At 41.6% G+C, this 144179-nt stretch overlaps 2 protein-coding genes across 7 annotated transcripts; one reads left to right on the top strand and one right to left on the bottom strand.

Moving 5' to 3' along the window:
* The first annotated feature begins 76728 nt into the window (after nucleotides 1–76728).
* On the top strand, nucleotides 76729–134509 carry RUFY1 (RUN and FYVE domain containing 1). The gene is made up of 18 exons (XM_079915789.1): nucleotides 76729–77814; nucleotides 86850–87023; nucleotides 88372–88489; nucleotides 93227–93328; nucleotides 94726–94849; nucleotides 99471–99532; nucleotides 102594–102659; nucleotides 104834–104903; nucleotides 109046–109147; nucleotides 109886–110002; nucleotides 110401–110568; nucleotides 119018–119115; nucleotides 124133–124252; nucleotides 124934–125063; nucleotides 126754–126848; nucleotides 129264–129312; nucleotides 131011–131088; nucleotides 132189–134509. The coding sequence occupies exons 1-18, from the start codon at nucleotides 77511–77513 to the stop codon at nucleotides 132333–132335; spliced, it is 2124 nt and encodes a 707-aa protein (XP_079771915.1). The 5' UTR covers nucleotides 76729–77510; the 3' UTR covers nucleotides 132336–134509.
* Nucleotides 134510–134615: 106 nt separating this feature from the next.
* HNRNPH1 (heterogeneous nuclear ribonucleoprotein H1) lies at nucleotides 134616–143749 on the bottom strand. 6 transcript variants are annotated; one of them, XM_079915793.1, is made up of 14 exons: nucleotides 143642–143749; nucleotides 143029–143157; nucleotides 141586–141741; nucleotides 141233–141376; nucleotides 139611–139749; nucleotides 138479–138657; nucleotides 138331–138402; nucleotides 138143–138276; nucleotides 137862–137997; nucleotides 137412–137471; nucleotides 137231–137320; nucleotides 136475–136567; nucleotides 135964–136013; nucleotides 134616–135368 (listed from the first exon to the last, which is right to left on the bottom strand). In XM_079915793.1, the coding sequence occupies exons 2-13, from the start codon at nucleotides 143123–143125 to the stop codon at nucleotides 135964–135966; spliced, it is 1350 nt and encodes a 449-aa protein (XP_079771919.1). In that variant the 5' UTR covers nucleotides 143126–143157; nucleotides 143642–143749; the 3' UTR covers nucleotides 134616–135368. The 6 variants fall into 6 exon arrangements, with proteins under 6 accessions (XP_079771919.1, XP_079771920.1, XP_079771916.1 ...); XM_079915794.1 differs by having other exon boundaries at nucleotides 137261–137320; XM_079915790.1 differs by lacking the exon at nucleotides 135964–136013.
* Between the last annotated feature and the right edge of the window lie 430 nt (nucleotides 143750–144179).

Genomic DNA, 144179 nt, shown 5'->3' with positions numbered 1-144179 from the left:
CATCGGCAGGCAGACTCTCAACCACTCCACCACCAGGGAAGCCCCCCCCCCCACCGATGGCTTTTTTAAAGGCAGGGTGAGGGAGAGTGTTGTGAGGTGGGTGATCAGCTCATGGACATTCTTCTGCTTGGTTGGTGGTGAGGTAATTGGGAGTCAACATCATCAACCTTCCAGTTCCAACCATTCTGGGGTCTAGGTGTTTGTGAGTAGCATACAGTTAACTTCTTCCACATGGTGGGGGTTTCAGTATCTGCAAAACAGCTCAAAGGATATGGCTCAGAATATTATCTATAGCTCTTGAGGAGGAACTAAATGTCCTTGACTTTGTTTAATGGCTAAACTAATATCATTTTGACTTGCTTGACTGTTTTCCTTTGTTTCTGCATTTTCTCACTTCTCTGATTAAATTTATTCTTTGGAAGGCCCAGGAGACTAAAGTTTTTCTGCAAACATGAGGCAGGCGGAGTTTGGGGGGTGGGGTGAATCTGTCCCAGGAAGGAAGGCCCTATAGGGTCCTGCTTGGTCATGATATGAGTGCACTTTATGCACTTTGTCATGATACCTCAATTTTCTAAAAATACAAATATAGAATTCAGTTGGAAGAAACACTAAGACTAAGGAACTTACTAACTCTCACCGGTCACCGCTCAGGCCCCTCGTGCTCTTTCCAGCATCAGGATCCTCCTCCTCAAGCCCAGATTTCAGTCTCAGGGGTCCAGGCACAGTTCCATCCCCTTCTAGCCTTCAGGAGCACTCACAGGAGCCCTTCAGTCTCTCTCCAGCTGCCAGCTTAGAACTTAGCATATTTTCCCTTTGACTTACTATTTCCCCTGAGCCTTCCTGTAGGCAAAAAGGAGGGAAAATGAACTGCAGCATGCCACCCACTGCCACCTTCTCCAACCACTGTTCTCCCCTGTCCCACCCTCCTAGGATACTTGGTGGTTCCATCACCCCTTATTGGAAATTGCTCATTTAGCAGCATGAATTTTTATCTCATTACTAGAAATAAGGCAAGAAGTGCTCACTAAGCACACAGGACTCCTGGAGTGGGCAGGGGGCAGGAGTGGAGCCAGGATAGCCATGATGAAGCCAAGCTTTAAGGCAGCCTGGGGCAGAGAAGTGTGGCTTGGCACTCTGCACTCAGGCAGGCAGACCGGGGGCACACTCCCCAGTGCTGGACCAGGCATGACCCACTCAAGTCAGACACAGACGTTCTTCTGGCCGGGCTCCCTCAACCCTCACCCGATTCTAGCAGTACATCTTCACATGGGGGTGCCTGTGTCCTAAAGCTCCCACCCCCATGAGGCTGGAGTCTCTCACCTCTTCTGAGGCCAGCACGGAGCCTGCTTGGCACAGAGGAATGGGCAGTAACCATTGTGGATGGAAGCCATGGGCGGGTGAGGGGTTAGTATGGAGGTCATCAGAGTGACATCTGAGAGATTAGGGCACATTCTCTGGAGTGTCACCTCTGACATAGCTCAGTTAAGCACTGCCCAGAGCTGAATTTCCAGAGCATCCCTTCCAAGACATCATATTTTAGGATTCCAGTGCTTCCATCCTGGGACAAGCTCAACCAAGTGGCCATGAGGTTGCTACCAGCTTGATTCTGCAATATTACTATGAAATGCCTACTTTGATGGTGGCCAAGCCCTGGCCCAGCCAAGGACAGTTCAGGAGAAGCAGGGCCAACCCAGACGGCACAAACAGATGGGCGTACGGGTGAAACAGCCAGCAGCCCAGGGAGCCGGCTCTGGCCCCCTGCGGAGAGCCCTGGTTCAGGGGCTGTGTCAAGAACCTGCTCGCTCGGACAGTCCTTCCTCAATCCTGAAAGGGAACAGCCTAATTATAACAGCTCACGGCCGCACAGCTCTCAGCCGAGAGGAGGCCTGCGCTGCCAGATGGGCCTGCTCATTAAGTTGGGGAGTGTGGTATTTCTTATGCAAATGAGGGCAAATAAATCCGTCAGAGAAATGTGAACAACAAACATGAACAGGAGTGTGTGGACTTCGTGGGTGCTGGCTGAGGGAGGAGAGAGGAGAGGGAAAGGAGTCCTGGGAGACCCCCGGCGCAGTCCTGGCACTCTCAGTGCAGGTGCTCTGGATTTGCCTGCCCAAGAGGGAAACAGACTCCGGGTCCCCGTCCAAGGCCAGACACAAGGGTAGCGGCTGAGCCTGGCCCGCAGCTGAGCGCAGGAGTGGGCAGGGAGAGTGGGAGGGGACCAGGAGCTGACAGGCCTGAGACCAGGCCCACAACTGTCCAGCCCACTTCCCAGCTCGAGCACCCATGCATATAGAGGGATGCTGACCACAGGCACACAGCAGCCAAGACATAATGGAAAGGACACCAGGGCCCAGTCCATGAGACCAGCCCCATGGGAGGCAGGGCCTGTCCAGATCTCCTAGGTGTCTCCAGGACACCGCAATTCAACACACTCAGCTCTTGCCTGAGGACAGGAGTTCCCTGCTCTATCCAGGCCCATCTGACAAATGGCCCAGACCTAGGAGTTATCTCAAACCTCCCTTGCCCTCCTCCCTGGTGTCCTGCTCATCACACAGTCCTGCCAGCTCTAGCTCCTAATTATCCTCAGCAAACCCACCTGCTTCTCCATCTCTACCACCTCCTCCCTGCCCCAAGTTCAGGGGGTGGGGGGTGTTCCAGTAACAGACCTCATGCCCCACCTACTGTTGCCCAAAAAGTACCTTCTCAATGAGGCCTAACCTGACCACCCTTTTTAACGCCGAAAACACATCTTCATCCCCCTTACTTTACCCTTCTTTGCCTTCCCACAGCACTGATCATATTCTAGCATCTTAGATAATTTATTCATTAATTTTTAGTGCTTATTACCCACTTTCCCCACTAAAAAGTGAGCTCCATGAAGGTAGGAATCATTTTCTGTTTTGATCTCTGATGTATCCCGAGGGCTTGAACAGCACTTGTACATAGTAGGTGCTCGACACGTATTATTTGAGTGAGTAAATACAAAATGTCTCATGACCACACTGTTTTTGAACAGCAGGTGAGTACAGCCCTGGGTTTAACCTCCCAAGCTTAAGACAAGAGATTAATAGGGTGAATGTCTTTCAAGTGTCTTCCAGTTGAAAGTGGAAAACTTAACTCAAGATGACATAACTGAAAAGGTCTTTATTGGCTCATGTACCTTAAAAATCTAAGAGTAACTAGTTGCAGGTGTGGCTGCATCCAGATAAGTAAATGATGCTGTTATAACTTGGTGTCATTATTGCTAGTTTGAGCCTCAGGCAGGCTGTCCTTCATGTGTAGCCCTAGTAGTTTCAGGGCTACTCTTTCCCCATCTCAGGTTCACAAGGCAGAGACTTCCTCATAAAAAAGAGTCCCAAGGGCTTCCCTGGTGGCGCAGTGGTTGAGAGTCTGCCTGCCGATGCAGGGGACACGGGTTCGTGCCCCGGTCCGGGAAGATCCCACATGCTGCGGAGCGGTTAGGCCCGTGAGCCATGGCCGCTGAGCCTGCGCGTCCAGAGCCTGTGCTCCACAACGGGAGAGGCCACAACAGTGAGAGGCCCGCGTAGCACAAAAAAAAAAAGAGTCCCAAAATTAGCTTGCCCAGCCCTGGCTTGAGTCGAGTGCAACCCCCCACCCCTGCCCCAAGTGAATTGCCATTCCCAGGGAATGGAATACAGTGACTGGCCATACCTAGAGTACTGGAGTCAGTCTAAAACATGGACTTGGATGGGGGAGGAGTGAGGTCTACTACCCTACAAAGGTAGGAGTCATAGATTCAGGGCAGGCATAAGCAGCTGTCCACCCCTGGTACTTGCCTGCCAGGGGTGCAGGAGTAGCTCCCAGAGGCCCTGGTGGATTCTAATGCTGACAGTGGTTGGCCTGAGGAGTGGCCTGCCTTACCCCGAAAACCTGAGCTGTCTTCTCACCACCCCAAGCTCCATCCAGATGAGAAGTAACTCTAGAAGGTGAAGACCTCAAAATACCACTTTAGCCAAAGTCTGGAATCTCACAATTAAATGTGAGAACAAAATACAAAGTTTAACTATTCTTAAAGAGTTGGCAATAGTATCATTATTTGTAGATGATACAATTACAAACCTGTAAAACTCAAGAGAACTCACTGAAAGTTACTAAAAATAATAAGATAATACACTGAGTTATAAAATCTATATCCAAAACAAGATTGATTTCCCATAGAACAATACCAACTAGCTTGTGTAACAGAAGAAACTATATCATTCACAAAAAGGACAAAAAAATTTTCAACTAGGAATGAACTGTATGAAAAAAATATTAAATGATGTAAAGGAGGACCTAAATAAATAGACATACCTTGTTCTTGAATACAATACTGATACAAATTTTAAAAATGTTCTACAGGGTTTGGGTGTCCTCCCAAAATTTATATTCTCCCTGAATCCTCAGAGTGTGACTTTATTAGGAAATAGGATCATTGAAGATGTAATTAGTTAATATGAGGTCATACTGGAGTAGGGTCTAAAACAACTAATCTAAAACAACTGGTGTCATAAGAAAAGGGCAAGAGACTCACAGGGAGAGCACCATGTGATGACAGAGACAGAGATTGGAATCATGTCTACAAGTCAATAAATGCCAAGAACTGCCAGTAACCACCAGACGCTAAGAGGAAGGCATGGACCACATTCTCTTCTAGATACTTCAGAAAGAGCAGGGCCTGCTGACCCCTTGATTTCAAACCTCTGGCCTCCATAACTGTGAGAGATTACATTTCTGTTGTTCTAAGCCATGTAGTTTGTGGCAATTTGTCATTGAAGTCTAGAAAACTAATACAGATCTCAATTCTCTCCCATATTAACTATAAGCTTAATTCAATCCTAAACAAAATCCTAACAGGATTTGGTTGGGTTTGAAGTTTGGTTTGGTTTGATATTTCCTTCCTTCCTTCCTTCCTCCCTTCCTTCCTTCCTTCCTTCCTCTCTTTCTTTCTGGTTTAGGATAGTATCTTGTTCTACTTTTTTCTTCTCTTTTTTTTTTTTGGAAAAGAAAGAGATTTAAAAGCCAATATTGGGACTTTCCTGGCAGCATAGTGGATAAGACTCCATGCTTCCAGTGCAAGGGACCTGGGTTCAATCCCTGGTCAGGGAACTAGATCTCACATGTATGCTGTAACTGAGAGTTCATATGCTACAACTAAGGAGCCCTGGAGCCGCAACTAACAAGCCCATGTGCTGCAACTAAGGAGCTGGCGAGCCACAGCTAAGGAGCCCGCAAGCCACAACTAAGACCTGTGCAATCAAATAAATAAATAAATAAATATTAAAAAATAAATAAAATGTTGGCATTTAAATAAAAGCCAATCTATCAGAAGGAAAATAAAGTTATATCCAGGAAATTTCTGGAAACCAAAAGTAACAAAGCAGGACTAGCACTCTCTCCTGGATGTGATAAACCCACCCAGCACCACCGCCAAGAAGGAGAAATCAGGGCAGACAAGGGAGTTCAGAAATAGTATAAGTACAAGCAGGGATTTGATATGTGTTAGAGGAGAACCATTGAATCAGAGGGCAAACATAGCTCATTCAATAAAAGGCATTAAGACAACTGGAAAGTTAATCAGTTAAAAATAATACTAAAAATTTAATGCCAGGTCACAACCATACTCCTTTCACTAAAATAATGTTCTCATGGATCAAATATTTAAAGCTAAATGAGCCAAACAGAGATGGCCAATTCAAGATGGTGAACCATATTCATTCATATCATATCCCCTACTTCCAAAATAGCTAAGAAATAGCAGGAGAAAACAGCATTTTCAAATGAATAAGTCCCCCCAACAATATGGGGAAATAAAAATGATGCTCTTGATGGACCACATGCTTTGAGGAATTTCTGAAAAATAGAAAGCAAATAAGATCCAACTTATGAGAGAAATCAGAGCAGAGGAACTTTCATTTTGGGTGAGGATTTATTTTTCACACCAAACCTCTTTGCTGCTCTTGCAAAGGGATCCCGACACCCAAACGTACCTGAGACCCAGGGCATGTGCCTGCAGTTACACTGCAGAGATGAAATCCAAAATTCTAATAAGGAAAAATATTACTAATCAGATAAAATTTTCTATTCATCTTATAAACCATTTTCCATTCAAAGATTTTAGAAAACTGAAGCACACTCAGGAATTCCTGAAATCTAAAGGTTGTTATTCAAGTAGAAGACATATGTATAAGACATAGATGACACTGTATAAGACACTGTGTAAACCAAGGTCCCACTACTGATTTATACTCCTGCCACACCAAGCACCACTTGTCATGTTTTGCTCACAGCTCTGTCCAAAAGAGGAAAATAAACAATTGAGGGTGAAGCTGCTGCACAGACACCCCACAAAAGAAGAACACAAAGGACACTGGATTCAAGCAAAGACCAAATTCCCTTCTCCTTCTCTCCTCCTACACAAATACCTTTCAGACAGTTTTTAGGCTTTTTGTAAGCTATCCTCCAAAGACCTCCCCACACAAGGACTGCATCTGCTGAAATGGAATCATTCTCCTGACAACATCTCTGAGCTTGGCTGAGTCCTGCTGGTGTTCCTGCAGCGAGTGTGTCCTTTGAGTTGGTTCCAGAAGTTGTGATGGATTTTCACTTATCACCTCCTTGGCCCCTCTCAGGCAGCCCACAGAAACAGAGCTGGCCCCATGGTGGGAGCAGAACACACTGGCCTTTGCTACACAGTTGGAGACGTGCTCTGTATATTCTTGAGAAATGGGAAGACCACGTGGAGGCCAGGCCCTGTGCCCCAATTCTCCGGCACAGTCTGAAAGCAGCCCCATGGGCAGTAGCTAAGGAATAAACACAGTCCCACCACAGGAGAAAGAGCCCACACCAAACAAATCCATAGATATCTTCACCCCTTGCTATTAAAATTAAAGCTACATTGAAGTTTCATTTTACACCCATTAAATTAGCAAAGAATAGGAAAGTTAAATGGTAGCTCTGGATGCTGGCAAGGGCATGATGAAATCTGTGCACTGGTGCACATGGGGCTCCTGGGCAAGGCCCTTTCCCCAGGAGGCCTAGGGACCAATATCCCTCATCTACTCAAGTCATCTTTGTCACTTACAACCAAAGAGTCCTGACTAAAACCAGGACTAAACACAGAGATGCTTAGAGCATCTCTGCAAAATTAGAGACAATCTCAGTCTACCACACAAGATTTACTAAAAAGCAATGATGACACACCAGCACAATAGAATGCGGATGTGGCCTTAAAATGATATAAAGACTAAGTAGTACGTATATCAAATCATTATGTTGTACACCTAAAGCTCATACAATGTTACATGTCAATTTTATCTCAATAAAAACAATAATAATAATAGATACCTTTCTAATTATCGGAAGAAATACACATAAAAAGACATAATATACGGAGTTTTTTAACAGCCTAAAAAACTAAATTATATGACAGAACTAAGACAAAACACACTTGTCATGTGGGCTAGTACATAGATTAATACACAATTGGGACTTCTCTGGTGGCGCAGTGGTTAAGAATCCACCTGCCAATGCAGGGGACACAGGTTCAAGCCCTGGTCCGGGAAGATTCCACATGCCGTGGAGCAACTAAGCCCGTGAGCCATAACTACTGAGCCTGAGCTCTAAAACCCGCAAGCCACAACTACTGAAGCCTGCGTGCCTAGAGCCCGTGCTCCGAAACAAAAGAAGCCACCACAATGAGAATTCCATGCACCACAATGAAGAGTAGCCCCCGCTCACTGCAACTAGAGGAAGCCCGTGCACAGCAACAAAGACCCAACGCAGCCAAAAATAAATAAATAATTTTTTTGTAATTCTAAAAAAAAAAACCTATGCAATCAAAAATGTCCCAAAAAGCCACATCCCACTCCACTCTAGGTACAAGAGCTATAACTAAAACAGAATAATTGGGAAAGATAAACATAAAAGTATGAACAACTTATATCAGAAATGCAGGAGAAAAAGTATAAAGGAGGTTGGGTTCATGGTAGAAAACATTAATTAATATGAAGACTGGCCCTTTGTTATGGTCAAAGGTGCAATTCTCAACATAGATACTGATACCTAAATAACAAATAAGATAGCATCAATATTCATAAAGCAAAAATTACAGAAGATATAAAGAATAATAGACACATGAATATTAAAACCTTAAGCTCACATCTCTTCTCCATGACAGTGCAGGAGACCAAAATAAGGATTAATTAATTAATTAAAAATAAATAAATAAAAGCTTAAAGTAAACAGTCTCTTTTGTGCATCTTCCCACTTAAAAAAAAAAACTCCTCCTCAATATCAACAAACAGAAACACACACAGACAAACACACAGTATGAAAAAAACACAGATGATGCCCAATTAAGGGAAAGAAGAACTCAGAATGAGATCCATCTCATCCTTCCAAATATACAAGAAGTAACCACATGTGTGGGCAAGAAAGGGTCTTTATTTGGCCCTCATTTTATTCCGGGACCAGTGCTAAGTGACATACATATACTATCACATTTAACATTCACTACGGCTCTCAGGCAGGTAGGCTAGGACACCGAGGTAGGACACCGAGGCTTCAAGAAGTAGCCTTAGGAATAACCCTCACCAAGGAGGTGAAAGACTTATATGCTGAGAACTATAAAATTTTCTTATGGAAATTAAAGATGATTTAAAGAAACAGAAAGATATCTCATGCTCTTGATTGGAAGAATTAATATCGTTAAAATGGCCATACCACCCAAAGCAATCTACAGAATTAAAGCGTTCCCTATCAAATTACCTATGACATTTTTCACAAAACTACAACAAATAATCCTAAAATTTACATGGAACCATAAAAGGCCCAGAATTGCCAAAGCAATCCTGAGGGAAAAGAACAAAGCAGGAGGCATAACCCCAGACTTCAGACAATACTATAAAGCTACAGTAATCAAAACAGTATGATACTGGCACAAAAACAGACATACATCAATGGAACAGAATAGAAAGTCCAGAAATAAACCCACACACCTATGGTCAATTAATCTTTGACAAAGGAGGCAAGAATATATAACGGGAAAAGATAGTCTCTTCAGCAAGTGGTGCTGAGAAAGTTGGACAGCTGCATGTAAATCAATGAAGTTAGAACACACCCTCACACCATGCACAAAAATAAACTCAAAATGGCTTAAAGACTTAAAGACAAGACACTGTAAAACTCCTAGAAGTGATCATAAGCAAAATATTCTCTGACATAAATCGTATCAATATTTTCTTAGGTCAGTTTCCCAAGGCAGTAAAAATAAAAACAAAAATAAACAAATGGGACATAATCAAACTTACAAGCTTTTGCACAACAAAGGAAACCATCAACAAAATGAAAAGACAACCTATGGAATGGGAAAAAATATTTGCAAATGATGCGACCAACAAGGGCTTAATTTCCAAAACATACAAACAGCTCATACAACTCAACAACAAAAAAACAAACAACCCAATCGAAAAATGGGCAGAAGACCTAAGTAGACATTTCTCCAAAGCAGACATACAGATGGTCAATAGGCACATGAAAAGATGCTCAACATGGTTAATTATTAGAGAAATGCAAATCAAAACTATAACGGCATACCCCCTCACACTGGTTAGAATGGCCATTATTAAAACGTCTACAAATAACAAATGCTGGAGAGGGTGTGGAGAAAAGGGAACCCTCCTACACTGTTGGCAGGGATGTCAGTTGGTGCAGCCACTGTGGAAAACAGTATGGAGGTTCCTCAGAAAACTAAAAATAGAATTGCCGTATCATCCAGCAATTCCACTCCTGGGCATATATCTGGACAAAACTATAATTCAAAAAGGTACATGCACCCCTATATTCATAGCAACACTATTCACAATAGCCAAGACATGGAAACAATGTAAATGTCTACCAACAGATGAAGGATAAAGAAGATATGATACATACATACAATGGAATATCACTCAGCCATAAAAAAAGAATAAAATAATGCCATTTTCAGCAACATGGATGCAACCAGAGATTATCATACTAAGTGAAGTAAGTCTGGAAGAGAAAGACAAATACCATATGACATGGTATCAAATACCATATGATACCACACTTATATGTGGAATCTAAAATATGGCACAAATGAACCTCTCTACAAAACAGAACCAGACTCACAGACATAGAGAACAGACTTGTGGTTACAAAAGGTGGGAGTTGAGGGCAGGATGGACTGGGAGTTTGGGGTTAGTAGTTGCAAACTATTACGTATAGAATGGATAAGCAGCAAGGTCCTACTGTATAGCACAGGGAGCTATATTCAATATTCTGGGATAAACCATAATGGAAAAGAATATAAAAAATAATGTATGTATGTGTATAACTGAGTCACTTTGCATACAGCAGAAATTAACACAACATTGTAAATCAACCATACTTCAATTTTAAAAATCAATTTAAAAAAAAGAGTTAAGTAGCTTGACGGTGATCCCCAGCCACAACTCTCCAAGGAAAAGGAGCATTCATTGAAGGTAGGGAGGACTGTTCAGAGGCTTTTCATTTGTTGGTTTGTTTTCAAATTCCATTTTGAGTTTTTCTGTCATCTTTTCCAATTAAAATAAAATCAAGAAAGCTGTGAAAAGATTAGTACCTTCCACCTGGCTCTGAAATCCACCTCCTATTCCCCATGCCTGACACCAACTGCCCCGGTTCAGCCCTGGCCTCAGCCACATGCTCTTCATTCTGGAGTAGTCTTTCTTCTGCTTACCACCCTCCTGTTCATGTTTTTCATGGCCTTCAAAGAAAATCCAGGCACCACAGCCTATGTGCTCCAGCCCATGCCCACTGCTCTCGTTTTCTGCTACACCAGTGCCCCCAACTCACTGCCAGCTGCCATCATCACATCAAATGTTCCAAGTTCCCAAACACACCCATTTATAATGCCGTTCCCCAGCCCAGCACACTCTTCTTACTGCTTAGTGAATTCTTTTTTTATTAACAATTTTACTGAGATACAATTAACATACCATGAAGTTCACCTTTTTAAAGTGTACAATTCAATGGTTTTTAGTGTGTCACAGAGTTATGAACCATGACCAAAATCAATTTTAGAACATTTTCATTACTTTCCCCCAAACCTCCATACCCATTAGCCTTCACCCCCTTTTCCCCTCCAGTCCTAAACAACCAGTAATCTACTTTCTGTCTCTGTAAATTTGCCTCTTCTGAACGTTTCATATAAATGGAATCATATAATTGGTCTTTTATGACTGATTTCTTTCACATAACATAATGTTTTCAAGGTTTATCCATGCTGTCACATATATCAGAACTTTATTCCTTTTTATTGCCAAATAATATTCTACTGTATGAGTATACCATATTTTGTTCCATTCATCAGTTGATGGATTTTGGAGTTGTTTCCACTTTGGGGCTATTATGAATAAAACTACTATGAATATTCCTGTACAGGTATACCTCATTTTATTGTACTTCACTTTATTGCCTTCAAGGATATTGAAATTTTTACAGATTGAAGGTTTATGGCAACCCTGTGTTGAGCAAGTCTATTGGTGCCATTTTTCCAACAGCATTTGCTCACTTTGTGTCTCTGTGTCACATTTTAGTAATTCTCCCAATATTTCAAAATTTTTCATTATTATGTTTGTTATGGCGACCTGTGATCAGCGATCTTTGACGTTACTATTGCAAAAAGATTACGACTCACTGAAGGCTCAGATTATGGTTAGCAATTTTTAGCAATAAAGTATTTTTCAATTAAGGTATATACATTGTTTTTTTAATGTAAGGCTATTACACACTTAATAGACTATAGTGTTAATATAACTTTTATATGCACTGGGAAACCAAAACATTCATGTGACTCTCTATATTATGGTATTCAGGAACCGAACCCACAATATCTCCAAGGTATGCCTGTACAAGTTTTTGTGTGAACATGTTTTTACTTTTGTTGGGTATATACCTAGGAGTGGAATTGTTGGGTCATATTGTAACTCCATGTTTCACCTTTCAAGGAATTGCCATATTGTCTTCCCAAATGACTGTACTGTTTTATGTTCCCACCATCAGTATATGAAGGTTCCAATTTCTCCACATTCTCACCAACACTTGTTGTTATGTGACTTTTTTATTCTAGCCAAGCCAAGTATGAAGTGGTTCTCATTGTGGTTTTTTTTTTTTAATAGATCTTTACTGGAGTATAATTGCTTTACAATGTTGTGTTAGTTTCTGCTGTATAACAAAGTGAATCAGCTGTATGTATATATATATCCCCATATCCCCTCCCTCTTGAGCCTCCCTCCCACCCTCCCTATCCCACCCCTCTAGGTCATCGCAAAGCACCGAGCTGATCTCCCTGTGCTATGTTGCTGCTTCCCACTAGCTAACTATTTTACATTGGTAGAGTATATATGTCGATGTTACTCTCATTTCCATGATAGCTAATGATGTTGAACATCTTTTTATGTGTTTATTAGCCACTTGTATATCTTCTTTGAAGAAATGTATATTCTGATCATTTGTCCTTTTTTTTTTTTTTTGGCCATGCAGCACAGCATGCAGGATCTTAGTTCCCCAACCAGGGATCAAACCTGTGCTCCTTGCAGTGGAAGCGTGGAGTCCTAACCACTGGACCATCAGGGAATTCCCCATTTGCCCATTTTAATTGGGTTATTTGTCTTTTCTTAGTAAAATGTAAGAGTTCTTCAATATTTTAAATACAAGGCCCTATCGTATATACAAATATTTTTACATGTTTGATGGTGTCCTTCACAACGCAAAAGTTCTTGACAAAGTACAACTTATCTCTTTTTCCTTTTGCTGCCTGTGATTTTGTTGTCAATCTGTTTATGTGCTGTAGGTCTGTTCAGATTTTCGAGTTCCTCCTGAGTCAGCTTTTGCACTTCGTCTTCCTAGAATTTGTTCATTTCATCTGTTATCTAATTTATTGACGAATAGCTGTTCATAATATTCCTTTATAATCTTTTTATTTCTGTAACGTCGGTAGTAATATCCCCTCTTTTGCTTAGTAAAGTCTTATTCATCTTGTAAAATCCAGCTCTTACTTAGTGAGTTCACCACCTTCCCAACACACACACTCACACACCTTCCTCAGTTTTCTTCTGTGTTCACTGCCTACCTCAGTCACACTGTAGCCAGGGTACCTTGTCACTCAGTGTCACAGTCGGCTTGCTTACACATCAGGAGACTGTGAGTTCTTCAAAGCATAAGACATCCCCACTCATCTCTGAGTACCCAGCTACCAGGGCAGGGCTGGCTGGACTGTCACTGAACTGGATGAGTCTTTGCTGGCATCAAAGAAGGGGATACCCTTGGCTTTCTCTGGCAGTGCTGAGGACTCAAAGAGTGGGAGTAGAGAAAGCAGGTGTAAGGGAAAATGAAGTAAGAACTAGTAACGGGGCTCCTTTCCAAATGTGAGTGGCTCCCCAAGCCCTCAAAGAACAAATTCTTTCTAGACCATATAAATTAACTGCTAAGGAAGCACAGTGCATGGAAGACCCTAGGGGCAACACTACACTATTAGGTATTCATAGAGTGCCTTTATGCAGCCCTCTTTCTTTCTCCAGAGGTATTTGGCATAAGGGACTTGACAGATAAGGTTTGAAAGTTAAAACCGGTTCCCACTAACACAGTCCCGAGGTCCTTTGGATACTATCACCAGCCATCTGAGTATGTAATAAATACCGGGGCTGAACAAAGCCTGGCATGGCTGTTTCATCAGGGCTGGTGAGATTTTATGGGATCCCTTTGCTAATTAAAATTCACTCTTCCAGACAGCTGTGATCTTTGGTGTCTTATGCACCTGAAAAATATATCTTGACATTTAAGCCACACTCTCTGGGATGGTTCTAGTGGCAATAATAAGCCCTAAATTCCAATCAGAATGAAAATGCTAAATTCTATGTTGGGGCTTGATTTAAAGGGCAAGGACACCCAGACTCCTAAGGTTTGTCATTAATCCATCACTACCCAGAGGAACAACCCCTCTCCCTGTCCTTGGAATGACAAGACCAACAACCCAAGGCCACTGCCCACTCCAGAAATTTGAGACTATTATCACAACATACCACCTTCTTGCTCTGGACAATTTGGGGTGCTTTTAATGGGCAGTTGGCATATAGTTCAGAAACTCACTGAGCCACACAAGGTCAGGGGACTGGGTGAGCAGAGCCCCCAGCCCTGCTCCAGGCTCAGTCCCAAGACCACGGTGACAACTAGCTGCCACCCCTGCCCAGGGTCCCAAACAGGATCCAAGTGACTGGGGGGAGGAGGCTCCTCGCTTTCTGCCAGATCTCTGCTCTCAGGCTCTCCTTATCCTGGGACCCTGGCCTTTCAGCCACCCACACAGGTCTCCTCCCCAGTCCCTCCCAGGTCCCCAGGAGGGAGCACACGTGGAAAGGAAACACTGTGAGTGCAGTAGTCCTCTTCTGTCTGTGCCGGCCAGGCAGTGCATTCCTGACCAGGAAGGCTTTGAACCCTGTCTGAAATGTGGGCCCCAAGCACATTTTGCCTTCATGCCTTTGCAGTGCTGCTGTTGGACCATAATGCCCCTCCCCATCTGCTCCTAAACCAGGACTACACCCCTCATGGTGGCTTCCCTCACCTGCACCCCAGCAACCAAAGAAGATCAACTACCTCCATTCTGAAGTCCCCCACATCTCTGGTGTAGACAACCCTGATGGGCTAGTCGTGCTCCCACGGTCGCCCATTGCCTGTCCCCCCATGTAGGGAAGGCAATAATGGCTCACGGGGTGGGACTGGGGTCAGGAACACAAGGAGAAATCTGCCCTGGAGTTTAGCTAGACCCATCACCTGCCTCTTGGTCACATCAGGCCCAGGGAACAGGAGGAGCTGGGCTGTCTTCTCAGGTGGAAGAGCAGTTTAAGGAAACGCTGTCTTTGTTCTTCCTTCCTCTAGGAGGTTGCCAGAGAATGCAGTTTTTACAGGAGACAGAGTCAAAGGATAAAGGGAAGAGTGAGAGAATGAGGCAGAAGATAGCTACAAAGGAAAGGGATGCTGGGACAGCAGCCCTGAGACAGCCAGTGATGCTCACTCCAAATAAGCTGCTTCCTGCTCCAAGCTCTGTGTCCCATCTGTAACCCATCACCAAGGTTTTTTGGTTTGGTTTGGTTAACAATACAAATGTATTACCTATTCACAAAATTAAATTTATCTTAAAAATATGTATGGAAGCTTGAGGCTGGAACATACCAGGCCGGCCGCCAAAGCCCTTTGTTCCCCTTGGGCCCGGCAGGCACATCTGGTGAGGGTGAGTGGTCTAGGTGGGATTGGAGATGCCCCTGCTGGGTCAACGCCACCAGCTGCAACTAGGGGAAAGCAGGATGAAGTGGTCCAGCTTTTAGGATAGTCGCTGCTGGGCAGATTCCTACGTCCTCTATTTCAGGGATCCCCAACCCCCATACCGGTCCGCAGCCTGTTAGAAACCGGCTGCGCAGCAGGAGGTGAGCGGTGGGCGAGTAAGCGAATCTTCATCTGCCGCTCTCCATCACTCGCATTACCGCCTGAACCATCATATTCCCCCGCCACCAGGTCCATGGAAAAATTGTCTTCCACAAAACTGGCTCCTGGTGCCAAAAATGTTGGGGACCGCTGCTCTACTTAATATTCTCTTTAACTCAAGACATTCTGACTCTATCTTGGAGGCTGGTACCAGAAAATCCCACAGCAGAAGACTGTGCCTGAGGTGACAGCCCCAGACTCCACCTCTTCTCTCCTCCATTGCCATGCCTGGGTTGGACCCAAGGCTGTTGGAACTGTGACATTTAAAAGTCCCTTGCAAAATATTTGTGACTTTATTGTTAACCACCCCATATTTTTGTTGCCTTAGTAGATTTATTTATTTTCATTGTTTTTTGGAGTATATACAAAGACAATTGATTTTTGTTTATTGATTATATATCCAGCAGCTTGCTAAACTACCTTATAAATTCCAGTCTTCTGTCTCTAAATGGAGGGAGGGGGTCTATTTATACAAGCATATCATCAGACAATAATTACTATTTGGTTTCCTTTTTCTAATCCTTTATGTTGAATTTCTTTTTCTTCTTTGTCTGCACTGTCTGGGACCTATAGGACAATACCAGATGGAAAGAGCACACTGGGTATCCAATCTTATTCCTGATTGGCTAAGAACTACCTCTAGCATTTCACCCTGGAGTGTAAAGTTTGCCATATAGTATATAGCTTCTTCTATTTCTAATTTGCCAAAAGTTCATTAGGGTTTTTTTTTTTAATCTATTTATTTATTTTTGGCTGTGTTGGGTCTTCGCTGCTGTGCATGGGCTTCCTCTAGTTGCCGAGTGGGGGCTACCCCTCGCTGTGGTGCACGGGCCCCTCACCACCACGGCCTCTCCTGTTGCGGAGCACAGGCCCTAGGCACATGGGCTTCAGTAGTTGTGGCTCACGGGCTCTAGAGCTCAGGCTCAGTAGTTGTGGTACATGGGCTTAGTTGCTCTGTGTCATGTGGGATCTCCCTGGACCAGGGCTCAAACCTGTGTCCCCTGCATTGGCAGGTGGATTCTTAACCACCGCGCAACCAGGGAAGCCCAGGGTTTTGTTTCTTTTTAATCATGAGCAGCTTTTGAATTTTATCAAATTCTTTGTGTGCATGTATTGAGAATATCATTTGCTATTTTCTCCCTCAGCCTATTAATGTGTTGAATTCACTAGTAGACTTTCTAACTCAACATTGAGTTTCTGGAATATTACAACCTTGACATGCTTATATTAATATATATATTGCTTTGATTCAGTTTGCTGATATTTTACTTAGAAGGGTTTTGCACCCATGTTCAGGAGTAGATTGGCCTATGATTTACTTTTCTTCTAATTTTGTCTAGTTTTAGTATCTCGGTTATTTTAGTATTAAAATTTGAATTGGAAAGTATTTTTTTCCAGATTCTATATAACCCTGAAATGATCTTCTCCTTAAAAGTTTTATTAAACTTACCTCAGTCTGTTGTTTCATTTACAAAGTATTGTTTACTAATAATTTAGTTTCTTTAAATATTATTAGGGTTTTTTTCTTCCTCCTTGAGCCAGTGCTGTTTAATTGTATTTTCTAGATGTTTTTAGAAAGTTCTGGATTTAAGGGCATCAAATCTTCCATGTTATTTTCCTATTGTCTTTGCTTTATCTTGAGTCTATCTCCTCTTCATTTCTGAAATTTTTGGTGTGCATGTGTGCCCTTTTTTTCCAACTTTATCAGGATACATTTCATATACCATAAAATTCACCATTTAAAGTGTAGAGTTCTGTGGTTTTAGCATATTCACAGAGTTGTGCAACCATCTCCACCATCTAATTTTAGAACATTTTCAATATCATTAAGAGAAACCCCATTCACATCAATAGTCATTCCCCATTCCCACTCCCTCCCTACCACCTGAACTGGCTTTTAATATGTTGAATGTTTACATTGGTTCAAAAGTCAAAAGAACATTAAGTGGTATAAAATAAGTATAAAAATATACAGAGAATTCTAACTCCCACACCCTCTTTATAGGTAATCATTTCATTAGTTTTCTATATTTCTTTATGCAAACATAAGGAAATGCAAATATATTTATTCCTGTTTTCCATACTTTCCTTACAGAAAGATAACATAATTTACACACTATCTTGCACCTTGCTTTTTCACTTAGTAGCTAGAACTGCTGGTACTATGTTGAATAGCAGCAATGAGAGCAGACATCTTTGCCTTGTTCCTGATCTTAAGGGGAAAGGATCTAATCTTTCACCACTAAGTACGATGTTAGCTACAGGTTTTTTGTAAATGTTCTCTTTCAAGTTGAAGAAGTTCTCCTCTATTCCTAGTTACCTAGGAGTTTTTATCATGAATAGATGTTGAAATGTGTCAAATGCTTTTCTATATCAATTGATACAATCTTGTGATTTTGTTGATATAGCAGATTACACTAATTGATTTTGGAATGTTGAAACAACCTTGCATCCTTAGAACAAACTTTATATGATCATGGTGTATAATTGTTTTTATAAATTGCTGAAATCTCTTTGCTAATATTTTGTTAAGAATTTTTGAAATATCTTACAATTCTATATGTCAGTTATACCTCAATAAAACTGAAATTGTAAAATAAAACTAAATTAGCAGAGAAAAAAGAATTTTTGCATCTATATGCATGAGGGATATATACATACTGTCTATATGCATGAAGGATATATACACTAGTCTGTAGGTTTTTCTTTTTCATTTTCTTTTTTTTTCTTTTCTATTTTTTTTTTCGCATTGTCTTCGTTTTTGTTAGCAGGGTAATACTGACTTCATTAAATGAGTTGGGAAGTATTCTTTCCTCCTCTGTTTTCTGGAACAGATTGTGTAAAATCGGTGTTAATTCTTCTTTAAATGTTTGAAAGAATTCAGGAGTGAAATCATGGTCCTAGAGATTCCCTTTGGGGTAGTTTTTTAATTATGAACTAAATTTTGTTAATAGTGATAGAGCTAATTCAATTAACTATTTAATATTGGGTGAGTATGGAATTTGTGTTTTCAAGGAAGTGGTCCATTTCATGTAAATTGTCAAATGTATGTATTTACAGTTGTTCATAGTATTCCCCTTTCATTCTTTCAATGTCCACAGGGTCTGTTTTATTCCTGATATTAGTAATATGTGTCATCTCTCTTTTTTCTTTGTCAGCCTTGCCAGTGTTTTGTCAATTTTATTGATCATTTCAAAGAACTAGCTTTTTGTTAATTGATTTCTTCTGTTGTTTTTTTCTTTTCAGTTTCACTAATTTCAGATCTTATCTCTATTATTTCCTTCATTCTGCTTGCTTTGGGTTCTTTTTCTAAGTTCTTGAGTGAAAACTTAGACTATTGATCTGACTTTCCCTCTTTTCTTTTTTTTTTTTTTTTTTTTGGATGCGCAGGCTCAGCGGCCATGGCTCACGGGCCCAGCCGCTCCACGGCACGCGGGATCCCCCCGGACCAGGGCACGAACCCGTGTCCCCTGCATTGGCAGGCGGACTCCCAACCACTGCACCACCAGGGAAGCCCTCTGATGTTTTTGAATGTATCTTTTTGTAGAGCCCTTTGGTGGTTGTTGTAAGTATTACATTATACATACATAATTTATCACAGTCTAATGGTATTGCTATTTTACCAGTTTGAGTGAAAGAAACCTTACCTCCTTTAAAGTCCCTTTACCCTCTACTATTTATAGTTGTCTTAAATGTTACCTCTATATATATTGAGACCCACATTAGACAGTGTTATAATTTTTACTTCAACCATCAAAACTAATTTGGAAAAATCAAGAAGGAAAGTCTATTGTATTTATCTATATTTTTGCTCTTTCCATTGTTCTTCTTTTTTGATGTTCCAAGATTCCACAATTTTTCATTTTCTTTCTGTTTGGGGAACTTTCTTAGCCATTCTTTTATGTTAGGTCTGCTGGCAACAAATTCTCTTAGTTTTCCTTCGTCTGAGAATATCTTGATTATCCTTCTATTCCTGAAGCATATTTTCATCGGGTTGACAGAATTCTGGGTTGACAGTCATTTTTTTTCAGCTCTTGAAAAATATTGTACCACTTTCTTCTAGTCTCCGTGGTTTCTGGTGAGAAATCTGCTGTAATTTGAATTGTTTTTCTCCACAGGTAATATATTGTTTCTCCCTAGCTGCTTTCAAGATTTTTTATTTGTCTTTATTTTTCAGATGTTTGACTCTGTTGCGTATTGACATGGCTTTCTTCAGATTTATCTTATTTAGAGTTGTTTCTTACATCTAGATGTATGTTTTTTACCAAGTTTGGGGATTTTTCAGCCATTATTTCTTCAAATACTTTTCAGTCCCATGCCTTCTCCTCTCCTGGGACCCTGATGACATAAATGTTAGATCTTTGTTATAGACCCACATGTCCCTGAAGCTCTGTTCTTTTTTATCGCTCTGTATTTTCTCTCTGTTATTTCAATTGGGTAATATATATCATTCTATCTTTCTTTTTTAATATGGAGCACTTCATGAATTTGCACGTCATCCTTGCACAGGGGCCATGCTAATCTTCCCTGTATCATTCCAATTTTAGTATGTGTGTTGCTGAAGCGAGCACCATATCATTCTATCTTTAAGTTAATTGATTTAATTGATTCTTTCCCCTATCATCTCCAATCTGCTATTAAACCCATCCATTGAGGTTTTTGTTGTTGCTGTTATTGTACATTTTAGTTATAAAATTTCGCATTTAGTTCTCCTTTATATCTTCTATTTCTCTGCTGAGGCTTCCTATTTTCTCATTTGTTTCAAGCATATTCATAATTTGCACACTGCAGCATTTTTATGAAGGCTGCTTTAAATTTCTTGTCAGATAATTCTAACATCCATGTCATCTTGGTGTTGGTGTCTGTTGATTGTCTTTTCTCACTCGTGTTGAGATCTTATTGTTTCTTGGTGTGATGAATGATTTTCTGTTGAAACTTGGATGTTTTGGTGATTATGCTATAGGGCTCTGGATCTTACTTAAATATTGTATTTTAGCCAATTGCCTCTGACACTACTCCAGTGGGGAAGGGAATGCTGCCTTATTAATACCAAGTGGGGTAAAAGTTCAGGTTCTCCACTCAGCCTCCATTGACACCCAGGTTGGAGAAGGGGCTCCTTGTTATTGCTGGGCAGGGATGGGAGTTCAAGCTCCTTACTAAGCCTCCAATGAACCACCCTGCCAGGAGGGCAAGGAATACCTTATTACCGCAACCCACATCTGATCCCCTTGAGGAGGCAGCCTCATTACTGCTGAGCAATTGTTAAATTCCTGACCCTCCCTCAGGCCTCCTCTGACAACACCCCAACAAGGAGGCAAAGGTGAAATGGAGGTGGAAGTCCAGGCTCCCCATGTGGTCTCCACTGACAAGCAGGGTGTTGGGGTGGTAATGCTTTGTTTTCACCCAACAAGGATACAAGTCCTGGCTCCTCACTTGGCCTTCTCTGCCACCAAGCTTCTGATGGGGGCATAGATTGAGCTATCTCATTACAGCTTGGCAAGAATGAAGTCTAGGCTTTCTTCACAGCCTTTAACGATGGAGATGGCGGTGAGGCCATCATTTTTTTTCTGTGGAGTTTGGCTGAAGTAAAGTGGTTATTGTCTAAAAGTTTTCTGTCTTGCTAGGCTGTCTCTTTCTAGTCCTTTGGCCACAGAGAGCAGGCTTTGTTGAGTCTTTTAGTTAGTCTGCTTTTATCTCTCTACCTTTCAGAGTCTTCTTACATCTGTTTTATAAATAACTTCCAGGAGTTTTAGTTGCACTTAGCAGGAGGAATAGGGAAAATTATATCTACTCCATCTTTCCAGAAGCAGACTGGAAGACTGTTTTAATATCGCCAAATGTATTTTACATTCCGACCGGCAATGTACAAGGGTTGCATTTTCTCCATGTCCATACTAACACTTATTTTCTGTTTTTTCGATCATAGCCATTCTAATAGGTGTAAAGTGATATCTCATTGTGATTTTTATTTGCATTTCCCTTATGATTACTGATATTAAGCATCTTTCCATGTGCTTACTGGTCATTTATATATCTTCTTTGGATAAATGTCTATTCAAGTCTTTTGCTTATTTTTGAATTGGGTTGTTTGGGGGGTTTGTTATTGAATTTTAGGAGTTCTCCATACGTTCTGGATATCAGTCTTTTATCAAACTGGTGCTTGCAAATATTTTTTCCCATCCCATTACTTTTTTACTTTGTTGGTGGTATCCTTTGATGCATAAAATTTTTAATTCTGATGAAATCTAATTTGTCCATTTTTTTCTTTTGTTGCCTGTCCCTTTGGTCTCATATCCAAGAAATCATTACCAAATACAATGTCATGAAAATTTCCCCTATGTTTTCATCTAAGAGTTTTATAGTTGGGAGTTCCCTGGTGGTCTAGTGGTTAGGATTCTGTGCTTTCACTGTTGTGACCCAGGTTCAATTCCTGGTTGGGGAACTGAGATCCCACAAACCACACAGCCAAAAAAATAAATAAGAGTTTTATAGTTTTAGTTCTTACATTTAGGTCTTTTATCCATTTTGACTTAAATTTTGCATATGTTAGATAAGGGTAGAGTTCATTCTTTTTCATGTTGATATCCAATTTTCCCAGCACCATTGCACAACACTACTGAAAAGACTGCCCTTTCCCCAATTGAATGGTCTTGGCAACATTGTCAAAAATAACTTTTTTAAAAGACTGAAATCATGAATTCATAAAAATATAAAATAAATAATTAAAATATTTAATTTAACTCATTGATTAATGATAAAATCAGTAAGATGTTGCAACCAATTTAAAGGAGAATTCAAAGGACAGAGACATACATAAAGCCTGAAATGAATCTACAAATAGATATAAAATTGACCTTTTTAGGGGTGTATGTATTAGTTTCTTACTGCTGCTATCACAAATTTACTGGCTTAAACAACAAATTTATTATCTTACAATTCCAGAGGTCAAGAAGTCTAAAATGGGTGGACAGGTCTGTTTCCCTCTGGAGGCTCTAGGGGAGAATCTATTTCTGCCTTTTCCAGCTTAGGCAGGTTTCCTTCATTCTTTGGCTCAGGCCTGTAGCCTTCTCTAACACTTCTCCTTCTCTAACACTGACCAGTCAAAACGACCCTTATGATTACTTTGGGCCCTCCTGGATAATTCAGGAGACTCTCCTCATCTCAAGATCATTAACTTATCACATCTGCAAAACCACTTAGGCCATGGAAAGTAACACATTCACAGGTTACAAGGATTAGGACATGAACATTTGGGGGGGGCATTATTCTGCCTACAAAAATGGGGGGTCAATTGTTCTTCCATCATAAAGAAGTAATTTGCATATGTACAGATTAAAATCATTTGCATTGCTATTGGTTATCTTTAATTTACAAAATTATAAAATAGCACAAAGACAATGAAAGGCGCAGACACATGCGGGAATAATCCAGAAGGTAGTGCTTAGTTTTCTATCCCACTCCAAAGCATAGTTTTCCATTGAAGATGCCCAATAATTCTTTTGGCCCATTTCAAAGTCTTTCACAATTTGTACTGATTCTCTAATCTGTTTTATCACTTTATTTCTGTTTCAAGTTCTTTCCTCATTGATAACCTCTATATGTCTTATCATGCTTTCTGCTCTATTCTCCTTTGAGCTCCTTTAAATTTTGTGTTCATTTATGATTTTGTATTTTCTTCTGCTTCTCTCCTAACTTCTACACGGCCCTAGTGTCCACTGACTATCAGCCCATCTCCTCCTCTTGTTTGGCTTTTTCTTTCCTAAGGTCTTAAATTTCTGCTTTGCTGTCTTTCTTCAAAGCTGCAAATACTTCATTGAGGTATTGTTATTATTATTAATGTATGTTGTACGGTCAGGGTACAATTTTCCCCCTCCTTTAGCAGCATTTTTTCTGATGTATTTTCTTCATCTGCAGAATAATTCTGTTGTCCCTTTTCAGGATTTTTCTTACGGTATTCTTATGAATGTGCTGCAATAACTATTATGTTGCTGATATTTAGGTGAGTTCTATTTTCTTGGAGTAGCTATTATCAGGGGAGTCCTGGGTGTTAGTGGGATTGGGGGACATGGCTCCAGGGCTCCCTCCTCTGTGACTACCAAGGACAGTTTCTTTCACCTATATCTCTGCAGAGCCAGGCCACCAGACTAGAAGGGCTCCTCCAAGCTCACAAATACAACTAAGCAACACACTCCCAGATAACCAGTGGGTCAAAGAAGGAATTGAAAGTAAAATCAGAAAGTACTTTGAGATGAATAAAAATGAAGACACAACATACCACAACTTATGGTATGCAGCTAAAGCGGGCCTAGAGGGAAATTTATAGCTATTACTGTTTGTATTAAGAAAGAAGAAAGATCTAAAATCAGTAACCTAATGGTTTACATTAAGACACTGGAAAAAGGAGAGCAAACCATCCTAAGGAAGGGTGCCTTCCCAGCCTCTGAGCTCCTTCAATTCTTTCACCAGCAGCTGCTGTTTCCAAGGGACACTGAGCCTGCCTTCCAGAGATCTACTCTTTTTCCAAAGCAGTTATCCCTAGGTTGGCCACATCTGGGCCTCCTCCAGGCCCATCCACATCTTCTCTCAACCTCCTCCAGCTGATTTTCAATCTTTATCATGGCAGCTTCTCCTCAGGGTGAGGCCTTTTCTTTCTAGGACTGCTCATTAGACTCTTCCCCACTCCCCCTGCTTCTCTGCCAGTCCTAGTGCTCCACTGTGAGAGATTTTGGCCACAGTTAAATGCAATTTGAGGCTTGGAGCTTTCTTCTTGTTCTTGGAGGGACAGTAGTCTTGAAGAAGGATCTTACTTCCCTGTTCAGGGATTGAACCTAGCTGCCAGTCCACCAGGGGCTAGAGGCTAGAAGCAAAGTTCCCTGATTTTTACTCCATTTGAAAGCAAAAATGTTTCAAGAAGGCAAAAACTTCAAAACAGGTAAAAAGTTTATTGTTAGAGACAGAGCACAACATATGGGAGAGCACACAGAGAAACAGTTTATTTATTTAAAGCAGAAATACACATCCAGAGAGGAGTGCAAGCGTCCTGAATGAGGAGTGCATGAAGAGGTGATTTAAATCACTTATATAGGACAGTTCTTCTGGGTCTTTTTTTACATTTGGCCAATTATCTTGTTTCTTTTTTTCACACCTGACTAGTCTTAGGACCCTCCCCAAGATGCCTGCACAACTCTTTCCTAAGATGGATCCCACTGCAGAGGCCTATGGGTGTATGTCCATACATATTATGGGGTGGCGCCACCTCCCTTTCTGATCCCCAAGGAGCCTTCCTGCACATGTGCAGACAGGGAAGTTTTCCTTGACCTCAGGGGTGGGCACCTTATCTCTTTACTTTAGCAGAGCTCAGCTTCTGCCACTAGCTTTGTCCTTGAAGTGTCTGGGTGAGAACAAAGCTTCAGTTTTACTCCACCTGACAAACACCAGCTGTCTGGCCCAGGGGCACATCTATCTCCTACCTCACTCTGTCTCCTAGATTCACCAAAGGTGGAGCTTTGTTTTGTTATTGGGGGATGGGGGAAAGTTCAGGGTCTCCACTGTTCTGCATGGTTTTTAGGACAAAAAGTGTGAAGGTCTGAACCCTCAGAATGGGAGAAAATATTCACAAACGAATGAACAGACAAAGGGTTAGTCTCCAAAATATATAAACAGCTCAAGCAGCTCAATATTAAAGAAACAAACAACCCAATCCAAAAATGGGCAGAAGACCTAAGTAGACATTTCTCCAAAGAAGTTATACAGATTGCCAACAAACACATGAAAGAATGCTCAACATCACTAATCATGAGAGAAATGCAAATCAAAACTATAATGAGGTATCACCTCACACCAGTTAGAGTGGGCATCATCAGAAAATCTACAAACAACAAATGCTGGAGAGGGTGTGGAGAAAAGGGAACCCTCTTGCACTGTTGGTGGGAATGTAAATTGATACAGCCACTATGGAGAACAGTATGGAAATTCCTTAAAAAACTAAAAATAGAATTACCATATGATCCAGCAATCCCACTACTGGGCATATACCCAGAGAAAACCATAATTCAAAAAGACACATGCACCCCGATGTTCATTGCAGCACTATTTACAATAGCCAGGTTATGGAAGCAACCTAAATGCCCATAGACAGACGAATGGATAGAGAAGATGTGGTACATATATACAATGGAACATTACTCAGCCATAAAAAACAACGAAATTGAGTCATCTGTTGAGACGTGGATGGATCTAGAGACTGTCATACAGAGTGAAGTAAGTCAGAAAGAAAAAAACAAATATCGTATATTAACGCATGTTTGTGGAACCTAGAAAAATGGTACAGATGAACCAGTTTGCAGGGCAGAAGTTGAGACACAGATGTAGAGAACAAATGTATGGACACCAAGTGGGGAAAACCATGGTGGGGTGAGGATGGTCATGTGCTGAATTGAGCGATTGGGATTGACATGTATACACTGATGTGTATAAAATTGATGACTAATAAGAATCTGCAATATAAAAAAACAAAACAAAACAAAAAACCTGGGCCCCGCAGTGAAAGCGCCACGTCCTAATCTCTGGACCACCAGAGAATTCCCTATAACCTCTCATTTATTTATGGCAAATCAAGGTTTTTTCTTTTTTTTTTTTTAATTTTAAAAGTCCACTAAGTGTATACTCATAAAAGAAATCATTTCTGGAGTAATAAATGTTCTGAACAGCTCAAAATAAATAAATAAATCTAAAGTGAGCCCCCCCACAAAAAAGAAGTGTGAAGGTCTGGAATTACCCTGCTGCCAAACTCCTGCCTGAGCCCCTGCAGGTGTTCCAAGGAGTTTATCACCAAATAACTCAGTCTTGACCACAGCTCATGTGAGAGGGAACAGGGGGCTGTCCTAGCCCATGGTATTGGGGGTACCCTAGGTTACACTAACATGGCTCCCACACCAAGGAACAGAGGCTACTGTCCCCTTGCACGCTCAATGCCACATTTTTACTGGGATTATTGAGCCAGAGTACAATACTTCAGTTAGGTTCTGATGCTAACCACCAAGAGCTAGCATCAGATTCCACAAGCCTTTCCTTACTTCAGACACAAGCTGGATACAAATTTGGGGGTTCTCATGAGCCCCTCAGTTTCAGTCAATTACTAGAATGACTCAGATCTCAGGAAAGCACTAGACTTATAGTTTTATTATAAAGGATACAAATCAGGATCAGCCAGATGAAGAGACACATAAAACAAGGTCTGGGAGAGGCTCAAATGCAGAGCTTCCATAGCCTTCCCCCTGGAATCAGGACACATCACCCTCCTGTCACATCAAGGTGTTCACCAACCAGGAAGTTCACCTGAACCTCAGTGTCCAGAGTTTTTACTGGGGTTTCATTACATAGGGATGGTTGACTGAATCATTTGCCATATGATTAACCTCAGCCTCCAGCCCCTCTTCCATCCCCAGAGGTTGGGAGTTTGGGCTAATATCCCATGGCTCAAAGCCCCAATCCCATGGTCTTCCTGGCCTGACCAGCCCATCCTGAGTCATCTTTTTTTTTTTTTTAAGTTTTTGTTTGTTTGTTTGTTTTTTATTTTGGCTGCATTGGGTCTTCGTTGCTGCATGTGGGCTTTCTCTAGTTGCGGCAAGCAGGGGCTACTCTTCATTGCAGTGCCCAGGCTTCTCATTGTGGTGGCTTCTCTTGTTGCAGAGCACAGGCCCTAGGTGCGCAGGCTTCAGTAGTTGCAGAGCGTGGGCTCAGTAGTGGTGGCACATGAGCTTAGTTGCTCCGTGGCATGTGGGATCTTCCCGGACCAAGGCTCAAACCCATGTCCCCTGCATTGGCAGGCAGATTCTTAACCACTGTGCCACCAGGGAAGTCCCCTGAGTCATCTTATTAGCCTAAACTCAGGTGTGGTTCAAGGGCCACCATTAATAACAAAGACTCTCCTGTCATTTGGAAAATTTCAAGAGTTTAGAAGCTTCATCCCAGAAACCCAAGACAAAAACCAGACAAATTCTTTATCATACAACATAAGGACTCCAAGATAAGTGTGCCCAAGACAGTGAGAAGCTGAAACCTGTCTTCAGAGCAGTCAAGGGGACCAAGAAAGAAGGCCTGGGAAAGAGAGGATGGCATACCAGAGAGCTGTGTCCATAAGAAGCTACAAGGGACTTATTCCTCTGGGCTCAGAAGAACAGGCAATTCCAGGCCCAGGAAACAGGCTGATCACTAGGAGAAAATGTCCTTCCTACTTGAACCCCTCTGAGACAACAATGGACCTGCATGTAAGCCAGTGGCTGCCATCTCTGGGCTCCCATGTGATGGGAGGTTAGAAAAGACCTTTCTTCAGGAAAGGAACCAGGTAACCGCTAAGGATCACTGAAACTCACAGGGGCCCAGCACAGTGCCCAGACCTCAATGCACACTCAGTAAACGTTTTGTTAGTCTGTGCTAACCTGCCCCTCCAGCTTTTGGAGTAATGGGGGAGGGTGGAGTAATGGGGGAGCCACTGTTGTATACAACAGGATGCAGCATCAAAATTGCATTGTCTGCAAAAGCCCCTCTGAGCAGAGCTCACTGGCCATCTATCCTCCTTACACCTCCTCTTGGCATGGTCTGGGTCTACTCTCTTCTTCTCCCGCAGTATCAGCCTCTTATCCTCAAATTCCCATACAAAACCCCAAATGAGGCTCCAGGACAACCTCTACTCAACTATGAACTCACTAAGGGAACCTTAAGCAAAACACCAAGGACCCTTGGTCTCTGCCCTCAGCAGCACAGAAAGGAAGATTTGACCCCCTCCTCCTTCAACACACCTGGGTCTGTTCTTAGCAGGGCCCCCACTGCAAGGGTAGGCTAGGGTGAGGTGTTTCCTCCCACTTTACCAGCCAGACCAGAGACAAATAACACCATCCTCCCAGGGGGTCTTCTGTCTGTCCTTCTGCTGCTCACCCAGCCTGGTTTCTTGGGTACTTGCTCTGGACTTGCTTGCCATGCACAAGCTGATTGGAATTCTGCTGCATTATGCCCCCTCTCTTGGTCCCCTGCCTGTCAAGTCCCCACCTGTGGTATCCTCAGAGTCTGCCCTTCTCTTCCTGTGTCCATGACTTTCACACTCTCCTTAGGTGCTCCTACCCAGTCCTATGGCTTCACATCCTACCCAAATGCTTAAGACCTCTATTTTCTGCCCAGGTCCCTCTCCCATCTGTAGATGGACATACAGGAACTTTTAACTGTGGTTTCCTCTGGGGAGAAGGTCCAGGAGTTTGGGATGGGGGGAACACCCTTTTTACTTTACTCATTCCCTACTACTTGAATATTTCACGATTCTGTGGTTTGCCATCTATGAAGGTTAGTGTTATGTATCAACTTGGCTGAGCTGTAGTATCCAGTTATTCAACCCAACACTAATTGAGATATTGCTGTGAAAATATTTTGCAGTTATGATTCACTTCTACAGTCAAGTGACTTTAAGTAAAGGGGATTATCCTTGATAACCTGGATGGGCCTCATCCAATTGGATGAAAGTTTTTAGAGTAAAACTGAAGTTTCCCTGAGGAAGAAATTCTGCCTGTGGATGCAGTGTCAGCTCCTCCTTGATGGTTGCAGCCTGCCATTCCTCACAGCCTGCCCTACAGATTTCAGACTTGCCTAGGCAACTCTACATGTAAGCCTTGCAATAAATCGACCTCTCTCTCTCTCTCTCTCTTTAATATCTTGCTGATTCTGTTTCTCTGGCAGAACCCTGAATGATACACTGTTTAATACCATTAATTAAACTCAAACTCATTATTCTCGCTCCCTCTGCCCCACCACTGCTCCCACCCAGGTGCCCTCCCACAGTCCTATCCTGATGGACTGCATGGCCTGCCTGGCAGCTCCCCAAGTCAGAAGCCCTGGGGTGTGACCTGACTCCTCCCTCCCATCCCTCATATACCCCGTCAGCCGGGCAGAGGGAGCGGGTGAGGGAGTGTGGTTCTCTCGAATTTGTGCCCACCCCTCCACCCCTACCCCAACCTCTTTTCCCTCTGGCTCTGGCAGTAGCCATCTCACTGGACTCCCTGTCCCCATGACAGCTTCACCCTCCCCATGCACCCACCAGCCAACAGTGGCCTCTGAGAAACCCACTTTCCCTGTCTAAAGACACCTCCCTTACACAGCATGGAGTCCACACCCCTAAGCCAGCGAGCTCTGCCCATCTCTCACCACACCTCCTACTCCAGCCACTGCCCGCTTCAGTTCCGTGCCTGGAATGGGCCTCCCTCTCTCACCGCTGCACCTTTTCTTCAACTTTCCCACCTCCTCAACTGCTCCACGGGTCTAAGCCCAAGTTGTCAGGCCTTGGGCGATCACCTGGCTGGTTGCTTATTTCCCTGAATCCCCAGCAAACTCAGTCCCTAGTGGTGAGGGCTTGGGCTGGCTTCACTCAGTTCCTACTTCAGAGCCAAGAACCACAGTAAGTGCTCAAAAAATGTCTACCCAAGGAGTCATCAAATGGACTAATTTACTCGCTCTTCCCTTCTCTCATTTTCCTTTTACTGGTCATGATACAGAACCAAAGAAATGTGTTTAATTAGTTTAGGGGGTTACCAAAGGGAATTTCATTGTCTCTGTTCATGACCTAACTGCAGATGATTTAGGATGAAGAATATTTTGTCCTTGATGAAAACTAAATAAATTGCTTTGACTCATGTATGGGCTTAAAATGAGTTTAATATTTTGTCTCCCAGTGGCACTTGATACTAAAATATGTTCCACTCTGTTCAGTGATTCTTCAGTATGTCCAAGGAGAATATGTGGCTTCAGGGCCACTTCTTTAGGGTCTTAAGCAGTTGAGAAGAGCTTTGCTCTGCTCCATGTCCTGGCGGCCCCTGCTGTTTGTGCCACCATGACTGTTTTGGATGGAACCCACTCCATCTTCATTTCCCAAGCCAAAGTCCTGTCCCTTACCTCAAGCCTTTGTCTCCATCCCCATCATGGAATCCTTTTAAGCGTTAACTCATCACATAAAGCCTGGTCCACCAGAACTTACCCCGAGGGCAGAGCCCTGAGCCTGGTGTCCTTGCTGGGCAGAGCCCACAGGGTCCCATGCCTGCAGAGCTGGCTGGTCCCAGACACCACAGGGCTGAAAACATAGCAACTGCAGCCTGCTGACATAGAAACCAGAAGCACTTGCTGAAAAAGCGTTAAGGAACTAGGGCCTGACTTGGACATCCTTCTCCATTTGAGATCCTTCATTTCCCTTCCATGACCCTGAGTTCCTAGTAATCCTGTGATAATGTGTCCTCACTGGAAAATTATGGACAATGATTGAACTGACATTTCTGTCAGCAAGTAACTGCAACACATACAGTCTTCTGAAGTTAATTTTTTTTTTTTTTTTTTTTTTTTTTTTTTTTTTTGCCTTGCCTTGCCTTGCCTTGCCACAGGGCCTGCGGGATCCCAGTTCCCTGACCAGAGATCTAACCCAGGCCCCCTGAAGTGGAAGCACGGGGTCCTAACCACTGGACCGCCAGGGAATTCCCTGAAGTTAATTAAATGAAGAGATCCTATGAAACAAAGATGGCCAGACTCTTAATTCTAACCCACGTGCCAATGACATCTGTGAAGAGAATCCCGTGGCCCTTTGGGGGCGACCCTGTCTTTCCGCTGTGGAATGCGTCCTCCTGCCACCCTTTGTTGGAAGTTCAGCCCTCAGAACCGGCCTCACCTCGGAGTTTCAGCCTCCATTCAGAGAGACGTGCTATCTCCCGGTACTTTTCCACCTTCGCATTCTGAATTCCTCCCATTCAATCGCTTAAAGTCGCACTTTTTATAAGCTCAGAACTTTAAGGTTCTCTCACACAGAGACCAGACTTATAAAAGGAGTAACAAAAGAAATTCTAATGCTCCAGGAAATAAGAGGAGCGAAGAGGGCGGCTACCAACAGCAAAGCAGGTGAGCCAGCTCTAAGCGGAAGGAGCCAGCCACCTGGCTGGTCCCCGCGGGCCTCCGCAGCCCACTGCCATGGAAACCGCACACAGCATCGCGGCTTCTCGCACCCTCACGGAGCAGGCGACAGTGTTTGGCAAGGCCACTCGGTGGATAGAAAACAGCTGAGCGAAACCTTGGGAAGCTGGCCTTCTTTTCTCCGGTCTGACACCCTCTCTTCTTATGTCTGGAACGAGGGATTGCCCCATCAGGAGGACCGCCTCTCCCTGGAGGATGGGAAATAATATCAAAAGAATAGCGGATAAGAAATCCTGGTTCAAAGACGCCAGCTGCTCTGTGAGCTTAAAGGGACTCCGTGTTTCGATTATTATGCATTGAATGACAATGATGAGGCCAACCCTTGAGGGGCCAAGTGGGAAAGTGGCCCCTTGCCTCTTCCAGTCAGAAAGCATAATAGAGAAATTACCCCTCCTGACTAATGAATTCTCCCCCGAACCCCCTGCATGTGATGTAACAGACAACTGCTAAATAGCAATATTACACATTTCTTACCATAGCAAGGCACAGCAGGTACATGTAAGAATTAAGAATTGTGGTCTTTAGTCTCTTCCCCCATCCTGAGGCCACTGGAATTAAAATCTGCGTTGACATGGCTCTAACCATCTCCTCCCTCTTACTGTGAAACCTTCAGTGACTGCCTGTTGCCTGCAGGAAAAATCCAAAGCTTTTGGTGTCTGGCAGCCCAAGTTCTCCACAATCTGTCCCTGAGCTTCCTTCTCACTACTCAGCAGCTTGAACATGGACCCCAGCCACCCTGAATTCCACACCATCCCTTAAATATTCTGGGTTCAACAATTCCTCATCTGGCATACCACAAAGCAAATATAACACATTGTCTACTTATGAGCAGCTATAAGAAACTTGTGCTAAAAGAAACCTGGGCAATACTGGAGAACAAAGACAACACTGCAAAGAAAAGGGGAAAAGGTATTATTTGGTACTAGATGACAAGAAAGGATTAGAAATATTCTCATCCAGGAGAAAGAGGTGCTGTCAGACATTGCTGGGAGAGGGGAAGATGTAAAGGGACAGCTCTGAAGGGACAGCTGGCAAAATCTGCCGAAGTATAGGCACAAGTACGTTTTAATGCACCAATCCCACTTCTGGAAATCAATTCTGCAATTACCCCTGCACACATACAAATGACAGACACAAGATTATTCATTGGGGTGTTCACTGTAATTGCAAAAGATTGGAAACATCCCAAGTGGCCCTCAATAGGGGGCTGGCTAATGTACTATGATACATCCACCAAGGGGACTACTAAGAGCTGTGAAAGACAACAAGGGAGATCTCTGTGGACTGATATGAAAAGATCTGCAGGGTATTTTGGTAAGTATATTGCATGTCACCCTTGTTAGGAAGGGAAAATTAAAATACGTATCCATATATTATGCATAAAGAAACATTAGAAGTAGAAACAAGAATCTAATAAAAATGGTTAGCTAGAGGGGGTGGAACATGAGGAAAGAGTGGATGGGGATAACTTTTCATGTCATTTTGATTTTTGAACCCTGTAAGGTACCTCTCATTTGAAAATTAAACAGTATTTTTAAAGGATTATACCTACACAAACAAAACATTTTTAAATTCAGGAACCACAAAAATGTGTCAAGTTGGGCTGCACTTGCTGATGATCTATGCAATCTACACATTTTGCATTTTCTTCCCTTGAGGGAAAGCATTTTGTCCTATTGATCTTTGTGTTTCTCAGTCCAAGCACCTAGTAGGCATTCAACAAGTATTTATGGGTTAGATGGCAGTTGTTTTGTGGAAACTGACAGCCACAGATAAAATGCCAAATAAGGGCCAGTGCGCATGATTAGGACTGTTCACTTTATTTAACGAGAATCTCCATAGTGATGAGAGACAAGTGAGAGAAATGGCTCTGTGGTTGCTAACAGCAGCAGCCTGAGGCCGGCAGGCCCTCTGAGGCAAAACCTGGTCAGCATTCGAATGAGGGGCTAATCGCTGGCTAGAACTTATGCTTTGGGGGGATTTTATTGTAAAGTTTTATTCATTTTAGCAGCAAATGCTGAAAATGTTTAAATATGTATTATCCCTTAAAATGTGTAGCTAAAATATAGGAGATTTGGTTTTCTTGCCATTTTTCCTTTGCTGATTAAAAAAAAAACAGGAAATGAAATCTGGTTTATATATAATTTGTCACACATGTAATATATCCAACTTTGTAAGCACTCCAAGTTTTCATTAACTGTGCTGAAATATATTTACATTAAGAAATCTCTCAGCCCTAGTGTCGTTTGTTTCAACCTTCCAAACTTAGTTGTTTTGCTAAAAATGCAGATCAGACCCAGATGGAGGACCAAGCACCCCCATTTGACCTCCTCCCTAATTAAAATCCCATAAATGACAGAAAAGACTTGTTTAATTAAAAGAAGCAAAAAAAGGGGGGGGAGAAAAGGAAAGGAAAAAGAATTACATAATGGTAACCAAGAATCTCCAAACATTTGAGAAAAATCAACACCATAATAAAAAGATATCAAACATAACATAGAAGAACTACAACCAGTCAATAGGGAAAGTAAAGACATTATAATAACTATAATTTCTATCTTCAGAAAGATAAGAGAGGATATTCTACCCATAAAAATTAATTGCAAATAGTAAAAACTGAAGATTAAGTTCAAAAATAGGGTGTTGGGACTTCCCTGGTGGTGAAGTGGTTAAGAATCTGCCTGCCGATCCTTTTTGACCCACCTCATAGAGAAATGGAAATAAAAACAAAAATAAACAAATGGGACCTAATGAAGCTTAAAAGCTTTTGCACAGCAAAGGAAACTGTAAACAAGACCAAAAGACAACCCTCAGAATGGGAGAAAATATTTGCCAGTGAAGCAACTGACAAAGTATTAATCTCCAAAATTTACAAGCAGCTCATGCAGCTCAATATCAAAAAAACAAATAACCCAATCCAAAAATGGGCAGAAGACCTAAATAGACATTTCTCCAAAGAAGATATACAGATTGCCAACAAACACATAAAAGGATGTTCAACATCACTAATCATTAGAGAAATGCAAATCAAAACTACAATGAGTAGTTGTACTCATTGTACAAAACTACAAATCAAAACTACAACTACCTCACACCAGTCAGAATGGCCATCATCAAAAAATCTACAAACAGGGCTTCCCTGGTGGCACAGTGGTTGAGAGTCTGCCTGCCGATGCAGGGGACACAGGTTCGTGCCCCGGTCTGGGAAGATCCCACATGCTGTGGAGCAGCTGGGCCCGTGAGCCATGGCCGCTGAGCCTCTGCATCCGGAGCCTGTGCTCCGCAATGGGAGAGGCTACAACAGTGAGAGGCCCACATACCACAAAAAAAAAAAAAAAAAAAATCTAGAAACAATAAATGCTGGAGAGGATGTGGAGAAAAGGGAACCCTCTTGCACTGTTGGTGAGAAAGTAAATTGATGCAGCCACTATGGAGAACAGTATGGAGGTTCCTTAAAAAACTAAAAATAGAATTACCATACGACCCAGCAATCCCACTATTGGGCATATACCTTGAGAAAACCATAATTCAAAAAGAGTCATGTACCACAATGTTCATTGCAGCTCTATTTACAATAGCCAGGACATGGAAGCAACCTAAGTGTCCATCAACAGAAGAATGGATAAAGAAGATGTGGCACATATATACAGTGGAATAGTATTCAGCCATAAAAAGAAGCGAAATTGAGTTATTTGTAGTGAGGTGGATGGACCTAGAGTCTGTCATACAGAGTGAAGTCAGAAAGAGAAAAATAAATACCGTATGCTAACACATATATATGGAATCTAAAAAACAAAATGATTCTGAGGAACCTAGGGGCAGTACAGGAATAAAGACACAGACATAGAGAATGGACTTGAGGACACAGGGAGGGGGAAGCGTAAGCTAGGACGAAGTGAGAGAGTGGCATGGACATATATACACTACCAAATGTAAAATCGATAGCTAGTGGGAAGCAGCCACATAGCACAGGGAGATCAGCTTGGTGCTTTGTGACCACCTAGAGGAGTGGGATAGGGAGGGTGGGAGGGAGACACAAGAGGGAGGATATATGCGGATATATGTATATGTATGGCTGATTCACTGTTATAAAGCAGAAACTAACACACCATTGTAAAGCAATTATACTCCAATAAAGGTGTTAAAAAAAAAAGAAAAGAAAAGAATCCGCCTGCCAGTGCAGCGGACATGTGTTTGAGCCCTGATCCGGGAAGTTTCCACATGCCGCAGAGCAACTAAGCCCTGTGCACCACAACTACTGAGCTTGCACTCTAAAGCCCGCGAGCCGGGCTTCCCTGGTGGCGCAGTGGTTGAGAGTCCGCCTGCTGATGCAGGGGACATGGGTTCGTGCCCCGGTCCGGGAAGATCCTACATGCCACGCAGCAGCTAGGCCCATGAGCCATGGCCCCTCAGCCTACATGTCCGGAGCCTGTACTCCGCAACGGAAGAGGCCACAACAGTGAGAGGCCCGTGTACCGCAAAAAAAAAAAAAAAAAAAAAAAATTAAAGCCCGCGAGCCACAACTACTGAGCCCGCATGCTACTACTACTGAAGCCTGCGTGCCTAAAGCCCGTGCTCTGGAACAAGAAAAGCCACCGCAATGAGAAGCCCATGCACCGCAACGAAGAGTAGCCCCTGCTCTCTGCAACTAGAGAAAGCCCGCGCACAGTAACGAAGATCCAATGCAGCGAAAAATAAATAAATTAAATAAATAAATTTTGAAAAATAGGCAAACTGAATTATACCTTTTAAAAAAAATAGGGTGTTACCAGAATACCACAGCTCAGAAGAAACTAGTGACATGAATATCAAACCAATGAATTCTCCTAAAGCTAAGTTTGAAGGACAAAGAAATAGAAAATATGAGTTAAAAGTCATGAGATATGAACAGTAGACCCAGAAATTTCAGCATGTGTGTAACAGGAGTACCAAAAGGAAAGAACAGGTAAAATGGAAGTGAAGAAATACTCAAAGAAATAATGGGATGATGGGTGACAATTCAACAGCTGAAGAAAGACATCCATCTTCAAACTAACAGGGTTCATTGAGTGCTAAGCAGAGTGAATGAAAAGTAAAATAGAATTTCAAAAATCTAGACATATTGTGGTAAAATTTTGGAACACCAAGTGTGGAAGGAAAATCCTACTAGCTTCCAAAGAGAGAAAATAGGTTATCCCAATAGAATGAAAATCTGCTTGACATTAGACATCTCCATTATCAACCCTGAATGCTAGAAGATGGTAGGGCAATTTCTCTAATAATCTGAAGGAAAAATCATTTTTAACCTAGAATCTAATACCCAGCCAAACTAGCATTCAAGTGGGGATGCTAAATAAAGACATCTTCAAGCATGTGTCAGTTCATGCTATTTAAAGCTTGCCCCAAAGAATCAAAGAAAATGGAAGATATAGAATCCAATAAACAGTGGAGGGGGAAGTAAAGTAAAAACTTAGAGTTGGTGCACTAGGTTTAACAAAAAGTTAAATTTCAATCTGGAATTAAAATCTCAAATGAGCTCACTGTGGTAGGGAACTGGTTGCAGGGTTAATGGGAGCAGCTAGGAGGGAAAGAAGTGAAATCATTCTCAAAGTTCATATGATACTGGCCGACTGCAAAACAAATCTTTTACAAAGCATCCAATTATAACTCTCATACTCTGTAAAAATAACTCAATTTTTGATTTTCAATAAATTGCTCTGATTTACTAAATAATTGGACTAGTAAACCAGGTTTGCTCTTTTAAGCTAATGAACGTGTTTATAAATTTTGTCTTTGAACTCACTCAAGGCCAGAAGTAAGGTGGGGAGTACCTCTAAGATATGCATTTAAATTATCACATATCCTTTTCAGTATATCAGATCATGCTAGGTGGAGAGCTGCCTGGGATAGAAGAGAGATCATATATGATCAGGAACTGCACAGGAAAAGTTGTATCCTGACAGGTTCTCTTAAAGAGAGTGTTGAATTGCTGAAGTATGAAAAACTTCTAAAATAACTAATATATATTATATATATTACTAATATATCAACATATTAAGCTTAAAAGAAATCTCTCCTTTGTCCTTTTAAATCCAATGAAGAAGTTTCTTTTAACTTACAACAACAGGAAGCAGGGAGTGGTAAATTGAACCACTGGCCCCAGTTCTTCATCCTCCCTGCATCCACACCCTTGCCACAGTCTCCTAGTGAGTGAGATCCACTTTCCCACCCCTTGACTTTGGGCTCAGCCAATGAGATATTAGCAGCTACGACACAAGCAAAAAATTGAAATGTGTTTGAGTGGTCAGGTGTGCCCTCTCTCAGGCGCCTGCGATGAGTATGTCCCTGTTAGTCCCAGGAGGATGGTGAGAGTCCCAGGAAGAATGAAACGGGGGCACACAAGCCAATTTGCAAACTAATTAGTAGGAAATACTTATTACTGTATGTTATTGACATGTGGGGATGTTTTGTTAAGCAGCATAACTGTGGCAATAGCTAACTGACACTGAACACGTGTCAGGTGTCACTGCAGCAGATGTAGGGAGTAATTCCTGAGTCACTGCCTATTAACATGACTTCTCCCACTGTAGATAGAACATTCCACTATGGTAAAAAGTCATCACTTCTAGGAACGTTGTGGTGACGATGACACTCTCATATGCTGCTGGTGGGAGGATAAATGGGTTCCTTTTAGAGAGCAATTTGGGCATAGATATCAAGATTCTTAAAAATGCTCACATCTACTGACCCAGTAATTTCACTTTTGAATATTGATCCTAAAGGAGTAATCTTAAATAAGGAAAAAAGCTTTGTGCACAAGGGTAATGTGGTTTATAACAGAAAGAAGAATTTACTGCACATTACTCCACTAAGGTTTTCACATGCATTTTCTTATTCTATGCTCACAACATGCTCTCAGTTGAGACTCAGAGAGATTGAGTCACTTTCTCTTCAAACCCAGACTGCTGTTTCCAGGGCCCATTGTTCTAACCTCCATGCATACTGCCTAAAACAGCCAAAAGAAAGTATACTATTCACTCACATTCTGGATTATTATGCAACCATTTAAAAATGCACAATAATTTTCTTCTTTTCGATGCAATGGTAAATGGAATTGTTTTCTTAATTTCTCTTTCTGATAGTTCGTTGTTAGTGTATAGAAACGCAACAAATTTCTGTATATTAATTTTGTAACCTGCAACATTACCAAATTTATTGATGAGCTCTAGTAGTTTTCTGGTGGCACCTTTAGGATTTTCTATGTACAGTATCATGTCATCTGCAAAGAGTGACAGTTTTGCTTCTTCCTTTCCCACTTAGATTCCTTTTATTTCTTTTCCTTCTCTCATTGCTGTGGCTAGGGCTTCCAAATCTATGTTGAATAAAAGTGGTGAGAATAGGCATCGTTGTCCTATTCCTGATCTTAGAGGAAATGCTTTCAGCTTTTCACCACTGAGTATGATGTTAGCTGTGGGTTTGTTATCTGTGGCCTTTATTATGTTGAGGTATGTTTCCTCTATGCTCACTTTCTGGAGAGTTTTTATCATAAATGGACTTTGAATTTTGTCAAAATCAAAAGCTTTTTCTGCATCTATTGTGATGATCATATGGTTTTTATTCTTCAATTTGTTAATGTGGTGTATCACATTAATTGATTTGTGGATATTAAAAAATCCTTGCATCCCTGGGAATACTTAAGAATAGACCTACCTAAGGAGGTAAAGGACATGTACTCGGAAAAGTATAAGACACTGATTAAATAAATTGACACAAACAGATGGAAAGATAAACCATGTTCTTGGATTAGAAGAATTAATATTGTTAAAATGACCATACTACACAAGGCAATCTACAAATTCAATGCAATTCTTATCAAAATACCAATGGCATTTTTCACAAAACTAGAACAAATAATTTTAAAATTTGTATGGAAGCACAATAAACCCTGAACAGTCAAAACATCTTGAGAAAGAAGAACAGAGCTGGAGGAATCACACTCCCTGACTTCAGACTATACTACAACACTACAGTAAGCAAAACAAAATGGTACTGGCACAAAAACAGACCCATAGATCAATGGAACAGAATAGAGACCCCAGAAATAAATCCACACACTTATGGTCAATTACTCTACAACAAAGAAGGCAAAAATATACAATGGAGAAAAGACAGTCTCTTCAATAAATGGTGCTCGGGACTTCCCTGGTGGTGCCATGGTTAAGAATCTGCCTGCCAATGCAGGGGACATGGGTTCAAGCCCTGGTCCGGGAAGATCCCGCATGCTGTGGAGCAACTAAGCCCGTGTGCCACAACTACTGAGTCTGTGCTCTAGAGACCGTGAGCCACAACTACTGAAGCCCGCGCACCTAGAGCCTGTGCTCCGCAACAAGAGAAGCCACCGCAATGAGAAGCTCACGCACCGCAACAAAGAGTAGCCCCCGCTTGCCAGAACTAGAAAAAGCCCGCACGCAGCAACAAAGACCCAACACAGCCAAAAATAAATAAATAAATTTATCAAAAAAAAAAAAATAGGGACTTCCCTGGTGGCACAGTGGTTAACAATCCACCTGCCAATGCAAGGGACATGGGTTTGAGCCCTGGTCTGGGAAGATCCCACATGCTGTGGAGCAACTAAGCCCGTGCGTCACAACTACTGAGCCTGCGCTCTAGAGCCTGCGAGACTCAACTACTGAGCCCGCATGCCACAACTACTGAAGCCCACGCACCTAGAGCCCATGCTCCGCAACAGGAGAAGCCACCACAATGAGAAGCCCACACACTGCAAAGAAGAGTAGCCCCTGCTCACCACAACTAGAGGAAGCCTGCGCGCAGCAATAAAGACCCAACACAGACAAAAAAAAACAAAATATTAAATAAATCTTTAAAAAAAGAAGTGGTGCTGGAAAAACTGGACAGCCACATGTAAACGAATAAAATTAGAACATTCTCTAACACCATATAAAAAATGAACTCATAATGGATTAAAGACCTAAATATAAGGCCAAATACTATAAAATTCCTAGAAGAAAACATAGGCAGAACACTTTTTGACATAAATTGTCGGAATATTTTTTTGGATCTGTCTCCTAAAACAAAGGAAATAAAAGCAAAAATAAACAAATGGGACCCAATTAAACTTAAAAGCTTTTGCACAGCAAAGGAAACCATCAACAAAATGAAAAGATAACCTAATGAATGGGAAAAAATATTTGCAAATGATATGACCGATATGGGGTTAATATCCAACATATTAACGCCTAATACAACAGCTCATAAAACTCAACATCAAAAAAAAAACTGATTTTAAAATGGACAGAAGGACTGAATAGACATTTTTCCAAAGAGGAAATGCAGATGGCCAACAGGCACATGAAAAGATGCTCAACATTGCTAATCATCAGGGAAATGTAAATCAAAACCACAATGATATATCACCTCACACCTGTCAGAATGGCTATCAACAAAAAGACCAAAGATAACAAATGTCGACAAGGATGTGGAGAAAAGGGAACTCTGTACACTGTTGGTGGGAGTGTAAAGTGGTGCAGCCACTGTGAAAAACAGTATGGAGGTTTCTCAAGAAACTAAAAATAGAAATACCATATGACCCAGCAATTCTACTCCTGGGTATATATATGAAAAAAACACTAATTCACGAAGATACATGCACCACAATGTTCATGGCAGTATTATGTACAATTGCAAAGATATGGAAGCAACCTAAGTGTCCATCAACAGATGAATGGATCAAGAAGATGTGGTGTATATATACAATGGAATACTACTCAGCCGTTAAAAAGGAATGAAATTTTACCATTTGCAGCAAAATGGATGGACTTGGACGTTCTTATGCTAGGTGAAATAAGTCAGACAGAGAAAGACAAATACTGTATGGTATCACTTATATGTGGAATCTAAAAAATACAATAAACTAGTGAATATAACAAAAAAGAAGTAGACTCACAGATATAGAGAACAAACTAGTGGTTACCATTGGGAAGAGGGAAGCGGAGAGGAGCATTACAGGGGATTAAGAGGTACAAACTGTTCTAAAAAGTACACAATCATTTTTTAAATACTTTGAAAATACATTATGATATAAGGCAGTATATTATAGAAAAAATATAGAAAGCAAATTAACTGCCTTAAATTCTTCTTAGAATAAGGCAGAGTTTAAATACACTAATAAGTAAAATATATATATATGTAAAATTGAACATATTTGCAAATTAAAACTATAAGATATTACTACACACACACTAAGATGTTCACGTTAAAAAGATGTATAAATTGATACAAGTACTGTGGAAAAGTTTGACAGCTTCTTATACTGTTAAACATTCTCTTACCTTATGACCCAGCAATTCCACCCCTAGGTATTGACCCAAGAGAAATGAAAACATGTGTCCACACAAATCCTGTACAAGAATGTTGATTGCAACTTTATTCATAATAGAAAAAATTGAAAACAACTCACATGCTTATCAACAAGAAAATGGATAAACAAATTGTGGTATATTCATACGGTGGAATACTACTTGATAATTTTAAAAAGGAATGGTTTACTGATACAAGCAAAAACAAGGAAGAACCTTAAAAACAGTGTTTTGAGCTAAAGGAGCCAGATCCAAAAGAGTTCATACTTTATGATACATTAATATAAGTTCAAACCAGGAGAAAAAAAAAAAGTTAATCTTTTGGAATAGAAATCAGAATAGTGGTTGTTTGGGGAGCAGGATGGGGGCAGGGGGGAGATGCATACACTGGAAAGGGGCTGATGGGAATTTTTCTAGAGTGATGACAATGTTCTATACCTTGATTGGGGAGTTGGCTACACAGATATATAAATATTTGTCAAAAATCATCTATCTATACACTTAAGATCTGTGCATTTGACTGAACTATACCTCAATTTTAAAATGTATACGTGTGGAGTTGGATATGGTATCCGGCTGAAGCTGAGGGACAGATAGGCTCATCTGTGGAGCTGGACAGCCCCCAACACTCAGCGGGCTCTGGGCAGACAAAGCTCGGTGCTCTCATGAAGAGTCTGGAACACTTTTCGTGGGGTTCAGGGTCTGGGCACATCTCTAGATTTTTCTGAGGGCCCAGACGAATCATAGGAAAGAACTTCAACTGGGCTCACAATCACATTGAAACATGTCTGCTGCATGGTAGGGAAGGAGGCTGAAGAAGGCAGGTGAGCAGAGGGAACAACAGGGCATGTGCTGGTGAGCAAAAGTATCAATAGCAGGAGGTTGGCCCTGAACCCTCCTGGGCAGCCCTGCCTGGAGTCCCATGGGCCCTGGGGAGGCAGGGTGGAGTCCCCCTTCACTGGCTGCTCTGTTCAAGGAACCTCCTTCCCACCTTGGCTTGCCAAGAGTCTTATGTAACTCTGCAGTTCCAGCAATCTATACCCTCTGAGAGGTGAACGTGGGCCAGGCAGGCTTTTCTCAGCTCTGTCATAGGAAAGAGATGCATGGGAAGGTCCTGGGAGCTGGCCCTGCCACAGGTGCTAAGGAAGTGGACACCATGGGGCCCACAAAGAGCCTGAAAATAGCATCAGTGGAGCAGCAGGTCATGGCAGGGGCCCTGACCCGGGAGGGCAGAGTGAGCAGAGGTCAGAGGAGCAGGAACAGGGCACCACAAGACCATGGCCCCCTCACAGGATGGGAGACACCCTCCACACCCCACAAAGGCCAAGAGGGACAAAGGCAGGGGGCCCGAGGGCTGCTGCCTGCAGGTAAAATCACCTGGGGACACACCTTAGCCCGAATGCACAGGTGACAACCTAGAGGCAACTAGGGTTATTCAAGTAAGACCCATTGAAGGCCATTAAAATACTGAGGGGCATGGCCCGCCTAGGATCCTGGGCTGCAGCTTGAGCAGGTGAAGGCTCCGAGCCGCCACATGCACATGTCAACATCAACAAGACAGGACTTGGCTGATGCAACCTGGGACTCTGAGCTTATATCCAGAACACCTCAGCTGTGCAGAAATATGTGCAGAAACACTGGGTCAAAACATGGCAAAACATCAATAGCAATTCTCTCTCATCTCTTGGCCATACCCTAGAACCAGTCCACCCCTGTGTGTCTTCCCATGAACAGGAGACCTTCCCAAGTGGCCTCCAAATGGGTAGGCAAGTCACAGCCATCACAGCAAATAACTTATATTAATTTTGCATATGATCTTAATTTGTATATTTTTGTGATTTATTTTGTCATTGTTATGAGTTTGATTCTCAGGGAGTTTTGTTGTTACAACCCTTGTGTCTTTCATCACAAAACAATGATAATATTTGCTAGACAATATATGGAATTTATTTTTGATTGGTAATAAAAAATGAAATATGTATTTTTTAAAAGTGATTTTCCCTTTCTCTGTAATGTGTTGGTACTTTATAAATTTATAATAAAAGAAAAACCTTGAAATGTATCTATGGACGTGTGATTACATATAGAAGAGAGACTGTCAAATGTTTTTGCCTCAGGATACATTTATACTCTTAAAAAAATATATTGCAGACACCCTAAATAACTTTTGTTTATGTGAGTTATATCTATCGATTTTAACTGTATTAGTGAAACTGAGGAGATTTTGAAATATTTACTTATTTATTTTAAAATATCAATAATAAACCCGATACATGTTAATATAAATAACACTTTTATGAAAAATAACTATGTCTTCTAAAAATGTAGTGAGAAGGGTGGCATTATTTTACATTTACAAACCTCTTTAATGTCTGGCTTAGTAGAAGACAGCTGGATTCTCAGATCTGCCTCAGCCTTCAATCTGTTGCAATGTCACACAAAATGGAGTCTCTGGAAAATTCCACTGTATACTCCTGGGAGAAACAGTGAAAAAAGGCAAATGACATCTTAGTGTTTTTAGGAAAACAGTTTTGGCAACATTTGAGAACTAATAGAGAGTATAATCACAACTATATAAAAACAGACAAGTAAAAATGCCTGATTAAAAGTGTCATGATGCCACTTGGTGGTATCTCTAATTATTGCAGTTGCTGGCTACCACACTTGTGTGTATGCATGGAAAGTATGGAGTGTATGTACGTGTGTGTGGTGGAGTATGTGCGTGTGTGTGTTCACATAGGTCATATGTGTGATGTGTATTGTGTGTGCATGTGATACAAGTGTGTGGGTGGGTGGTACGTGGTATATGTGAGGTTGTGGCATGTGTGCATGTGTTTCACCTGTGTGGTGTGTGTGCATGTATTGTATGTCTAGGTGTCTGTGTGTGCATGCATGTATTTGTTGTCTGTGTATGTACATGCACCGTGTCTATAGTATGCATGTTTGTGGTATGTGTGCCTGCAGTGTGTACTGCTGGGGTGCACGTGTTGTGTGTATGTGGTGTGTGTGCATGTGGTGTGTGTGTTGTGTGTGTACATGGGAGAACAGAATTACTCTTTCACTGTCTTCTGCATATGTGCCTAGCCCTATGTTAGTTGCTCTACTGTTTAAAAAACTCCTATTAAATTGCCTAGCACAACTCCAGGTAGGTAGGTATAAGCCCTCAAGAGACATTCATTGCTGTCCACCAGCTTCGTGAATCAGGCGTTATCTCCATTGACAAGGAAGCCTCTTGGAGATAAAGTACTTGCTCAAGGTTCCACACCTAGTGAGTGGTGAGCCCAGGATTCAGACCTAGGTCTTCTGATCAACTAAGAATTTAATCATCTGTACTAATGATTACCTCTAAGTTATAAAAATCATCTACATGGTATGATCCAAAATGTGCTAAAAGGCAAACAAATTTCTGAATGAAAATAGTATGACAGGGGCTTCCTGGTGGCACAGTGGTTAAGAATCTGCCTGCCAATGCAGGGGACAGGGGTTCGAGCCCTTATCCAGGAAGATCCCACATGTCGTGGAACAACTAAGCCCGTGCGCCACAACTACTGAGCCTGTGCTCCAGAGCCCATGAGCCACAACTACTAAGCCTACGTGCCACAACTACTGAAGCCCACATGCCTAGAGCCCGTGCTCTGCAACAAGAGAAGCCATCGCAATGGGAAGCCCGCACACCACAACAAAGAGTGGCCCCAGCTCACTGCAACTAGAGAAAGCCTGTGCACAGCAACAAAAGACCCAACGCAGCCAAAATAATAAAATAAATAAATTTATTTTAAAAAAATAGTATGACAGCATCACCTGGACATTTTCTCTGCTCCATTATCCTTTCCATTGATGTGTGGGCACATATGTAGGCTCTGTGCATAAGTGAAAAGACATTAACTAGCACCTACTGGGCACCAACTGTATGCACGATATTTTCACATTCAAGTATAAAATAACAAGTACAGGGCTTCCCTGGTGGTGCAGTGGTTGAGAGTCCACCTGCCGATGCAGGGGACACAGGTTCGTGCCCCGGTCTGAGAAGATCCCACGTGCCGCGGAGCGGCTAGGCCCGTGAGCCATGGCCGCTGAGCCTGTGCGTCTGGAGCCTCTGCTCCGCAACGGGAGAGGCCACAACAGTGAGAGGTCCACGTACCGCAAAAATAAATAAATAAATAAATAACAAGTACAAATTCTCAGTCTCAAAGTTACATGTTCAAAACCTAACTCTCTATTTTTCATAACGCAATCTGAATTTCTGATTCCAGTTTCTGTACACCTCATCTAGTCCCCTGAAGGAAAACTCAGTCCCATCTATGGTCACTCGGACATTTCAGGCAGATTCATCCCACCCTGTCCCCCTTTCCTCAGGTGGAGCCCCAGCTTCAAGGAGATGGATGCCTGGTCCCAGCTCCACCAGCATCCTCCAAGGCAGCACAAGATGGACTGGCATCTGTGCCCACTGCATCCACTGAAGCTCACCCCCAGCCACGGCCACCTGCTGGGGAAGCACTCTTCGTGTTTTGTCACCACTGAGAACGTCCCTGAGGTTCTCTCTCAAGAGACCCAGGCTGTTCAGCTCCTCTCCCTGTCCCCAGCCCTTGGGGTGCTGGAGTGCTGGGACCCTGCAGCCAGCAGGCTTTTCAGGCTCATGGCACTTCTTGCACACACTCACAGCCCACACACAGTCCCGCCAGGCTCCCAGGCAGTGGACTTATCTCTCAGCTCCTACATCAACCTGCCATCTTCCCCACTCAGTTCTTCACACATAAAAATGTTTAGACAAGAGTCCTTCAGGATTAGCTTAAGCAAATCAAAAAAAAACCTTGATTTTCAAATTAGTCTTTCCTCGGTTGTAAGTTCTTTTTTTTTTAAAACTTATTTTAGTTTATCTATTTATTTTGGCTGCATTGGGTCTTCGTTGCTGCGCACAGGCTTTCTCTAGTTGTGGCGAGTGGGGGCTACTCTTCTTTGCGGTGTGGGGGCTTCTTATTGTGGTAGCTTCTCTTGTTGTGGAGCATGAGCTCTAGGCGCCTGGGCTTCAGTAGTTGTGGCAGGCGGCTCAGTAGTTGTGGCTCGTGAGCTCTAGAGAGTAGGCTCAGGAGCTGTGGCGCATGGGCTTAGTTGCTCTGCAGCATGTGGGATCTTCCCAGACCAGGGCTCGAACCCATGTCCCCTACATTGGCAGGCGGATTCTTAACCACTGCGCCACCAGGGAAGCCCGTAAGCTCTTTAAATCCATTTCGAAACTCAGCTGATTTTGTGTTATATCTGGGTCTGAGACCTCAGTGTCCTACCTTTGTTGGGCCAGGAAGAGGCCTGAGAAAGCCCTCAAGGATCACAGTGAGAACAGTGAGGTAAGAACAGTAATTAACATGCACAGGGCTGGCTGGGTGCCAACTCAACCCAAAACATACACATGGAAAAGTGGAGAAATGTGGAGCCAGACCTTTGTTGGCCAGCTCACTCACCATTCTCTTGTCCCCACACCCCTAGAGAAGGAAGGACTTGCTTCCATGCGTCATGCCAGCTCCCTAGTGCAGCTGGCCAAGAGCCCCCGATCCTCACCAGTGCAGGTCTGGAGGGGCCCACATCCCTCACATGAGTAGGAGAGTAAAGGCCACAGGGATATAAGCAGCAGTTCTCAACAGAATCCCTGGGGAGCTAGTAAATATGCACATTCCTGGGCCCCACCCCCAGAGATTTGATTCAGGGGGTCTCCAGCGGAGCCTGAGCATCTGCATTCCCAACAAGCTCCCAAGTGATGCTAATGTCCTGGTCCAGGACCACAGTGAGAGCACTGATACAAAGGACCCAGTGGCTTGAGGGAAGGGGACAGAGGCCCACCATCAGAGCAGGTGGCTCCAGGAGAGGCAGACTTCAGAGAGGAAACAAAAAATAGCTTTGAGAGAAACACAAGAAACACTGTAATGAGAACGCTTAAGAAGACAGTTATGTCTATATAGGTAGATAGAGATAGAGACAGAAATTAGATATAGATTTGGAATAGATATATTCCAAAATCTTTGTTTTTTCTTATTGTTTCTTTGTGATATCTTCTTGACTCTCCTTAAGAGTTCTCATTACAATTATTTTTTAGATTTTTATTACAATTTTAACTTTATACATTTTTATATATTTGTATACTTTATTTTTAATACAGTTTTTGTTCTATATACATACATACATAACATATATACATACATTCAAATTATAAAATTCAGTAGAGGTAATGAAAAATAAAATGGATGCTGCTGGCAACATAATTCATGATCCAAAGGTCGAAAAGAAGAGCTAACATTATCATGATTATCACTCCCTTGCACACACCCCAAACTCCTGCCCCTCCTCACTTCCTTGAACTTTCTTGATGAAACCTTAACCATGTTAAATCCAACTCTCCAGCAGAAGATGACTGGGAAAATCACAAGCCACATGGACCTGACGGGCTTCACTCCAATTCCAGACCGTGAACCTCAAGAGGCAATTTGTCCTGCCCAGGTCACATTGCATTTCCCTGGTCTGTCCAATCCCTTGTCTCCAGAGGCTGTTTCACACTTACCCCTCTCTTCCTCAACCCCCAATATTCTGCCTTTGCCAGCCCCCTTCCACCAGAATCTGTCCACCTTTTCTACCTTCCACCCACTCCCTGAGATGGACTGTCCAGGCTGCCACCCACAGCCAGTCCCTCCTTACCTATTCAAGTGCCCTGTTCCAACAACATTGCTCTCAGTCTGCTACATCATCAGTTCTCATTCTTTCATTCTACTAGATCTTCTTCAACAGTATATAAAAATGCTGTTACCTCTCCCAGCTGAAAAGAACCAGCAAAAACACCCTAGTCTTTTTTGTTTGTTTTGTTTTGTTTTTGGGGGGTGGGTTTTGGCCACACAGCACAGCATGAGGTATCTTAGTTCCCCGACCAGGGATCGAACTCACACCCACTGCAGTGGAAGCAAGGAGTCTTAACCACTGGACCACCAGGGAAGTCCCCAAAACACCCTAGTTTTGAACTTACTTCCACTGCCAACATCTGTCCCATTTCTTGTCTATACTTGTCTCAAACTCCTCCCTCCCCACCCACCATCTCTCTTTAACTCACTTCAACCAGGCTTTTGCACACGGCAGTAATAAATTTCTCTCCTCAAGGTTACAGATCATTTCCACCTAGATCCAATGGCCTGTCCTCATCTTACTGTCCCATCTTGGTCACCCCCTCCTCCTTGTAACATTTTCATCCTTGGGTTCCAGGATACCATCTCCTGGAACTCCTTCCACCCCCTGAACATTTCTTCTCCAACTCCTCTGCTGGCTCCTCTTCCTCTCCATGACCTTCTTTTCCTTCTATCTACTTGCCTTCCCTGGGGACATCCACATCTCCTCCCACACATTTTCAGCAACTAGAAGACCATATGGGACTGGTTCTGGCCAACAGACTGAGCAGAAGAGATGGGTCACTTCCCAGCAAAGCCTGGCATACAACTCTCTAGCTGTTTTTTCTCCTGCTGCAGCTATACAGAGAAATCCTCACGTTGATGTGTGGAACCAAAAAACCAAAGCAGCCTGATCACTGAGTCACTCTATAAGACAGATGTCCTGGAAATGAGCACAGACCTGCATCAAGCTTCATATCATTGAGCAATAAACATCTGTGTGTCAGCCACTGGGATTTGGGAGCTATTTGTTACCAAGGCAGAAGCCTAGCCTATCCTGACCAATAAAGTTACCTCATCCAGTTTTATAGCTTTAAATACTATCTCTATGCCAATAACTCCCAAATTTGTAGATTCAGCCAAATTTGTCTCCTGGACTCTAGACTCAAATATCCAACTACCTACTCAACATCTCCACTTGGGATGTTAGACTTCTCAAACTTAACATATTCAAAACCAAATTCTTGGGCTTCCCTGGTGGCGCAGTGGTTAAGAATCCACCTGCCAATGCAAGGAACATAGGTTCGAGCCCTGGTCCGGGACGATCCCACATGCCTTTGAACAACTAAGCCCACGAGCCACAACTACTGAGCCCACATGCCACAACTACTGAAGCCTGTGTGCCTAGAGTCCGTGCTCCACAACAAGAGAAGTCACCGCAATGAGAAGCACGCGCACCGCAGCGAAGAGTAACCCCCACACACGGCAACTAGAGAAAGCCCGCGCACAGCAACAAAGACCCAACGCAGCCAAAAATAAAATAAATAAATTTATTTTCTTTTTAATTATTGATTTACTCTCATAGCATTCCTCATTTCAGCTTGTGGCAACTCTACTAACCATTAGAGTCCACTGCTACCAACCTCCACAGCTACCACCCTGATCCCAGCCACTATCACCTATCGTTAAAGAAGCACCTCCTATTAGGTCTCCTGCTTCTACCTTTACAATCTATTCCTATACAATCTATACCTGTACAGTCTATGCCTAATATGTTAGCCAGAGAGATCCTCTGATTTTTTATGAAACTATACTACAAAGTTTTTTTACTGAAGTGTAGTTGATTTACAATGTTGTATTAATTTCTGCTGTACAGCAAAGTGACTCAGTTATACACATATATGCATTCTTTTTTTATATTCTTTTCCATTATGGTTTATCATAGGATATTGAATATAGTTCTCTGTGCTATACAGTAGGACCTTGTTGTTTATCCATTCTATATATAATAGCTTATATCTGCTAACCCCAACCTCCCACTCCATCCCACCCCTAATCTCCTCTTCCTTTTATAATAAGTCAGATCAAGTTATTCTTCTGTCTCAAAACACTACAATGGCTTCTCATTTTAGCCAGAGTAAATGCAAAGTCTTTACTGTGGCCTACAAGACCCTACAGGTTCTGTTACCCATCAGAACCCCCATACCCACTCTGTATCAGTCAAACGAGCATCCTTGCCCTTCATCCAACACACAAGGTACACTCCCTTCTTAGGGCCTTTGCACTAGCTGCCTCGTAGAATGTTCTTTCCCCAGGTCCTGCAAGGCTCACTCCCTCACCTTGTTTTATTAACTCTCACCTTCTCAAGAGGCCTACCCTGAGCACTCCATTTTAAATTGCAGATCATCCCTATATCACCACTCCCAACCCTCCTTACCCTACCCTACTTGTCTCCTTCTTCCTTAGTACTCATCATCTTCAAATATTGAATATATTATGGAATCTACTTCTTTACTTATCATCTGTCTCTTCCCACTAAAATGTAAGTTCCATGAAGGCAGGGTTCTCTGTATTGTTCATGATATAACCCAAGTGTCTGAATTTGGGCAAAGAGGAGGTGCTCAAAAATGTTTGTTAAGTAAATACATAAATGCCCAACCCACGCACATATGGTCACCTTATCTTTGATAAAGGAGGCAAGAATATCCAGTGGAGAAAAGACAGCCTCTTCAATAAGTGGTGCTGGGAAAACTGGACAGGTACATGTAAAAGTATGAAATTAGAACACTCCATAACACCATACACAAAAATAAGCTCAAAATGGATTAAAGACCTAAATGTAAGGCCAGAAACTATCAAACTCTTAAAGGAAAACATAGGCAGAACACTCTATGACATAAATCACAGCAAGATCCTTTTTGACCAACCTCCTAGAGAAATGGAAATAAAAACAAAACTAAACAAATGGGACCTAATGAAACTTCAAAGCTTTTGCACAGCAAAGGAAACCATAAACAAGACCAAAAGACAAGCCTCAGAATGAGAGAAAATATTTGCAAATGAAGCAACTGACAAAGGATTAATCTCCAAAATTTACAAGCAGCTCATGCAGCTCAATAACAAAAAAACAAAAAACCCAATCTAAGAATGGGCAGAAGACCTAAATAGACATTTCTCCAAAGAAGATATACAGATTGCCAACAAACACATGAAAGAATGCTCAACATCATTAATCATTAGAGAAATGCAAATCAAAACTACAATGAGATATCACCTCACACCAGTCAGAATGGCCATCATCAAAAAATCTAGAAACAATAAATGCTGGAGAGGGTGTGGAGAAAAGGGAACACTCTTGCACTGCTGGTGGGAATGTGAATTGGTACAGCCACTATGGAGAACAGTATGGAGGTTCCTTAAAAAACTAAAAATAGAACTACCATATGACTCAGCAGTCCCACTACTGGGCATATACCCTGAGAAAACGATAATTCAAAAAGAGTCATGTACCAAAATGTTCATTGCAGCTCTATTTACAATAGCCAGGACATGGAAGCAACCTAAATGTCCATCAACAGAAGAATGGATAAAGAAGATGTGGCACATATATACAATGGAATATTACCCAGCCATAAAAAGAAACGAAATTGAATTATTTGTAGTGAGGTGGATGGACCTAGAGTCTGTCATACAGAGTGAAGTAAGTCAGAAAGAGAAAGACAAATACCGTATGCTAACACATATATATGGAATCTAAGGGGGAAAAAATGTCATGAAGAACCTAGGGGTAAGATGGGAATAAAGACAGAGGCCTACTAGAGAATGGACTTGAGGATATGGGGAGGGGGAAGGGTAAGCTGTGACGAAGTGAGAGAGGGGCATGGACATATATACACTACCAAATGTAAAACAGATAGCTAGTGGGAAGCAGCCGCATAGCACAGGGAGATCAGCTCAGTGCTTTGTGACCATCTAGAGGGGTGGGATAGGGAAGGTGGGAGGGAGGGAGACACAAGAGGGAAGAGATATGGGAACATATGTATATGCATAACTGATTCACTTTGTTATAAAGCAGAAACTAACACACCATTGTAAAGCAATTATACTCCAATAAAGATGTTAAAAAAATACATGAAAACTTCCCTTATCTGAAAAAAAGGCTTGAATTTTTTGATTGAAAATGCCAAGCTAAGTACCAAGCAGAGTTAACTTTTAAAGTCATAAGTATAGACATTTCCTGTAAAATTTTTGAACTATGATTGTCAAAAGAAAATCTTAGGAGTTTCCAGGAAGAAAGAACAGGATACTTGCCAAAGACAATCACACACTTCCAACATATTTCTCATAAAGTCCACCATAAATATGCCCTTTCTGAGGAAATAACTCAAGAATAGTCTCATGAACATGAAAATTAAATCAGAACAATGACCTCAAGATAGGAGAAGACAAACAATACAAGAAATACCAGTGAATGATAAATCTAATTAAAAATATAACCTCTTTATGAAATAATTTTACCAAACTGCCCATTAGGAACTGGGTGCTATCTGACCCACCAAATCATAAAATTGGGTGTTCCCAGACGCATTCCATTATAACATGGAAGTGGTACATGCTAGACAGTCTGAGTGGCTCCAGAAGGCCCAAATACACTACCTATGGGTCACATCCCACAGGACCTGCCCCTACTGCTTTGCTGCCATGCCTGCAGCTATTCCATGATCTCGTGGGGACTCCCTGTGACCAGAAAATGAAGAGGAAAAAAGCACAATATGCCAGCATCAGCCTGAAGTGGACAGCCACTCAGGGAAAACCCTGAAAGACAGTAGGGAGGGGAGACCTTCCCAAAGGCAGAATTTCAGACAAGGCATCTGGTGGTCCATGTTGTATGGAAGGAAAGATGGCCTACGATATGGGTCTACAGTGGTTCATGGGAAGTGGCTAACAGATTGGCCAGCTGGTCAGGAACTTGGAATGAAGCAGACTACCTAGAAGACGGCACGCATCCCCTGAAGAGAATGTTCTCATACCCCTTCTATGGATGTCATTCAGCCTCTTCCCCAGCCGCCCAGTGCTTGTTCATTAGGTCTAGGTACAAAGTGGCCATGGAAGCTCTTGTGTAGGCTTTCCTTCATAGAGACTGCTCTGGCCACAGCCACTGCTGAGTGCCTACCCTGCCAAAGGCAGATGCAATGATGGCACCACTTCCCAGGGAGACCACTCAGCCCACTCCAGGTGATTACACTGGGCACTTCTATCATGGAGGGGACAGCGATTTGTCCTAACAGAGACAGACACATATTTGGGGTATAAATTTGCCTTCCCTGACCACAATACTCTTGGAGGCTGCCATAATCATGACACCAAAACTAGACAAACAAGGATGTTTTTTAAAAGGAAGAAAGATGGACAGAGGGAAGAAAAGAAAGAGAAGAAGGAAGGAGGGAAGGAAGGAAGAAAGGGAAAAGAGGGAAAAAAATCTCCTTACAAACCAAATGCAAAATTTCTAAATAAAATATTAGTAAATAGAATCCAGCATTCTATTAAAAGAATAATAGTAATAACCAAGTGGAACTTATTTCAAGAATATAAGGATGGGGCTTCGCCAGTGATGCAGTGGTTAAGAATCCACCTGCCAATGCAGGGGACATGGGTTCAAGCCATGGTCCGGGAAGATCCCACATGCCGTGGATCAACTAAGCCCGTGTGCCACAACTACTGAGCCCGCATGCCACAACCACTGAAGCTTGCACGCCTAGAGCCCGTGCTCCGCAACAAGAGAAGCCACCACAATGAGAAGCCCGCACACCGCAATGAAGAGTGGTCCCCACTCGCCTCAAGTAGAGAAAGCCCGTGCACAGCAACAAAGATCCAAAGCAGCCAAAAATAAATAAATTTTTTTAAAAAAGAAATACAAGAATAGTTCAAGAGTAAAAAATCTCTTCTTACCACATTAACAGATCAGTGAGAGAAATTTCATTACTATCTCGATAAACACAGGTTTCTCCTACTCTCCAAAAGTAGAGCGTTCCTATGAAACCTTTCGTAAAACAAAAAAAGGGGGCAATAAAGCTAGGAAGCGATTACCTTGGGATACATCTTGCTAAAGCATGCACAGAATAAATCGAGATAAAGCACAGATGCTCACAGACATGGTTCACAGCTTCAGCAGCTCCATGCTGAGGTGCTGAGTATCTTTCCCAGGGAGGGAGCTTGGTGGGGCCGCTCTAATGCTCAGGGAAGTGGCTGCCTCTATACCAGCTCGTCTGGCTGCAAAACAAATGCTGAATGCTATTTTTGCTTCTTGACTGTTTTGTAAAAGCAAAAATCCTCTTCAGATTTCTTTCAGTTCAAAGCAAAAACAGGTCTTTGTAATGCAAGTCTTTGCAAAAGTGAAGTGGCATAAAGCGGGGGATACCTGTGTCTATAAGGCATTTTATACTGGTTGATCCCATTCCTGATTTTATTTTAAAGTTGAAGAATAGAAAGAAGATTGTTTAACTTCATAAAATTAAAAAATGTCTCCCCACAAACCTATAGCAAGAAACAAATGCCATAGCCTGAAGTATTCAATCAGCAAAAGACAAAGATATAAATGTTGGAAAAGAAAAAAAAACTGACAATATTTTGCAAAAGATGTGATTGCCTGCCTAGAAACTTCAGGAGAATCAATTGGTAAGTGAAGAATTAATAAAAGAATAAAATAGAGAGCTATAATCTCAACATACAAAATATCAATATTTTGCATTTCAAGTTAAGTGGAAGAAAGATGGACTTTTGAATAAATGTGTTTGAATAAATGGCTAACATTTGGGGAAGAAGTTTATATCTTGTATCATATCAGACACAAAAATAAATTCCAGACAGATCAATATATAGATACAAAGAATAAAACTATAATAGTACTAAAGCAAAATATAGGAGTGTTTAGAATCTTGAGATGGTGGGGCAGGGAGATGGATTTTAAGAAAACCCCAAAGACATAAAATAAAAGAATAATATAAGTTCCAGAAACAGAAATCCAAGGAAACTAAGCAGGCAGGATTATCAAAGATATAATCTGAAACCATTCCCAGAAAAGCAGGATACGAGTTTCCAGATTAAAAGTGTCCACTAGATGGAAGAAAGGCCTTTCAAACCATAATTCAAAATCCACTGGGGATGAAATATACAACATGATGACTATAGTTTACACTGCTGTATAGTATATTTGAAAGCGGATAAGCGAGTAGATCCTAAAGTTTCCATCACAAGAAAAAATTTTTTTTCTCTTTTTTTCTTCTATCTATATGAGATGATGGATGTTAAGTAAACATTATTTTGCAATATATATTAAGTCAAGTTATCACACTGTATACCTTAAACTTATACAATGCAGTATGTCAATTATATCTCAATAAAACTGAAATTAAAAAAATAAAATAAAATTGGAATTTTAAAGATAAAGAAAAAAATCCAGAGGCCACAATGGCCCTGCTTCCTGCCAACTTGCAAACCAAAGCTGCAGACTTGCTCCCAAGAATGGAGAAGGAAGCATGAATACCAGGAACTAACCATCCCCCTTCCCCAAAAAAATCTCTGAGAAAGCGCTGAAAAGACAAAAACTTAAGTAAAGCCAGCAGCTGCAGTGAGAAGGCAGATTGAAGAGAGTTTTTTACTTCACCCCCCAGCCCCCAACCCACCCATTTCCTTGGGACACCACGTCCTCCCTAGAAACCTGTGGTAACTGCCTGGACCATGGGTGCTGCAGATCGTGAGGTGGTGTCAGGGCAGTGTAAAACTCTGCTGAGATAAAAGCTGATGGAGAAATACTATTCCAGCATAAAAAGGAATGAAAATTTTCCAGCAGTATTGAAACATTATTGATATATAACATTGTATTAGTTTAAGGTGTATAACATAATGGCTTGAAATACGTATATATTGCAAAATGATTGCCACAATCAATTTAGTTAAATTTTGACATGGATGGATCTTGAAAACATGCTTAGTGAAATACACCAGACACAGAAGGACAAGTATTACCTGATTCCACTTATATCAGGTACCAAGTGGAATAGAGGTTATCAGCAGCTGTCGGAAGGGGGAAAGGGAAGCTAGTGTTTAATGGGTACAGAGTTTATGCTGGCGATGATGAAAAAATTTGTGGTATAGATACTGGTGCTGGATATACAACATTGTGAATGTATTTAATTATTTAAGGCCACTGACTTCTATGCTTACAAATGGTTAAAATGATAACTGTTATCACATTATAAAATATTGTGTATATTTTATCACAATAAGAAACATATTGCTAGGAAAAAAAGTTGATGAAGAGAGGTGTAGGCTCACAGGGCATCACTCCTCCACTTTTTCACTCCAGTTCCCATGGCTAGAGGATTACAACCTATAGAAACTGCCTCTTCTTGGTGCTGCCTTTAAACATGGGGATTCGAAGGTAAATTTCAGAGCTGAAGAGATGCCCGGTGGTGGCAGCAAACAAGGAGTGATCAGTGGTGGTTCTGTGGTATCTCAGAGTCCATCGTGGGGCCCATCCCCTTTCACTCCTTAATCACCAGTCTAGAACCTCACCTTCAGACAGCCCTTCTTCAATCTCATGGCCAGCTTAAATGTCCGATACCCTCAAAATAGCTAGACATGCAAGGAGTACAATCAGCTCAAAAGGCACCAACAGGTACTAGAGAGACAGAGAGAGATGGATAACATACATCATCTGAAGCAAAAGTGTTAGAGAGGACAAACAGAGACTTTAAATAAGCTTAAGGAAACTTCAGGGGACTATGTTAGCAACAGGAAATGAGAACAAAAAGTACTATAAAAAATAAGTGGAAAATTAGGCATCAAAAATGTAATAGTAGAAATCAAGATCACAATAGATGGTGTAAATAATACAAGAGGTAGTACTGAAAAGAGAATTGGTCATTTGGAATATCAGATGAAGGAGTTCTCCCAGAAGAAAGCTGGAAAGGGTAATGGGTTAGAAAATATTAAAAGGGACAGAAAGAGATTTAGAGGATAGAGGTAGAAATGTCAATATTTAGATGATAACAGACCCACAAAAGAAAGATAAGAAGGAATCAGAAGAAATTCCTGAAAACAAAAATGGATATAAATTTCCCAGAATCAAAACAAGATGGAAGTTCTTGAATTGAAAAAGTCACAGGGTGACACAGAGGAGATATAAGGAAAAAACACCATGCTAGATACAGTATAATGACATTTAAGCAGATCAAAGACATTGAGAATAGTTGCAAACTTCTAAACAAAAGAACAGTTCACCTACTACTGAATAAGAACCTGATTGACATCAGACTTTTCAGTAGAACACTGAATGACACAAAATGAGCAAGTCAAATTTTTCAAAGTAAAAGAAACTTGAACCTAGCCAAATATCCAGGCAAATTTTACTCCAATATGAGAGAGTAATAAAAAAAGAAATCATTTCAGGCAAAGGTCCTCAGAGGTTTTCTCACACAATGATTCTCATCTGAAACAAAATTCTGATATCCTAAATATGACTCAAAATCCAAAACCAATATGGACAAGACGTATATATTTGATTACATTAAAGTATGAATTGCATGGCAAAAACCACCACAAAGTGAAAAGATAAATGAGAAAAAAAATTGAAACTTATAATACAAGGAATTATTATGGTTAATATATGAGGATCTTCTAAATGTTGAAAAGAAAAAAAATCAACAACCCAATAGAGAAATGGACAAAAGAAATGAAGAGACAGATCACAGAAAAAGAAATGGAAATGCCATTCAAATCTATGAAAAAGACTCAACTTAGCTTATAATAAGAGGAGTGCAAGTTAAAACTACATTGAGATATAATTTCTCATCCATCACGGTAACAAAAATCTAAAAACTTAACCATACACTCTATTGGCAAGGTTTTGGGGAAACTGTCACTCTCATATACTTTGGGTAGGAAGCCCACATTTTATAACCCTGTGGAGCAGAAATTGACAATATCTAGCAAAATTACATATACATTTACCCTAATAGAAAAAAATATCCACACAGGCATATTTGGCCCAAAACTTAGAATCTTGAGTTATGGAAAGCCACAACTGGAAGAATTTTTAAGAGAAATAATAAGTCAATAATGCTAACATACATTCTCAGAAACTGAGAGAATGGTAGGAAGTAATAGAATCAATAATTTTAACACACCTCTCTCGGAAACCAATAAACCCAGCAGATAAAAAAAATAAGCAGAGATATGAAAGACCTGCACAATGCTTTTTAAATGTATATGTGTGTATGTGTCTATAGCCACAATAAACAGAATCTTATAATTTTCAAGCACATTCAGAACATTTATAAGAAGAAACATATGATTGCACCATAAAGGACACTTTAATAATTCCAAAAATTCAATATCATACCAACTGTGTTCTCCAACCCTAATGGAAATGGAAAGAAAGAAAGAGAGAGAAGGAAGGGAGAGAGGGAAGGAGGAGGAAGGGAGCTGGGAGGGAAAAAAGAAAAGGAAAAACAAAGAAAGAAAGTAAATAATGTATTACTAAATAACTCTTAGCAGAAAGCAAACTAAGAAATATTTAAAACTGAACCATATGGAGCTTCCCTGGTGGCACAGTGGTTGAGAGTCTGCCTGCCGATGCAGGGGACATGGGTTCGTCACCCGGTCCGGGAAGATCCCACATGCTGCGGAATGGCTGGGCCCGTGAGCCATGGCCGCTGACCTTGCGCGTCCGGAGCCTGTGCTCTGCAACGGGAGAGGCCACAACAGCGAGAGGCCCATGTACCGCAAAAAAAAAAAAAAAAAAAAAAAAAACTGAACCATGGAGATGTTAAAATTTGTGGGACTCAACTAACACAGTGCTTGAAGGAAAATATATATCTCTAGATACATTTATTGTGAAACAAGTAATGTTAAAAATAAATGAGATGAGCATTCAACTCAAAAAGTTGGAAAAAGAACAATAGACCAAATCCAAAGAAATGAGAGGGGGAATACAATAGAGATAATTGTAGATTAAAAGATAATAGGAAAGATTAGTAAAGGAACAGATATTTATAACTTATAAAATGCTAATAATTTTTAAACCTAAACAAAATGGATAAATCCAGAGACAAAATTTAAGATACCAAAACTGCACAAGAGGAAAGATAATTTGAATAAATTTGTAATTATTTTTTAATTAAAATGGTCATCAAAGACCTCCTCCAACTCAAGACTAGACCAAAAAAAACACACCTATTTTATAAGTGAGTCCTTCCAAATTTGCAAGACAGAACTGGTTCTTCTCTTTATACTCGTTGTTCTAGAACTGCATTTCTAATACAGTAGCCACTAGCCACTTGTGGTTATGGGCCCTTGAAATGTGGCTAGTATGACTGGGGAACTGAATCTTTTAGTTTTATTTCACTTTAACTAATTTTAAGTTCAAACTAAACAACTGATACTCAATTCCATTAACAGAAAACTTTTTTTAATGTTGTTAAGTTCAACATTTATTAAACTTATTCAGTTGTGGAGTCTTTTTTATTTTTTTTAATTTACATGAAGTTAATTAAAATTTACTGCTTTTGGTGTACAGTTCTGTGAGTTTTGATACATGCACAGAGCAGTATAACCAACACCACAATTCTGACACAAAACAGTTCTCTTGCCCCAAAACTGTCCCTCATACATCTCCTTTTTAGTTAAACCCTTCCTCCACTCCTCACCTCTGGCAACCACTAATCTGTTCTCTGTTCTCATAGTTTTGCCTTTTCCAGAATGTCCTGTAAGTGGAATAATAAGCATGTAACCTACGGATGTACCTATTAGAAAGCTTTTACAGACATTTGAAATAACTCAGGTATGTGGATCTACTTTTTCAATTATAAATTTTGAAATCTAAATACAGATCATATATTTCTTATAAAAATATACAAATTAATTACATTTGTTCACACTAGCTTAAACCAACACAAAATTAATGTAAATAAGATATCACACACAATGGCAAAGATATATGTGGTTATAAAAATTATTTATAAATTAACCAAGTGGTACAAGTATGTACAAGACCACTATGAAGGAAATTTAAACACTCTTTTAAAAGACATAAAAGATCATCTGAAGAAGTGAAGAAACAGACCAACGTCTCCTTCATATTAATCTATAAATTTAAGTCAATTCCATTATAATTTCAGTTGAATTTAATGCAGAACTTAAACTTACTCTGAAATATTTTGCTACTAGTAATGGCAGTTTATTCAAACAAAGCTTCCCACCAGGAAAAATTATGATGCAACTTCAAATGTTTCTTAAATCTTCATTAAAACAATTAAGAGATTCTGATTCCAAGTAAGATAGAGTCAGCACAGCCCTCTCTGTCTCTCCCACTGAATGAAGCTAAAAACTCTGGATACAATCTGTGGGGCGGCTCTCTGAGGGTCTGAAAAATAAGTGGTGATGGACAGATTGAAGAATCCAGAATTCAAGTACAAATGATCTGGGGTACAAATGATTGCCTGGGGTTCTTGGCCTCCATAGCTCCTGGTCTGGATTCAAAGGCAGCACAAATCCTGGAACTGGATACTGGGCACCAACAGAAATTGCTCCAAGAGAAGCCCTCCCTTTCTTGTCTGAGGAGCAGGAAGGGAATCCCTAATGGAGAGAGAGAATGGAGAGTACGTCCAGGTTTGTTGGTTGGTTTTCTATCATGGCCCTGGCCCCAAGTGATTTCAGTCTTGAAGCTGCAGCCCTGTGCTTTTTTATTCCTCTCTCTCCTTCCACCACTTAACCATGAAGGCAGACTTCTTCACAGAAAGTGTGCAGAGAAGGGAGACTGCAGTCCTGGTATTCTAGCCAGAGGACAAGGAAGGGGGCTCCGAGGAGTGAGAGAGTGTAGAGGAGATTGTGAATAAGGGTCCCCTAAAGTGGTATATGAATTCCTAGGCTCACCCCCCAAGGTGCACATGTGTGGATCTGACCCCAAACAGGATACCAAAGGCTTTGAGAACTGAATTACAAGTTAGGTCAGTGACCAGGGCTCAAGTCAGCTATGAAAACTGAACAGATATCAGAACCCACAGAGGGCAGGTTGGAACTTGTAGTCTAAACCTAACCAAGTGAACTGCCTGCTAAGAAAAAAAAAATCTCCACAAGATTTAAATAATACTCAGAGTCTCATAAGATATTATACTCAAAATACCCAGGATACAACCCAAAATTGTTTAATATTCAAAGAACCAGCAAATTGTGATCAATTTTCCCAAAAAAAGGGCAATTAACACACCAATTCATGATGACCCAGGTGTTGGAATTATCAGATCTTAAAACAGTTATTATAACCAGGTTCCAAGATGTAAGGGCAAGCACTCTTGAAACAAATAGAAGGCAGACTACCTCAGCAGATAAACAGAAGCTTAAAGAAAAGAAGCCAAGTAAAATTTTTATAACGAAAAACTATAATCACTGAAATGAAAATTTACTGGATGAGCTCAAGAGCAGACTGTAGAAGAAAGTGGAAAGAATCAGTGAACTTAACAACAGACCAATAGATGTTACCCAATCTGAAGAGCAGAAAGTAAAAAAGATTGATATAAATGAACAGAGCCTCAGGGACCTGTGAGACAATAAGACAATACCTAATGGTCTAAAATCCATGTCATTGGAATTACAGGAGAGGCAAAAGGATGAACTGCTGAAAAAATATTTGAATAAATAATGATTGAAAATGTCCCAAATTTGGTGAAAGACCTAAATCTACAGATTCAGGAACCTCAGTGAACACCCAAGCTGGATAAACCCAAAGAAATCCATGCTCAGAAATATAATAATCAAACTGCTAAAAATAAAAGACAAAAAATTTTAAAGCAGCCATAAAAAAGACACACAATGTAAAGGGAAACAATTATCCAAATGACTGGAATTTCTCATAGCAGGTTTATTTGCAAAAACTGGAAATAATCCAAGTGTCCATCAACAGGGTGAATAGGTAAATTTTGGTGTATTCATACAATGGAAAACTGCTCAGCAATAATAAGGAAGGAACTGTTGATGCACACAACAACAAAGATAAATCTCAGAATAATTATGCCGAGTGAAAAAAGCCAGATATAAAAGTGTACATAATGCATGATTCCATTTATATAAAACTCTAGAAAATGCAAACTACCTAGAGTGACAAAAAGCCAGGGCTGGGAGGATTATGCAGGAATGACTGGAGAAAGGGATTATAATGAGGCATGGGGAAAATATGGGGGGGGAGGTGATGTTCATTATCTTGATCATGGTGATAGTATCAAAGGTATTTGCATTATGTCAAAATTTATATTGTACAATTTAAACATATATAGTTTATTGTATGTCAATTATACCTCAATAAAGCTGTTTTTTAAAGTAATTACTAATTCATTCATATGGATGAATCTCAAAAATATCATGCTGAGTGAAAGAAGCCACACATAAAAGAATACATGCTGTATGATTCAAATGGAAATGTAAATGACATAACATTCTAGAATGGGAAAAACAGATCTATAGGACCTCCCTGGGGGTGCAGTGGTTAAGAATCTGCCTGCCAATGCAGGGGACACAGGTTCGATCCCTGGTTCAAGAAGATCGCCACTGCAATGAGAAGTTTGCAAACTGCAACCAAGAGTAGCCCCCATTCACTGCAACTAGAGAAAGCCTGCGCAGAGCAACGAAGACCCAACACAGCCAAAAAACAAAAACTGATCTATACTAATAAGAAGGAGGAGGAGAGAATGGTTGCCTGCTCCTGGAGTGTGGGGACAGAGATTGACCAGAAAGGGGCATGAAGGTGATGATAATGTTCTTGATACAGGTTTAGGTTACATGAGTATATTCATTTGTCAAAACTTACAGAATGGAAACTCTAGATTGGTGCAATTCACTGTATGCTAAAGTGTTTACGAATTAAGTGTCCTGATATCAAAAACTTACTTTAAAATATACTTTTTAAAAAGAGATGAATTGATGGATGAATACGGGGAAATAAGGATAAATGGATCAACATGTGATAAAGCAATATAGCAAAATGTAAATTCTAGAATCTAGGTGGTTTGAGGGTGTTGATACTATAATTCTTTCAACTTTTCTGTACATTTGAAATTTTTCATAATAAAATGTTGGGAGGAAACACCAAAAACAAAACTATTTGTGTATCTCAGTCTATACATATATAAGTAAATGCAAAGGAAACAGTCTATATGGACACCCAGAAAGCTTTTAAGAGTGGTTATTGCTGGAGAAGGGAAGGATGGGCGAGACAAAAAGTGGAACTTTTGCTTTTTCGTGTTTTGATTTTTTACAGTGAACATATAGACATGTAACCATGTGTAATTTTTTTAAGAAAAAAATCACCATGTGAGCTTCCCATAAACTCACATTGCAGGTATCATTCTGGCACAGAAGAGCAAATCTAGGGCTAGATGGATGTAGTGGTCCATGCAAGGTTCCCAGAGAGACTGGAGATCAGGAACGAGAACCCGGTCCTGTGATCCCGCAGGTAGAGACCTTGATGGAAAGGCCTCACGTGGGTTCATCACATCTCCCACAGCCCCACTCCTTCACAAGTAGCTGGAGTTAACATTTAACACCAGCATTCCTTCACTACTATTCACATGGCAGGAGACACTCTCGGCCAGGCTCTCCTGAGCTCTGGGTCCACACGTCCTACCCCATTCTGGACTGTTCCACCTGGATATCCACAATGAACATTTCTTCTCCCCCACTCCACCACACATCTACTCACCTGGGTCAGAAAGCTGAGCATATCCTTCAATTCTCCCTCCCCCTCACCCCCATGTCTCACCAATATTCAAGTCCTCTAGACCCTCCTTCTCAAACATCTCTGATGTTAGACCGCTTTTTGTAATCCCCACTGTTTCTGTCTCATTTCAGATCTCCTCATCTCTCACCTGGATGACCATGAATGGTCTTCCAACTAGCCTACCTGTCTTTGATCTCATATGCCCTCAAATCACGCTGCGTGACATCATACTTTAATTTCTAGAGCACAATTCTGAACAAGTCACTCCCCTGCTTTACAAGCATCACTGTCCCTGTTACTCACAGGATAACATCAGCATCCTCCAAGGTCTGCACTCAGGCATTTTTCCAGACCCACCGTTACCCATTCCATCAGTCAAAGCCCACATCCCATTCTTCACAAGTTGCAGGTCTTAGAGCTATTACAGGCCTCTGTGCTTTACTCTGACTGCTTCCTCTGCCTACCCCCAGCTCTGACAGAGGTGAGCAACTGCTCGTCTTTCAAAACTCAGGCCATATTAGCTCCCTGTGCATCCTTTTTGGCACTTCCCCACCACTGCCCAAGAGGGTGACCACTGGCTCCTCTGTGGATCAGGAGGTATTGTGCTCTGCTACCCCTTCTAGCAGAGCCCCTCATGGCACTTCTTGTTTGCCTGTCTCACTAAGGTGGAAATCATCGGTCTTGGTCACCTCCAGTTCTGGTTCTTCTAGGCGCATGATGCGATTGCATTTCCCACACCCCTGATTTTAGGCATGGCCATGCATCCACTCTCACAGATGAAATATGAGCAGGAGAGCATGGCTCACTTCTGTGAGGAAGCCTTTAGGAGCAGGTCACTTGGTCACTTTTCTCTCTGTTCCCTTCCTCCTGCGGAGGTAATAAAGGAAGTTCCAGAGTTAGGGGCTCTCAGCCAACTGGGAGAACTCTAAGTGAGAAGAACAGAGGACAACTCTGCCAATCGAGGTGGCTGTGTGATATAAGCATGAAATAACAATAACTTTTTGTTGTTTAAAATCACTAACATATGGGGGTAGTTTGTTCTGAGCACTGGGGATACAACAGTAAACAAGAGAAATAAGCTTCCCTCGGAGCTACGTTCCAGTGAGGGGAGGAAACAATACCAAAAAAAAAATACCAAAAAAACAGGAAAATGTCTGAAAACATCATAAGTATTAATATTATGAAGGAAGTAAAACTGTGTGAAGTGACAAAGAAGGACTGGAGGCTGGAAGAGGTATATATTTTAGGGTGATTAGGGAAGGTCTCTCTGAAAAGTTGAATTGAGCTTGGATACGAAGGATGATGATCAAAAGTCAGTAAGGCTAAGCCTGGGAGAAAAATCATTCCAAGCAGAGGGAGAAAAGCATATGCAAAGAATAAGCTTGATGTGTTTAAGCAACAAAAAAATCATGTATAACTTAACAAATCCACATATAATGATACAAAATGGGATCAGAAAGATTCTCAGGTATCAGATCACATAGGGCCTTGTAGACTGTGATGGCTACATGGATGGAAAAATGGCTATGAATGGATTGAAGGTTGGATGGGAGGATGAATGGATGGATGGATGGGAGGATGGATATGGATGAATTGGAGGTTGGATAAAGATAAGCGGGTGGGTAAGAATGGATGGATGGATGCAAACTGTCAAATCCTGGATTGTTAGAAACGCAAATCCATTTTAGACCTCTAGATGGAGCCAAACATTGATATTTGTTACATAGTCGTGTATGTCTTTCTTTTGGCATAAATTTTAAAGTATTCATGATATTTCTCACTGGGAAGTAGAACAGCCTTCACCTCTCCTTAGAGCAGAGCAGAGCTTCCAGACTGGTGAAGCTATTGGGCAATTAGCTGTTCAGAGATGCTGATGCTTTTGGTCCAGGAGTGACCCAGTGAAGTCTGGAGAAGCCAGACTCCCCAAGTGCTACTTCTGCAGCAAAAAGCCCTCCATCCATTTACAATGCTGTGTTGTACAACAAACATTATCATGTTCTAAGTGAGTCATGATATGAAAAAGATTAGGAGGCACAGCCTTAGAGAATGGGAATCTCTCATACTGATAAAGGAGTAAAAAGACCAAAGAGTTTGAGAATACTGGTTCAGGAAATGACCTGGAGGAGCCATCTACCCTAACAAGTAAATATCCATCCTGGACTCTCCATTTCTAAAATAATTTGCATATGGGGGACTTCCCTGGTGGTCCAGTGGTTAAGAATCTGCCTTCCAATGTAGGGGACAGGGGTTCAATCCCTGGTCGGGGAACTAAGATCCCACATGCTGCAGGGAAACTAAGCCTGTGCACTGCAACTACTAAGCCCGCGTGCTCTAGAACCCATGCGTCACAACTAGAGAGCCTGAACACCACAACGAAAGATCCCACATGCCACAATGAAGATCCTGAATGCTGCAACTAAGACCCGATGCAGCCAAATAAATAAAAAATAATAATTTTTAAAAATAAAAATAGGGTTTCCCTGGTGGTGCAGTGGTTGAGAGTCTGCCTGCCGATGCAGGGCACACAGGTTCGTGCCCCGGTCTGGGAAGATCCCACATGCCGCGGAGCGGCTGGGCCCATGAGCCATGGCCGCTGAGCCTGCGCGTCCAGAGCCAGTGCTCCGCAACAGGAGAGGCCACAACAGTGAGAGGCCTGCATACCGCAAAAATAAATAAAAATAATTTGCATGTGGAATTAAATGATATCATTCATTCCTTCAAGACACGCTTAATAAGCACTCAATCTGTGTCTGCTCTGCCATACAGAAGTGAGTGTTATTGTCAGGTGGTCCTTTTTCTCAAGGAGCTCCCACTATAGAGAGGAGCCAGACAGGCAAACCAAGGATTATCATACAGCAGTAAACAAACTGTGCAACTAGCACACAAAATGAAGTTCAGGTTCACTAGGTATACATCACTTAGAAATACTTGCAGCTGCAAGTAAGAGATTTACTGTGGCTCAAACAAATAGAATTATTTACTTGACTATTCCCTCATGCTTGTCACATTATGATGCCAAAATAGCTGCCATAGCTCCAGGCATCATGTCTACATTCAAGGCAGGAAAGCAAGAGCAAGGAAGTGGATAATCAGCTGATGAATACATAGACAAACATGATAAATGTCATAGGTTTTCCCACTTATCAGGAAAAGCAAAAGACTTCCCAAAAGCCCCAATACATCAGTTACAGCTCATTGGTCAGAACTATGCCACATGGCACCCCTGGCTACCAGGGAGGTAATAAACATGAGTATCCCATGTAGGGCTTAGCCTACTAACAAAATCAGCATTCAACTAGCAAAAAAGAAGAGGGAATTGATATTGGGCATGCAATTAACAGTGCATCTATACTTAATAATCAAAGAAATGCAACTTAAAATGAGACATCTTTCTCATTTATCAAATTGGCCCACTTTTCTAAAGGCTGATAAATATCTAGTGTTGGAAAGATGGAGGAAAGTGAACATTTTCATAACTTCTTGGTAGAAGTGTACAATCTTCATTTGACAATCTACTGCAAATCAAGATTTTTTTAAATGTTAATATTTTGACCCAAAATTCCATTCCCAGAAAATTATCTAGGAGATAAGTACACAAAGATAGAGTGGTATTTAAATATTGAAAATTAGGAAACTATCCACATATCCAACAATAGGGAATTGATAAAATAAATGAAGATACCTCCATGTAACTGAGCTGGAACTTATGGGAACAGACCCCTCCCCCATATCCTCTGCTTTAGCTCCTCTCTGAAGTACCCAGATAATAGTATCTGATGCATGTGATGAATATTTCCTTAGTTTTTCAGATGTTAAAGTCACCAGGGAATGGAAGCAATTAATTACTTGATGATCATGAGCACATAGCAGCCCCCAGAACTTCAGGAGCCTAAGGACTGATAACATTAACCACCTTGTTACATCAACCAATCAGAGGATTGTACACTATCTGATCACATACCCTGGGATGCCCCTCCCACACCTTGCCTTTAAAAATGCTTTGCTGAGGACTTCCCTGGTGGCACAGTGGCTAAGAATCCACCTGCCAATGCAGGGGGCACTGGCTCGAGCCCTGGTCGGTCAGGGAAGATCCCACATGCCGCGGAGCAACTAAGACCATGTGCCACAACTACTAAGGCTGCGCTCTAGAGCCTGGGAGCCACAACTACTGAAGCCCGTGCGCCTATGGCCCATGCTCTGCAACAAGAGAAGCCACTGCAATGAGAAGCCCGTGCACCGCAGGGAAGAGTAGCCCCCACTCACCGCAACTAGGAGAAGCCTGCGCTCAGCAACAAAGACCCAGCGCAGCCAAAAATAAATAAATAAAATAAAATTAATTAATTTTTAAAAAATACTTTGCTGAAACACTTTGAGGAGTTTAGGAGTAACCCATTCTCCTTGCTCAGCCCTGCAATAAACCTTTCTCTGCTCCAAACTCCAACATTTCAGTTTGTTTGGCCTCACCGTGCATCGGGCACACAAACTTTCATTCAATAACATCCATACAATGTTGTGTGATCCATTTTTTTAATTAATTAATTAACTTGGCTACATCACATTGCCGGCATGTGGGATCCTTTTTTGTTGCTGCACGCGGACTCTTCATTGCAGTGCAAGTGCTTAGTTGCCATGCAGCATGGGGGATCTTAGTTCCCCAACCAGGGATCGAACCCGCGCTCCCTGCATTGGAAGGTGGACTCTTAACCACTGGACCACCAGAGAAGTCCCTGTACAATCATTTTTTTAAGTTAGGAATTGATATAAATGTTCAGTGTTAAATATGGTAACTTTACCATGGTTATGTAAGAGAATATCCCAGTTCTTAAGAAATATATCCTGAAGGATTTAAGTGTAACAGGTCATAATGTATGTAATATACCCTCAAAAACGTTCAGGGTAAAAATGTACATATATAAATACAGATAGAGAGACAGCACATGCAAATGATAACGCATATAGAGTGAAATGTTAAGCACAGGTGAATCTGGGTAAAGGGTATACAGTTGTACTCTGTGCTATCTTTATTCTTTGCAACTTTTCTTAAGATTGAAATTATTTCTAGATAAAAAGGTTTTTTAAGTATTAGGATCTGGAATCTCCTTTGAAGTACATCAAAAAATAAGCTGGATTAATGGATGGACACAGGGATAAATACATAGACATGGTGTTATACGTACTCTATGTTTAAATTTTTTCATAATAAAATGTGGGGCAGGGGAGAGTACTAGGTAAATTTATATGATGTTATGGAAAAATGTTAACAAAACAGAAAGTCCATTGTTTTTGAAGTCTCTGGCAGGGGCTTTAAAGCCCACCTTTCTGGCCCTTGGTATTTCCTCCGCAAGCATGAGCTGGGCTGCACTGAAGATTCTCTCCACTGTTCCATGGTGACTGCAAGGTGCCAAGCAGGGAAAGGACAGGTCACTCATTGACATAAGGAGGGCTCTCTCCCTTAGGGACACATTATGCAAATTCATTATGCAAATACTCTGGTTAACTTTTTTATAAGTGAGCTATCTATTTTTAATTAATACGATTATTTTCATAAATAACTGTGATACATAATAAGAAAGTTATATTTGATCTCTACTCCTGGTTCCCAGAACAGAGCTCTTAAAACTCTTGTAATTTCCTGAATGAAAGAGAGATGGGAGCATCTTTTGTTATTCCTAATAAGCCCCTTTCAAACATACCTGAATTTATGCTAATGAGGTGACCCTTAGAGGATAAGGGCTGGTTGCCAGAAGAACCAACCCTGTGATTAGAGAGTTGGAACTTTCATGCCCACCCCACCCCCACCTCCTGGGAGGGGGAAGGAGCTAGAGATTGAGTTCAATCACCTATGGTCAATAATCAATCATGTAATTGAACCTACATTAAAACCCTAAACAACAGGGTTCACATCAAGGTGCTGACAGGGTAATGCACCCAGAGATGGCATGGAAGCTCCATGCCCCTTCCCACATACCTTGCCCTATGCATCTCTTCCATTTGGCTGTTTCTGAGTTATATCTTTACCATAAATAGTAATAGTTAAGTTAGGTATTTTCCTCAGTTCCGTCATTCTAGCAAGTTATGAAACCTGAGGAGGGGGTTGTGGGAACTGCCTATTTATAGCTGGTCAGTCAGAAGTACCTGTGTCACTAAGCAAGGGCTCTTATGCCCACAGCACAGAAAGCCAAACTCCGACAGCAGGTGTTTGCAGCAAAGTTAGGGTTTATTTGCAGGGCATCAAGCAAGGGAGTGGGAGACAAGCCTCAGATCCACTCCAACCTGATCTTTGAGTTGGGGTGTTTTTGAAGGGGAAGAACAAAGAAGCTGGGATTAATCATCGTCTTGTGACATTTCTTAATCATAATTTCAGGGGTCAGGATGTCTCCAGTTTGAAATTCTCTAGCCAGGTGGTCCATGGCTTGGGGGTCTGTTAGCTCATCTTGCCCTGGAGAGACAACCTGAGTTTGTACATTAATGATGATATCAGTCTTAGGGGGACTCAGTTCACTGGAGGCCTAGATTGGCATCTGAATTGAGGGAACAGTCCTGTAGGACTGAGTCCTTACCCTGTGGGATCTGCACTAACTCTGGGCAGTTAGTGTCAGAAGTACTGAGAGTAGGAATACTGAGTTTTCCTTTCAGTTGGCTACCCCTTCAACTGCCATACTTTGATACCATCTCAGCAACAGCACCTACATCCCATTCAGTTACAACCAACCACCACAACAGGTTCTACAGTTCTAAACTCATCACCTGAGGATATTTTACCCAAGTCCCTGCAGTTACAAGGCCATTCAGAGAAGCAGAAGTCTTGATAATGTTAAAATATTCACTAATGAGTATATTAATATTATCATTTATAAAATATATTACCACTTATAAAATCCATCCCTACTCAAAGCTCATTTCCTGCTGAACCCCAAAGCATCACACCTCATGTACTGGGCCAATGGCTAGCCAGTCTCTAGCTGAGTGTCAGATGTCTACAATGCAAATCAATTGTACAGTGAAGCTGTAAATCTGCACACGATGCAAGATTTCACAGAGTAAACAAAAGTGATGCTCAAGTCCCACCCAATCCCACACAAAGCCACTGACACATAAGATCGGCAGAAAAGAAAACCAATGCTGCTGATCCAGCAGAAGCTTCAAAACAGAATGGTTGAAAAAAATAGTAAATTTAGAACATATTAAAAGGGAAGAGTGAGCTTAGATGGGCTCAAACATAGAGTAATAATATTGCAAAATAGCTTGTTTTTTCGTATGAGACATCCCACAAAAATATCTAGAAGGATGACAGCATGGTGAATGGGATAATTACTTTTCCACTTTGGGCCAACTAGCTTGAGTACTAGCTACATGAAAAGAGATACAAATAAAATGAAAAGGTAGCCAAAATAAGGTATGGTTTATCTATCGCAGGATTAAAGAGGCCTTGAGAAAAAATATGAGGCCTAAATATTTTTGGACCCTCTTTCTGACTCCACTGTGAGTCAGATGTGAAATGAATAAAGCTATATAATGTGATTTTCTTCAGAAAAATTGTGCAAAAAAAATTAGCACTTATTCTTTACTCATTATAAAAATAGCACATGGTTGCAAACACATTCTAAATTTTGATAAATATATGATAAAAGTAACTTATTTTTGTTTTCATTATTCAAAATAAAATCTCAGTCAAGCCTTTTGTAAGGATTTTTCAGTCCTTTTGTTTTGTGGCCACACTGTGCAGCGTGCGGGATCTTAGTTCCCCGACCAGGGATTGAACCTGGCTCCACGGCAGTGAAAGCGCTGATTCCTAACCACTGGACCACCAGGAAACTCCCTAGGATTTTGCAGTCTGTATGAAACATTGGCTTCTATTTCATATGGATTCACTTTTTTATATATCTTTTTACTTTTTATTATGAAAAGTCAGACATTCAGAAAAGTAGAGAGAATACATAATAACTCTCCTACACTCATTACCCAGATTTCAAAACTGTCAGGATCTTGCCATGTTTGCACCAAATATTTTCTTGTGCTGAAGTATTTTAAAGTTAATTACAGACATCATGAGGTGTTACCACTTGATACTCTAAATCAGTTCTAAAAAATAAAGGCGTTTTCGGGCATACCCACAACCCATTATCACATTGAACAAATGTAACAATAATTCCATAATATCTAATATGCAATCCGTATTCAAATGTTCCCAACTGACAAAAAGAAGTCTTTCCAGCAGGTAGTTCCAGTCTCATCAGGGTTGCCTGTTCCACCTGGTCCAGGGGATGCTTCCCCTTCTAGGTGTGTCTCACTGTTTACTACAGGTGCTGTCTCCCTTCTTCCTTTCTCCCCTAGGTTTCCTAAAACCCAGTCACACGAGCTTCATTGCAAGTGCTTAGTGGCCACCTGTGGCTCCTGGCCACCATACAGAACAGCACAGATCTAAAACATTTACATCCAAGGGTTCTATCAGACAGTGCTGTTCTAAAAGCTTGTTTTGTTTGTAGGTAAACACTTACGGCAGAAGACCACAGCCAATGGTGTGTGCTTCATATTGCATTGTTCAGAAAAATGATTTGACCTTAATTGGACATTCTTGGCTCCAGGGTACCAATTATGTCCAGATAGTGAAACTCTCCTAGATTATGAAATGCAAGTCAAAGTGTACAAAATATACATATGAGACAAAATTAGTAAAGTGCTCCCTACTGATAGGCCAACTCACAATCCCAATGAAGCCACAAGGATCCATCTCTTTGGCTACCACTTTGGTCTCAATCAAGTCACACAAACCTCCCGGGATGCTGCAAAACTCAATCTCTAGTCCACACCAAGGAGAAAATGAGCAATCTGCAACTGCAGCACATAGACAAGACAAAGCCTCCTGCCACAGGGAAGCAAAGGGAGATTTGAAAGCAGGAAGGTGAAAGGATCAGCCCTGGGTCTTGGAAGTCCTTGGCTGAGGTGTCTAGAACAGATGGAGGAAGTAAAGCTGCAAGGCACAAGGAGGTGTCCTGGAGAGTGACTACAAACCAGGCAAGAATCCACTCAGGCAGTGGTACTGGGCATAGACGGGCAGGGTCTGATTTGAGAGATGGAGTCTGAGAATCCTCCAAAAGATTTTTTTTTAAGTGAGAGTGATGGCAATGGGCAGAGGAAGGAATCACACTCAGCAGGAGGCAGCAGACCAATGAAATCCAAGACACGAGAAACAAGTCTGAGAAGAGAGGAGAAAAGGACTAGGTCCAACCACACAGAAGGCATTTGTTAAAATGCTCTTCTGGGCATATATCCAGAACAGACAAAAACTCTACTTTGAAAAGATACGTGTATCCCATATTCATAGCAGGACTGTTTATAATAGCCAAGTCATGGAAGCAACCTAAGTGTCCATCAACAGATGAATGGGTAAAGAAGATGTGAGAGATATATATATATATAAAATAGAATATTACTCAGTCATAAAAATGAGTGAAATATTACCATTTGCAGCAACATGGATGGACCTAGAGATTATAATACTAAGTGAAGTAAGTCAGACAGAGAAAAACAAATATTATATGATACCACTTATATGTGGAATCTAAAAAATAGTACAAATATACTTATGTACAAACAAATACAGACTCACAGACATAGAAAACAAACTTATGGTTACCACAGGAGAAGCAGGAGGAGGGATAAATTAGGAGTATGGGATTAACAGATACACATTACATATATAAAACAGATAAATAACAATGATTTACTGTATAGCATAGCAAACTATATTCAATATCTCGATAAGAAAAAGATTTCTGTTATGTTAAACCACGAAGATTTGGGGGTTATTTGTTACTGCAGCATAACCTAGCCCGACAGAATATCAAAACTACTCCCCCCAAAAAGTTTACATTTTTATGCAAAATGGAATTAGGTTCCAGCCTCTGATCATTATAAACAAGCTTTTCACCTACATGATTGTCCAGCGACACTGGAAAGTAATGAAGGATCCAGACAGTTCTTCCAGACTACCTAATACGCCATCTACCCTATTCCAGTAAAGACTAGTAGCATCCCCCCAAACATTGTGAAAATTCAAACAGCAAGCCCACAAATTCCTCAGTCACTCCCCACCCCACTCTCCCCACAGAAAATAACTGGCCTCTAGGGACCAGACAGATCATAAAAACTAGTTAAAGGAGCTAGACCAAGATGCCAGAAGGACCTAGCTTCTAAAAGGGCAGCCATTTACAAACAATAAATGCTGGAGAGAGTGTGGAGAAAAGGGAACCCCCTTCTACACTGTTGGTGGGAATGTAAATTGGTACAGCCACTACGGAGAACAGTATGGAGGTTCCTTAAAAAACTAAAAATAGAGCTATTGGGTTGGCCAAAATGTTCTTTCAGTTTTTTCTGTAAGATGGCTCTAGTAGCACTTAGTTGTCTTTAACTTCATTCGAAACAATCGAACATGTCAAAAGTGGTTTGCGAAGTTTCATGATGGAGATTTCTCACTGGATGATGCTCCACAGTCAGGTAGACCAGTTGAAGTTGATAGCGATCAAATCAAGACATTAACTGAGATCAACATTATACCACGCGGGAGACAGCCTACCTACTCAAAATATCCAAATCAAGCATTGAAAATCATTTGCACCAGCTTGGTTATGTTAATCGCTTTGATGTTTGGGTTCCACAGAAGTTAAGCGAAAAAAACCTTCTTGACCATATTTCCGCATGCGATTCTCTACTTAAACATAATGGAAAAGTTCTGTTTTTTAAAACAAATTGTGAAGGGCGATGAAAAGTGGATACTGTACAATAATGTGGATTGGAAGAGATCGTGGGGCAAGTGAAATAAACGACCACCAACCACACCAAAGGCCGGTCTTCATCCAAAGAAGGTGATGTTTTGTATATGGTGGGATTGGAAGGGAGTCCTCTATTATAAGCTCCTTCTGGAAAACCAAACGATTAATTCCAACAAGTACTGCTCCCAATTAGACCAACTGAAAGCAGCACTCGACGAAAAGCATCCAGGATTAGTCAACAGAAAACTCATAATCTTCCATCAGGATAATGGAAGACCACATGTTTCTTTGATGACCAGGCAAAAACTGTTAGAGCTTGGCTGGGAAGTTTTGATCCATCCGCTGTATTCACCAGACATTGCACCTTCGGATTTACATTTATTTCGGTCTTTACAAAATTCTCTTAATGGAAAAAATTTCAATTCCCTGGAAGACTGTAAACGGTACCTGGAACAGTTCTTTGCTCAAAAAGATAAAAGTTTTGGGAAGATGGAATTATGAAGTTGCCTGAAAAATGGCAGAGGGTAGTGGAACAAACGGGTGAATATGTTGTTCAATAAAGTTCTTGGTGAAAATGAAAAAAGTGTCTTTTATTTTTACTTAAAAACCGAACGCACTTTTTGGCCAACCCAATACCATATTATCCAGCAATCTCACTCCTGGGCATATACCTGGAGAAAACCATACTTCAAAAAGATACATGTACCCCAATGTTCATTGCAGCACTATTTACAACAGCCAAGACATAGAAGCAACCTAAATGTCCATCAACAGATGAATGGATAAAGAAGATGTGGTACATATATACAGTGGAATATTACTCAGCCATAAAAATAAAATAATGCCATTTGCAGCAACATGGATGGACATAGAGATTATCATACTAATTGAAGTAAAACAAAGACAAATATCATATGATATCACTTACATGTGAAATCTAAAAAAGTGATACAAATGAACTTATTTACAAAATAGAAACAGACTCACAGAGTCAGAAAACAAACTTATGGGGACTTCCCTGGTGGCGCAATGGTTAAGACTCTGCCTGCCAATGCAGGGGACATGGATTCGACCCCTGGGCCAGGAAGATCCCATATGCCACGGAGCAACTAAGCCCATGAGCCACAACTACTGAGCCGGCGTGCTGTGACTACTGAAGCCCCGCGTGCCGAGAGGTGCTCCGCAACAAGAGAAGCCACCGCAATGCGAAGCCCACACACCACAATGAAGAGTATCCTCCACTCGCTGCAACTACAGAAAGCCCACATGCAGCAAGAAAGACACAACGCAGCCAAAATAAATTTAAAAAAACAAAGAAAAACGTATGGTTACCAAAGGGTAAGGGGGGGGAATAAATTAGGAGGTTGGGATTAACATATATACACAATGCTATATATAGATAATCAATAAGGACCTACTGTATAGCACCAGAAGTCTACTCAATACTCTGTAATAACCTAAATTGTAAAAGAATCTGAAAAAGAATACATATATGTATAACTAAATCACTTTGTTGTACACTTGAAACTAACACAACATTGTAAATCAACTACACTCTGATAAAAAAATTTTAATTAAAAAAATTTTTAAAAAAGGGCAGCCAACATCCAATCCACCAGTTTGTTGCCATCAGAGAATATACGGAGTTGCAAAAGACTTCTTATGTCTCAAGAGAAGGCCAATATCCAAATTTTAATGTAAAAATTTTTTGATTTCTAAATATCTGCAACTTAAATTTTTTTTTAATTTATTTTTTTAAATTTTTGTTTGTGTTGGGTCCTCACTGCTGCGCACAGGCTTTCTCTAGTTGCTGCGAGCGTCTGGCCCAAGCCACATAGTTGAGTAACGGATAGTCATCACAATTATTCTCGTCTGCCATGTGCTCCTTACTTAATTGGTTTTATTATTTTTATTATTACCACCATTTAACTAATTAATAGCAGAGTCCGGATCTTCTGATTCCCAGTCCACCATAGTGTGCTCTTTCCTAACAAGTTGTAGATTTTAGTTATTAAAAAAAAAAAAGTCCTGCTTTCCTGCCTCACCTGTCCCACAGTTTCGTTACCCGCTCTTTTAGGGCTTGTTCTGAAAACTGCTGCAGAAAAATCACTAAGGAGAAGTAAAGTATGAAATGAAAATGAAAAAGAGGAAATAGTGTCACACAAAAAAAACTACGGCCACGTGGGCTGTGCCCAAGCCAGATTGGATGCACCACAACAAAAGGAGAAAGCCCAAGAATAACTTCCACGAAAACAAGTCCTCCCAGGTGATGAGAACGTAGGTGCTCCTTATGATTTGCACTTTCCCGAACTTTTTTAAAATGACAGAAAAGAAAGGAGGGCAATAAAGAGGAAAGCCCGTCGCGAACACGAAAAACTAGCACCAAGGGCAAAGCGCCCGCCCGCGCCGAGTCCGCTGCCTGCCGGGGCCACGTGACAAGACCAAGATGGCCGACGGGGAAGACGGGTCCCGGGCGGGGCAGGAGCCGGAGCCGGAGCCGGGAGAAGAGTTTGAGATCGTGGACCGGAGCCAGCTGCCGGGCCCAGGCGAACTGCGGAGGGTGGCGAAGCCGCGTGCGGCGGCGGAAGGCTGGTCGGCGCCCATCCTGACCCTGGCGCGGAGGGCCACTGGCAACCTGTCGGCGAGCTGCGGAAGCGCGCTGCGCGCGGCCGCTGGGCTGGGCGGCGCGGACGGCGGCGCGGGCGGCGGCGCGGGCGGCGCGGGCGGCGCGGACGGCGCGCCGCGCGCAGGTAGGCTTCGGCTGGGTGCGACCTACGAGCTTTCTGTGGGACGGGTGGTCGTTTTACTGTGGGAGCCAGGCTGGCAAGGGCGCTTAACCGACTCAGCCTGTTAGGTTGTTAAAAAAACATCCTGTTAACTCGCCTAACTACTTGTCTGTTTTCTTTATACCGTGTATCCATGCCGAGATAAATACGTGGACGTGGGTGGACTGAGACCGGGGCGACTTCACTTCTAGTTGTGTTCCCCAGGCAGCATTCTTATTCTCACTGGTGAGCTTTATACTTTAAAATGTACGAGTTTAAGCTTAGGTAGTCCTTATTAATTTTTAAAGGACTTACTTAAGAAATGAAACCGTACTGTTCTCTGCTTTAAATCTCAAAATGCCATCCTAGCTCACACCTCCAGTTGTTGACGGCGCATCCCGGCTCACCGGGGAGTCAAAGCACCAAGGCGGAATTAAGGGGGTGAGGGTTCCAGGTGAGCTCTACAACCAACTAGCTGTGTCATGCAGAAAAGTCATCACATTTCCCAACCTGTTAAATAGGAATTTTGTGGTTCACCCAATGATCTCTTATAGTCCTTTTAAGCCTTTGTCATCTATAACAGAGTTTTAGCAAATGAGTGAGAACGGCAACATTAAATGATTATGATATTTAGAGTGTGACTTAGCCCTGTAAAGCCAGATATTTAGATCTGTGCCAACCAATACAGTATCCACTACCCACACGTGATGTTTAAATGTTAAAAATTCAGTTCCTCAGTCACAACAGCCATATTTGAAGTGCTCAGTAGTCTACACGTGGCTAGTGGCTACTGTATTGGATTGTGCAGTGAGAACATTTTCATCACACAAAGTGCTGTGGGGCAGAGTTCACTAAAGACTGTGGAGTGCTCTCTAAGAAGCATTATATTATAGTGTGCCTTTGAGGTTCCTTTTTTTTTTTAACAAGTACTCTTTTTTAATATTTATTTTACTTTATTTTTTTGGCTGCGTCAGGTCTTAGTTGCAGCACTTGAGATCTTCACTGAGGCGCACATGATTCTCTCTAGTTGTGGCGCGCAGGCTCCAGGGTGCCTGGGCTTTGTGGTTTGCAGCATGGGGGCTCTCTTATTGAGGCGTGCGGGCTTAGTTGCCCCGTAGCATGTGGGATCTTAGTTCCCCAGCCAGGGATCCAACCAGCGTCCCCTGCATTGGAAGGCAGATTCTTTACCACTGGACCACCAGGGAAGTCCCTGCCTTTGAGGTTTCTTGATTCCATCCTGTCCAATGTATATTTGATGTAGAAGTCAGCACTGGCACAAGGATAGTGGATTGTGACAGTTTCATTGGTTAAGGAAGATTACTGAGGAAAGTTTAAAATCTGACGAGATAGAAAACAATATTTCTTTGGCGATAGAAAGTAGACTAGAAGGTAACGAAGGAGCCTGTTTAACTCAGGAATCTAGTTGCCACTAGCTCGCTACCTTTACACGCATCAATGGGTGTTTGACTGTATGCCCACCATTGGTGGTCAGTCCTGAGAGTCAAGGCATGGGGTCTTCTGGAGCCTTCTTAGTAAGCAAATAATACATGTTAGCTGTTCGGTGATAAATAAAATGTGCCAGTGCCTAGAACTGTGCCTAGCACAGAATAATAAATATTTGTTGAACAAATGCATATTTGAAAAATACTTGTTTTCTATTTATGGTAATGCTATAAATAATACCCAGCATTTATATTGTGCTTCCTAGGTGCCAGATATTAGTCTTAGGTCTGTACATACATTAGTTCATTTAATCTTCACAATAATCCTAGGTGATCGCTGAACTGGCTTCATGATATGCAATCAATGCAGGCTTTAATCAGTGTGATTGTGCACGGCCAGGTACTCAGAAGTGCCCCATGATAGAAATTCTTACTAATTTTGTCTTTGAATTTGTATTAAGTGAAGTCTGATGGGACAAAGGAGCATGTGTGGGGGCCTTGGAGCCGGCTTTTGTGTGGTCCCATCTTCCACTGTCTTCCTGGGACAGGTTCTTGGCCTCTCTGTTCCACTTGAACTGCCCTAGGGCTTGTCCCCACCCCTCCCTGACCACGCTGCATGACCAGTGCTGCCGCAGGGAGGGTTGGGGTTATGCTGTCTGACTCTCAGGGCAGGGCCAGGTATGCACTGGCCTGCCCCGGGCTGGCAGCGCCACAGCACGTTAGGCAGGCACTGGGCAGCAGCCTCTCACCCACCCAACCAGATAGGGACTGCATCCCTGCAGGAAATTGCTGTCACTTAGGGCCATGGGAGGGAGAGGTTGACTTCATGCCTCCGCCCACATAGCCTGCCCCACGTGGTAGGTACCTTTGTTATCCCCTATTTATAAAGAGGGAAACTGCATTAAAGAGAAGTAATTTGACAAAAGTTTACTTAGAAATGGCAGAGCCAGGACTTGAACCAAGCCAGGCTGCCTCTCAAGCCTGTGCTCTTAGTCACATCACCTCAATGCCTTGATGCCTTTAAATAATTTTATAAGTAAAATGCTGTAATATATACATATGGATTTTTAATTAGTCAATTTAAAGAAAATATTAAGTAAATAACTGCCACTCAAATTTGGTGAAAATTGTGAACATGGCTTACTGAGGGCAGAAGTGTGGGGAACAGCTGGAATGAGCTGTTACTCCGAGAGTAACCCAGATTTGAAGCCATCAGGTAGGACAGGAGTGGGGATGGGGAAAAGGAACTGAACCCTGGGTAGCATGCTCTGCAGAGGCCTCAGAAAAGCAAGTCAGGAGAAGATGGCAGCCACCACTCCAATCAGGGCTGGCTCATTTCATCTCTTTTCCATTGATCTGCTTATCTGCTTACAAAAGCAGTGAGAACAGAGATTATTCAGAGGGAGTGGTGAAGGAGCGGAGACTGAATGTTAGCAGCACTCTTGCCAGATAAAATTTTTTTGGTGATACAGGTTTAAGGAAAAAGCTGTGGAATGTCATGGAATGTGGAACGCTTTGAATACTTGTTTTAAAATGTTATCCCACGTGGGGTCTGGTAGCACAACTTGCCACAATGATTGCATTCTCTGTAGTTATCTTGTTTGGTTTTTTGGTATTTTTTCTAAAGGTAATACACATGGTAAAACAAAAACAAAAATCAAACTGTACTAAAGGACACTCAGTGTAGAATAAGTCCTCCTTCCCAGAAACTGTCCCCAATCCTACTGTGTTTCAGAGTGTCTGTGCATGTAACGTGCTTTCATCTCTATACACACAGTTTTCACACAAACCACAGTATACACACACAGCGTTCTACATCGTGCTTTTTAAAGTAATGCCTCCTCCTAAAGCAGTGGTCCCCAAGCTTTTTGGCACCAGGGACCAGTTTCATGGAAGACAATTTTTCCACAGACTTGGTGGGGGGAATGGTTTCGAGATGATTCAAGCATGTTACATTTATTGGGCACTTTATTTCTATTATTATTACATTGTAATATACAATGAAATAATTATACAACTCACGATAATGCAGAATCAGTGGGAGCCCTGAGCTTGTCTTCACTTGCCAGTCACTGATAGGGTTTTGATATGAGTCTGCAAGCAATTGTTTATGTTCTCTGTGCAGTCAAACCTCTCTGCTAATGATAATCTGTATTTGCAGCCACTCCCCAGCGCTAGCATCACTGCCTCAGATCATCAGGCATTAGATTCTCATAAGGAGCATGCAACCTAAATCCCTCGCATACACAGTTCACAGTAGGGCTCGTGCTCCTATGACAATCCAGTGCCGCTGCTGATCTGACAGAAGGCAGGACTCAGGTGGTAATGCAAGTGATGGGGAGCAGCTGTAAATACAGGTGAAACTTCGCTCACTCACCCGCCACTCACCTCCTGCTGTGTGGCCCACTTCCTGACAGGCCACAGACCAGTACTGGTCCGTGGCCCGGTGGATAGGGACCCCTGTCCTAAAGGATGAATAACAAAACTCACTGAAGAAGTCATTCTTTAATTTTTAAAGTATTTAGATATATATTTGGCATTAGGTAGGTGATATGTATTATGCCTTTCTCTGTTGTCTTCCATGGCAAATTTTTTTTCCATGTGTCAGAGCACTTCTTCACAAGTGATATTGCTCCTTCCAAAATGAAGTACAATGACTTTTTCATTTCACATTGCTGAACTCCTTAAGTTAGCCATTGAGATAAGTGAAAATTCCGGAAAATTAGGAAAGTGTAAAATGGCTTTGTCAGTACAGGGTAACACCATACTGTATTATAAGATCTTTCAAGACACCAAAGGGCTAATCAAAACTAAAACTCAAATTTATAAAGAACCTAGTTAATTCTCTATAATTCAGAACCCGATCAAAAAACAAAAAAAATTGTAGAATCCACTCCCTGAAGTGAATACTTATTCTCTACACCAAAGGTATAGAGCAGCCCTTTGAGATGTTTGTGGCTGGTAGTTGCATTTTTTTCTCTCCTGCATAGTTTATACTTAAATGCTTTTATAAGCATTTAAAATTTTTTTAGCCAATTGCCAGGTTTTCCATAAAAATCCAGATCACCAGCTTCTCCTGAAAACTCCCATCTGGCACATATGATCAATCAGCATTCCTCCAGCAAGAGGGTGGCTGCACGTTCTCTCCAGCTTGTCCTCTCACTGGGTCACTCTTTTATGTTACAGGCCCAGCCCCTCTACAACAGTCAAGGTTGAGATCCCTGATCAGACCATTTACTTGGCAATTCAATAAGTGTGGAATTTTGTGACATTCTGTGTGTTGTGTTGAACTATTATTAACAAAGCTTAGAGATGTGAACAGCTTAGCCAAGGTCACAAAGCTAATAAAACTGAGAGATGAAACAGCTTAAAGATCCTTCCAGCTCCAATTTTCCATGACCCTAAATTGAGCTCAAATGGGAATAGGTGACTAACCCAACCACGGGATGGATGAGATGGCTGCAGAACACTGCTGTGTTCCCAGGAACGATGGTAGGAGCCACTGCCTTAAGCACTAGTCTTCACATTTTTTGTTCACATGACCACCCCCCCCAAAAATCTTCAGCTTTTAAAGTTGATACATAAAATTCTTCATCATAATTTTAAAGTTTAGAATACATTTTCTGGTTTATTGTAAAATTGACTTTTTAAAATAAAACCATGATATCATTCTTTTAAGTGTATCAAGTGGTATATAAATACCTTAATGATTTGATAACACTACCATCCATCTTAAAAATAAATAACAAGTTAATTAATATTTGAAATTTTTACATTTTTCCCTTTTATTCCTTGGACTTGAATTTCCAATCCACTTACGTATGTTTTAAATTTTTTTATTGGTCATCCTATCATACATCTCAGAAAAAAATATGTAAATTAATTAAAATGTAATAAACTTTTCTTGTGACTAAAGCTGAGTGTATAAAATATTTTTTCTTGGGCTTCCCTAGTGGTGCAGTGGTTAAGACTCTGCCTGCCAATGCAGGGGACACGGGCTCGAGCCCTGGTCCAGGAAGATCCCACGTGCCACGAGCAACTAAGCCCATGTACCACAACTACTGAGCCTACACTCTAAAGCCCGCGAGCCACAACTACTGAAGCCCGCGGGCCTAGACCCCATGCTCTGCAACAAGAGAAGCCACCACAATGAGAAGCTCACACACCGCAACGAAGAGTAGCCCCCTCTCGCCACAACTAGAGAAAGCCTGTGCTCAGTAACAAAGACCCAATGCAGCCAAAAATAAATAAATTAATTTAAAAAAATTTTTTTCTTCTGGAACAAATTACCATTAGAATTATTAGTAATGCTAAGTTAATTAAAGGAATATAATTTTATAAGTAATTATACATAAATTTTTCTTGGAATTACTTCTCTTCATGAGCTGGTGTTGGTTTTTTCATTAGCATGTACTTGTAGATGAATATATATATTTACTGATAAAATGTGATAGGACTCAGAATCAATTTTATTCCTATTTTTTGATTTTTTATAGATGTGATCCTTGAGAAATCTGGCTCATATAAATAAGAAATAGAAATGGACAGGTTTTTTTTTCCCATTGGTAAATTCTACCAAATATTTTTTTTAAGTTTTATTGAAGTATAGTTGATTTACAATGTCATGTTAATTTCTGCTGTACAGCAAAGTGACTCAGGTATGAAATGGACAGTTTTGTTATAGTAATGTTGTTCAATTTTTGAACTCCTTCTAAGTTATATGCCCCAAATCACATTGATCTAATGTCAAAATTTTGTTCATTTTTGTTCAAATATTCATTTTGTTCAAATGAAAATCACCTTACTTGCAAAAGGATACAACCTAGTCACATTAAAGAAATTTCTCTACCTCTGGGAAGTTCCCAAAAAAAGACTTTATCAAAACTTATCAGATGATAATTATGCCTTATAATTCTTTCACTCTGTTTAACTCAGAACACTCAAAATGGTTGGGGATATCTAAACATTGCTTATTTCATTACACCTTGCCAATACAATATTTTTTGACAAAAAGTGTTTAGGGAATTCCCTGGTTGTCCAGTGGTTGGGACTGCACACTTCCACTGCAGGGGACACGGGTTTGATCCCTAGTCAGGGAACTAAGTCCCATATGGCCAAAATTAATTAATTACTTAATTATTTAAAAGTTAGTTTACATGTACTTGAAATCCATTTTCATCAAAAACTTGGAGCTTCAGTTTGGCTCATTTAACTTATTGAACGTGTCCATCAAGTTAATGGCATATCCAAGGGATGAGTATTGAGACTGAAAACAATTATATATATTCATATTTGTGGGGGAAATTTTTTTTTAACTCTCCAAATTCAGGATACCCAGCAGAGGGCTGGAGACCAACCCTCTCTCCCAAGACCAAGTTTAACTAAGTTCAACAAAGCAATGAGAGAGACTGGAGGCTCTTCATGTTTTGGGTGACTTGATTAATCATCAAAGGAGGTTTCACCTCCATTTGGTGTGTGAGACTTTCTGCACCCCAGGTCAGTGCATCAAGAGGAAGATATGGGGGCTTCCCTGGTGGCGCAGTGGTTAAGAATCTGCCTGCCAATGCAGGGGACACGGGTTTGCGCCCTGGTCTGGGAAGATCCCACATGCCGTGGAGCAACTAAGCCCACGCACCACAACTACTGAGCCTGCGCTCTAGAGCCCATGAGCCACAACTACTGAAGCCCGCGTGCCTAGAGCCCATGCTCCGCAACAAGAGAAGCCACTGCAATGAGAAGCCTGCGCACCGCAACAGAGTAGCCCCCACTCTCAGCAACTAGAGAAAACCCGCCTGCAGCAGTGAAGACCCAATGCAGCCAAAAATTAAATAAATGAAAAAATAAGTTTATTTTTTAAAAAAAGAGGACAAGATATTGAACAAGGAATGAATTGTGGTTCTTCTGTAGAGTGGAAGAAAGAGTGCCTGTGAAACTTGAGGATCTAGAAATCGACTTCCTTAAAATATCTGGGCCTGCCTAGCCCTCCACAGGACTTCCTGCATACGTATTCCCATTCGAACAACACTAGACTTCGTTTTAGACCGGGGATTGGTATCTTCTTTGAATAAATCTTTACAAATTGCTTCTGTGGTTATTGGTCTATTCAGGATTTCTCCCTCTTCTTGTTGGGGTTTTACAGTTTATATTCCTTTGTCTATCATCCATTTCATTAAACTTTTCAAATTTATAAATGTAATACATAGGATTCTCTCAAAATTTAAAAATAATTATACCACTCCCACCCAAATGCTTTACTTAAAGTCCACTTTTCTTTTTCCACACCATGATGAAAGGTTTAGGCCGATTTTTCTTTCCCAGCAGCTGTCCTCTTGGGTTTTGATGAGAATTTAGAATTTTCAGTCCCAGGCTGTCTCTAGTCTTAATACCTGTATTATAAATTCACAGTCATAGTATCATTCTTTTCGGTTTAGCTACACATATATATGCTCTTTTAACTATTTATATGTCCATATTATTTACTGCCCATGAAATAAAGCAGGTAGACAAAGGATTAATATCCAGAATATACGGACCAATAAAACAAAGGCAAACAAAGAAGGTTAAAAGATTTAACAGGCAATTCATAGAAGGAATACTAGGAGACAAACATGAAAAGCTGCTTAACATCTGTAATGAACAACTGCAAACTAAAACAATAAGATCCCCACCCCACCCCACCCATTTAAATGACCAAACGATGGCGCAGGTGCGGAGAGAGGGGCGCGCTGGCCCGGGATATATTTCCTGCCGGGAGTAGGTTATAGTTTGGGGTCTATATTATTAATTTCTCGAATGACAGTTTCCTGGGCTTGAGATGACACTTGGTAAGAATTTGTCATGGATATCTGATATTGACTACAAACTTTTACTCTCAAAGTGACAAGGTTAATGGAGTTGAAAAGCAGCTGAGTTCATTTTATTCTAACGGTTTTATTTACAAAAGAAGTGTAAAACTCGTAATTGTCCACTAATTGTGGACGAAAGATGGGTAACAACGAAAATTTGAGTCCATTACTGAGGAACTGCTGCTTTCCCGAAGGCTCCGGCTGGCACTATCAGGCAAAACAACCGGCTCAGAAAGCCCTGTGGCCGGTGTGCGGACCAACCCAACCAATCCCGGAAGCCGCTACCTCCGTCCTGGCTGAAAAGTCAAAATGGCGCCCGTTAGCTCCATGGGCGTGGCCTCGAGCTGGACTCCTCCAATAGGAACGAGAGGGGGTGGAGCACTTTCCCAGCAAGCCTTCTAGCTTGGGGCAGGGCTTCCTGGAGTTTGCGCCCTACCATTAGTCAAAAATGGAATGGGGGCGTGGGAGGAACCATTCGCGGAGACTCTTGGTAGGGTCGTCGCCGTAGCAACGCGCTGAGCTACCTGGGAGAGGCCTCTAGAGTCTGACCCAAGGACCCCGCCGCCCACATGCGGCTGTGACCTCCCGGGGTCAGGGCCCGGCTGGCTGCGATCTCCAGTTTACCCGCACGTCCGCGCTCCGAGCAGACCGCCTCCATTGTTCCGCGTCCAGCCTCCTCACCCCGGGCTACACTCAGTCCACTAACGAAGCTGTCCCCGCTTCTGTCCTCCAGCTTCCAAGTGCCAGATGATGGAGGAGCGTGTCAACCTGATGCACATGATGAAACTCAGCATCAAGGTCTTGCTCCAGTCCGCCCTGAGCCTGGGCCGCAGCCTGGATGCAGACCATGCCCCCTTGCAGCAGTTCTTTGTAGTGATGGAGCACTGCCTCAAACATGGGCTGAAAGGTGAGCCTGAGGGCGGGGGCGGGGGCTTGAAAAATTTGGGCTAGCTGCTTCCCAGCATCATCAGTGCGAAACGTTGTTCTGGGTGCTGGTGTTGTTCTTGTGCACACAAGACAAACAGTGCACAAGACAAACAAGGTCCCTGCCCACAAGACGCGACATTCTAGAGCAGCGCTGTCCAATAGAAATGCCATGCAAGCCACATGTGTAATTTCTAATGTTCTAGTAGACACGTTTAAAAAAACGGAGAAGAAACAGATGAAATTACTTTTAGTAATTTATCCCAATATAGCCAAAATATTATCATTTTGACACATATAATCAGTATAAACCTTACTAATGAGATATTTTGCATTCTTTTCTACACTGAGGCTTAAAGATCCACCGTGTGTTTTATACTTACAGCACATCTCAGTTGCACTGGCTACATTTCAGTAGCACTTGTGGCTAGTGACTACCTTGGACAGCACAGTTCTAGAAGAGGAGACAGACAACAAACTCAGAAGCAAACATAATTACAAAATGCTACAAATTCAGGGATGCAAAATAGGTTAAATGATAGAGAATAAAGGGAAAAACCTTTCAACTAGGGTGAGAGGCGAAGGTCTTTCTGGGGAGGTAAAATGTGAGCTGAGACCTAAAAGAGAAGGAGTCAACCTTGCAAATGTTTGGGGCAAGAGCCTTCCTAGAAAGACAGAACAAAACAGGAGCGAAGTCCTGAGGGGGACCAACCTTGGTTTCAGGAAGACACCAGGTAACTGAGGCATGCTGAGAAGCAGTAGGTGAGGTCAGGGCAGTTGGGATGGGCTGGATCACGGTAGGCCTTTATAGGTCAGGTGAGGAGCTGGATTTTATTCTAAGAGTATTTAGAGGATTTTCAGCAAGGGAAAAACAAGATCTAACTTACATTTGTAAAAGAACTTCCAGCTATGTGGAGGACAGATTAGAAAGGTGGGGAGGTGACGGTATTAGGAGCAGGGAAACCCATTAGGAGATTATTGCAGCAGTTCAGATGAGGGATGGTGGTGATGATTTGAAATCAAGAATTGACTTTGGCATAGGAGGGAGAAAGGGCAAGGATTTCACAGGTGATCATTTGACCACTTGTTTTATTTCATGATCAATAAATACTTGAAAGAAAGAGCCTAGTGAGTATAACAAAGAAACCCTTTCATTAGAGGAAGGGAGAGCTCATTTGGTACCTGGCCTTTCCCAGTCCCCAAGACTGAATCAGAAGGAGTAAGCAGTGCAGCTCCACAGCATTCATTTGGCTTTTGGGAGAGAGACTGTGGGACCCTGAAGACATTTTGCAACCTGTTCTTATGAATAACACTTCTGTTTTCCCTTTTAGTTAAGAAGAGTTTTATTGGCCAAAATAAATCTTTCTTTGGTCCTTTGGAGCTGGTGGAGAAACTTTGTCCAGAAGCATCAGATATAGCCACTAGTGTCAGAAATCTGCCAGAATTAAAGTGAGTGAGAAGTAGTTACATCAATTTGATGTTTTAAGAAAACTTCCTTGTATTTATCAATTTCTCTATTCTTTGCTGATAAAGCGTTTTCTAATTTAGAACAAATTGTAGCAAAAGCTACACTCTACTTAGACTTTAGTCCCAGCTCTGCTGCTCATTCTCCACATAAGCTTGAGAAAATTTCCCCCTCTCTGAGCCACAGTTTCCTTTTCTTTAAAATGGGGACAGTGATTGCGTGTCATACAAGTTCAAATAGTGAAAAGGTGTTGTCACCCAAAGAGCAGTTACAGGAGGAAAAAGAGTTGTTACACTCCTGGAATTGCTGCTTCAGATGCACCTGGGTGCTTTGTGACCACCTAGAGGGATGGGATAGGGAGGGTGGGAGGGAGACGCAAGAGGGAGGAGATATGGGGATATATGTATATGTATAGCTGATTCACTTTGTTATAAAGCAGAAACTAACACACCATTAAAAAGCAATTACACTCCAATAAAGATGTTTAAAAAAAAAAAAAGACAGATGCACCTGGGCAGTTTTCTGAATAATACAGTTTGGAACAGATTTTAGATTCCAGGATAAGAAACATTTGTGGAAAGGCTGGCACTGATGAATTTTGCCTTTTTGCCTTATCTGGGTTTGCCCTTGGGATCCCTATGTATAGGCTCAAAATAAAAAACTGAATGGAACACGAAAAGGTGTATCGTGGAATCTGCATTGAGAAGGGGCCCTGGAGATCCTTAGGCCAATGCAAAAGTTCTCCTGGCAGAGTCTTTCACAGGGGACTCAACTGTCCAGCCTCTGTTTGACCTTCTCCTGCAGAGCCAGCTTATACCATTTTTAGATAATAATAATAGCCACCACAATTAACTAAGGGCCTGCCATGTGCCAGGCATTGTGCTAAGGACATTTCATTATCTCGTTTTATCCTCCACAAATCCCTAGGAACTAAGCTGTTGGTGTCCCCATCTACAAGTGCAGAAACTGAGACTCAAGAGTAGTTAAGTAACTTGCTCAAGGTCCCTCGGCAAGGGAGTGGTGGAACCAGGAAGAAAACACAGGTCTGCTGGTCTCTGAAGCCCTCTAAATCCCACTAAACCCTCTAAATCCCACTAAACTCCATCTTTGCTGAGCCCTGTGCATTCATAGGACTTAAGCCTTCTGTCTCTGTCCCTGGTTCATCCCTCTGGACCTATACCACCTAAGGTGAAAACCTTTAGCGACAACCTTTCATATATTTATTTGGTGACCCCCTCATGAGCCTCCTACGTCTTCTGCCTTGTTTCTTCAGTTTTTTTTTTTTTTTTGGTGGTATTGGGTCTTCATTGCAGTGTGCGGGCTTCTCACTGCAGTGGCTTCTCGTTGCAGAGCACAGGCTCTAGGCACGCAGGCTTCAGTAATTGTGGCTCGCGGGTTCTAGAGCGCAGGCTGAGCAGTTGTGGCACACAGGCTTCGTTGCTCCCTGGCATGTGGGATCTTCCCGGACCAGGAATCGAACCCATGTCCCCTGCATTCTTAACCACTGCGCCACCAGGGAAGTCCCTTCGCTTGTTCTTTATGTGGTCCTATTGTCCATTCCCTTCCAGCAAGCTCACTCCCTCAAGAGTACAGCACTAGACTGTGTCTCTGGGTGGTCTGGTTGGATGGAGCAGGGGTCTCCCTCCTCCTGCACTCAGGCTATTTCCACTTAGGCACAGGAGGCATTTTTGAAGTCTTGTTGTGCTAACAAAGAGCTTATTGTCAGCTAAACTCACTGCTTCTGTTCCCTGTGGATGCTAAACAGGTAACTAGCTTAAGTACCAAAATCCTCCCTCTGTCTGCCAAAAAGGAAATACATAGTAGCTCCCTCCTCTTGACGCCTCTGGAGGAGTAGCCTTGTTGGGAGCCATGTGAGAAAAGGCTACTGCTTTGCTCTATAAAGAGCTGCAGTGTTTTTACTATTTCATTAAATAGTAACAAAAGTTCTAAAATTTCTGCAGTATTTTGGAAGTTATGACCAGAATTTTTTATGAGGGTAGAGACTATTTGCTCTAAGGTGGTTTGAAACTTGCGTGACGAACTTTGCATCCTGAGAGACATCTCTCTAGAGTTTAATGTCCTTGTCTAATTGAGATAAAAATATCTTTTACAGTATGGCCTATCACCCAAAATATTTCATTGTTTTCATGTCATGGTTTATTATTAAACAAACTGTTACACAATGAATAAGTTACACTTAAGATTGGCATTTAAACCCAGATAACAGACAAAGCTTGTCTCTCTCTTTTTTGAAAATTAAAAACAACCTTTTTTGGGACTTCCCTGGTGGCACAGTGGTTAAGACTCCGCCTGCCAATGCAGGAAACATGGGTTCGATCCCTGGTCTGGGAAGATCCCACATGCCGCGGAGCAACGAAGCCTGTGTGCCACAACTACTGAGCCTGTGCTCTAGAGCCCATGCGCCACAACTACTGAAGCGCACACGCCTAGAGCCCAGGCTCTGCAACATGAGAAGCCACCGCAATGAGAAGCACGCGCACCGCAACGAAGAGTAACCTCCCTTCACCACAACTCGAGAAAGCCCGCGCGCAGCAACAAGGACCCAACACAGCCAAAAATAAATAAATTCTAAAAAAAATAAAATAACCCAAAAATCAACCTTTTTTCTTATTACATAACTTTTTTTTTTTTTTTTTTTTTTTTGCCGTACGCGGGCCTCTCACTGCTGTGGCCTCTCCCGTTGCGGAGCACAGGCTCCGGACGCGCAGGCTCAGCGGCCATGGCCCACGGACCTAGTCACTCCGTGGCATGCAGGATCCTCCCGGACCGGGGCACGAACCCGCGTCCCCTGCATCGGCAGGTGGACTCTCAACCACTGCACCACCAGGGAAGCCCTACATAACTTTTAATTAAGAAACAAAAAAGGCGCTTCTGTTAGCTTACTACTCAGAAAAAAAACTACAATTAATATCGTGGTCAGTATCCTTTTAGATCCTTTCAGTGCATAGTCGGACAGACAAATAAATAAGAGTCTATTTTTATTCCCCTCCACCTCACCCAGTGGCTTCATTATTGCACTGCTTCTCATGGAAGACAGTTTGGCACTATCCACAAAAACCACCAATACATCTACCCTTTGACCCAGCAATTCCACTTCTAGGAGTTTTATCTCGTAAATCTAACACATGAAAATGACACATGTACAGAAATACCTGTTGCAGCATTATTTGTAGCAGCGGAAGATTAGAAACAGCCTAGATAAAAACCAGCTAAATAAATTATAGGGCAGTCCAATACTGAAACACTCTAAAGCTATGAAAAAATGAACGAAAAATTCCCTGTGTCTGGAAAGAATTTCAAAATGACAGATATTCAGTGAAATAAGCAAGTTGCAGAACGGCATATATAGCATACTAATTTTTTTGTAAACAGGAGAGAAAAATAGAATTTATATTTATTTTCATATGCATAAAAATATTTTGGAAGTGAACCTAAACTAAGAGCAGTATATTGTACAGAGGTGGGGAACTGGGGAAAAAAAACAAGTATTAAACTGTACGTACTGTTTTGTGGCTTCTTTTCCCATTTAATATTAGATTTTAAACCTTTTGCCATAATAGTCATCCACATCATTTTTGTATAGCTCCTCCCACTTTGCTCTTTGTGGTTGTCTTCAAATTCTCATTATCCAAACAGTGCAGTGGTGACCACCCCCAAACATACGTCTTTGTGTACCTCCTAAATTATTTCCTTATATTACTAGATGTAGAATTTTGATAACCTACTGTCATTAAATTGCCTGCTAGAAGAATTGTACCAGTTTGCACTCCCACCAAGCAGCACATGTCAGTGTCCATTTTTCCTATCATGCCAACATCAGATGTCTTTTTTTTTTCCTACTTTATTTCCTTTCTTTTTTACTCTGGCTTTACATCATTTATTGAAGGGAGAAGGGGGGAATACAGTCTTTTGTATTGATTAAGTTGGGTGCCCTCTGACCCTTTGAGGCTGATATTGATTACAGCAGTACCTCCAATACTCTTGGGTGTTACAAATGCAGTTACTCTGCTTAGAACAGGATCTTTTTTTCCTCAAATAGTGTTAGGTCTACAATTGGGAGGCCTTTTCTTTTCTTTTAATGTTTAAAACAGATCTTTTCAAAATCACACCTTTGAGATTGGTTGCACAACATGAATGTACCTAACAGTACTGAACAGTACAGTTAAAAATGGGTAAGGTGGTAAACTTTATGTTATGTGTATTTTACCACATCAGAAATAAAATTGTACCTTTGAGCTAATGCCCTAGAAATCTTGTGAGACTTCACCCCTTTAACAACTACGTTCTATATTCGTCTTTTGAAAGAAAATTTATCCATTATACAATCTAACCTGGTATTTCCTGACTCCCTGTGAAATTTTATGAATACATGCAAAGTTTTATCTAATTGTTCCAGAAATCAGATGTTTGTGGCTTAAATTTTTTTTCCTATTTTTTTTGGGGGGGGTGGTGCAGAATACATGCCCATGATACAGACTTCAAACAGTACCCAAAAGAATGCAGTGAGCCATTTCCTCAGCCTTCCCAGACAGTGCGCTCCTCCAGCCCCCAGGGCAGCTCTATTACAGCATTCTCTGCATTCACCAGCATATGTATGCGTGAACATGTGTTTTTCCTTGGCTAAGTTGGTTTTTTTCCCTTTGTTTTTTGTTGTTATTATTGTTATGTCATAATAGTTTGATTCTCTGTTTGAATTCCAGGACAGCTGTGGGAAGGGGCAGAGCTTGGCTTTATCTTGCACTCATGCAGAAGAAACTGGCAGATTATCTGAAAGTGCTTATAGACAATAAACATCTCTTAAGGTATTTCATCACCTATCTTTGCTTAGCTTTTGCTTCGTAATTAGAACACAGTTCCGTATATCATTCGGAATTAAAACAAGAATGTATATTGTACAGTTTTTATTCAAATTATTATTAAATGTAACTATTCTGTGGCTTAGTTTTAAAATAGCAGTATTTTATTTTTTGAACACTGATGTCTGAAAGTCTTTATGAATGAAGATGTATATTTTCATTTTGAAAAGTCATTTTGAAGATAGTTCTTCAAAAATACCTAAGATTAGGCACCCTGACAGCGTACTCCATTAAGTTTCAACAAAATGGTATTTGATTGGATGATAATAGGGGAAAAATGACTTGAACTAGATTCAGTGGGCAATTTTCAAGTATAAAACCCTGCTTTTTGTAAGGGAACATATCTAGATTACCTGTTTTAGGATTCCACATTCAGTTTGTAAACTTTTATATCTCTTGGCATCAGTAAAGACGAACTGTCTATCTCTGAAATTTATGACTGGGTTCATTTTTTATATTTATAACTCTATAAACAAAAGTAACCATTATAAGAGGAATTTTCTCCAGGATATGATCATTTACAAGGAACAAATCTCTCCAGAGATAATTCTCTTATCTAACTGAAATAAAAATGTCTTTTACAGTCACCCAAAATTTTCCATTGTTTTCAAGTCATGGCTTATTATTGAACATATCTTTTCATGATAAATACTGGTTTCAAATAGTTCATGTACTTTGTACTCTTCTTTGAGTACTGTTATACTGAGTAACTCTGAGGTACAGATTTTGTTCTAAACAATTAATTCTTAGGATAATAAGTTCTCATGTACTCATACACACAATGGTAAATTAGCTAATCGCTGGTGACCAGAGCAGTAATGGATGGAGCCTCACTGTAATGGCTGAGGTGACTTGGAGGTAAGGAAGTAAAAGCAGCCAGTGTTGTTCCATGGGACACAGGGAAGAGGGAAGAGTTTTATCCTTGGATGGGTGGTGGGGGAGGCTGTGGGATCCCACTTTATGTTGACATGAATGTAAGTGTAGAAGTAGTTCATAGCAACACAAAAGAAGGAGCCAGAGTGGACAGGAGGGGCAGAGTGATGTTCAGGAACACAGGAGCCAAGAGATGAGGAGGACTGGGCTCCAGGGTCCAAACAGAGGAGTTAATCCTAGACCAGAGGTAGGAGGAGTCCATTTTAAGCCACAGGAAGAGAGGAGAGGCCAGAGAAGAGATAGCAACACTTAAAGTGGGAGAGGAAATAGAAGGAAGAAGGGAATTCACACAAGGGAGCCTCTGGCTCCTGATGAAGTTGGCACCCAGGCCATGAGCTAAGAGGTGAAAAGGCAGAGTAGGTCCAAGAGAAGGGTGGTGAAGGTGTTCTTGTTGTATCAATCTCTTTCAGTGAGTTCTATGAGCCTGAGGCATTAATGATGGAGGAAGAAGGGATGGTGATTGTTGGTCTGCTGGTGGGACTCAATGTGCTTGATGCCAACCTCTGTTTAAAAGGAGAAGACTTGGATTCTCAGGTAAAATGGGAATTTTGACTCCAGATCGAATGCCTTGTCTGGGCCAGGGATTTTACATAGGATCTGCTGAACCTAAGGAAGGGGCAGATGGCAGGGGGCATCTGGCACAGGGCTGTGCAAGGTGCTGTGCTGGACCAGAGTGGGGAGCAGCTGGCAAAGGTCTTGGGGAAGGGTGAAAAATAGCTTGGGCAAAGGCACAGAGGCACACACAGCGAGCATGGCGTGTTTGGGAACGGGAAACAGTTCTCCATGGCTAGAACACAGGATGCTCGATGAGTGAAGTGAAGGTGGAGGCTGGCCCAGTTGTTAGGCCATCAGTGCCATGTTAGAGGCTTTAGTTTTTGTCCCTGGAACTTTGGAACTTAAAAACCTTTGGAGGTATTTAAGCAGTACACTGAAATGATCAGGCCTGGGATTGAGAAAGATCAAGCTAGCAACCATCCAGTTCATGAGTTAGAAGCAGCCAAGAATAGGGAAAGCAAAAACATTGAGCAGACAAGTCTGGAAGCCCCAGGTTGCACGAGGAATGGGAAAATAGACTCGGGAGAGATTTGGGAAGTCAGATGGTAAAATGGAGCACAAATGAAAGTAGGCAGTAAGATGCAGAGTGCCCCATGGGGTGGGACAGCCCTCTTGACCAGGGCTGAGGCCTAAACCTGTGGTGGCAGGGGCAGTAAGTCAGGACACCCTGCCCCACCCTCATCTCCACCTCTTCAGGGCATCTGTAACTGGGCAGTGGCCCAGGCTTCTTCCCACTACATGTTTGGACATGAATCTAAAGCTTCCCCAATCCCTCCGTGACCAGGTCAACTTTTTTTATTGTAACCTTTCCTCTCTTTTTTTTTTTTTTTTCTAGTAGTTTTCTTGTTTTTGCCTGTTAAATATTTTTCAAAAAATACAAAGAAGTTTTTTTGAAAAGAAACAAAATATCACATATAATCCCATTGCACAGAAAGAGCTAATTCAGTGTTACATTTCAGGATACATCCTTGAAGCACATGAAGAAAGGTGTATGTGTGTATTTATATTTCAGAGACAGATGTTTGTAGTTCTCTTTTTTCATTAAACCAAAATATGATTATTCCAAGCACACCATTTTGCAATTTTTTTATTTAATAATATGTTCCACATAGCTCTTGATGTCAAGAGATATAAACCATTTTAAACAACTGATAGTAATCCATTTTATGAATGTACCATAATTTATTTAACCAATACTTATTAATGTAAGTTGTTTCCATGTTACAACAATAATGTTATAAACATCCTCATACTTCTTTTTACTCTTGTCTGTTTATTTTCTTAGGTTAAGTTTTGAGATTGCTGTGTCAGAGTGTACACATTCTGCATGAGTGTTGTGATTACATGTGAGCATTCTTGGTCTTTTTTAATCTGAAAGAAAAACAACTCTTCATCTCAAATTTATATTTTTGAGAACTAGGAAGATAAACTATTTTTTTCATGTTTTATTTGCCATTGGTGGTTCACCTGTTCATATCCTTTGCCCATTTTTTTGAGTTTTCCACCTTTTTCCACTCCTTTATTATTGATTAAGGATATTTACCATTTGTCAGAATATTTGTTATAAATTTTTTTTTTCTGCTGTCTTGGGGCTTGTTTTCCCTGTAGACTTTTTTTTTTTTTTGGCGGTCATATTTAATGGACTTTTCCTTTATACCTTCTAAGGTATTGTGCTTAGAAGGTCCTTTCATGTCTAAAAATTAACCTAATTTTTTAAATCACATGTATATTTTTTACATTTAAATGATCTGCCTGTTATTCGTTTTGACATAGTGTGAAGTAGAAGTCTAGATTTCTTATATAAGTACAGTAGTAAACTGTTACTACAGTAGTAGTAAAGTTTTCTCAATATCATGTATCAAATATTATTTCCTTACTAATTTGAAATTCCACCTTTATCATGTGTTGAAATATCCATTATGCTCTGAGGCTTATTTCTGGACTCTCTGTTTAGTCTCTGGATCTTTTTATTTCTATGCCAGTAACGTAGTCTTTTAATTACCAAAGCTCTGGCAGTTCACCTCCTGCCTACTTTGTTGTACTTCTTTTTCAGATATAGTTGAGGCTGTCCATTCTCCCAGATGACCTTGAACATCATTTTGTCAGATTCCAAAATAAAAATTTAATTGGGATTTTTATTAAGTAATAGATGTGATTGAGCCCCCTGGCCTATTCTTATCTTTAATACCTCTTGTATGTCACCATAAAGTATGAGTATTTGCTATTGCACCCTGAGGGATCCTCTTTCTCATGTTTAGAAAGTACTGTTCTATTCTAGCTTACTTTATATTTTTATTTAAAAATGAACATTGAATGCTATCAAATAACTTTTTTGGCATCTATTGAGATGTCATATCCATTTTTTAACCCATAATAATAATTGAATTAATTCTTAGGTTTCCTATTGTGATATCATAAAATAAACCTTACTTGGTATCGTGTGTTATTCTTTTAGTATACTCCTAGATTTAATATGTCTGTGGTTTATTTGGAAATTTTGTATTTCTCCTTAAAGGTGACACTGGTCTGAATTTTCCTTTTCTATACTGTCTTTGTCACTTTTCAGTGTCAGGATTGTATAACCTCATAAAATAAACTGGATGATATTCTTTTCTTTCTTGCTTTCTACAACAGTTTATTAGAGCAGGAAATATTTTTCTTTAAAGGTTTGTTAAAACTGGCTAGTATGACAGTTTCAGCTTTATGCAAAAGCTTTATGGTCCTCATGCTTTGACCACTTTAATTTTTTGCATAGCTTTGGTCAATTTATTGGTTTCCTAAGTCTTAGAAAAAGTTTTAGTCATTTATATTTTTCCAGAAATCATTTGTTTCATTCAGATCTATTAGTTGCATGAGAGTATTTTCTTACAGCTTTTTAAAATCTCACTTTTCTAAATTGTAATACTTGGTAGAGATTTGTCTACTGTGTTGAGCTCGAAGAACCAGGTCTTGCTTTTACACATCACTTCTGCTTTGAGAGGAGAGTTTTGTTTCCTAGTCCATTAATTTCTACTTTGGGTATGCTTTCTCATTCCTTCTATTGTTGCTTTTTTTCCAGTCAAATATATATTTCTTTTTAAATTATTTTTGTATTACAAAAGAAATGCATGCTTGTTGAAAAGAAGTTAAGCAATTACAGAAGAATGTAAAGTGAAAAGTGAAATTCAAGCTCCCCTTCTCCTCTCCCCCTTCAGTCCCAGTCTTGTCCCCACAGATAATGGTAAAAATTTGAGGGACTGTTTCTACTTTTCCTATGCATTTATGTATACATAGGTTTTGTTTTTAATTAAATCTTTTCTGGTTTTCTGTTGCAGTGTAACAAATTAACAGTCACCTAAATGATTACAGTCCCTCATATTTGAGGGATGGCTGAGCTCAGCACAGTGACTCTTAAGCATGCCTGTGATCACAGGCAGTTGGTGGCTGGGGCTGGAGTGGCTGAAGGCATATGCACTCTCACTCTCTGTCCTCTGGGCTGAGTAAGGCTCAGGGAGCTGAGGCTGGAGCAGCAGGGGCTTCTTGGGCATCTCTGTCTACACATGGTCTCTCCACTTGATCTCCAGTGTGGTGCCTCAAGGTTAGCCAGACTTTTCCCATGGAAGCTCAGAACTTCAAAGGTATATGCCCAAGGGAAAGAGCCAGGAGGAAGCTTGTACTGCCTTTGTTAACCTAGCTGCAGAAGTCACAGCATCCTTTCTGCTGTTTTCTGCTCATAAAGACAGGCCTTACTGGCCACCCAGGTTCAAGGGTCAGGAATATAGATTGGTGGGAGGCGCAACAGAGAAGTTGCAGAAAACATCATGTATAGCTTTGGTTTTAACATAAGGGAGGTTACTATAAGGAGTTAATGCTGTACATAGTATTCTTTGAGTTAAAATTTTATCCTGGAGCTTTCTTCATTTCATTACATATTCATTCTCTGCATTCTTTGTTATGGTTGCATAGGGTTCTGCAATATGGCTATAACATGACTGATTTAAATATTTCTCTATTGATGGACCCAATTTTCCTGTATTTCGAAGGAATGGCTGCACTTACACTAGAGTGGATGGTGGCAGACTAGGGCTCTCATTCACTCTCTCTGAAGTGCTTTATTTCTGGACAAAGCCCCTGACTTTGAGATTTTGAGGGGTCTTGGAGCCCCTAGTTCCCCACAGCAGCAGAGAATTTTCCCTGAAATACTGGACCTTTTCACCTCAGTTTGGGGGAAGAAGGAGTCAGAGTTATCAGTTAAGGTCACCACTTTAGAGATACAGGTCTCTTTTTTTTTTATTACTTTGTACCCAAAGAACTTTGTTGATCTTTGTCAACAATTTGATTGTTGAATAAATAAATAAATAAATAAAACTTCAGAATATTCCCTTAAATTCTGATTTTTAGTAAGTTTAGAAGGTGATGGGGTTATTTTTCTTTTGGTTTGTTTGTTTGATTGATTGCTGCTTTAAGCTGGTTAACCTACTGATTGTCAGGTTATCCTAACAATCCTATTGTTTTATCCTGAGATAGGAAGGTAAATACCCTGAATTTTAAAGACTGTAAGGTTTGTGGAAAGTGCGAAAAGTTATTTTTCACTTAAACTGGTACATTTTATTTCGATCAGGTTGGAGTGATCGATTTTTCTCTCTACATTAAGGATGTGCAGGATCTTGATGGTGGCAAAGAGTAAGTTCTGTATTGTATGCTGTTCTTCACGTTTTTAATGAAATTCTGGCAAAGAATGCTCCTTTTTTAAAATTGAGGTATAATTGACATATAACATCATTATTAGTTTCAAGTGTACAACATAATGATCTGATATTTGTATATATTGCAAAATGATCACCACAATAAGTCTAGTTAACATCCATCACCATACGTAGTTACAAAAAATTTTTCTTGTGATAAGCATTTTTAGGATCCACTCTCTTAGCAACTTTCAAATATGCAATACAGTATTATTAACTACAGTCACCATGCTGTACATTACATCCCCAGGACTTACTTACTGGAAGTTTGTGCCTTATGGCCCCATTCACCCACTCCCCCACCCCCCCCACCTCTGGCAACCACCAGTCCCTGTATCTGTGAGTTTGGTTTTGTGTTTATTTTAGATTCCACATATAAGTAAGATCATAAGGTATTTGTCTTTCACTGTTTTACTTACATCGCTTAGCATAATGCCCTCAAAGTCCACTCATGTTGTCAGAAATGGTAGGATTTCCTTTTTTTTAATGGATGAATAGTATTTTATTATATGAATATACCACATCCATTGATGGACAGTTAGGTTGTTTCCATATCTCGGCTGTTATAAATAATGCTGCAGTGAACATGGGGGTGCATATACATTTTCAAGTTAGTTTTCATTTTCTTTGGATAAATACCCAGAAGTGGAATTGCTGGGTCATTTAGTATTTCTATTTTTTAGTTTTTTGAAGAATTGCCATACTGTTTTCCATAGTGGCTGCACCAATTTACATTCCCACCAACAGTGCACAAGTGTTCCCTTTTCTCTGCATCCTGGCCTACACTTATTACTTCTTGTCTTTTCGGTGATAGCCATTCTAACGGATATGGCGTGATAGCATACTGTGGTTTTTGATTTGCATTCCCCTGATGATTAGTGATGCTGCATCTTTTCATGTAACTGTTGGCAAAGAATGCTACTTTTGTTTTTGTGTTGTTTGATTTTTTATTTTTTATTTAGCTATTTTTAATTACAGTGGTAATACATTCCTATTCCCATTGTTTAAGGAATTAGGCTCTGTGGAAGAATAGAGAGTACAAGGCAAATTTCCCCATTAACACCATCCCCTCGTCTCCATCTCAGTCCCACTCCCCCTGCTTCTTCAGAGGAAGCTACTCATGCATGACTCCTTCCAAGCCTTTCTTTACTGCCTTGCAGGTATATATTTTTTGGTAGTGTAATTTGCTTTATGGTTTGGATGTAAATGGAAAGGTACTATTATATATTTAAGTTGCCACTAGACTTATTCTTTGATCCTACTGTGTCTTGGGTGTCTTTTCATGCCACATTGTAGCTCTACTTCATCCTTGTTAACAAGAGCATTAAAAGAAGTTATCCTGGAAAAAAAAAGAAAAGAAAAGAAAAAAAAGCAAACAATGTATATAACATGCTACCATTTATGTTATAACAAAAAAGACATACATCCATATTTATATGTTGTACTTCCATATACATGGATCATTTCTAGAGAGGCACATTGACCTGAAAACAAGGCCACCTGTGGGGAAGAGGTCAGGAGACAGGCATGGGAGGGAGTTTCACTGTAAACCCTTGCGCTGTGTTTGAATATTTTACCACGTACATCTGTTACCTGTCTTTCACATGTCTTTGTAATGAGAACTCTTCCTTCTCAGTGCCTTGGCAGTGCACCTTACCAAGGAAGGGACCAGCGGGAATCCCATTAATGCTTCATGCACCCACAGTACAAGGATTCACTCACTTGAAATTTAAAATACATTCTTAATGTCAAAAAGAACTGGAAATAAACTGATTATCCACTATTAAGGGAATACAGTCAGCCTTTCAACCTGCAGATGTGGAACCCACAGATACAGAGGGTCAGCTGTGCTATGCCATTTGTATAAGGGACTTGAGCATCTGCAGATTTGGGTATCCACAGAGGTTCTGGAACTAGTCCCCTGTGGATACCTAGGGACATCTGCAATTGAATGAATTGTAGAACATCTGAAGTATTCCACACTATGTATTATACAGACATGAAAGAAAAACAAATTTGACCTACTGTATAGTAGATTTAGAGGGATTTCCACAGGTATTATTGAGTGAGAAAAGTATAATACTGAGAAGTATATATATCCCATTTTTTTAAAACCCCCAAATTCTCTAATATATATTTTAATTGCATATACTATATGTAAAAATATAGATAGATATTATGATTATATACACATAGGATACTCAACAAGCTATCAGTATGTGTTACCTGGGAGAGCTATGTAAAGGGCAGAAAGGTAAAAAAAAAATGACTGCACTGACCAGCAAATCCAGCACCTGTGGCATGAACCTGGGTCACATGATCCCATTTATGTACATATGTATGTAAAGAAATTGGTGGGAGGAGCCTAACTTTAAAATGATAAAGTCTTTTTTGCTTTTTTTATAAAGATGTATGAAGTTTCGTTGTGTTGTGTTTTTGCTTTTTGCTTTTTTTTTTTGGCCATGCTGCACAGCTTGCAGGATCTTAGTTCCCTGACCAGGGATTGAACCTACCCCCTTGGCAGTGAAAGTGTGGAGTCCTAACCACTGGACTGCCAAAGAGTTCCCAGAGTCTTTTTTTTTAACCCAGACTAATCAGGTTTGTGTTTTGAAGAGTCTTGTGGTCTTCTTTTCTGAGGCAGCTTCTTTTCCTTCAGTATAACAAGGGCTGCTTCATCTCCTAACTGGAGAGCCATTTACATGTGGCTTTTGGTGTTTCTCCCTTGCCTGCCAGTGGCTTTCTCAAATGCTAGGGGAGAGATGGGAGGAGCGTCTGCAGGGAGGCTCCTCTCCAGGCAGCCTGTTTCCAGTGTGTCCCATGTCTTCCTAGCCCGCCTTGCTGGTTCACTTAGGACCGTGCAGACATTACTAAGCTCTGACCATCTCTTGGTTTCCTGATGACATTGGTACTCCTACAAGGTGACTGGAAGGTTGGGGGACAATTAAAAGTATTAACCCTGAGTAAAAAGAATTTCTCTCTTTTTATGTTCTTTTTAAAAGGCATGAAAGAATTACTGATGTCCTTGATCAAAAAAATTATGTGGAAGAACTTAACCGGCACTTAAGGTAGGACTCCCTCCTTTTTCCAGTGTTGCAGTTCATTCTCAGTGCCCGATAATTGCCTCATGGAACCTTTTTGAGTTGCCATATATTTATAACTAACTTTTTTCCAAACCAAGAAAAAAGGTTGTCGTTCAGTGCTCATGTGTACAGACTGTAGAAGTATGATTTCTTGATAAAGAGCTTTGGGGAATCCTTCGATCTTTTGTTCTGTCTAGTTATGCAAATTAGAGAGTAATAAATTAAACCTCTCCACCCCTTAGCCCACCGCAGCTTAGTTGGAAATCACTGCATGGGAAGCATTATTGCTGCTGGGAATCAACACACATCCCTCCAACGTTCTGGGCAGGAAAAAGGGGTTGAAAACCACTGGGCTAGACCTTTGAGAACAATTCAATAGTGATAGCAGGTATCTTTATCTTGAATTTTCATTTTAATTGGAAAGCTACTCCTGTGTTTCATGAAACACTAGTTGTTGCAGGTTTTGATGGAGAATGGATGGAGATTCTCAGCCTAACATGTTTGGGAAAAATAATTCTCTCTCTGAACCCTCTTTAGAGAGTACACTGTGCACATTAGCAGTTCTCTGCGGGAGCAGCCTCTCCGGCCCCCAAAGCCAATGAAGCAGGCAAAGGAGCTAGTGTGTTCTTCAGAACATACCTAGGGTATGCTGCTCTGAGCTTTCCTGAGGTGTGATGCTGGCTATTATTTTGAGAGTGAGATTCTTAATCCATGCTTAGTTTATTGAGAACTTTTATAAGGAATAGATGTTGAATTTTATCAAATGCCTTTTAGCATCCATTAAGTTAATCATGACTTTTATCCCTTAATCTATTGATGTAATATAGTTTATTAATGGATTTCTTCATAGGGATAAACTCTACTTGATCATAGCTTTAATAGTTTAGTCATTCTCTTAACATGTAACTTAACATAGTTGTTCCATAGTTTCCCCTCTGGCATGGTATCAGGGTTATGCAGCTTCACAAAATGAATCAGGAAGCTTTGCCTTGTTTCTGTGCCTGGGAACACCTTCTATTTTGTGAGCATTATTTGCTCCTTGAAAATTTGAAGCTCAAAGCCTGTATGGAGGCAATACTTTGCCAGCTTTTCAGTTTTTCCTTAGCTGTTAATTCATCTAGCTTTTCTCCTCGTGAGGATATATCTTTTTTGGTAATTTATGTTTTCTAAGGAAAAATAGAAATTTTGTTGATATTTTCTAAGTTATGTAGTTGGTACAGAATTGAAAATGGCATACTCTTAAAACTTGTAATTCCTTCCATATGTTTTGTTTTGTTGACTTTTTCATTTTGTGTCAATTTGTATTTTTATTTTTCTCCCACCCAATTCTTGAACCTTGGTTCATTAGCCTTGTCAGGTTTGTTTCTTGGTACCCCCCTCACCGGCAAAAAGCCCCAGTTTTTGGTAGTAGGGTCTGTTGCCTAAAAGTGCAGGCTCTGGAGCCAGACCACCTGGGTTCATAGGGGTATGAAGTTAAGTGAGTTTTTCGATATAAAGTTATGGTTTCCTCATCTGTAAAACAGATTAACAATAAGATTTGCCTCACAGAATTGTGGGGAGTTGACGCATTTAAAGTGCTTAGAACAAACAGGGCCTGACATATTGTCCAAAAAGAAAACTACTACTATTATTGTTGTGGTTATTATTATTGTTGTTTGTCAAGTCTACATTAGCTTTTACATATTTTTCAGTATGAAAGTAGTGCATATTACTTAAAGAATATGTGAAAAATGGGACAAAGTGTAAAAAAGATTTAAAAATCACCTTTGATCCTACTACCCAAAAGTACCAATATCTTGTTATGAATATTACTTTAGATATATGACTGCCGGTGCGTTTTGGTTCCCATATATTGTGTTGGGGGAAATGCTGTTTTCTTTCCAGTTGGCTAAACAAGAAATGGATAGCATATTTGGAGAAAACATTGAAAACTTTTCAGTAAAAAAAAAATATATATACACACACACACACACACACACACACACACACACACACTGCTTACATATATATTTAGAATTCTCATCTATGAGTTAATTGGAGACCCTTTGACTCTCCATTTCATATAGGAAATCTAGGAATCTCTATTCTCATTGTTTACAGATTGGGAAAACAGTCAGCTTTTATAAGTTCACATTTACTTAATATTTTCTTTTTTACAGCTGCACAGTTGGGGATCTTCAAACCAAGATAGAAGGGCTGGAAAAGACTAATTCAAAGCTTCAAGAAGAGGTTTGTAACTTATTGAAATTCTTAAAGCAGAATGACCCAAGAAGAGAAATGGTATGGTTGGTATATCTGACCAGAGCTTCTCACTGGTAGGAATGGGAATTGCTAACCTTGGGTTGAGCTGCACACAGGACAGACATTCTCAGAATTTCACATCCTCAGAATGTCCGTGTTCTGCCCTGGCCGGGGCTCCCATGAGCCAGTGCAACGGATCATGAGCCAGTTCTAAGTGACTTAGGTTTTATCACCTCACAGTGGTCCAGTAGAAGACAAGTCCTAGTTGGAAAAGCCCCACTCCTTTTGTGAACGTGCTATCCTCTTCCTCTTTTCCCACCTTTCCTATGATGTAGTGTGTCTCCCGGCTGCCCAGAAGGCACAGGCTCTTTTATGGGGTAAAAGTACCCTCGTCCCCCCTTCCGTGTCTCGGCCTCTCAGGAGCTTGGAACCAGTCTCCCCACAGTGTGGTCTTTCTCTGCTTTCTCACTAGGAAGAGAAAGAATGAAAGGACAGGAAGAAGGAGGGCTGAGGCTGAGGAAGAAAGCTTGCTGCCAGCTGCCCGGCAGTCTCCTTGGTGGACACATCTTGTCTCCTGTTAGCAGGAGGGGGGTTGCTCAGCCTTTCTGAGGCTTTCCACAGGTAGCGGTCCCTGGCTGCTCGACCCTCCCCACCAAGTCTCACCGGGAAGGAAGAGGGCTGTGAGGGGGGCCGGAGAGTGACCCCCCCGCCATGGTGTGGAGGCAGGTTACAGCCGAAAGGAGAGTCGCAGAGCGCACCTTTGTAACGGAGGACCCAGTTTAAAGCTCACTTTAAACTTCCTGCGCCCTCTTGAGGGGGCAGGCCCGAACAGCTTTCAGGAGAGGAGCTCAGATTTGTAACAGGAGAAAGAAGCTCAAAAATGGGCCTCATGGGAGAGACTTCATCACACTTAGAGCTGAAGGACTCGAATTCACCTGGGGGGTGGAGTGGGCCTTTGGGCCTCACTTTGCTCATCTCTAAATTGGGTGATAATTCAACACACTTACAATAGTATTGTAAAGATTAAGTTAGATTAATACCACATAAATGTGCCTTGTCCAACACTTAGCATGTGGAGGCACTCAAGGAGACCTTAGTTGATTTTATTTTATTTATTTTTAAAATTTTTTTATTTTATTTATTTATTTTTGGCTGCGTTGGGTCTTCATTGCTGCACACGGGCTTTCTCTAGTTGCAGCAAGCAGGGGCTAGTCTTCGTTGTGATGCAGGGGCTTCTCATTGCGGTGGCTTCTCTTGTTGTGGAGCACAGGCTCTAGGCGTGCAGGCTTCAATAGTTGTGGTGCGCGGGCTCAGTAGGTGTGGCTCGCGGGCTCTAGAGTGCAGGCTCAGTAGTTGTGGCACACGGGATTAGTTGCTCCGCGGTATGTGGGATCTTCCTGGACCAGGGCTCGAACCCGTGTCCCCTGCATTGACAGGCGGATTCTTAACCACTGCACCACCAGGGAAGTCCCCTTAGTTGATTTTAGAAAAGCAGATTCACTCTTTGTTCTCCCAGATGAGGTGGCATGCTTTTTTTTTTATTTATAATTTTTATTGGAGTATAGTTGATTTACAATGTTGTGTTAGTTTCAGGTGTACAACAAAGTGAATCAGCTATACATATACATATATCCACTCTTTTTTAGATTCTTTTCCCATATAGGGCATTACATAGTAATGAGTAGAGTTCCCTGTGCTATACAGAAGGTCCTTACTAGTTATCTGTTTTATATATAGTAGTTTGTATATGTCAATCCCAATCTTCCAATTTATCCCTCCCCGCCCTTTACCCCCTGGTAACCGTAAGTTTGTTTTCTACACCTGTAACTCTATTTCTGTTTTGTAGATAAGTTCATTTATACCCTTTTTTAGATTCCACGTATAAGCAATATTGTATGATATTTGTCTTTCTCTGTCTGACTTACTTCACTCAGTCTGACAATCTCTAGGTCAATCCATGTTTCTGCAGATGGCATTATTTCGTTCTTTTTTATGGCTGAGTAATATTCCACTGTGTATATGTACTACATCTTCTTTATGCATTCCTCTGTTGATGGACATTTAGGTTGCTTCCATGTCCTGGCTACTGTAAGTAATGCTGCAATGAACATTGGGGTACATATATCTTTTAGAATTATGGTTTTCTCCGGATATATGCCCAGGAGTGGGATTGCTGGATCATATGGTAGCTCTATTTTTAGTTTTTTAAGGAACCTCCATACTGTTCTCCATAGTGGCTGTACCAATTTACATTCCCACAAGCAGTATAGGAGGATTGCCTTTTCTCCACACCCTCTCCAGCAATTATTGTTTGTAGATTTTTTTTTTTTTTTTTTTTTTTTTTGCGTTACACGGGCCTCTCTGTTGTGGCCTCTCCCGCTGTGGAGCACAGGCTCTGGACGCGCAGGCTCAGCGGCCATGGCTCATGGGCCCAGCTGCTCCGCAGCATGTGGGATCTCCCCGGACCGGGGCATGAACCCATGTCCCCTGCATCGGCAGGCGGACTCTCAACCACTGCGCCACCAGGGAAGCCCTGTTTGTAGATTTTTTCATGATGGCCATTCTGACCAGTGTAAGGTGATACCTCATTGTAGTTTTTATTTGCATTTCTCTAATAATTAGTGATGTTGACCATCTTTTCATGTGCTTTTTGGCCATCTGCATGTCTTCTTTGGAGAAATATCTATTTAGATCTTCTGCCCATTTTTCGATTGGGTTGTTTTTTTGATATTGAGCCGCATGAGCTGTTTGTATATTTTGGAGATTAATCCCTGGTCAGTTGCTTCATCTGTAAATATTTTCTCCCATTCTGAGGGGAGGTGACATGCTTTGAGTGAAAGTCTAATTTAGCTTTTGAAACTGAACAACTGGCTTATTTTTCCTTCAAAGGCAAACAGATGTAATAGAAAATGTACTTCAGAGAAAAGTGTATCTCTCACTTCAGGGTGTGCTCTCTACGTCTTCAGAGAGTAGGATGGGAATTAGCTTATGGTTTTTGCCTGCTTTTTCCCTTGCAGCAACTAGCACCTCCTTTCAAGCCTTAAAGTTTCTTACGTGGGCATAGCAGTTATGTTTAGAAACCCCAGTCCTGGGTTCTGAGTCTGAGTGGACCTAGATGCTGTTGACCAAGAGGAGGTGAGGAGTTCAGTGCTTCAGGGCCCCCCGTTAGTGAATGACGCTAAGAGCACAGCCAAGTATTGAGGGCAAATGTCTGGCTTCTTTCTGCTTCTCCAGCCTCACCTTCTCTCACCAGGCTGTCTCAGAGGCTGGGAAAGGAGAGGTTGGTTGGGGTATTTACTCACCTCTCCTGCTAGCCTCTCCTCAGCAGGTACATGAAGGCACCTGCTCCTGTACACTTTAGCCTAAACTACGTTAACTTGTTCAGGGCAAGGAAGATGTTTTCCTCGGGCACATCTTTAATGGTTTGGTTGTGATTCCTCTCCCAGCTTCTTTAATTCTCTCTCTAGTGGTAAGATATCCTTTTGCTCATTGGCTAGAAAAACTAAAAAGAATGAAGAATCAGGGGGAAAAAAGCCCGTAATCCCTTGGCTAAGTGACAGCTGTATATAGAGTCCCCATCTTTCCTTAAGCTTTTTTTGTTTGTTTGTTTTTGTTTTTCTTAATGATTTTTAACAGTTAAGTTTTTTTCTTTAAACTAGACGTGAGAACTTACTGTATAACCTGCTTTTTTATTTTTATTATATCATAAGTATGTTCTCAAGTCATTAAAAGCTTTTGTAAGTATTTTAATAACTACATATTTCTGTTTTATGCTTTTACTGTGATTTGTTAAACCATTTCTAGTATTGGACATTTAAGCTGTTTCTAATTTGTGTCCATAAATCTTTGCCCACGTGAAGTAGTATGCTATCATTTTTGTAAAACAAGAATATCTAGGGAGGACAGAGATGGCTAGGGGCAGGGGTAAGAGAGATTTTACTGTTTATATTTTTATATCTTTGGAATTTTGAACCATGTGAATGTATTACCTATTCAAAACAAGGATAAAAAATAAAATATCACATATGTGAAAATACATTGTCAATTGTGAAGATGCCAAATGTTAGCTTTTAATTTGAACAGTAAGATTCATTTTGATGTTAAGAAATCTAAAAATCTTTCTTAATCAGCTTTCAGCTGCAACAGACCGAATTTGTTCACTTCAAGAAGAACAGCAACAATTAAGAGAACAAAATGAATTAATTCGTGAGAAAAGCGAAAAAAGCGTGGAGGTGAGAAGTAGGCCTTGCAGCTGGGCGGCATGTTCCCCACTCAGACATGTCCATCAGACATCTCAAGCCCAGAACGTGCAAAGATGCCTTGTTTGACACCAGAAAATCCTGCCGCAGTGCCCTTCCGTGTCACTCTCAGGCCACCCGGACCACTTGGGGTTTCCCAAGTGCACTGCTCCCTTGCCTCTGGGCCTTTGCGAGTGCAAGTTCCTATTCCCTCTTCAGCTTCTCTCATGAGCCTGGTCCCCTGTGGTGCTGCCTCTGGCACCCATCAGTAGGCCTGGACCCTTCTTCTCCCGTGTTTCCATAGCTATTTGCACCTCCCTCCATTATAGAATCCGCTTACTGTTGTGTAGAATTGCTGGCTTGCAGCTGTCTCACCTGATGACCTGAGAGTAGAGACCATATCTGATTCATCTCAAAATTCACCCAGTGCTAAAAACGTGCTAGATAAATACTGAATGGGGACCTTTCCCACTCAGAACGACTATTCTATTTTAAAGAAAATTAAATTGTTTTCTGCACCTACCTTTTCAAAAATCTATTGGCTTGCTCTCATCCTTCATGTTCAAAGATATTTCAAAATACCTTTAAAATTTTAGCCTTTCTCTATTATGCTTAAAAAAATAGAAATTATGCTACTGTTTAAAAATATATATATGTTATATTTTTAAATACTTTGTAGTTAGCTTGCTTCTGTAAGCAAACCATCCCTCTGGTGCTCTTGTTTGATCACAGATAACAAAACAGGATACAAAAGTTGAGCTGGAGACTTACAAGCAGACTCGGCAAGGTCTGGATGAAATGTACAATGATGTGTGGAAGCAGCTGAAGGAGGAGAAGAAAGCCCGTTTGGTGAGTTTGCGAGCCTGAGTTACCAGAAAGATTCCTCAGTTTATTCCCTCTATGTTACTTCTGTCAGTACTTTGCACACACATGCTTCAACCTGCTTTTAAAAACAAGTGAGTTTTTATACAAATAAAGTTTTTAACATGTGAAAAAAAATACTCGTGGAGTATTCCTCATTGCCACCTACCTGCTTTCTGTTGACTTGATGCAGAGCCAGTGTTCATTGTAAAATGAGGAAAGGGAGAAAACTTAATCTAGTTACGCTCCAGACAGACTTGTCTGCATCTCCCTAACCTATTCTGACCTTCCGTTTGTATTTTCAGCACTGCCCAAGATACAACATCAGTTAAGTTCATTTCTGTGATGTGCTTTAATAATATTTTCCTTATTAATATCCTTTTAAGGAACTAGAAAAAGAACTGGAGCTACAAATTGGAATGAAAACCGAAATGGAAATCGCAATGAAGTTACTAGAAAAGGACACTCACGAGAAGCAGGACACTCTAGTTGCCCTGCGCCAGCAGCTGGAGGAAGTCAAAGCAATTAACTTACAGATGTTTCACAAAGTTCAGGTGGGACTTGGCTTTATGTCCACATCACAACCCTGTTTCCTGCTGCTTGTCTACGGTGGTAGAGCTTGTCACGTGCTGCCTTTCCAGTCATTCTTTCCGCAGAAGGAGAGAATAGACACATCTGTGAGGGCCTAGTATTTGCAGACCTGGTCCTAGGCCATCTTACATGTTATTGCATTTATTTTATTTGAGTCTCCCAGCAGTCCCTGACAAAAGTTTATAAAATGGGGGGAAATGTAAGTGACAAGGTAAAATCAAATGGCTAAGTCACATGTCCCTGGTGGCACAGCTAATAAATAGAGCTGAAAACTGAACTGTGTCTCTTGAATCTAAATCTGAACTTTGCCTGTCATACGTTCACTGTCCCCCTGCTGTCTGTTTCTGTCTACTTCAGGTACTAATTGTTTGCCCCAAGAAATGGAGAAGTGGATTAAGGATATTAGTTAGTATTGCCTTTTCAAGCTTTGCCAATAAGTTAATCTTGCTGAGTCTCCAAGATCACCTCCCTCGTCATTTCAGAGTGGTCAAGGGGAGCTAGCCCAGAAAGAACCGGTCACGCCAGAGTTTGAAAGACAGCATCTAAACACTGCAACACTTTCTTGCCCAGAAGCTACCCAGAAGGGTACCATTCTGTGTCCTCAAAGCTTTTCCTTTTTTGAAGTTCTCTTTCCTATTTTATTGCCGAAACAGTCCCACTTCCTTTTCCATAGAGTGGTTTCAGTCTTACTAGTAGTAACATCTATGTCAAAGATAATGTGAGAGCAGACGGTACAAATAAACTGTGCTATTTTGTCCGTCTTTTTAAAAATTATTACGTAATTAATATTTTTGTAATTGCAACAATGAAAATTGAAGCAAAAAGAGAAAAGGAAGAAAATAGTTTTACCCTCCCAACAAATTATCTATTTTAATTTTTTCATGTTTTCTTCTGGTTTTGTTCAGCATATAGACATACTGTTAATACATGTTAGGGGAAACTAAACTACTATAATAGCTTAAAGCATTGCAGACCAGCAGTTTTGCTCCCCACGGTCATTCAGGGATTCAGACTAATGGCAGCTCCAGCTCTCAAGGCCACTTGAGTTGTCACCATTCTTGCCAGCAGAAGTGGGGAGAAGAGCAAAAGTCCAGAGCCAGGGATTTGTTCTCAAACAGTGAGACAGCAGTTGCACCCACCATTTCTTCCGATCACATAGGAAAGGGCTAGTCAGCATGGCCAGGCTTGGCTGCAAGGGGAGCCTGGGGCTGTTGTTTCTGGGCTGCAGGCCAGGTGAAGGGGAAAGTAGGTGTGGGTAGATGTAGTTGTCACTACAACAGTCGACCCCACTGAGCTACTGGCAAGCCCTGCTTCCTCAGAGTCCACAACCCTGGGTGACGGGCAGCACTCTTCCTCAAGCCCATAGGGCCTGTGTTCCAACTAGAAGACTATCTGTCAGTCACGTTAGCCTGTCCTGCCCAGGATGAACTGGTAGAGCAGAAACAGGATAACCATGATGAAATGCCTATTGGAAAAGAGGAAACAAGGGACACACCTGGCAGTCCCTGGCCCTCGGTGGTCATTGTGTCCTCTGGGCAGGAACCGTGAAGGCTGCTTGGGGTACTGAGGACTCCATTTCTTAGCATGTCTGGCTACCGCTTCTGCCTTCTAGAGAGCATGTCTGCTGACCTCTGTGGCCCCTGAGACCACCATCTTCGATGGCTGATGGGAAGTGGGCTCCCGTGGAGTGGGCTACACAGCTTTGACGGCCAGCTTCTTGCCAGTGTCAGTCTACTGGCCTGGAGGTTGTATAAGGGATCCAACAGTCAGATATTTTTCAGACCAGACTGGTGGTTTCTTGGACAATTCGGTTCCCTCTGTCACAGCCTCTGGTCTGCTTGCATCCACTTGATCCGTGTGTCAGTGACCGTAGTCTGTTATGAGTAAACACAGTTCCCACACCTGCTCCGTTTCTTTGCTCTGTCAGTCTTTCTCATGTCAGTGACCAGTCATCTAGAACAACAGCTTGAGACATGAGGAAAGCAGCCTACTCCGATCTTCGCTGCAGGATGTCACAGGGCCATATGGCTCACTCTTCAGTCCTCTCTCTTCCTTCTGAGTCCAGAAGCAGTTGACTTTTCTAACCTTTGGCCTCTGTATCCCTGTCCATCTCTCCCTGCAAACCCCTTGCTTATAGCACCTGTTCACATGGCAAAGCCCACTGCACATCCTAGCATTCTGGAGCCCTGGCACAGTTGCGTGGATTCCATCTTCCAAGTTTGGGCAAGCGACAGTTTGACTAAATGTTTGCCATAACTAACAAGGGTCACAACATCTGCTTTGACAGCACCAAACCCCTGGCTGCTGAGTCAGCACAGCATACATTGGGTTCCCCGGGGAAGCACCACCCCCAAGTCCGTCTCTGGTGCTGCTGGAATTCTGGCTTCATACCCTTTTCTCCCTCTGGGCTTCAGATGCAGAAGGTTGAGTCAGTCATATCCCTCTGTTTGGGGCACTATAATAAGACACCCTGTTTTCTTATTTCCTTTTATCCCCCACCCCGACTCCCATCCTCTTTCCTCTAGGCCAGCATTCTTAAGTGTTTATCTTTTTATTTATATTTGTCATTCTAAAACATGTATCATTTTGAGGACATGAATTTTAATTTACACAAGTGGTATCGTGCTGTGGATCACATTCTATTCCTTACTTTTTCTCCCTCAGTGCTACATTCATCCTCATGTATATCTGCTGTTGGCTTCTTAGTGCAGTTTAGCTTCCCAGCGTTTGTACCCACTGTGTTTTCTTGCCCATTCCCCCGGTGACGGACAAACGGTTTTCCTCCACTGCGCTAGCACAAGCAACACCTTGGCAGCTAGTGTACCCATCTCCCTCTGAAATCTCTCTGGCAGACATAATTGAAGTGTCCTCCCAGCCAGACACTTCCTTTCCTCCTTTGTGTCCTTGGTTTGCATAAGCCCAGCCACACTGCTTTCTAGAAGGGCTGCACCAACACACGCTCCCTCCAGCTGTGTCCTGTGGTGCCTGTATTGCGAGGGTACAGTTGACTTAATATTCATTTCTCAGTCTAGTGAGCTTGAGCATCCCTTCATGTTGGTTCCCATTTATGCTGCTTTGTGGCTTGCCTATTCATATTTTTTGTCCTTTTTTCTTTTGGGTTTCCTATGTTTTCCTTGTTGATTAGTAGTAATTCCATGTATGGTCTAAATTTTAGTCCTTTACTGGTTTACAGATTGTAAATATCTTCTCCTAGTGTCATCTACTGTCCTTAAGTCCCTATTTTTGATGTAGTCTAATGTGTTGATTTTTCACATATGGTTTGAAGTTTGGGGGTTTTGTTTTAGAACTCTTTCTCATGTCTAGGTGTCAAAGATATTCCACACTAGTTGTCTAAACCTTTCACATTTAGGTTTTTAATGTATCTAGAGTTAACCTTTGTATATGGCCTTACCTAGGGATCCAGTTATCTTTTTCTCCATATAGTAAGCTGCTTAAAAGTACCACAAACTGAGTGGCTTTACAAAAATTTGCCGTCTCACAGTACTGGAGGCCAGAAGTTTCAGAGTAAGGTGTTGGCAGGAATGGTTTCCTCTGAGGGCTGTGAGGAAGTCAGTCCCATCCGTCTCCTAGATTCTGGTGGTTGCTGGCAATATTTGGGTTTCCTTCACTTGGAGAAGTTATCACCTCCATCTCTGCCCTCATCTTCACACAGCTTTCTCCCTGTGTGTGCATGCCTGTGCCCACATTTCCCCTTTGTAAAAGGACACCAGTCATATTGGATTAGGAGCCCACCCTACTCCAGTGTGACCTCATCTTAACTAATTATGTCTGCAGTGAGTGACCCGTTTTCCAAATAAGATCCTGGGTGGTACTGGGGTTAGGACTTCAACATAATGGATTTGGGATGGACACACTCGACCCATAACGTAGGTCAAGCCTGCCTACCTTTCCCCCTTTTTTCCCTCTTCTTTTTTTGATTGACTTATCTATTTGTAAATGTTCATCCTTTTTTTCTTTTTTTTAATTGAAGTATAATTAATTTACAGTATTGTGTTAGTTTCAGGTGTAAAGCAAAGTGATTCTTTTTCAGATTCTTTTCTATTATAGGGTATTACAAAATACTGAGTATAGTTCCCTATGCTATACAGTAGGTCCTTATTTATCTGTTTTATATATAGTGGTGTGTATCTGTTAATCCCAAATTTCTAATTTATCCCTCCTCACCCCTTTCCCTTTGGTAACCATAAGTTTCTTTTCTACGTCTGTGAGTCTGTTTCTGTGTTGTAAATAAGTTCATTTGTATCATTTTTTCAGATCCTATGTGTGATACATGATATTTGTCTTTGTCTGTCTGACTTCACTTTAGTATGATAATCTCTAGGTCCATCCATATTGCTGCAAATGGCATTATTTCCTTCTTTCTTATGGCTGAATAATATTCCAATGTATATAATACCATATCTTCTTTATCCTTCATCTATTTTTTTATATAAATTTATTTACTTTTTATTTTTATTTTTGGCCACGTTGGGTCTTTGTTGCCGTGCATGGGCTTTCTCTGGTTGCGGCGAGTGGGGGCTACTCTTCGTTGCGGTGCATGGGCTTCCCATTGCAGTGGCTTCTCTTGTTGCGGAGCATGGGCTGTAGGCACACGGGCTTCAATAGTTGTGGCACGCGGGCTCAGTAGTTGTGGCACGCGAGCTCTAGAGCGCAGGCTCAGTAGTTGCGGTGAATGGGCTTAGTTGCTCTGCAGCATGTGGGATCTTCCCGGACCAGGGCTCAAACCCATGTCCCCTGCATTGGCAGGCGGATTCTTAACCACTGTGCCACCAGGGAAGCCCCTATCCATTCATCTGTCGATGGACATTTAGGTTGCTTCCATGTCTCGGTTACTGTAAATAGTATTGCTGTGAACATTGAGGTGCACGTATCTTTTTGAATTAGAGCTTTCATCTTTTCTGGATATATGCCCAGGAGTGGGACTGCTGGATCATATGGTAATTCCATTTTTAGTTTTTTAAGGAACCTCCATACTGTCTTCCACAGTGGCTGCACCAATTTACATTCCCACCAACAGTGTAGGATTTATTATTTGCAGACTTTTTGATGATTACCATTCTGACTGGTGTGAGGTGATACTTCATTGTAGTTTTTATTTGCATTTCTCTAATAATTAGGCAAGTTGAGCATCTTTTCATGTGCTTATTGGCCATCTGTATGTTTTCTTTGTAGAAATGTTGATGTAGGTCTTCTGCCCATTTTTTGATTGGTTGTTTGTTTTTTTTGATACTGAGCTGTATAAGCTGTTTGTATATTTTCAAAATTAATCCCTTGTCAGTCACATCATTTGCAGATGTTTTCTCCCATTCCATAGGTTGTCTTTTCATTTTGTTTATGGTTTCCTTTGCTGTGCAAAAGCTTATAAGTTTAATTAGGTCCCATTTGTTTATTTTTGCTTTTGTTTCCATTACTCTAGGAGACAGATCCAAAAAAATATTTCTCTGATTTATGTCAAAGAGTGCTCTGCCTATGTTTTCCTCTAGGAGTCTTATAGTATCCAGTATTACATTTAGGTCTTTAATCCATTTCAAGTTTATTTTTGTATATGGTGTTAGAAAATGTTCTAATTTCATTCTTTTACATGTAGCTGTACACTTTTCCCAGCACCACTTACTGAAGAGACTGTCTTTTCTCCATTGTATATTCTTGCCTCCTTTGCTGTAGATTAATTGACCATAAGTGCTTGGGTTTATTTCTGGGCTTTCTATCCTGTTCCATTGATCTATGTGCTGTTTCTGTGCCAGTATCATGCTGTTTTGGTTACTGTAGCTTTGTAGTATAGTCTGATTCTTGATAAAAATTTTAGAATAAGGTATAAATTTCCTTTTTAAAAAATCCAGCTGAATTTCTTACATGAGAATTGCATTGAATTTATAGTTTACTCTCTTTTTGTCCTTTTTCTTCTGTAAGAGTTGCATTTTCTCTAGGTGAACTCCTCAATTCTGTCTAGTTCTTGTTGCTAGTGTGCTGGGTGCCTTATTTTGGCTGCATCCCCTAGTGAGGTCTTGCTGATGTAGAGAAGTGCTTTTGTGCTTTATAGGTTGATCTTGTGTTTGACAGCCTTGCTCACCACCTAGTTCTAATAGTTTGTCTATTAATCCTGTTGATTTTAGATGTAATTGATCATATCATAGGCAAATAAAGACAGTTTAATTTCTTCACTCTCAGGTTTTGTACACCTTATTCTTTTTTGTTTCTTTTAGCATTGGCCAGGACCTCCATGACTACATTAAACAGTAGTTGGAATAGTAAGCAGATTTGTGGTCCTGATCTTAAAAGTAATGCATGTAAAAATTTCTCCATCAAGAATAATGCTTACTAGATGGTTGATATATAAACTTTACTTAGTTAAGGAAGTTCTTTTCTATTTCTTGTTTGCTCAGAGTTTTCCTCATAAATAAATATTGAACCTTATTAAATGTTTTGGGCTTTTTTGCATTTTATCTGTTGTGATAGTCCTGTTCTTTTTCTCCCTTATTTATGTGGCAATTTATACATTTATGTTCCTGGATTCCTGCTTGATTGTGATATATTTAAATATACTCTTGACTCAGTTAGCCAATATGTTATATATAATCTGTGTGTTTATGTACGAGACAGACCTCTTTCTTTCCTTTTACTAGCCTTATTTGGCTTCAGAATCATGGTTGGACTGGTACTATAAAATAAGGTTTCCTGTTCTCTTTCTCTGAAATAACGCTTATAAGACAGAAAGTGTCTATTCTCCAAAAGTTTTGAGAACCCACCCATGTTGTAGGATTCATCTGGGCTGGGCTTTTTGGGCAGAGAGACTATGACTACCATTTCTATTTATTGAATGTTTACTGGCTTATTCATATTTTCCATTTCTTCTCAGACCAATTTTGGTATATTTTTTTCCAAAATGTATCTTATTTTGTTTAGGTTTTCAAATGTTTTTGTTTATAACATTCTTTTGCAGAATTTTTAAATCTCTTTTATTCAGCATTTTCTTTTTGCATTTTTTGTCTTTCTTCCTTATTTGGTCTTGCCAGAGGTGTGTCTGTCCTCATAATCTTTTCAGAGAACCAGCTTTTTTTCTAATATTCTTTATTGTGTATTGTTATTATTTCTTTTTCATTGATTTCTACCCTGACTTTTATTATTTTCTTTCTTATTTCTTTGGGTTTGCTCTGTGGCTCATTTTCAACTTCTGAAATGCATGCTTAGCTCATCTGTTTTATCTTTTTTAATTTCATTAAACATTTTATTTAAAGTTAAAAATTGCCCACAAGTACTGCTTTAGCTATGGCCCTCAAATTTTGATGGAAGCATTTCACCTAAAAAGCATGTTTCTCACATTTGTCATCTCTGAAATCAAGATGCATCTTATGGTCAATGGCATGACATGTTTCAAGTAGCAGTTTTTTCCTTCATAGTGGTATATAAAATTAGGGTGCATCTTCAATATAGTAAAATATTGCAGAGTGTTTTCATTGTCTTTCAGCTCTAAGTATTTCATAATCTCTCTTCTGGTTTCTTTTTCTTTTTTTTTTTACCTCAATAGTTTTTAGTAATATGCTATTCCATTTCCAGATATGAGGTGTTTAGCTATTCTTTTGTTCCTTATGTCTAGTTTTATTACTTTAAAGCCAGACACTACAGTCTATATATTCTTAAGAATTTATCAGGACTTCTTTCTGTCTTCAGCCTTTCTGTATCCTTGTATTTTAAGAGTGTCTCTAGTAGGCACACAGAAACATGTTGCTCTTTTGCTGCCTCCTAGTCATTCAGCATCTGCCATGGTTAAAAGCCTGGACTCAGAAAGTCACATGGTTGTGAGTAAGAACCCAGCTGCACCATATTTGTGCTCAGACCTTTTCCCAGGTGCTTTCTATTTCTGAGCCTCCCTCTCTTGCTCAGAGAAGTGGGGGCTAACAATGCCCACCATGAGAACTCTGCAAGAGTCAGGTGAACTCATGGATGTGCCTGACACATGAGAAGACTCAGTAACATTGAGTCAGATCCGACTCTGAAATTCTTTTTCAAAAAGGGGCATGGACTATTCAAACAGAGGGCTTCAGTATCTCCCTCTTTGCCTTTTTTTTTTTTTCTTTTTTTCTTTTTTTGGCCGGCTGGCTTGCAGAATCTTAATTCCCCAACCAGGGATTGAACCTGCACCACAGCAGTGAAAACACCAAGTTATAACCACTGGAACTCCAGGAAATTCCCCCTCTGCCTTTCTTTATGTTGATGACATGGGAGCCATGGCCTAGTTTGTCTTCCAGGGCTCTGGGGAAGAGCAGCAATTAATGAAACGCTCTTGAAAGTGTTATAAAAAAAGTACAAGAATAGTTGAACCCACTTGTAATCCAGAGCAGGCAGGGGGGTGAGGGAGAAGCAGAAAATAACCCTCTTTCCTTGCTTTTATAGAATGCGGAGAGCAGTTTACAACAGAAGAATGAAGCCATCACATCTTTTGAAGAAAAAACCAATCAAGTTATGTCCAGCATGAAACAAATGGAAGAAAGGTAAACACTTCCCCCAGCAGATATTCCCTAGAAGGTGCTGGGCATTATTTGGGCCTGGGGACTTACTCAGAGTATTTCAAAAGTATAGACAAGTTAGGATGACTGTCCTTCAGGTCCCCAGCAAGGGGACCGGATTCCCCAGCTTTGCCTAAGCATGTATTCATTTAATCAACCTTAGGGCTACATCACATTGTCCTCTCAGGGGGTTAGAACTATCCAGTGAGCTCAGATTTAAATATCAGGTTAGGACTTCCCTGGTGGCGCAGTGGTTACGAATCCGCCTGCCAATGCAGGGGACACAGGTTCGAGCCCTGGCCCAGGAAGATCCCACATGCCGTGGAGCAACTAAGCCCATGTGCCACAACTACTGAGCCTGCGCTCTAGAGCCCACGAGCCACAACTACTGAGCCTGCGCGCCTAGAACCTGTGCGCCACAACATGAGTAGCCACAACAATGAGAAGCCCGCTGACTGCAACAGAGAGTAGCCCCTGCTCGCCACAACTAGAGAAAGCCTGCGCACAGCAATGAAGACCAAACGCAGCCAAAAGAATAAATAAATAAATAATTTTTTTAAAATAAATAAATTTAAATAAATAAACAAATATCAGGTCAGAGACTTCGCTGGTGGTCCAGTGGTTAAGACTCTGTGCTTCCACTGCAGTGGGCACGGGTTCAATCCCTGGTTGAGGAAGTAAGATCCCTCATGCCGCACCAAAAAATAAAAATTTTTAAAATAAGTAAATGTCAGGTCAGTAGGGGATCAGAATAGGGTCAAAAAATAGACTCGCACAGGGCTTCCCTGGTGGCGCAGTGGTTGAGAGTCTGCCTGCCAATGCAGGGAACACGGGTTCTTGCCCCAGTCCGGGAGGATCCCACATGCCACAGAGCGGCTGGGCCCATGGGCCATGGCTGCTGAGCCTGCACGTCCGAAGCCTGTGCTCTGCAACGGGAGAGGCCACAACAGTGAGAGGCCTCGTACTGCCAAAAAAAAAAAAAAAAAATAGACTCGCACAAATACAGGTGGCTGATTTTTTTACAAAGGTGCAAAGGTAGTTCAATGGAGAAAGGATAATCTTTTCAGTGAATGATATTGGAACATTTGGATATCCATACACCAAAAAATGAACCTCAATTTAGACCTCACACCTTTAAACAAAAGTTAACTCAAAATGGATCATAAATCTACATGTAAAACTTAAAACTGTAAACTTTTAGAAGAAAAAACAGGAGAAAATCTTTGTGGCCTTGTGTTAGACAGAGGGCTCTTAGACATGACATAAAAACATGATCCATAAGAGAAAACTTGATAAATTGGACTTTATCAAAATTTAAAACTTTGTTCTGTGGAAGACACACTTAAGAGAATAAAAAGACAAGTTATAGATTTGGAGAAAATTTGAAAATCACATATCTGACAAAGGACTTATATCCAAAATACATAAAGAACTCTCAGAACTCCACGAACAATCCAATCTAAAATGGACAGAGGACTTCCCTGGTGGTTCAGTGGGTGAAACTCCACGCTCCCAATGCAGGGGGCCTGGTTTCAATCCAGGGATTGAACTGGGGATCCAGGGATCGATTGGGCAACTAGATCCCACATGCATGCCGCAACTAAGAAGCCTGCATGCCACAACAATGAGCCCGCATTCCACAGCTACAAGATCCCGCGTGGCACACTAAAATTCAGTGCAGCCTTAAATAAATAAATAAATAAAATTTTAAATGGACAAAAGACTTAAACAGACCCTTCACCAAACAGGACATATGGATGGCAAATAAGCACATGAAAAGATTGTCAAGGTAGCAGGATACAAGATTAATATATAGAAATCTGTTGTATTTCTTTACCCTAACAATGAAATGTCAGAAAGAGAAAGTAAAAAAAAAAAAAAAAATGCTGTTGAAAATTGCATCAAAAAAAAAAAAAACCTAGGAATAAACCTAACCAAGGAGATGAAAGACTTATACGCAGAGAACTACAAAACATTGATAAAAGAAATTGAAAATTGAAGATGATTCAAAGAAATGTAAAGATATCCCATGCTCTAGGGTTGGAAGAATTAATATAGTTAAAATGACCGTACTACCCAAAGCAATCTACAGATTTAATGTGATCACTATCAAATTACCCATGACATTTTTCACAAAACTACAACATATAATCCTAAAATTTATGTGGAACCACAAAAGACCCTGAATTGCCAAAGCAATCCTGAGGAAAAAGAACAAAGCTGGAGGCATAACCCTTCCAGGCTTCAAACGATACTACAAAGCTATAGTAGTCAAAACAGCATGGTATTAGCACAAAAACAGACATATGGATCATTGGAATAGAGAGCCCAGAAATAAATCCACACACCTACATCAATTTATCTTTGACAGAGGAGGGAAGGATATACAATGGAGAAAACACAGTCTCTTCAGCAAGTGGTGTTGGGAAAGCTGGACAGCCTCATGTAAATCATTGAAGTTAGAACACTCCCTCACATCACACACAGAAATAACTCGAAATGGCTTAAAGACTTAAATATAAGATGTGACACCATAAAACTCTTAGAAGAGAACATAGGCAAAACATTCTCTGACATAAATTGTAGCAATGGTTTCTTAGGTCAGTCTCCCAAAGCAAAAGAAATAAAAGCAAAAATAAACAAATGGGACCTAATCAAACTTACAAACTTTTGCACAGCAAAGGAAACCATAAACAAAATGAAAAGACAACCTACAGACTGGGAGAAAATATTTGCAAAATGATGCAACTGACAAGGGCTTAATTTCCAAAACATACAAACACCTCAAATGACTCAATAACAGAGAAACAACACAATCAAAAAATGGGCAGAAGGGACTTCCCTGGTAGCATAGTGGTTAAGAATCTACCTGCCAATACAAGGGACAGGGATTCGATCCCTGGTCCGGGAAGATCCCACATGCTGCAGAGCAACTAAGCCTGTGCACCACAACTGCTGAGCCTGCGCTCTAGAGCCTGGGAGCCACAACTACTGAGCCCGTGTATCACAACTACTGAAGCCCACGCACCTAGAGCCCATGCTCCACAACAAGAGAAGCCACCATGATGAGAAGCCCGCACACCACAACAAAGAGTAGCCCCCACTCACCGCAACTAGAAAAAGCCCGTGCACGGCTGCAAATACCCAACACAGCCGTAAATAAATAAATACAATACAATACAATACAAAAAATGGGCAGAACACCTAAGTAAGCATGTCTCCAAAGAAGACATACAGTAGGACAATAGGCACATGTAAAGATGCTCAACATGGCTAATTATTAGAGAAATGCAAACTGAAACTACAATGAAGTATTACCTCACACCTGTCAGAATGGCCATCATCAAAAGTCTACAAATAAATGCAGGAGCGGGTGTGAGGAAAAGGGAACCCTCGTACACTGTTGGTGGGAATATAAATTGGTGCAGCCACTATGGAAAACAATATGATGGTTCCTTAAAAAACTAAAAATAGAGTTGCCATATGATCCAGCAGTCCCACTTCTGGGCATATATCCAGAAAAGATGAAAGCTCTAATTTCAAAAGATATGTGCACCCCAATGTTGATAGCAATACTACTATTTACAGTAGCCGAGACATGGAAGCAACCTAAATGTCCATCAGTAAATGAATGGATAAAGAAGATGTGAAATACATACACACACACACACACACACACACACACACACACACAATGGAATATTACTCAGCAATAAAAAAGAATGAAATAATGCCACTTGCAGCAACATGGATGAACCTAGAGATTATCATACCAAGTGTAAGTGAGTCAGGCAGAGAGAGACAAATACATGATATCACTTACATGTGGAATCTAAAACTGATACAAATGAACTTATTTACAGCACAGAAAGAGACTCACAGACTTAGAAAACAAACTTATGGTTACCAAAAGGGAAGGGGAGGAGGGATAAATTGGGAGTATGGGATTAACAGATATACACCACCATATATAAACTAGATAAACAACAGGGATTTACTGTGTAGCACAGGGAACTATATTCAATATCTTATAATAACCTATGATGGAAAAGAATTGGAAAAAAAGAATATAGCTGTGTGTGTATATATATATATATATGTGTGTGTGTGTGTGTGTGTGTGTGTGTGTGTATTGTATAACCAAATTACTGTACACCTGAAACTAATACAATATTGTAAATCAACAATACTTGAGTTAAAAAATAAAAAAAGATGTTCAGCATCATTAGCCATTAGGGAAGTGCATGTTAAAATCAATGAGATGCCACTGCATACCTATTAGAACAGCTACATATTTTTATAATGACAGTACCAGGTGCTGGAGAGGCTACAAAGCAACTGGAACAGTCATACATTACCAGTGGGAATGCAGAATGGTACAGCCACTTTGGAAAACAGTTCTTAAAAAGCCAAACATACTCTTACCATATGACCCAATAATCCCACTCCTGGCTGTTTGCCCAAAAGAAATGAAAACTCATGTTCACCCAAAAACCTGTACACAAATGCTTATAGCAGCTCTGTTCATAATTGCCAAAAACTAAAAGCAGCTCAGATATCTTTCATCAAATGAATGGATAAACTGGTACATCTATGCAATGAAATTCTACTCAGCCATAAAAAGGAATGATGACTGATACACACGAAAACTTGGATTGATCGCAAAGACATGCTAAAAGAAGCCAGTCTCAAAAGGTTATATGAAGTATAATTTCATGTATATGACATTGGGGTGGAGAGAAGGTGTGACTCAGAGGGGCAGTGCCAAGGTGTTTTGTGGGGTGATGGAACTATTCTGTATCACCTGGTAGAATGGATTGTAGTAATGGCTACATGAACTTATGCCTGTGCTAAAACTCCAGGAACTATTCACAAAAAGGAGTCAATTTTACCATATATTAATTTTTAAATGTAAAAGAAAGCCAGCAAGAATATGCAAAAATTATATGGTAAATGTGAGGAATGATCCTTTCCTTACAAAGATTTGGTTCATTTGGTCTAGGTTACAGCACTCAGAGAGGGCGAGGCAGGGGGCCGAGGAGCGGAGCCACAAGCTGCAGCAGGAGCTCGGCGGGAGGAGCAGCGCTCTGCAGCAACAGCTCTCCCAGCTGCTCGAGCAGTGGTAGGAGCCCTGGCGGCAGCAGGTGGCTGAGCGGTGCGGGAAGGACTGGGAAGGCCATCTCCCAATTGGGGCAGCGTCCCAGTGTCCACTTCAGAGGTGGCCCCTGCAAAGCTAGGATTCAGATGAGAAAAGAGACGTCTATTCCCTGTTTCACGAATGAGAAAAACGATTGCAGGGGGTTCAGTATAGTCCCCAGGGCTACTCAGCTGGTGAGAAGGGCATCAGGATTTAGTTGCGGTTCACTTCCTACCCCTCTGTAGCTTTCTATTTGCCCCCAACCCCCCAATATCCTCCATTGTCAGCTGGCTCTGGGTTGGAAAAAGCAAGATAAATGTTGCAGAATAAACGTCTCTTTTCCTCAGGTGTCCATCTCAGTAGAGGGTTCTGTGTGTGTGACCCCAAGTGTTAGAGCTCTTTTCCTCCCTCTCCATTCGCATAACTGTCAAGTGTGTGCCTGTGCCTGCTTTCCATGACATGTTCCTGGTCTTTCCTATGGAGGTGCAGATGGCCCTGCGGGAAAGGGAACCTTATTTCCATGCTTGTTGAAAGGTCTAGATGCTCACGTGGCAGTTCAGATTCCTGTGAATCCCCCGTTTCTTGAGTGGTGACCTGGGTTGTGGGTTGTGGACCTCCATGAAAATCTCTCATTGAGACTAACTCAAGTTCATTTTGCGAAAACAGCTCAAGTCTAGAGAAAGAGTTGAAATCAGAAAAAGAGCAAAGACAGGCTCTTCAGCGAGAATTACAGCATGAGAAAGACACTTCCTCTCTACTCCGAGCAGAGCTACAGCAAGTAGAAGGATTAAAAAAGGTAAGGCAGACTGTCTTGGGGAGAAAAAGAGCTTCTAGCATCTGCAAAAACTCCTGCTCAAGAGCCTCCCAGTGGGCAAGTGAGCCACGTGCATGACTCGTGAATCCGCAGCTGCAGGGCCAGTCCCCACTGTGCGCCAGCCGGCTCCAGGCCTGGGACAGGCCTGGGACACTGTTCCCACATCTGCTCTAGGAGGAAAAGGCAAAGACGCATCATAATCCAGTGAGCAAACCAGAGAGACTCGGTAATGAGAACAGTGAAGAGAGTAAAACAGTAAAATGTCCCCACACTGGCATGGCGGGTGGCCTGGGAAGAGAGTGACAGTTAAGCAGACAATTAAATGAACAAGGGCCCTTGAACAAGGGCCAGCCATGCAGAGCCACCAGGAAGTGTGAGGGTCTGTCGCAGCAAAGGAGCAGAGAGAAGGGCTGTGTGGCTGAGGTGTGATAGCAGAGGAAGGAGGGCTTGAGCAGAGCCTCAGGCAGCCCTCCTGCACCACACCTTCCCTGGAGGAGGATCCCTGCAGCGGGGGCAGTTCCCAGACCTAGATTTTGTCTCGTTGAGCACGGTAATGGGTACTGCTGCAATTTGAGAGAAAGGCCCTTTGATTTCCATTGGAAAGTACCTAGAGCCCCTCATGAGAGAGCCTGCTAGGCCCAGTGTGGGGATTGCTTCCTCAAGAGCCACTCCGGCTCAGAGGTGGAGGAGAGGACTTCTAGAAAGTTCTGCCGCATGATGGAACATGCCCCCTTTACTTCAAAATACTTTGATCTAAGATTTGAATTACACACACCCCTGCAAAAGAAACAAAACAATGTGTCTAACATCGCTGGGAAGCCTCAGCATGCCCTTGTGAGCCTGTGTTAATAGGCTCTGGAGCACAGGGCCCAGAGCGGCTAAGGGGGAACTGCCACCACTCAGGCCTAAGCCCCGCTGCTGCCCCGGGGTCAGCCCTGAAAACCCAAGTTACTTTTCTGGGTCTTTGTCTCTGCCCTTGCCAGCCTTTGTCCTCAAGGTGTGCTGGCCCCAGATTACAAAGTCATCAGCATCATCCCCAGCGAGCTTCACTCCATGGCTCGGGCCTCCAGAAGGGCTTGCCACTCTCGGGGCCATGAAAGAGAGCCCAGATCTTGGCCTTCATCAGCCTTGCTCATTCATTCTCCGGAAATTTTGACCAGCCCTTTCTGAAAAACAGATTATTCCTAAACTAGCTTGCCCTGATACAAATCTGTCTTTTCATAGAAACTCAGATAGGCAAAGCCTTTTTTGCACTGTGAGGGTCTGTTTTGAACATTTCTCGCCCCACATCACTGTTTGCACTGCAGAGCCACTCCTGAAGTGCTCACCCTTCCAGTTGCCCATTCTGGTGAAACATGAGGGAACCTATGAAATAACCCTGTCTTGAAGAAGGTTAATACAACAAAACTGTTTCTTGCTCTTGAAAAACATTCCAGGGACTTCCCTAGCGGTCCAGTGATTAAGACTTGGCGCTTCCACTGCAGGGGACACAGGTTCGATCCCTGGTCAGGGAATAAAGATCTTGCATGCCTCGCAGAGTGGCCAAAAAAGAAAAAACACAACAGAAAAAAGAAAAGAAAAACATTCCAACCTGCTTGTCACTATGATTACTAAACCTTAAAAAAAAAAAGACTTTCAAGTCTGTGTCAAGCACCTGGTTTGTTCACTTTAGGAGCTGCGGGAGCTCCAGGATGAGAAGACAGAGTTACAGAAGGTTTGTGACGAGCAGGAACAAGCCCTCCAGGAAATGGGTCTGCACCTCAGCCAGTAAGAACCCCACTCCCCTTGTCTGCCGCCTCCATTAGGGCCACTAGGCCTCCCTCCCCCTGGAGAGTCACACCAGCCTACCCACTGCATCACTCAAGCCCCAAACCTGTGTCCTCTTGTCAGAGGAGGGAAGGCCAGTCGGGGAGGCCTGCCAGCTATTCAATGGTGATGCCCCCACACACACACTAAACCCAGGAAGTCAGGCGCCAGGGACACAGCACTGGTTTGGGTTAATTAATTCATCAAGAATATCCTTTGCTAGTGACTGGAACCCTCATGTTCACAAACTTAGTATCTGTGTCCCAAGGGAACAAGATGGGTGATGAGAGGGTTGTGTGTTTAGCTCCAGAGGGAGGACTATGGCTTGAGAATGTAAGCCTGCCACAGTGCAAGTATGGTGACCACTGAACCCCTCTTGAGACTGGATACTCACATCTAGCAGAGTCTGTCTGTCTCCAATGGGTGATGCTGAAGGAGTGCAGACCCTGCTGGTTCTGTCTCCCCTTCGACTTGACAGCTGTCCTCCCTGGTGTGCCAGTCCTGCCAGGTTGCTCTGGACAGTCTGATAGGTCACACTGCAGATTGTGGAACTTGCCCGTTTGTGTGATGATTGCATTTTTAAACCCAGTGTGTAGCTTTTTCTCTTTGAGTCAGGACTTTTGGTTGCCAGTGACAGATATCCAACTCACGCTGGCTTGCTTAAGCAAAAAAGTCATCAGGAATCAGTCTCTACCTCCCAGCTCTGTCTGTCACTTACCTCACAGGTGGGTCTGGCCCCCACGGGGGCAGTGTGGCACCCAGCAGAGCTGTCCGTCAGAGAAACGAAAGTTCCTCTTTCCCCATCACTCACACAGAGACCCCAGGTTGACTCACTGCTCCCACCTGAGTCCTGATGCAGGCACAGTGAGCAGCACAGCCCAGGCTCAGGCCCAGTGCAGAAGACACTGTGACCAGAAAAGGACCAGAGATAGGAAATAACGTGAGGATAAACCAGAAACACACTAAAGTAGTCCACCTCTGCACTTGGCAGCCTCCCAGCACTGCTGCCTGACCCAGCTTCAGAATGTCCTTCACAGCCGGGTTGTGTAGGTGTTGCCATGTCAGGGATACATACCACGGCAAGGCTAGTGCTTTCTCCCCTCCTCCCTTCTTTTTGCAAGCCAACACCAGATGACAGAGAAGCCTGTTCTCAGATGCCTCCACCAACTACAGGCACAGCTGCCCAGTTTATCTTGGGAACATCTGGATTCTTTTCAAATTGTATTTCCCAGGAAAGTTCTTATATGTTGAGGCTGCCATCTTGACCTTGTCCATCCCAGACAGCCTCTGGCCCTGTCAGCCCACTGGCCTATTTCTGCAGCCAGTCAGGGGACAGAAGGAGCACCTCCAAACACTCCTGAAGGCCACAGGGGTTTTTCTTTTAAAGGCCTTGATGTTTGGTTTCCTAATCCTTCCCTAGAAGTCTAGCCTGTGTCTCAGAGGCCTGCCTCTCCGGCACTTAGATTAGGCTAATCCAGTGACAGTTTAGGCTAATCTCAGCTTTTAAAAAAAGGCTTTGACAAATACATATGTTTCGTTTTATCTGGTTTAATTCTTCCAGTTTAGACAATGTTCAGTCCTGTCTTTTATGTGGAGAACTAAGGAATTATTCTTGCACTAACAAGAATGGAACAAGGGGACTTCCCTGATGGCGCAGTTGTTAGGATTCCCAATGCCGGGAGCCTGGGTTCGATACCTGGTCAGGGAACTAGATCCAGTATGCATGCTGCAAATAAGAGTTCGCATGCCACAACTAAGGACCCCGCGAGCTGCAACTAAGGAGCCCACATGCAGCAACTAAGATCTGGTGCAACCAAATAAATAAATATTTTTAAAAAGAATGGAACAAGAACAAACAATCATGCCCCCTGAGCCTGGCCTTTCTAGACAGAGCAGGCAGGCAGCAGGAAAGGGGCTGGTGAGAGGCCTACAGATTCAGGTTCCTGCCATGGGGGAGCCCACGCCTGATACGGGAGCGCCCCCCTCCCCCACCCCGAGTTAAAGCACATGTCACACTCAGGAATAGTTGCCCAGAGAAGCCAGAAACATGGGCTTTTATGAGATAATTCTCAATTTTTAAATGCTTGCAGCTATTTCAAAGTGTTTTTAAATCCTTGCCAATTCAACAGTTTGTTCTTAGGCCAGATTCAGTCCACAGGCTCAGCCTCAGACTGCACCAGACATGAGCCAATAGTGAGATGACTCTGGGATTATAAAAAGGTGGAAAGAAGTAATTTTACAAGAACTCGTGTTATCACACTCCTCTCTTACAAGTCTTGTTGACTTCACAAAGCCAAAAAGTTTTTGTGGGTTTACTTCGAGTTTGAAAGCCCCTCTAGTGAGGCTATGAATCTCTCTCTTTCTTTTTTTTTTAAGGTCAAAGCTGAAGATGGAAGACATCAAAGAAGTAAATAAGGCACTGAAGGTACTGGATTATTAATGTTATTAACACAAGAATCACTACTCGTAGCTATTAGTCAGCTTGTGCTAATATCCTAGCATGCTCTTAGGTTTTCTCACAAAAATCAGGTGAGAATGTGTGGTTGATTGGTGGTTCTTGTCACTTATTTACGGATAAGAAAATGCTGCTCAGAGCCATGTAACTTGGCTGAGATGACGATGCTGCAAGTGGCAGGGCCCAAGCTGGAACCGAGGTCCTCTGGTTCTGGTCCTCTGCTGTCAGCTGTAGTTTGACATTAGGCCTAGATCATAGGTACCCTAATGAAGGAAATGAAAAGTGGCAGAAAGAGATCCAGGTATTTTTTTTTTAATAGTGAGAGTAAGACCTTTCCCTCCAAGTGAGGGGCCAGAGGCCCACTAAAGGGCCCTGTGCCATTTCCTGGGAACCACTTAAGCCCTGAGCTGGGCCAAGTTTCTGGACCATTTTGGGGAGGGCAGAGTGGCACACACAGCTTAAGGAGAGCAGGAACATGTGGTCCAGGTGACCCCATGCAGTACCAAGTTGGGGCTGAGAGAGTGGAGGGGAGGGTGCAGGAGCTCCTAGCCTTCAGCTTCAGCTCTGCTGTGGCAGCAGTGCACAAACACCCTCTTCACAAGGCACCCTCCAGCGTATGCTAGAGCAGAGATCCTAATGTCTCTGACTACCAGGGCACCTCAGGTCAGAAGCAAATTGTCACAGCAACTAACAGCAGCCTGGACTTGCGGTTCACATCAGTTTACTGTATCCTCCCTTGTATACCGAAAGCTCCTTGGATGTCATTGCTGTGAGCTGTTTATCTTTGTATCCCCTGCACTGCACAGAAATGTGCACAAAACGTCAGCTGACAGTGCCAGAGGGAGGATAAAAATCATAAAATGGGACTCTAGAGCTGCGTGGAACTAGTGAACCCAAGGTTGAAAGCCCTGGGTGTGGTGCTGCAGCTCCCAATCATAAGATCTGTGTCATCAGGAAAGTGATGGCCAACAAAAGCCAAGGAGCCGTGAAAGTACACAGGGCCCTTGACCCCTGACCACCTCAGTCCCTGAGGCTGAATAAATCACATATCCTAGTTTTCCCTTAGAAAGACCTCCAAAAGCATCTCTCTAAGCCTCAGTTGGCTCCTGGGCAGAATGGAGACATCTGCCTCCCACGATGCCCTGAGGACTGGGGGTCAGTGTGTATGGAGAAGGGCTTCCTGTCTCCACAGCATGTTGCCTTCTGTCTCACGGTGGGGACTGTTGTCACAGATTTTCTAGTCTGGCTGACAGGGTTGGCCCTTCTTCCTCCTGCCAGTTCAGGAGGCACTTTGGATAATGTCTCAGCCAGGGTTGGAGTTAACCAGATCCTGATTCTGGTTACCTCAGCCACAGGGCACTTATTGAAAGGGGGTGGGTGAGTCTCAGGTTAACGGAAGGCTGGAGAATCTGGCTTGAGGACTGGGGGCAACCTGTGGAGACCAGGAAGCCAGAGGGCGGGCAGGCTGCAGCACATGAGCTCCAGCTGTGGTCAGGGTGGGGACAGTCCCGTGAGGCCACTTCTAGTGGAGAAGAGGCAGTCCCGCAAAAGCAGACCAGGTGCTATTAGGAAGGGACAGCAGATGCTGCGTTGAAGGATGAACACAGCTAAAGGTTCATCAGGAACCAAGCTGTAAAGTGGGATTCTGTGGTGTTCTTTCCTCCTCAGGGCCATACTTGGCTGAAAGACGATGAAGCCACGCACTGTAAGCAGTGTGAAAAGGAGTTTTCCATTTCCCGGAGAAAGGTATGTGGGGTAGCCCTGCACTCGCTCGCTCAGGGGCTGAGTTCGTGCCCTGCCTGGGCTCTCCTTCCTCTGGTTCTGGAAAAGGCCTGTGGGGCTAGGCCCACTGCATTGTGTTCATGCTCACTGGTCTGCTGGCCTATGCAGACGACCTTCCAGCCTGCCCCCTTTCAGGGACCCCAGCCGGTAAGTTACAGGCCTTGTCTCCATCACAGTCCTCTCAATGATTTGGGAGTTGGGGCTGCTTGTTTGCAGAAATGGTCTAAGTGTGTATATCAACTGAAAATTCTTTGGAAGCAATAGGACCAAAATCTAAGTTAGGCAAAAACAGAATCCATGGGGAACCCATGGGCAATTTAAGTCTCAGGACAGGCATCCAGGTGGCACCAAAAGGTAACTGGCAATCTGGGCAGGGCACTTGCCACCAGTGAATGCCTGTGTAGCCTGTCTTCAGGTTCCGGAAGAGAAGGTCTTGGGCCCAGCCTTTTTTGGTCCAGGGTTGACCTTTATTGACCAGTTGGGCAGGACAGGGGCAGGATATAGATCTCACACAAAATAGAGCCTTTACTAAGGCTCCCCACACTGAATGGCCCAGTTCAAGGTCCATTGTCTAGCCTGACTGGGGGAGTAGGGGGCAGTTGGCAGAAGTGATGTATAGAGGGACACACAGGTCCTTGTCTTGGCGTCTGCCATGTGCCCAAGGTTCAAACAGCAGCCCTGTTTACAAAAGCAAGATGCCCTTCTCATGAGGGGCTGGCTAAAGAAACCTTGGGTCACCACCATAGAATGTAGTGATTGCAGAGAATGAACCCAGGCTCTTTAAGTAGCACGGACTACCAACTCAGTGAGTTAAGAGCTGTCAAGTCCAATAAAACACAAAAAAAAGAACCTTAACTCACCCCTCCAAAACTCCATGGATTTTACAGGAACATAAATGTAGAAACAAGGTCTACAAGAACCCATTCCAAATTGGTACATGCCTCACTGATACATGAGGGAGGGATTTTAAAGCATTAAACTTTTAAAGGTCGATAAACTAGAGCAGGTGTGCAGACCCAGGCAGCTCAGCGTGTTCTGAGCGTGAGTTCTTTTCCATCCTCTAGCACCACTGCCGAAACTGTGGCCACATCTTCTGCAACACGTGCTCCAGTAATGAGCTGGCCCTGCCCTCCTACCCCAAGCCAGTACGTGTGTGCGACAGCTGCCACACGCTGCTCCTTCAGCGCTGCTCCTCCTCCACCGGCTCCTAAGGTGGGGGCATCAGCAGGGCCTGCCTTCTGGACCAGTTGCCAGCCTGTCTTCATGGGCGTGGGCAGCCTCAGAGCAGTGCCAAACTCTTTGGGTCTCGAGGTGGCCAGGGACTTGGGAGGTTAGTTTCCCAAGAGAACAAGATCCTCGCCTGGGCTGCTGTCACTCTGGAACACAACATGCGGGAACCAGAAATTGCGCGCCTCTCCTTTCCAAATTGTATGGATTCAGCTCCTCTGGATTGAAATTCTCCCTTGACACCACTGGCTTGGTTCAGATGTAACCTTCATGATTTTGCTATTGTCATTTTTCAGTTTCCAAAGAATTAACCTATTTTGCAGCAGACCCACTAGTGAATCAATTCCTTTCCCTCCCCGCTGCCCCAGCATGCTTTCCCTGCTTCAGAATCAAGAAATCTGCTATTTCACACCCTTGTGAATATCCATCATTAGCCCTGCAATAAAATCATTTATTTTTCATAGTCAAGAAATTTGCTGTTTCACACTCTTGTGAATTAATATCCATCATTATTAGCCCTGCAGTAAAATCATTTATTTTTCACCGAGTCAAGAAATTTGCTGTTTCACACTCATGAATACCCATCATTAGCCCTGCAATAAAATCATTTATTTTTCATTCTGGTGCAGAAAATGAAGGAGCTGTGTCAGCTTCACAGGATGCCCAAAGCAACCCCCATTTCAGGACAAGGCCCTTGGTGAGGGCGACTGCCTTCGAGGTGAAGACCTGAGCCTGCTGTGTTCTGGGGTGCAGGCTGCTCTGCCCAGTTGAGCCAAGGACAAGTTGGGCTGATAAGTCCAACAAGCACAGAGAAAGTACCTGTCACCAAAGCCCAAAAGTCGTTCGCTCATATATTTGGGTTGGCCAAAAAGTTCACTGAGTTTTTCCTAACATCTTACAGAAAAACATGAATCTGTATGGCCAGCCTCCAAAACTGTGCCCAGCTCCAAAGCTGCATTCATTCCAAACTACAGATTTTCACAAGGTTCCAAAGAACCACAATGTTTCTAGAGTTCAAGTTTCTAATTCTAGTCCCTTTTCTTCCTCCAATAAGGCATGTTTTTCAACAAAGATGTTCCTTGTGAAAAACTAGAGGACCAGGGGAAGGAACCCTCCTTGTGTCCAATTCCCCAGACATGGAGTAACTCAGTAAAGATCTCAGGGGCAGCAGCTGAACACCAATGCTCAACAGTGCCTCCCCAGAAAATTACCAAGTACAACACTCCTGTATCCCCAACCCAACTGAAGGTATGCACCCAGCCTTCAGAGAGCATGTGGCAGGGCACGCAGACTGCAGGGCCCTTCACGCGTACCTTCACGCAATGCTGCCATCTACAGTCTGTAAATAATCATTCCACACAATTTTTCAGAGTACACTCACCATACTCACCTCACCCAAGAGGAAACCTTCAGCAGTCACAGCAAGTAAAAATGTACACGTGTGGCTTCAAACAGCACAAGCCTATATTCACAGCTCCGATTCTTAATTCTAACCTCAATACAGCGAAATTTTTCTATTAGAAGGATGAATGAGTGGCAATTCCCAAACTAGTGTTAAGTATCTGAAGGGAATCCTAGAACTACACTTACAAGAACTGCTTACTACTATCCTAAGCAAATGTCATTGAGTTTTTATATACGATAATGGTTTCAATTACTGATTTAAACGAATCATTTGTTCTCCTGAAGTACAACTTGGTATTCTACTTCAGAAGCTTTGTAAATAAATGGAATAATGTCGCTCTTAAGTAGTTTTGATCTTGAGGAATGAGGTAAAAATAAAGGTTGAAACCTCAATGTGAAAGTTCTCTATGAGCTAGCTCCTTCTAGAAGATACCCCATATAAACAAAATTCAAAAGATGCCATCAGACTAGGAAGGGGTAGCTCTAGTCAGCCACCCCTTGCCTCTGGCACTTCCTCAGCCATGCTCAAAAGGCTTCCATGGACATGCATAGCATGCAGTGAGGAGACTTCTGCCTCCCCCTTGGCTTTGTGCAAGTGCTTAGCAAGTCAAAGGCAAAAATTCAGATCAGATCCTGTGCAGCCAGGCCAGACATACAAGCCCTTCCACAGGGCCCCAGAGCTACGTTTACCTTCAGTTGCACTGGAGGGAAGAGAGGTCTGAAGACATCTACAAAACGGCCACAACTGCCGAGCCTGTCTGCCACAGCCAGAGACGTGGGCCACTGTTCACCTACGCCCCAGGCAGGAATAGATCACCAAGAAACAGTCCACATGACACTGAAGCACAGACAAGACAAAGTGCAGTTTTTAAAAGGAAGATTTATTCAACAAGTTTCACTTAGCGCAATACACCTAAAAGGAAAATCACAATACAATGAAAAGATTTAAATCAAGGCCTCAGAATTTCAAACAAACACCAAGACCAAAATCCTAAAGTATTGGTATTGCGTCTCAAATTTTCCCCATTAACTTAAAAAAAAAAGCTTAAACTTACGTGCCATAGAGGTTATTAAATGAAACTAGAATTAACAAACATGCCAAATGTTTCACTTTTAATTGTAGACACAGCTCCTATATTGAGTTTCACAAAAAAGCATGTCTTTCAACAATGCATCCAAACAGTGTTCAATGTAATGTGGTGTAAGCAACATTTAACATAATTCAACTGCTTTAACCTAAATACACCTACTGCTTAAGTACATCCTACAATATAACTAACTTGAGAAAAGCTGAAAATTATTTAACAGTAACAGATTACTCAACCTAGTTACATCCTAAATGAATGTTTGTGTTCAAAAATACTGAACCTTAAGTCTTTAAAACAATCCTGATTTCCACTTAAGAGTAAGCATAAACCACAAGTTTGTATTGCAAAACTGTTAAAACTTAAGTTTTGTAAAAAATGTTGACCAAGAGTCAGTGATCAGGATCAATTACATTCCCCATCCACCACTCATACTGGACATGCTAGACATCCCTCCCATTCCGTTCACTCCCATAGATGCTCGGCTTCCACTACTGTAGTAGCTGCTGTTCACTGTTCCTTGGCTGCCTGCAAAGAGATCAATTTGACAAGTCAGGATGAGTATCAGATTATCAGTCAACTAAAATACAGCATTCCAAGAAAAAGTTTAAAAAGTATACGAGTACAAATGGCTGCTGTCCAAGTGGCGAGAAGCATGTTTGGGAAAAGGGACTCCCGACTCCAAACAAATCTCAATTAACCCCTTTTCTCTGCAGTACCAACTTGCCAGACTCTTGTGCTACCATTTAATTGGATGCTTCAGGATCAACGTGGAAAATTAAGTTTAAAGGAAAACTAGTGTTTTTCAAAAATTGCAAAATTACTTCATGTTGTTTTTAAAGCTAAACAAAGCATTTTAAAAAAAAATTTACCATAAACATTCACAATGTGTCCATCGAATGGCATATATGAATAGGGAGCACAGGGGCAATCTCTTGCTTTTCCTATTCATGGCGGGCAGGAAGTGAGACGACGAAGTTGGACTAAAGGCAACTCACTGTGCCCAAAATGGCAGCCTCCATGGAGTTAAATCAGAGCCATTGACTGCTATAGAAAGTGTTACTACAACATATCAGTATTTGCTATTGGGAATTTAAATTATACTTTTCGAGAAAATATTTACCTATGCAATGTTTGATTGAAAATCACTGGAGTTTTCCTGTAAAACTTGGTCTGCAAAAGGATTTTGTAGGGTAAGACTATAATACCAAAATCACCATTCTTTAGACCAATTGAAAAAATAATTAATAAAACCAATCCTAGGTTAACTGACTAGTAAATACGGTCCTAAACCCAACCACCATTCTATTATTTAAAATTCTCCCTCCATCTAAAATGGATTTATTGCTAACAAAAAGACAGAAAAAGTGAACAATTTTATTTAATGTTTTAACAAACGGAGGCAGATGTTTTCTGGCTCGACATTATTCAAAGTTGCAATAATGACTATTTTGAATTCATAGAATACTTCCCCCTCCCAATGATTGATTCTGAAAGTTAAAGCTATTTGAACAGTTATATTAGGATCAAGAGCATACATTTAATAACCCAACTTCACCAAAAAGGAGCCTGAATATTCCCAACTAAAGAAACCTGCCTGAAACTTACTCAAGTATATTAAAAAACACACTTACCATATCCACTCATGCTGCTCTGGCCACCATAGCCGCCTCCATAACCACCACTCAGCTGCTGGCTGGCTGGGCCGCCATAACTGGACTGGTTTGCTGTTAAGTTAAGAGAACATTAGAACCTTGTTCCTTATGTAATGTGGTACCTGGTGGTACCGGGCTTGTAATTCTAATCTATTATTTTCCAGTCTTGATCTTACATCACTATATATAACCCTCTGTGCCCTCCTTCTGCCTACTGTCTATGACCAGACTACCTTTCTATCCATCATTTGAGCTAGTCAAACACTTATAAACCACAAGGCCAACAGCATACACATCAGCAGGACTGAATCCACGTTTCCGTAAGTAGAGGCATTTTGACAAGACCTTATGAAAATGTTTAACTGGATTTAGTGGGATTTTCCCCCATAATTTGATATATATTAAGGGTAGGTCAATACACAGGTATCACTAAACACCTGATTATGCCCCAAAATTTATTTTGATCCTATGCTTTTTGCTAAATATTACTTTTAGATTTATACTTCATACTTATAGACAATTCAATTAGTTTCTTTCTGTAGTCCCCTCCCCCAAAAGTACTTCAAACTAATTTGTTATCTAACAGTTTTATGTAACAATTTAAGGCACACATACTATTCAAATCTAAACTTTTCTTTGCCTAAATTATGCTTAACTCCTTATATATATTAACTTATATAATTGACTTATACAGATATAAACGTTTTGGTTTTTAAAAAAACTAACGATATTTACACAAGCCCATGCCTCCCATCATTTGGCTACCATAAGCACCACCGCTTGCTCCTGCTGTAGAATTCAAGAAGAGTTCTACATATCTGTGTTCTGAAATGAGAGAAAAGGCATACAAGGTTAGCTTAAAAAAAGACACTAAAGTGATATTTACACAAACCCATGCCTCCTAGCATTTGGCTACCGTAAGCACCACCGCTTGCTCCTGCTGTAGAATTCAAGAAGAGTTCTACATATCTGTGTTCTGAAATGAGAAAAAAAAAGTTGAAAGTGTTTGTTGGTGAAAGAAAAAGATAAGCACTTTTAGTTCTTTTAAGTAGATCTGTGAACTATAAATACTTTTAGTAAAAAAAAAAATTCTAGCTGCTTCTCTCAGGTGATTTACTTTATGCAAGTTTCAAAAAGCAGTATTAAACATTCACCTAAATTGCTTTGTCAGTTAAGCATATACCTTAGTCAGTGTTCTTATCACAAATTTTTTAATCATACTAACTTCAAAAACCCACACACTTTTTAAACATCCCGTAGAACCCTATTATTGGATTACAAATTTTTCTCATCCTTACTATTCCTTTATCGTAATCAGTCACACAACTACCTATAAGAGACCTGAAGATCCTTAAATCACACTTACGCATATTTGCTTTGTCTTTTGACATAGCTGCCACAGCATCTTCATGAGTTGCAAACTCGACATCTGCTTCACCAGTTACTCTGCCATCGGGACCAATTTCAATATGTACTCTCACAGGGTTGAGTGGTGAAAAAAACTAAATATAAGGTATTTCAGAGAATCAAGTCAAATATTGTTACAGAAAACAAAACTTTAACATGCTGCTTCACTTAAGTAGAATAAGAACCATGGTTTTACTGTTACACTGAGATATACAACTTATGAATTTATCCTACACTTACATTATAAATGTCATTCTCAGTAGCTCTGTAAGGTAATCCCCGCATGTGTACACAGTGTCCTGTTGTGCTCTGGAAAGTAGAGCCACCATCCCCGTATCTGTGATCTGACATTCCTGAAAAACAATAATTGAGGTCTAAATGAACAAGAGTTAAGTATCCCTAGATGAGAAATTCAATTCTTACCTTACCTCTTCCAAATCTATCTGACCCAAATCCATAGCCATCATTATAGCCATTATAATCATCATAGCCTCCATAACCTGAAAGGCAAGAAGTACAATCACTAAATAAGTCACATAAAGAACAGACCTCGTGACACCTGCGCAACACACATACCTCCACCGTACGCACCACGCCTCATCCTTTCAAAGCCAGCTCCTCTTCCAATGCTGTTATACCCTCTGCCAGCCCCAGGTCTGTCATAGGGACCTGGCCGCTGCATGGCCATAAGTTTTCGTGGTGGATCATAGTGAGTTCTAACTTCAGCTCGACTGCTCTTAAAGATTTCGATATACCTAAAGCATTGTTCAAGAGGAAAGGGAGTGGGGAAGGGAGAGAAAACATTAGTTCATTTCATACAGGTATTCAGTTACACAGAAAACAATGTAGTCATAGCCATGAAACTGACTAATATTTAAAGCCAGATTTCTTATATTTGTACAGGCAATGACCAGAAATTCACTCAATTTTAAGATTTAATGTAAACTTTATAGAAAAAAAATTCACTCCTCTGAGGCAGAGAGCCCAACCTTAGGGGTAGAGAGGAGTACTGTAAAATAAATGTCTTAGGAGGGAAAGAATTCCACTCAACTTTCAACATTTCATGTCTTAAATCCATTGGCATTATGTATAGCAAGTGAGCTAAAAAGCCAGCCTCCACCAACAGTCTAGCCCACACTACACATTTCCTTCTGCCAATAAATACCCCAGCCTATGCTTTTAGTAGGAATCAGCATAGGTAAGCGCATGCTTCAATGAAAAATAGTCACAAGCAAAGAGAATAAAACCTTTTGTGACAATTTCTTGAAAGCTATGCTTATTAATACATATGCAGAAAACATTTATACAGCAAGAAAGTTTGTTGCATTTCAACTTTAAAAACAAGATCAGAAAGTATCACATTTTCTTATGGTAATATTAATTTACTAGGTGGAGTTATTACAGCTAAAGCCAGGTTTGCATTAACATTTTTAAAACCATAGTCTCTCAACTCCAGTAACTGGGGTTAATTAGGAATCCTACAAAATTGTAAAGTAGACCAAATTAACTGGGGACAATTTCAAAACCTATAATTTAATCTGAAAGCACTATGGAACTTTGACATAGGAGAAGTTTGAAAATTGTGGCAAAACATCAAGTAATTGGGACTAGGAATCAGATTTTCTTCCTTGATTCTAAGCAGAGAGAATATGGATTTAATTGTTTACCATAAGAAAAGTGACAAATCCAACCAACCATCCATCCCCACCTGTGCCCTATTCTTTCCTTGTGTTTCTTTAGAGCCTTTTCAGCTATTTCCTGTGAAGCAAACTGCACGAAGGCCTCCCCCGTACTCCTCCCCTGGAAGTCCACCGGCAATGTTATCCCATTTGGCACGATTTCCAACCCTTCAACCCAAGGACAAATAACCCCAGTAGGGGGGCAATATTAACATCACAAGCCCAGAAATGATTCTTCTTATAGCTTTAAATACACCAGAATTTTAACTTTAGGTGAACGGTATGCTTTCAACAAGTACTCTTTAAAAATTCATTGCAGTAATATGAAGTTCCATTATAACAAACTATTAATTCTTAACACACCCCATGACACGGTATGTAAGAAAAAACCTGCTGAACACAGGATGCATTAAGAATTCAACAATTAAGAATACTTATTTATCTATGCAACTTAATGTTGAAAATTATACAAGAACTTAACAAATTTTCAAGCATTAGAGACAACAGTTTTACTAAATTCAAGATACACCTTTCACCTCATTTCATATTGCAATGTTTTAAAGTTAGTGGAACTTCAGTTTCAAGAAATTACATATTTAAACATTTAATATACAAATTGAAACATTGTTTAGTCATATAATTGACAAACATACAATCTAAGCTTTCAACAAACAACTGATCTAACACAGCACAATCATGCACTCTTATGCTCTAATAGTAGTAAGATTCACTTCTGGAAATTCCGTCTATGAAAAATCCTTTCCGTGGAAACATTCCCAAGCTTACAAAAAGGACTTAAAGCACTTTCCTAGAAGATATGAAATTATGTTCATATTTAACGATGTTGACAGATAGCATTCAATTCTCACCAATTTAGACAAAAACAATAAAAACAGACTTGATTGCAAAAATTCTGGCAAAATATTAGGACTTGATATGTATCTAGTTAAGTCAAGATTTTAACACATACTACACTAAACCATGAAAGGATTTCTTGTTCTTAATTCCAGTTTATCACAACATGAATATTAAGCAACAGTATTTAAAATATATGCTCTAACATTCTGCTAAACATTCAAATACTTTAGGCCCAAAACAATTTCAAAACACTTTCTGTACTTCAGATACAAAGACTACATTCAACCTACACTTATATTAGATTGACTTTCAGTAAGTTTAATTCCCTGGCTAAACCAATTGTTTCCTTAAGTTTTTTTTAATAAACAGAATGAGATCATTAGAGAATTTCTGGTCCCATGACCCAGTGTCTCTTACAATATAGACACTTGCCATAAATTACAACAACCTAACATACTAATCTAATGTTAAGGGATCTTACCTTTAACTTGAAGTACTTAGCTGTACAGCAATGTGAGGAAAGTAGTTAAGTTGTTGAGGACAATCCTCAAAGATCTACTCTGAACTACAATACTAAATATAGGCAGTTAGCATTTTGAAAGTACTTAATTAATCCACCTTTAAGATGGGCTTAAATTATTTGAAGGTCTCCAGGAAAAAGAAAACATTAATTCATCTGCATATACTCACAACCTGTTTAAATATCTAAGCTACTCAACTTAAGGTCTATTCAATCACATGTTGCCAGAGGCTAGCCAGAACTCACTGCTCAGCAACAAACAGGACTACATACCTGAGAAGAACTGAACAATTTCTTCCTTGCTACATCCAAAGGGGAGTCCTCTAAGCCGTACAAAGCCATCATTGGCCGTGTCAGGACTATTTGGACCAGTATGCTTCAACACCCAATCCATTTCAACGTTGTTTGACTTGAATACTGAAAGAGGTGCTTAGAATTAGTCAACTTTGGAAAGTTAGAAAACCAAGTTCAGACTTCCTGGGTCTTTAGATAATCTAGGTAGAGCTGCCATAAACTCTTAGATGACCATTTCCATGCGGTCAAATACCTAAAATTCAGAAGGGGTAAGATAGATTTCTATTTGTTTAATGTTTTATTTACTGTTACTAGGGCAATGTAAATCAAACCTTCAACATATCTGTGTCCCATAGTTTCTCTGTCTTTTTTCAGGGCCAATTTGACTTCATCTTCTGATTCAAGTTCAACAAAAGCCTCGCCACTCGGTCTGCCTTCTCTGGTGTAGATGAAACGAATACCTTGAGCCCCATTTTGAATTTTGCAGTCTGGAAAGAAAACAACTGTTAATACAGAATTTAAAACTAAAAACCACCTCTGGGTGATGAAATGCCTATACACACCCCCACTACAAAGCAGAGCATTTGCAAAGCCTAAAATGAGCAAGGTATTACTAACTCCTAGGGTGTCTCTTTCAGTAATTAAGCAGTTTTCCTCTTATGACCAAACTTTCTTATTCCCTAAATATATACCCAATCCATCAAGAAAATCCAATACTCAAAGCACTGTCTTAATAAAGTTATCTCCAAGTCCTCACTATTCAAGTGTCCATTAAACATCCTTTTTATAACTCCTCAGTAAACTTTTACATCTGGACCTTGTGATTTTATGGCATTTTCTGAATAAACGTGGTTTGGAATTTTGATTTAGGGTATTTGACAGTTTTACCTTACTAGCAGCAACATTACAATTTCTTGCTCGTATCCGAATTGCAGGGCCAATACTCACCTGAAAGGGGATCAATGTTACCAAGCTAAAATGCTCCAAGTTGCACAGCTGAAGCCAAACCCAGTCTTGCCCACTGCAAGGTGGCTTCCAGTGTACTTGGTTCTTGTTTTACAGGTCGTTTTCCGTTACACACTAAATTCAGATAGTAAGTCAATACTACAGTATCCTTCCAAAACCTGTAAATTTCTCCCAAATATATCTTTCAATCTCATCTTACGCTAATAATGAGAGCAAGGACATTTGGCAGACGTTATTCAGGAAACCTACATACTGGGGAAAAAACTACATAGGCAAGAAAACTTTCCTGGGCTTCAGTGTCCTCAACTGTAAAGTGAGCCAGATCAAGAACTATGAGAAAGAGCTCTTCAGTTACAAAATCTTGATTAGGAAAATTGTCTGAAATTAAGAAACGACATTTTATCTTTCCAAAGCAGAATGCCCCTTTTCAAATAAACGCCAAAACTGGAAAAGTGTTATATTTGTTCAGCTGCTGGGCAAAGTTCTCAAGGTTGAAAGGGAAACCCCATCTATCCTCATTTATCCTTTCTAAAAGACATCCACAGAATGACTAATACTTAATGAAAAAAAAAAAAATCCGCCAGAGAGGCCGCATTCCCTCAAGAGGGCCGGGCGGGTGGGGCTTTCGCAATTTCCATTGCGTAACAGCGGCCGGCCGGGCGCGAGCAGGACAGCGGGAACCGCTGCCGCCCGCGCCCCACCAGGGGGCGCCCTGGGCTCTGCCCCCCACCCCCCACCCCCCACCCCGCCGCCGCCTCCCCGCCCGCCCTGCAGCCCGGGCTGAACTCCCGCCTCCGCTTCAGACTCACCAGAAAAAAACCGCTGCACTTCGTCGGCCGAGCAAGACCAAGGCAAGCCCCGGACCTTCACCACGAATCCCTCGCCGCCTTCGGTGCCCAACATCATCGTCTCTTAGGGGGTCCTGGCGTCGAAACAGCCTGCAAGATGAGGATGAGGGTCAGACCTGAAAAATGTTAAAATTAAACAGTCCTCTGATCTCGAAACGCCCTGCCGGCCCGCGGCGCCTCCATAAAGGTCGAGCCCGTGCGGACGTTCCGACCCAGGCGACTGCAACACCGAACGCCCAGTTGGCCAGCGGCCGGGTCCCCGAGGCCGCTCTGCGCACCAGGTACCAGTGCCCCAAGCCGAGGGGCACCCGGCCTAGCGCCAGCGTGGAGGCAAGGAAATGGCGGCGGCCGCTTCCGCTCCGCCTCCTCCGACATCTCACACAATAGAGTCGGCGCGGCCTGCAGGCCTCAGCGGCCCTGCCACGACTCGGCGAACCATTCCTGGTGTCTAACGGTAGCCCGCACCTTGCTAAAGCCCCCGCAGCCTCTACAGAGACCTTGAGACAAGAAATCCTCGCAAAACTGGCATCGTCGGGGGCCGCTAGGTGGTAAATACGGAACACCAAACACTCACCTGCACACACAACTTCGGCGCGGCTGAGACGAAATGGCTAGCGGGCGCCTGCGCAACCTAAATAAGGCCCTTTGAACAAGCTCTGCGCACGCGCAGCTAGGTTCCCGCACCGCCCCCTTGCGTCACACAGAGCTCGGGCGCATGCGTAATACTATAAGCCGGCCCACCTCCCGCCAGTAAATTATTACACGCATGCGTATTTGGGTCAGCCCCGCCCACCTCCTTAAACCCGCCGGGCTTTTTTGCGCCTGCGCCTTACCGCGATTATTCGAGCCTTAGCGGTTTGAGTTTCACGCGCATGCGTCTTCCTTCAAACCGTTCGCTCGACTTACCCGCCAGAAGGGGGAGGGGTGTGGCGGCAGTTAGTTCCTTACGGGAACAGTACCAGGCTCTGGGTTGTGAGGAGGTGTCCCTAGCCTATTATCCGCAGTCCTAGCAGACCTGAAAGTACAAGTGCTCCCCTCCCTCCCGCCGCCTATACTCCTTTTCTCCCTTAGAGCCATCCCGTGACAAACTGGGGGCTGCGGGACTGCATACT

The sequence above is a fragment of the Stenella coeruleoalba genome, assembly GCF_951394435.1.
Source record: "Stenella coeruleoalba genome assembly, chromosome: 3".
Classification (NCBI taxonomy): domain Eukaryota; kingdom Metazoa; phylum Chordata; class Mammalia; order Artiodactyla; family Delphinidae; genus Stenella; species Stenella coeruleoalba.
The sequence above is the reverse complement of the archived record's forward strand: the minus strand, read 5'-3'. Positions and strand labels throughout refer to the sequence as shown.

Coding starts and splice junctions, on each gene's coding strand:
- RUFY1 (XM_079915789.1), top strand. CDS start 77,511: ATGGCCGACGGGGAAGACGGGTCCCGGGCGGGGCAGGAGCCGGAGCCG. Junction 102,660..104,833: donor GAACTTAACCGGCACTTAAG/GTAGGACTCCCT, acceptor TCTTTTTTACAG/CTGCACAGTTGGGGATCTTC. Junction 125,064..126,753: donor AAGTAGAAGGATTAAAAAAG/GTAAGGCAGACT, acceptor TGTTCACTTTAG/GAGCTGCGGGAGCTCCAGGA.
- HNRNPH1 (XM_079915790.1), bottom strand. CDS start 143,125: ATGATGTTGGGCACCGAAGGCGGCGAGGGATTCGTGGTGAAGGTCCGG. Junction 138,658..139,610: donor AAGGAAAGAATAGGGCACAG/GTGGGGATGGAT, acceptor ACAATGCTTTAG/GTATATCGAAATCTTTAAGA. Junction 136,568..137,230: donor GATGGGAGGCATGGGCTTGT/GTAAATATCGTT, acceptor TTAACTTAACAG/CAAACCAGTCCAGTTATGGC.